Here is a 144,179-nt window from a genome sequence, read left to right on the forward strand (position 1 = left end):
AAACAATATACAAAAAAAATTATAAAGAATAAAGAAAAACAAAAAAAGGCTCATAAAACAATGAAAATTCAAACATGAAAAAACAAGAAAACAAATATAACCAACAAAATACAAAATACCAAAAAAAAAAAAAACAAAAAACATATATATTAAAAAAAAAAACCATTTAAAATATGAAAAAAATTAAATAGAAATTTTAAATATTAAAAAAAGAAATTCAATAAGCCCCTTGTGGGAGCTCGGGCAACCATGACTGCCCTAAATTGTGGCCCCTTCGCACCTGGGCCGAGCTGGCAGGGTGAGTCCCTATATCGACGTACCCCTCCTCATAGCCCCTCCCTCACCCACAGCCCCTTGGCCACTAGGCAAAGATGACATTATTCATTTTTTAAAATATTTAAAATTTTATTTTTAATTTTATTTTTAATATATATGATGATGATGATGAATGTTCACTAAGACCAATATGGTCTATTAGACTTTAAGAAAGAAGTGGTTAATTGAGATTATTTAAGATTTTATTTTTGCGATAAAAAATGAGGGAAAGAAGCATTCTAATGTCACTGTAATTTTCCTAACTGAACAAGTCAAGGAGGTTTGTAGTGGGGCAAATGTTATGGGAATGAGAATGGATGTGAATAAGGTTGGACAATCGAAGATAAAGTTTCTTTCATCTTCGACTCTCTTAGTATCATAAAGGAGGCATATTATTTCGTCCCAAGATATCCTCGGAATAGACCAAAGCCCGGTTTCACTCGGGAGCTCATGAGAATTAGTTCTAATCCTTGCAATATTCATTCGCTTCTTAGCAGTGGTTAATACAAAAGGTAATTTTGGTTAGCAAACGTGAGGTTGATTGATGATATATATATATATATATATATATATATATATATATATATATATATATATATATATATATATATATATATATATATTTTATATTTATTTTTTTATTTTTTTAATTTTCTTATTCTAATATTTTTTCAATAAATTTCGATTTTATATATATATATATATATATATATATATATATATATATTTCATGTTTTTTCTTATTTTTTTGTTTTGTTTTTTTATTTTTTTTAAGTATCTATTTTTTTTTTTTTTTGCTTTATTTTTAGATAAAATTTTAGTTCAATCCTTACTTTTGAATTTCTTTTTATAAATATTATGATTTCAAGATTTAAAATTCCAAAAATGTTACCAAAAGTGTTATTTTCTCAAAATTGTTGGGTGTATTTTTATTTTCATAAAAGTATTTTATTTTATATGTCATTTTTTTTAGTGAAAAAGTCCAAAAATCTATATGCGAATTTATATTTTTTTGTCAAATATGTAAAATTATTATTTTTTTGGTAAGGGTTATTTTATTTGTATTGAAGTATTAATTAACTTCAAAATATTAATTCTGTTGTTTTTAAAAACTTTGTAAAAGTACAAAAGTTTAATTAAAATAAATTTTAAGGAAAAACAGAAAACACTATAAAAACAAACATGTCACAGAGAGAAAAGAAGAAGAGGAGAAAAATGGTTAAACAACAAAACATTAAAAAAAAGTGCATACTTAAGACATAAAAAAATTTCATGTCAGGATGAAAAAAAAAAAGAACAGTTAAATAACAAAACCTTAAAAACAAAGTTCATACATAAAAAATTTGAAAGTGTAAAAAGTATGCCTAAAAAAATGTTAATGTTTTTCAAAATAAAAACCAATAACATTTAAAAAAATAAAATGCCAAAAATAAACGTCCCAAAAAAAAAGATTGATGTTGAATACACATTTTTCAAAATTGATATGAAAATCACTAACATTTAAAAAATGTGTATACTTAATAAATAAGAAAAATTAAAGTATCAAAAATATGCTAAAAAAATTTATGTTCTAAATCAATATTTTTCAAAAAAGTTTACTACCTCTAAAAAATTTTGTCAAGTTATCATTTAGTTGGTAACTATGTTACAGGTGTGAATCAAGTAAAAGAGGGAGTGTTGAGGAAAATGGAGCGCGTTACTAGGAGGCTTAGCAGAGGGTTAGGGTAAAACCCTAGCTTTTTACTGCAGCATTGACGTTCTCCAGCTGCAGGCGCCTAGACGACCGACAGTTCTGTTCCTCCATTTCCTTTGCAGCTGTCACCATCTGTCAGTGGTTACCTGTTTCCAGCATGGACGATGTCATGGATATTGAGGAGCTTGATTTCTCTGAGGACCCTTTTCCCGACAAAGTGATTTTTGGTAACCCTAACCCTAATCTTCTGGTCACAGGTTCACCTCTTCTGTCCATTCGGTTTCGTCTTGTACGGCTCTAGTGGTCGCTTTCCATGGACACAGTGCATCATCACTCGTCTTTGGGTCCTTATCAATTGATTCTCTTGCACTTGATTGCCCTCCTTTATCCCCGAGAACCCTACACATCCTCACTACAATTTCGTCGCCATCGCCCTCTTTCGAGCTGAACCCTCTGATAATCCGCCTTCGTCTGTTGAGCTTAACTCTGTTTCTGGCACAACCTGAGGAAACCCCAACATCTTGCGGCCAAAACCCTCTCATCTTAACAAATTCTCTGTCGGGCTACTTTGAAATGCCTACGGTAAAGGTCAAATCAACGGCCCAACTACCTCAGGAAGGGGCTATCTCACCAGACCCATTAACGGACCACCCATCAGCACCACAAACAGGGAAAAGGAAAACTAAGTGTGTGAAGGCAACCACAAAGGACATCACCATCCGATTTGGCGAAGGTACTGCTATTGGGGACGATGTTTATATGACAAGTACTATGTTGGTTGGACAGGTCTGAGGCAGGGCATACTCAGCGGATAGACTAACCCTATGGGTGTGAGAAATCTGGGGGAGCATGCTCAAAGATCTGCAAGAGGTGCAGGTACTACTTAGGGGCTGGTTGACTCTTCTTTTCGCCAAAGAAAATTACATAGACTTGGTCCTTGCTAGGTATTGCAATATTGAGATGGCTCCGGTCCTCCTCAAGAGATGGAGCCCCCTTTTCGACCCAGAGTGGGGGCAGATTGGTGCAGGATCTCTATGGGTACATTTTCCTGGAATCCCTCTGCAGTACTAGTGTGAGGAGGTCTTCGTCAGAATCGAAAATGTCCTCGGCACATATCTGGACCATGATAAGGCTTTCGTTCAATCCAAGAATCGAACCCTAGCTCGCATTCTGGTCCACCTAGACACGCGTGAAGGTTGGAAGAGAAAATCACTCTTTAATGGGGGAAATACACTCGGGTGCAGATCATGGACTACGAAGGAGTCCCATTTCACTGCAGAAGATGTCAAAAAGTGGGGCACATCTTCAAGGATTGCCCACTAATAAAAAAAACAGAGGATCCTCCAGATGCACCACCTGCATCAATGGGGTCAGCTACAACTTCTCATACCCGCACTCCTGTATCGGCACACCAGGCATCTGTTCACAAAAGCACTCCGAGGACAGCAGCAGGAGAGTGCAAAGTGTCATTGTCTCCCTTAACAAGAGCTCATGTATCTGTCGAGGCCACAAAAATTTCTGGTATTCCTCTGTCCTCTCACCCTTTCTCATTCTCTTGCAGCTCTTCTCTTGTTACATCTACCATCAATACTTCTGTAGTTCACTATTCTCTTGCACTTACTCCTCCCACCATTGCCACCACTGCTCCATCCATACCTCCCTCATCGTCCATCTCATCCTCTCCATCCACAGATGGGATGATCCATCCCATAATTACAACCTTCGCTCCCATTCACACCTTGATGGTCATCCATCTCTCCTCTTAGGATTGGGTCTCTCCCTTCCTGGTTCTGTCATCCATTAATCCAAAGGGAGGAAATCTCATCTTTCAAAATCCATTCAAAGGGATGGGGCAGAGGTTTCCTCTGGTAGAAAATCCACTTTGGAAGGGGTACTTAGAGCACTCAACACCCCGAGCAGGGTTCCCCCATGAAAATCTCTCATTTAATTACAGAGGCATGGCTAGTGCCTCCAAAAAACTAGCCCTGCGCTGGTTATTTGAAGTCGATCCTATTGATATCATCATGCTACAAGAATCCCTGGGTGAGGCTGAAATTATATCCAAAACACTAGCCTCCCTTAAACCTGGATGGAAATTTTATGCCATTGATGCTATGGGGCGATCGGGGGATTTAGCCATAGGGCACAATCCTCGCACCATCAAAGTGTTGCCATCCTAGGGAGGATCTATGTTTATAGGATTGGTTATCTTCTCAGCAGAGCTTGGCATGAATCTTAAGGTTATCAATATATATGATCCATGCCAATAGAGAGAGAATGTTTGACAGCATCTACTCAATCTCTCGATCGTATCTTTAGACCACATAATTCTCGGGGGTGATCTCAATTTCTCCATTGGTTTTGGGGAATCATGGAGATATCAAGCTAAAGTGGACACATTATCAGGTTTCATGACAAACCTTTTGGAACAACATAACTTTGCGGATGTTACCATGAATAAGCCACTCCCCACTTGGAGAAACAGAAGGGTGGAAGAAGCAGCTCTTGCCATGAGGTTAGATCGTTTTTTGATAAAGGTTCCCCTCATGAATCAACTGCATCACTTAAAACAATGGGTGGGTTCTAGGGGTATCTCGGATCACTCTCCCATATACCTTGAAATCCTTGGCCCCCATCCAAAACCCAAACTTCCCTTCAAATTTAATCATGTTTGGCTACAAGACCCTGGATTCATCAATCTAGTCTCGGATTTTTAGAAAGCCAATCCCATTAAGAGACATGAATCTTTAGCAAAGGGTTTCTGTCATAACTTGACCCAGCTCAATCACCTCTCCATCACCTGGGCCAAAGACAAAAATCAGAGGGAGGCCTTCACCTTAACTCAGATTGAGATAGAATTGTGTGCACTGTCAGATGACCGCAACCTGGGGTTTACATCTGCAAATGAAAAAGTTCACCTGATTGAGCTAGAAAATCAAAAGGAAAGGATACTGAAGGAGAGAGAGGAATGATGGAGACTCAAGTGTAGGGCTATCTGGTTACAAGCGGTAGATGATAATACAAGATTTTTCCAGAACTATGTTAAAGGTAGAAAAGCTTCTAACACCATTTGGAACCTACCCCTACTTGATGGGCAAGTAGCAAACTCCTTCAATAAACTTTCCCACCTTGGCACCTCTCACTTCAAGCAACTTTTTTAATCCCCACCTGGGTCTAATCTCAGTGACATCATCAATGTTGCTGGTCATTTCCCTCATTTTGGAAATGATGATGAGGCAAAAGAGCTAAACTCTCTTGTTACTCCTGGCGAGCTTGAAGGGACTTTGAAATGATTCAAAAAATACAAAAGTCATGGACCGGGTGGATGGTCGATCGAATTTTATCTTGCTTTCTATGATCTCTTGGGGGATGATATGTTAAAAGTTGTGGAACAATGCAAAAACTATGGCACCTTATACAACGCTGTCAATACCACCTTCATTGCCCTTATTCCAAAATCTGATTCCCCCTCCTCTTTCATTGACTTTAGGCCCATCTCCCTTTGCAATTCCTGTATAAGATCATTGCTAAAATCATTACAAACCATATCCGGCCCATCCTCTCTCGCCATATAGCCCCCAAATAGTTTTATTTCCTTGAGCATCGACAGATTCACGAAGCCATTGGTACGGCCCAGGAGGCCATTCATTCGATCCGGACCAAAAGACTAAAAGGAATCATCCTAAAGATCAACCTAGCAAAAGAATTTGATCGAGTTAGTTGGATCTACATCAAGATGATTCTTATCCACCTTGGCTTCCCCCATGTTTTCATCACTTGGATTATGGCTTGCATCTCCCCTCCAACTTTCAGTTTCCTCATCAATGGATATGCCTCCCATTCTTTTCATGCTGAGCGTGGCCTCAGACAAGGCCACTGCCTCTCCCCCTTAATCTTTCTAATAGTCATGGATGGGCTCAACAGATTACTTGCACAAGATAAAAGAGATGGCAGACTCTGTGGCCTCAAATTAAATGATTTTTGCTATCTTACACATCTCCTTTTTGTGGATGATGTCCTCATTTTCCTTGATGGAAGCATTAGAGACTCTATCACCTTCTCAAATGTCCTTTCCCTCTTCTCAAAGGCTACTGGCATGCAGGCTAATCAAGGGAAATCCACCATTACATTAGCCCTTACTTCCATCCATGAGTCGCAGTTTGCTCAACACCACTTTCCTTATTGTATCCTCCCCCGTGATCATGGTTTCAAATACCTGGGATTTTGGATCAAGCTCCTCAGTCAAAAAATAGAAAACTGGGTCTAGCTGGTTACCAACTTGGAAAAAAAAACTCACAAATTGGTATCATAGATACTTATCCAGAGCAGGCAGATTGGTGCTCATTAAATCTGTTCTCGAGGCCACTACTCTTTTCTGAATGGCTTTAGCATGGATTCCCAAGAATATCCTTACCCGTCTTCAACAGATATGTACTAGATACCTTTGGAATGGTCAACAAGATAAAAAGAGTTTTGCTTGGGTCAGTTGGCCCAAGATTGCTTTGCCCAGAAAATGAGGAGGTTGGGGCCTAAAAGACCTAGCTCTATTTGCACAAGCCCTGGCTACAAAAATGGGCTGGATATTATTGACAGGGTAGAATCTATGGACCTCTGTCTCCTATTACAAGTACATTTGGCCTCTCCCAATCATGGATTGGGTTTGCATGCCTAGCTAGCCAAGAACAGGTATATCATTAGTTTGGAAGGCTCTTTTTCATTCCCTCCCTAGCATCAAAAACAATCCAGTTTGGAGAATAAATGATGGCTCAAAAGCTCGCATAGGACAGGATCCATGGACTGGGGGGGGAGGAAGATTCAAGCTACTGAAAGATCTCATCCAACACCTCAATTTACAAGATATAACAGTCTTTGCACACATAGCTGATCAGGCGAACACCACCATTTTCTCTCAAGGATGGAAATCTGCCCAACAGCTTGATATTCCTCCTCAATGGCACCGGGAGTAGCAAGATTATATAAATGCTTTGAGTGAATCTCACATCAGGATTAAAGAGGCACCTGATGAACATGTTTGGTGCCTAGCAGAGAATGGAATATATACCCCAAAGGCTAGCTATCTTAGTCTCATATCGCACAAACATCCTAAGCAGACACATGAGTGGTGGAAGAGCATCTGGAAGCTTGGTTCTCCCCCGAGAACAAGACTATTCTTTTGGTGTTTTCTCAGAAACAAGGTCCCCATAGGGGAATCACTATCACATCGTTCATTCCAAGGCCCTCACTGGTGTGTCTTATGCAAACAATCTTCTGAATCGACAAAACACTTATTTCTTCAATGTGAAACTCAAAGCAATCTCTGGCAGATTGTCTCCTCCTCGATTCAACTGTCTAGAAAATGGGAGGGTGAAAATATTTTCCAAGCCTGGGAAAATTGGTGCAATTTGCATCGAGGTACAAAATAGTTATGCCTTCCTCTACTTATATGCTGGCACCTCTGGCTAGCTTGAAACAGGATTATTTTTTATGACAGAGCAACTAGATGGATGCATATCTCAGCCCAGATTATATCTACCTTCCACGATCTGCCTGATCCCACCAGACCTCGGCCTAGGAGACCACATGCCCCTGCTCCCATAGATAAAAATACTCCCTGGGCCTTCTTTTACGTTGCTGCACAGAACCAAGGATGTGGAGGTGGTTTCATTTTATACCTTACTGATCAGAACTACTTTAAGGTTAAGATGGGGCTTGGACATGGGATAAATAACTTCACAAAACTTATCACACTTCGACATCTACTGCATTTCTCACTTGGTCATGATTGCATGGATCTTAGAATTTATGGAGACTCAAAAATCATTCTTAATTGGCTCAATAATATTACTGTTTGTCATGCACGCACTCTCGGTAATATTTTGGATGAAGTGAACATGTTCAAAGCTCAGTTTAATTCTATTTCTTGTCAACACATTTATAGGGAACATAACTGCAATGTTGACGGGATTTCCAAGGAGGCCATGATACTTCCCCGAGGAGAGCGAATGATACAGGAACAAAGGGGTACAAATGAGTACCGATACTATCACAGGCCATATAATGATCAGACTTATCATAGGGCAGAGAGTCCCTAATTTTTGAGTTGGTTTTTGGTGATCATGCACAGACTATACATATGTATATATTTATTACAATATGTTATTTTGTTTTTATCTCCAGACCTTAGAGAAAGGACATCGCGTGGTGAATGTTAATTATTGTAAATTGCAACTATGTTTATATTTTATCAGATAAAAAACTGAACACCCTACGTGGTGAAGGATGATATATGCATCTTTTTTACAAAACTAAGCACCACTTTTTATTATGGCTCACACAGATGGCCAAGGGCCAACAAAGCATATGGCGAAAGGCATCTACTACATGTAATTTTTCAATTATAATGAAAGATTACGATATTTCCAGTGGAAAAAAAGTGTGAAGCAAGTAAAAAATAAAAGAAAAGATTATCCTAGCACAAGTTTTGTTGAGGAAAAACATATCGGTCATAAAGAAAGACGAGTTGTTGGACTGACACTGGGTGTAAAGATGAGTTGTAGGATCAAGATTTTGGGTGCAAAAGCATGAGTTTCAGTACCGAATTTCCAAGTTGCACGACCGAGACTCTAGATGCAGAAAGATGCCAAAATGAACATGTCTTCGAGGAACCCAATTGGATGCAAACTCTCTAACATGGGTATTAGAAAGTCTTATGAGAGCTGGTTGATTGCCCAAAATAAAGAAGCAAAAGATTAAAATTTTCATACTCTGGATGCAGAAAGAGGCCAAAATGAACATGTCTTCTAGGAACCCAATTGCATGCAAACTCTCTAACATGGATATTAGAAAGTCTTATGAGAGCTGGTTGATTGCCAAAAATAAAGAAACAAAAGATTATAAATTTTCATACTTATATGGAAGAAATATCCACATTTACCAGAGCACCTCCAAATCATATTTTTTTTTTTAATATAGAGTTTTTAGACACATTACAAAAGAAAACTCTCGTGTTGGAATGTAATTTCTTTTTTATATGAAATGTTGATTAAATAATAGGATGATATTTATATTTTTGGACAGTTGTGAATATGAGGAGTATCATACATGTGATAGAATTTTATATGAATACGTCATCCAATGTATGTGTAAAATGTAATTTATATATTCATAAATAAAATTAAGGAAATATATATAAAAAATAAAGAATCGAACACATTATCATAAGGTGAAACCATTAATGAAACCTTTTTAAACTAAGATGTCTGTAAATGTATCAGTTAATGCATTCCTTAGTTGCCTTGCAGCCAACACATAGACCATTAAAAATAATTTGGTTATTAAAAAATTAAGACAAGATTTGATTGCTTTCCTTTTCGTGTCCATTTAACGTAAAGAGGTTGGGGTCATCGCCCATGTCATGGATGCCTGCTAGCGGAAATGCGTAATTCGAAACTGAAACTTTATTCTAGTGGGAAAAGGTTTGTTCTCCACCATTTTAAGTTTATTGACCTTATGCGATATTCAATAATTATCCGCCTTTAATAGAACCGTTGATCCATAAATTGAAGGCCAGAACTGACATTGGTTTCCTTGGAATAAAATCACTGAAATGGGTATGGGAAAGAAAACCTGCACAACCTTTAACAAAGCTAAATCAGATTTTACGAATAAATTTCTCTCCACAGATTTTGTCTTTAAATTGGAGGAAAAACTTCTGATGATTTATCCTATTAGAATAATCGGAAAGGTCCTAATGTTAAATACCAAATTTAAAGCAATGCTAAAGTATTTGAGTTGCATAATTTGCCAAACAATTCAAGGAATCAAATTTTGTGATGGTAAAAATGTTGATGGCCTATAGCTACATCTCCTTTGGACGAAAATGAAGCAACACCTATACAGATATAAAGAAAGCTTGCAATTATGATATGCCATCATCAGTTTACAGTCTCCATGCGGCAGCAAATTGTCCATCGAATAACATAGCCTGGCCGAAAACTTTTCCGTTCATATAATCGTCAAGCTGAATAGCATCCCAGTCATTATTATACAATGCAAATTGTTGGTAGTCTTCAAAGTCGTTATCCAAGTGCCAGTTTTCACATAGATATTTAAAAATTAGTAATTCTATTCTAATATTAACCACTTAACTAATTTTTAATTTTATTTTAATATTAACCACTTAACACTTAATTAGAAGAGTGATGTTTATTTCTAAAACAATTATGTATTTTTTCTATTTTAACTAAATTAATTAATAAAAAAAAATGTCGTAGGAGCAAGTGTTTATGGTATTTTGAAATATGGTATTGATAATCCACGGTAATGGCCCATGGTTTTGTAATAAAGTCTATCCACACATAAGAAATTTCTATTGTAAAATAGTGATAAATCTCCATAATTAATAATCGGATTCATGTTGATTAAAACATATGCATGTTTAAGTTCTATATTAATTTTGTTTTATAATAATAATAATAAAGTGATAACTTAATTAGTTTTTATAATCATTTTAATTTTAACAAAATGAAATATATCACTGCTTAAGTGTTATAATAGTGTTATGAATTAATGTTTAATAATATTTAAAAAGCATTTCATTTATATGAACATGCTAATATTGATACAATTATATGAATTAAAAGAACTAAGAATCTACTTTATGAATATACATAAGTATTAATACATCTAACATCTCCTTTTTGAGCATCACTTGATACAATGAGTGCTAAGTGAACTATTCAAAAATCATGAGAAATTAATTAGTTATGATTACTTCTCAAAGAAATAGTCATAAATAAATGACTTACCTAATATACTTGAATCCCAAAATGATATCTAACATCATCAAAACATAAAAATAAAAAACATACAAATAATAATAATAATTCTTATATATAATTTTTTCTTATATATAATTTTTTTTATTTAAATTTTAAAAGATAATTAGTTTTGCACAAATTTCAATTCTAAGTCTTACTTATTCAATTCGAAGTATTACTCATTTCAATTCTTTGTGTCGGTTAAAATATTGATAACTGAATTAAAGAAATTGAATTGTTATTCCATAATAGAGAAATAAACGTGTTATTCCAGAATACAGAAATAGACGTTGGAGGTAAAGAACAGTAAAATCGATGCAATCTAAAAGAATATGACATGTAATAAAAGATGGCAAAGTCAACGCACGACCAAGGAATTTTGCACAAATTCAATTATATTGATAACTGAATTAAAAAATTGATTTATTATTCCATAATAGAGACGTGTTATTCCAGAATAAAGAAATAGACGTTAGCGATCTTAAAGAATATGACATGTAATAAAAGATGGCAATGTCAACGCACAACGGAGGAATATCGTATGGGAAGGTCGCCTAAAGAATGGAATAGTATGGCAGTTTGGAGGCGGCAAGCTTGACTCCAGCCGTCCACCGTCACCAAAATCGAATATCGATAAAATGTCTGCTTCAATTCTGAATTTTGCAGAACCTTCGGGAAGAGAAATTCCAGTAAATAAGTGGCATCAGAGATTTTTCCAAAAGCTTCATTAAATCGGACAGCAAGCCTGAGGGGTCGGTTAGTGGTTATGGTGCGCTTCTATTGTGTAACCTTATCTAATGGTGTAACCTTATGGAAAAACTAGATGGCGGTGATCTGCTGCACGGTTGGCCTACAAGATTTCATGTGGTGGACGGCCTTGAAAACGTATGGCCCGACGCAAACGAAATAATGTGGTCCACTGCTTGTGGGGTACCCTTGAATTACGGGCGGGCCGTTGATATGTTTTTTTCTAATCCGGGGAGAGTTTATGATAATTTAGTTGTTAAATATGTGGTGGGACAATTGTCTGTTAATTCAGGTTGAGTCCTTAGTGTTATTTAAGGAAAATTATAATTATTTCACTTTTGTTAAATGTCTCCAAGTTTTAACCTGTTTTCTTATATCCAAAGAACATAAATTCTTAGTTAACCAAAATCAGTTACTCTAAGCTTATTTCTTTTTGCAAGTGAAAAAACTGACAAGTCATACTAATTGCTATCTGTAAATGCGAGCTGACTCATTACCTTATTCCAGATAAAAAGAATTTACAAAAAAAAAAACCTTGAACTCCTCCCAAATACAAATACCCATACCTCTGAGTCTTAGGTCTTAACTCAGGAATCAGAATTTTAGCCCAACAAACACAACTTTACAGATTAAATATAAATTTAATTACGGTAACAAAATGAAAAGCTTAACTCATTACACCATGTGCGAGTAATATGATCATGCTTTATTTAATGACCGTGACCAGTGTAGGGTATACGCCAAAGGAATGGGAGTTGAGGGCATTCATATAAGAAAAATGACTGCATTCAAGATGAAGGAGAAACATAAGCGAAAAGCCTTTGGAAGGTCAAGTTGCAGAGAAGGCTTAGCACAAAGGGATAGAGATGCCCAAGAGGAGGACTTAGCACAAAGGAATAGATATACCCAATATAGCTTGTATTCCGAAAAGAACAACTCTCTAAATATGCGACTCTCTAAATATGCGCCTCCTTGCACAGGTTCAAAATTATTTGAACAAGAACAACTATTCAATTATGTTCTATAGGCGGTAACATATGTGCAAAAGACTGCAACAGTGAGGCATAGAGACACCCAAGAGGATAAAGATGAAATGTATATGAAAAGGTTTGTATTGCAAAAATAGATGACATTGACACCTATATATTCTTTTCTGGTAATGAAATGTAATTATTTTCTGGTATGAAATGTAGATGTGATACAATTTTATCCGAATACATCAACAAATGCATGTGCAAAATACAATTTTATATCATATTCATAGAATTATATATATACATAAAACATTGAATAAAATTAAGGAATCGAACACATTATTATAAGGTGAAGCAACAACCTTGAGTAGGACGGCCAAGTCACGTCACCACTAAGGAAACCTTTTTACGCTGGGATGTCTGTCAACTTATCAGTGACTGCATTCTTTAGTTGCCTTGCGGCCATCACATAGACCATTAAAAATAATTTAGCTATTAAAAAATTAATACAACATTTGGTGGCTTTCGTTGTGGTGTGCATTTAATCTAAAGAGAGTGAGGCCGCCCCCCATGTCAGCGACGCCTGTCAGTGGGAATTCGAATCTGAAACGTTATTCTAACGGACAAATGTTTGTTTCGGAACTCTTTAACTTTATTGACCTTATATCATATTCCATAAATATTCGCTTTTAATAGAACATTTATCCATAAATTAAAGATAACTTACAAAACCTTTAACAAACCTAATTTCAGATTTTATTAGTAACGTACTCTCGGCAGATTTTATCTTTAAATTGGCCAGATAATCTTGTTCTGTTAGCTTAATATCAAAGCTCCTAAATGTCGAATACCAAATTTAAAGAAATGTTAAACGATTTGCGTTGTATAATTTGCCAAACAATTCAAGGAATCAAACTTGTGATGGTTTAAATGTTGTAGTGCGTCTCGTGTGGACAAGATTGTGCTAAAAAAAGGAGTGTCTAGTTTCTCTCTCAAGGAAACATTATTTTGCAAAGAACTCTCACTCTAAACACATGAAAACCTATGATTAGTCATGAAACAATCAACAAGCTAAGGGCTCTCAAATCAATGCCCCATACGCCAACTACCAAGAGCATAAACAAGTACAACAATCCACTTGGGCTCATTTTGCCTAATTATCCTTATTCAATCCTCCATTTTTCATAGATTATGCATGTTTTTCTAGTATGTTTATGTTATTTGAACGAATAAGGGTGGTCACTCTACCTAGGAGACTAATACGTGGTGATTTCAGGATTTTTGGACAAATTATGGAGCAAAACCAAGCAATCATGGGTCAGCTGACAGCCAAGCTTGAGGTAAGGATTCTTAGGGAGGTTGTCTCTGGCACTAAATGGCTTCCTCGAAATCTCCACCCTCAACGAGGCCACCAAACCGACAATAGGGAGGTTGTCTCTATGTATTGCTAGTTGTTCTTTATGCATTTGCAAAAACATTTCTGTTAAGTAGGTTAAAGTTTGCTGATTAAATAGGTCATTGTAAATGGTTAGATAGACTTTTGAATGCTCATATTTTGTTGAATCGTTAAGAGGGAAAAAATTCTAGAAAAGGGCCATCAAACATCTCTGGTTTCACCTCTCCTTCAGTAGGATCTGGAGCTGGGATTAGGATAACTTTGTTGCCCACAAAAACACTAATTTTGCCATGCCATGAAATTACTAGTGCTTGAGTTTCATGTGTATAAGTTGGTTGCAATCTCAAACTTTCATTTGCTTAGTTGCATGAGTTAAAATACATGGTTTCATTTCAAGTCACACTTATGTTCATTCTCTTCATTGGCAGCTAGCAGATTTAAGTCATCATAATTAGGATTTTGAATTTACAGGTCTTCGTTGGTTCAGTTGGGAAACAATGCCTTGTAGAGTACTTGTACCACTCCTTCATCTGTTCATTCGCCATCAGCACCATCCATTCCACCCTCTGCTTAGAATCCTTGCCTCATGTTCGCCATTCCCTCCCATAACCATAGTTTTTTGTGTAACATTGCTTTAGTCTTCTTTGAGCCAATTACCGCCATCCACACCTGTCCACAACTCCATCCACCGACTTCTAGACCATCTCCAACCTTCACACTACCTCCACACTCACTCCTTCACCTTTGCCTCTCCATTTATCCACCAAAAACCTCATCTCTGAACATCTTGTAGAAAATTCCAGACATCGTGTAGAAAATCGCAGACATCCTGTAGAACCCCTGCAGACTTCCTGTAGAGGCTCACGAATGAGGTTTCTCGACAGCCAAACTCGGTGAAACTCTATGGAAGCGTGTTAAGGACCCCTTAGGCCCTCTTTGAACCTTCTTGGCCTTTCCCATGCATTTCTTCTTGCATATCCACCTCTGCACAGCCCAAAACAGTCAAATCATATGCATAATAACTCTCGCAACTTATTCAAAAATACAAAAAGATGTTTCTTTCAAATGTTACTGTAGAAGTAGTTTAGGTACATGTATTTACCTTCCTAGAAGTTAATGGAAGTTCCTTCAGTAGTTTGCATCTTCTTGGCATCAGTAGAGTTAGCTGGTAGAATTAGGGCTTGCTAGGGTTTGCGTTTTCTTTTAGTTTTTCACTATCTTTCTGCAAGTAGATCAGCCTTCTTTAAAGTAGCTTTTGTCCATCGATTAAAAAGCTTCTTCTCAGAGCCCACAGAAGTTGGCTTGAGCCCCTAGCGGACTTGTGCCAGCTGACCAAGTGACAGCTACGGCAAGAGCTAGTACTTGTTCATATAGCACCGTCGCTTCCAAGTTTGCTATGAATTACCGGGTTGATAAAAGTAAAGAAGGGAGTCCCAGGAGTGTAGCATTATTGCTGCAATACTGGAGCTCACCACCTCTTTTTGGCGCCGTTGCCGGGGAGGCGTCAGAGTATTTGTGATTGCTGCTTTTCTTTTATTTTCCTACTCTCGTCTTCTGCTAAGTAGTTTACTTGATTTCCATTCTGCAATTTCATTTCTGCAAAAGTAAACTAGACATTTCCTGCTTTCGTAGATTAACCTTTCAATTCTGCAAGCGTAGAATAGAATTTCAATTTTGCAAGCATAGTCTAGTATTTCCTTCTCGCAATCTGATTTCAGCAAAATAGATTAGTCTTTCTCTGCTTTCATTTCAATTCCGCATTTTCATTTCTACAAAATAGATTTCAGTTAGTTGCAGTACCATCTATTTCAGTTTTGCAGGTACAAGCAAAAAAAAGCAAAAACAACCAAAAGTCCTTTCATGCCTCGTAGGAACAGAGATAATACCAGAAAATTCCTACCCAACACCCCCACCACTTCACTAAGTCACCCTTCACTCTTCTTTGGTGGCAGTGATCCAGAAGAACCTATAGGTGAACCTCTTGAGATATAAGAAGATCCTATAACAGAAGAAGAGCAATAAAATATTCCTTGTGAGACTATAGCTGACAACAGAAATGGTAGAGACGATGATGAGAGAATAGAAGGTACCTTCCCCATCCGAGAGACTAAGAGGGACATGAAAATGAAGAACATAAGTCCCTCAGCCTTACCTCATTTCCACGGATTGACCACTGAAGACCCTGATACCTTCCTGTTTTAGTTTTTTGTCGAACTTATGACTATACAGAAGACGAGCAAAAGTTGAAGCTTTTTCCCTCTACCCTCAAGGATGCAACATTACGCTGGTTCATGGGGTTACATGGAAATAGTATCACTACTTGGGCTCAGATGCAGCAAGCCTTTAACAACAAATATCGGGATTACTGTAGGTCAAAGGAAACCAAGGGGGAAATCTTTCGGATGACCATGGGAAATGATGAGTCTCTAGAGGACTATGAGGAAAGGTTCCAACTTAGCTATAAACAGGCCAGCTGAACACTTGACCCTGAATCTATAAAGTTGGTTTTGCTCCAGGGAGTCCCTGAAGAGCTTCTATATACCCTTCACATGCTAGTTGGAGGAGATATTTACCAACTACCTTATGGGGATATAATGACTGTGTTTAGAAACCACTCTAGGGCAGCCTGGAAAAGAGGTAGGGGGAATCCACTTTCAGCTAGTACTACCTTCTCCAAGCATGAGTTTGCTAATCAACTGGAAGACCTCAAAAGTGAGGTGAGACAGACCATTGCCATGCAACTTGATACTTTACGAATCCAACAAAAGAAAGAGGAAGTTGAGAGGGCTTTGGCCATTTTCTGTCCCAAATGTACGAGGAAGCACCCTAAGAACGAGTGTCCATTACACTCAATGGAGGTATGTTTCGTTTGTGAGGAGAACTACCTTACAAGCCAATGCCCAACCTTGCTCGGATTCAAACCCATGTACCAAGGGACTGAGGCACCCACTGAACCTCTCTACTTCCTCAACCAAAGGAAACCACATGGGCCTAGACCTTACTAGCAGGGGATGCAAGGGACATCCCAAGCTTATTATAGCCCCAACCAATCTACTCACATGCCTTCTTGGGGTCCCCCTGCTCATCCTTCCTGGTCTGCACCTCCTTCGTGGTCTTATCCACCTCAATACCATTCTCAACCCACTCCTCATTCGTTTCACTCACATGTCCAGCCACAGCCTTAGTGGAATGCACCTCAACTGGGGTGGAGGCCACAACCATTACCTCCTGCTCCTCCAAGACAACCCCAGATGCTTGCCCAACCGAACCCCAACCCCAACAACCGACAGGCCCAGTAGGTATACACTGGGGAAACAACAGGTCCTACCTATGCTGTGGAGATCCTTGAGATCAACCTGCGATCTGGGAAGACCCTTCCAGATCGCCAACCTCCTCCCCCAGAGGATGAGGAGGAGAAATAGGAAAGTGAACCCAAGGTCATTCCACCCTTTCCTGAGCGACTAATAGTAACCACACAACCAAACCCAGAGGAGACTGAACTTCTGGGGGAACTAAAACAGTTGTGTGTGAAAATACCCCTTCTCCAGGCCATCAAAGATGTACCAATATACAACAAATTGATTAAGGAGAAGTGTTTCAAGCACCCAGGAAGGAGAAAGAGAGATGCCTCGAAAATCAATGTCATAGGACAACTGCCTGATCTAATGTTGGGGCAAGTAATCTGTCCAAAGTATTTGGACCCTGAGAGTCTTGTGGTTGATGTCCACATCAATGGAACCATTATCCCCCATACCGTGATTGATCTAGGGGCTTCCATTAATGTGATGACCAGGGACACCATGCTTAAACTCAACCTTCAGGGTTCCTTAAGGAAGACTTCGACAGTCCTGCAATTGGCAGATCGCTCCACCATGACTCCCGAAGGGATTGTGGAGGATGTCTTGGTCTCGGTTGACTCTTGGGAGTATCCTGCGAACTTCTTAGTCCTTCAACCAAAGGCAAAGCTTACTGGATACCTCCTCATTTTGAGAAGGCCTTGGTTAGCCACTGCGAATGCTTACATCAGTTGCCGAGCTGGAAACATGACCATCAATAATGGTCCTATGTCCAAGCAGCTAGTCCTATACCCTCTTGCCCAGCCCCTGCTAGAACATGACTTACCGCTCTGGCTGGAAGAAGGAGATGAGGATGAGGTATACTCTACACCCTTGTGCACCATAGAAACCACTAGGGGAGGTCCTCAAACCGAGTATAATTTGATTGAGACCTTTATTCGGAATCCACCTCCCAGTGCACTGTCCTTAGAGGAATTGGTGGAGGATACCCAAGCCAACACCTTAGTGGACCTCTGTGTGACTGATCCAACCTCTTCCAGAACTAAGAATGTGGAGTTTGGCCCGAAAGAAGTTTGAAGATCAGCTCCTCCATATCTCCTTCCCAGGAGAAGGAGCTGTGTAGCTTACTGAACAAACATTTAGATGCTTTCGCCTGGAGCTATAAAGAGATGAAAGGAGTCCATCATTCGGTATGTACCCATCACATATACATTAAAGAAGATTGTAAACTAGTCAGGCAACCTCAGAGGAGAATGAATCCAGCTCTTAAGGACATTGTCAAAGAAGAATTGCAAAAATTGTTGGATGCAGGATTCATCTATCCTATCTTCGATAGTGAGTGGGTCTCGCCCCTAGTGCTTGTGCCCAAGAAGAACGGGAAGTGGAGAATCTATGTATATTACTGGGAACTTAACAAAGCCACTAATAAAGACCATTTCCCTTTGCCTTTCATAGATAAGGTGTTGGATGGACTGGCAAGGAAGAAGTTTTTCTCTTTCCTAGATGGGTTCAACGGGTATAACCAGATCCAAATCAGCCCGGAAGACCAAGATAAAACCACCTTCACCTGTCCCTGGGGTACCTTTGCCTATCACGTCCTTCCCTTTGGGCTATGCAATGCTCCTGCCACTTTCCAGAGAGCAGTATTGAGCATCTTTTCTGAGTTGGTCCATGATTCGGTAGAAATCTACATGGATGACTTCACTCCTTAAGGGTCCAACTTCCGAGAAGAATTGACCAATATGGGAAAACTTTTAACCAAGTGCATTGAGATGAACCTATCCCTCAGTCCTGAAAAATGTGAATTCCTGATGACTGAAGGGACCGTGTTAGGACATACCATTTCTCGCCAAGGATTACAGGTGGATCCTAATAAAATTGCTATCATCCAAAGGGTCCCACCTCCTCAAAAGGTAAGGGATGTTCGGAGTTTCCTAGGCTTAGCAGGATATTATCGAAGATTCATTAAAGACTTGAGCAAGCTAGCCTCGCCTTTGTTTGGACTCTTAGGGAAATATGTTGAGTTTAAATGGACTGACAACTATCAAGGGGCACTAGATTAGTTGAAAGAAAAGCTGGTGTCCGCCCCAATCCTGAGAGGTCCAAACTGGGCCCTACCTTTCCACATCCACACTGATGCCTCGAACAAAGCCATAGGGGCAGCCTTAGGAAAAATTGAGGAGAAACTCCCATATGCCATATACTTCGTCAGCAAAAACCTGTCCAAGGCAGAAATGAGCTATACTATAACTGAGAAAGAGTTCCTGGCCGTAGTCCATTCCCTAAACAAGTTCAGACACTGCATCACCGGTTATCAAACATTTGTGCACACTGATCATGCTGTGATTAGCTATTTAATGAATAAGCCTGATGTCAATGCTTGTATTATTAGATGGTTACTTTTTTTACAGCAATTTGATTTGACAATTGTCGACAAGCTGTTGTTGCTGACTTCTTGTCTAGAGTGGACTTGCCTGCAGGTGAAGAAAGAACAGTGGATGACCAGATGCCAGATGAACATCTATTTGCTATCTCAGTACTTTCTCCATGGTTTGCTGATATAGCAAATTACTTGGTCTCAGCACAATTTTCTCTGCATCTGTCCTCAAAAGAGAAGAGCAGAATTGTAAGGAAGAGTGCCCCGTTCACATGGATCGGCGACAACTTGTTTAAGCTTGGTCCAGATCAGATCTTGAGATGTTGTGTTAGGGAGGAGGAAGTCTTTGACATCCTCCTAACCTGTCACGATGGACCTTGTGGAGGCCACTTTGCAGCAAAAGGACTGCTTTCAAAATTCTACAGGCAGGCTACTATTGGCCTACTCTCCATCAGGATGTCAGAAGATATGTCTGCCAGTGTGACCGATGTCAGAGGATGGGGAAACCGACTCCAACAGATGAAATGCCTCTCCAACCTAAAGTGTCCTTTGAGCCATTTGAGAAGTGGGGCATGGATTTTGTGGGTCATATCAACCCTCCTTCAAAGCAACAGTCTTACATCATTGTGTGCACCGACTATCTGACCAAGTGGGTAGAAACAAAGGCAATAAAAGAAACAACAGAAGAAAAGGTGGCTGAGTTTCTGAGGGAAAATATCTTCTACAAGTTTGGCTACCCAAGAGAGTTAGTCATAGATCAAGGAACCCAGCTCACCTCCAACCTGATTGAATATTTGATTGCTCATCACAAGATCAAGCACAAGACTTCCACCCCCTATCATCCTCAAGCAAATGGGCAGGTGGAAGTCACTAATCGAGCATTGGGAGTGATTTTGACTAAGGTTGTGAGCAGCAGCAGAAAGGATTGGGCAGATTGCCTGGTTGAGGCCATCTGGGCCTACAACACCACTTGGAAGACCACAACTGGTTTCACACCTTATGAGCTGGTCTATGGGAAGAAAGATTTGTTGTCCATAGAGTTCGAGTACAATACATTGAGGGTGGCAGCTCAGCTAGACCTAGATCTCAGCCATGCTCAACGTGAGAGATTATTGCAGCTGAATGGATTAGACGAACAAAGAATGCAGGCCATCCTCCACTCAGAAGTAGTTGAACTCTAGAGGAAGATATGGCATGACCGACACCTTAATGAGAAGCAATTCCAACTGGGAGATTGGGCGTTGCTATATGACTCAAGATAAAAGGATTTCAAAGGGAAGCCGAGGACAAGATGGTTAGGACCATATACAGTGGACAAATGTAACGACAATGGTTCAGTCCTTATCAGGACAATTGATGAAGAGGCCATCCCCATGCTTGTCAATGGACATCGACTGAAAATCTACAAGAAACCCCTCTTGAGGCAGGAATTCATTGAAACTATGGAAAAATCAGTGATGGTAATAGAGCAGGGTTCTGCCTCAGTTCTGGCCACACCTTGATCATCAAAAAAAAAGAGAGAGAATAAAAAGATCCCTGGACGAAAACCTCTCCGAGGTGGCCAGGGCAGGTAGTGAGGATGAAAACCTCATGGAGGCGCCCCTGCCATCTCTTGAAAAATAAAGAAATGGAATAAAAAAAAAATCCTTGGGTGAAAAACTCTCTGAGGCGCCCAGGGCAGATAGTGGGGGTGAAAACCTCATAGAGGCGCCCCTGCTGTCTCTCTCTCTCTCTCAAAAAAAGAAAAAAAACAGGTCTGATCTTTGAAATTATTGTAGGTTGCAGGGATATAATGCAGATAAAGAGGGTCGGGCAAACCAAGGACAGGGGTCCATCCCAAGCTACCAAGCATCCTCACAGACACTCCCTCCATGGCCACACACATTTTCCAGGATTTGGACACATTCAGGTCAAGATTCAACCTCCTACATGAAGTTTCAGGGCTTTCTACAGGAAGTTCTGCATTTCTACAGGAAACTTCCTGTAGAACCTTTGGACAAGCCAAAATCGATTTTGGAGGAGGATTTAAGACTTGAAGTTTGTTGGTGAGGCCTGCCGCCACCCCTTTGTCCCATCCATCACCTGCTTCCTCTCTTTCCACTGCGATTACCACCATTTGGTCCTGTACCCCTGCATAGTCAAGTAAAAAAGTCTTGTTTTCCTCAGATCGCCATTTTTTTTCTAGGGGACAAATCAAATACATGAAGGCCCGCATACTATACCTGTCAAAAGCTCCAAGAGGACCCTTCACCCGTGACTGTAGCCGTGCCTGTTTCAGCATGCAACCCAGGAGGAGAAGCAGCTACAGGATGTCCTATAGGGATCCTGTAGCAGTTGATCCGCCTGGAATACACACTATGGAGTCAGGAGCAGTTGAAATCAGCACAAAAGGCATGCTATTAGCTCCTCGGAAATATGAACACCTTCTCCACAGCTGAGAGCAGGCGGGGCCGTGCATGCGACGATTCACCACCATAGGACCGGTTCCCAAAAGCCTTGCATCTGGCATCAGCAAATGGACGAGGGAATTACCACGCCTGTGCATGAAGTAGCAGCGAGAAAAACCATTGCTTCACGTCCAAAAACTGGTGAAACACATCCACGGTCACCCCCAGGTAAGTGCCTAACCTTATTTCGTCAAATTAACATGAACTATACTATGAAACTTGCATGACTGTGAATGTGCGGATTGAACAAAAGCAATGGTCAGTCAACTGGCCATCCACAGCCAGTTGAACTGTCTCGTGGGATCCGAACGAGCATGGTTATGCTTGATTCCACCAGAAAGACATGGAGCCGACACGTGGGAAGTGTCCAGTGGGGGAAATCAGCAGATTTGCAGTGAAATCGGCGGACTGACAAGGATGACAGTGGGTAATGGCGGAGATAGATATTGGCGGTCAGAAACATGCCGAGGAATGATGGCAGTGACGTTGTCTAATGGCTCGGCCTGGACACCTCACCCCCACGCCATGAATTGCGCCGTATTTCAAAATCATTCGGCTAGAGCATGCACCTCAACCACTGTCATTTACACCACAACCGGTTTTTCAGCACCGTGAGCATCCTCCTCCTCTGCAGTTCGTTAGCCCGAATTTCTCGGCCCAGTTCAAACTATTCCCGCATCCCAGACTTGCTCCGCAGTACCGTGACGTCCTCCAGAAGCAGCAGAAGCTCTCTACAGGAAGGAGCTCTATAGGAAGCAGAGTGAAAGCTACCAGAGCAGAGAAACCCGTGTCTGTGTGTCGGAATTGGAAATCTCGAGGAGAGGTAGGCTCGAACATGCCATCCCCATGCTTAATTTTCGAAAGGTGGTGAATTAGCTTGTTTGAAGGGGGGAAATTTAAACCAGTATGCCTATGGTCAAGAACAGTGGTTTGCTTATATAATACATAGAATTTATTTTGAATGGTGTTGCGATGTACTCACCTCCATGGTTCCTATTAAAAAACTCTTCCCATTATTATGACAAACCGCTGTAAGGCTCACCTGTGCACATATCAATTTTTTTTGTGTGACTATTATATGATTGGTATAAAAATCTGCTCTGCACTCTGTCTGTGAGAGCTTCATTCCCTTTGACAAGTCGAAGTCTTGGGCGGCGGCAATATTTTTACCAGAGAATTGGTGGAAAGGGGGAGATACAAACAACAGAGAAACCCTGACCTGAGAACCAAGGGGGAAAACCACATCCGAATTTCCATTCTAACCAGAGCTCAAGCCGAAAACAGGGTATCTTCACCATGCCTGGAGGGTTTATCAGAAAGGAACCCTCGTATGCCAAGAAATTGAGAGAAACTCCTGAGGTGGTAGACCTATTTGCCCGTGCAAAGTGGATGACCTTCTGTGATAAAATCCAAGGTCACGATGATGAAATAACAGAGGAGTTCCTAAGGTCCCTGCAGCCCAAATCAAAAACATTGGCAACTGTAAATTTCAGGGGATTGACCTTGAAACTCACCCCACAACTCATTAGCAGTGAGGAGAAGGAACATATTGAGGCAAAGAATAAACCTAAAGGTAAGGAAGGTAAGGGTAAGAAAACCCAGGACATGCCATCACAGGAAAAACCACAAGAACAACAAAAGGAAAAGCAAGAAAAAGAACAAGTTGTTGAGGCCAAAGCTGGGAGTAAAATAAAAACACCAATGCCAAGGGAGAAACGGTTGCAAACTCGGGCAGAGAAGACTGAAAGGATGCAAACAACACCCAAGGCAACCACAACACAAGTCAAGGAGAAGGCACCCTCAGCTAAGCAAGCCAAATCATGGAAAACGGGTTCTACAGGAAGCTAGCAGGCTATTTCTACAGGAAGTCAGAAAATTGCTTCTACAGGAAGCCAGAAAATGGCCACTATAGGACTTTCTACAGGAATTCCGGGCAAAGGGCAGCAGAAGGAGAAATCGGCCGAGATTTTAGCTGGGGAGGCAGCAGTTGTGCTGGCCACCCTAAGCACATCTCCCAAGCTGAAGGAAAAGTGAAAGAGGGAGCCTCCCCTATACTTTAAGGCAAGAAGAAGTGTAAGAATTAAAATCGGCAAACCCCAACCTCCATCCAAAGAACCAATCACCATTGTAGACACCCCTACCACACCAAAGGAGAGGTCCCCCTCCAAGGCATCCATCACTTATGAGCGGGGAAGCCCGAAGACATCCACCTAGAGGGAGAGAATGGAAAGGTTGGACACAAAAACCTCTCTACAGGATGCTGAAACTATTCTACAGGAAACATTGGAGGTGAGGCAACCAAATCACCACAGAAGGAAGAAGAGGTCGAGCACATTATGGAACCTAGCCCCAAGCCCAGCTTGGGCTCCTATTATAACTTCTTGGAGGCCGGAAAGATCATCCCTCAGAAATTCACAGTGCCACTCTTCCTTGCACTAGAGGAAGAGAGGGCGAGGACCCACACTTGGATGAAAATCGCTAAGTCCAAGGGAGTAGCAGATATAGGTCCTCTGGAGGAGCAGCTCAAAGAGGCAAGAAGAGAATTGGCTATGGTGCGACATGTGGAGAGCATCCAGCGGGTCAGGCTACCGGAAGAAAATGAGCAGCTCAAACAATAGCTACAATCACAGGGACATAGGCAGGAAGACATGCCTCACATCTTGGGGAACAAGAGCAACTGGAGGGGCCCACAAAAACCACATATGCCCCTTATGAACAACAAAGGAAGGAAGGGACACAAACTGAAATTGAGGCACTGAACCAGCAGCTCCCGGAACAAGAACTACATATACATTCTCTAAAATAGCAGCTGCAAGAAAAGGAGGCCCAACTGGCCCGCATGGCCAGTTGGGCAATGGAAGCTCTACAGTGCAAGAAGCCTTCCAAATCCTATGCCCTTTACCTCAAGGACCAATGGTTACAATTTCAAATCAATACCTTGGCTCAAAGGGGCATCACCCTTTTCCAAAATTATCATCATTTTGTAGCTTTATGTGGCAGCAGTTCATCTGAGGATAGGGCCAAATTGGCAGAGTTCTACTTGCACAACTTTGCCCTTCTGGACATGAACGCATGGGATCCTAACACAGTGATAGGGGATATCCAACTTATGGCCATGACCTCTTGGATGAGCCATGAGGAGAAGAGAGAAGCGAAAGTCCGCAGTATCATAGGCAGAGAGCTCAATGAGCCTCTCATGATCATAGCAGAGCCAGATGACCCATCAGCAGTGATAAGTGCCCACCAGCACTTGGCCAACAGTGCTCAGGATCTACCAGAATACATTGAGAAACAGGCTCAAGCCATTGCCCATTTTGAATACATGGAGAGACTGTTGGGAGAAAACTCTATGCATGCCTTCACAAGGCGGTGGAGCACACTGCCACACAGCCTGAAGATAAGGGAATACCATTCTCCCACTAGGATGAGGGAGGCCTTGGAAAGGGTACCTCTCTACAAAAAGTTGATGCAGGACTTGCAGGCCAATTGGATTGGCTTGAAATTCAGTCCTCCTTTACTTGTGGGATTGTGTTGTGGCTAGCAACAACCCCCCTCGTTCAAACTAGTATCGGCCACGATGCTAGAATGAATGGGGACCCTTAGTTAATTTTCAGAAAAAATAAAGATTTCTTTTGAAATTACAAGCATAAGCTTAGGAAAGGTTTCTTGGACGACTTAAGCCTAAACCTGTGGTCATAAAAGCAAATCTTCAAGGTCGCACACGAAAATATAAGAAACGCCTTCGTTTCCCCTCTAAAGGCCGATATGCACATCGCCTCGGTATTAGTAGACAACATTGCATCGCAATATGTTAGCATCCATGAACAAAAGCTTACGAGTCCGCCGATCTGCGATGTTGCGATCGCGCGATCGCATATCGCAGAAATGAGGCGGGGTACGTTGGCAAACATTGAATCGTGGCGATCTGCGATATTGCGATGTGCGATGTTGCGATCGCACGGCATGCAGGATGCGTTGGCAAGTCATAAAAGCACCTTGATACGACTCCTTCGAGCACGCCACCCAAAGAAAATCCACTTACTATAACCTGACTTGGAAATTATTGCGCTTTTAATGTTAGTAATGAATTAGTTGTCAGTTATTAAGTGGCATAAAGACGTGTGCCTTAATGCGGATTTGCTTCACGTAAGGTGGCGTATCTGATTTATCTCTTGCATTTAAAACTCTCCCATCACCTTTCCGATTAATCTTTCCATTTCTCTCATAACCTGCAGGAGCAAAGTGCGAAAGGAAAAATCAAACAGAAACGATAAGTGAGATGGGGAAGAAGAACAAAGCTCAGAGCTCAGAGATAAGAGAAAAGACCAAGGAGATGGCGCCCCTTTACACAGATACCGCATGCAATAAAGATGCAGGTATTTCCACATGGGAAGGAATGTATAGGCTGTTAGAAGAAGAGAACCCTAGAATAATCAAGGCAACTGCTGCTGTCGCAGATGCACCACGTCCTTCAGAAGCATCCCTGGAAGACCTAGCGTGCTCTTTCCTCCACAGAATAGTGGCAAGGCCGAAGATCCTCCCGTATACAGACATGATCAAGTGGATTTTAGATGACGCGGAGTTGCATCATAGGCAGTTCAAAGTCAAAGGACATGGGCTTGTAGGATCGTTCGCGGCTCAAGACCTAAAGCTCATGTATCACCTTCCTGAACCGCAAACGATCTACAATGCAGATTTTGTTAGGAAGTTCGCAGCAGAGAATCCGGACCTATCAGACACTACCAAGGAATGGTCAAAAAGGGATGAACCACTGAAAAAAGATAAGAACGGTATGTATAGCACTGGTTCTCTTACCTCTCCGTATTGCTTTGCTGCAGCCATGCTCTGTAGGCTATTTGGTAAGCCCGATATCAATAAATTTCCATCTGAATGGCTACCGTTAATTGATGCCGCGACTAACTCCGAGATAATAGATTGGGCCAAAATCCTTTCTGACACTCTATACACGGCGGTTCTCCACTATCGTTCTAAGAGATCCTTCTCCCAAAGGTTTTATACTCCTTTTTATTTGTCTGCCTATATAATGGACTATGTCTGTCTTGTATCGAAATTCCCTACCATGGGCTGGCAATGGACTACCCAGGACCCATTGCCCATTCATGTCTATCATAAAATCTTGTGGGATTCCCAATTCGCCCCCCATTTTTACCAGATTTGCCATGGGCTCATACTACCCATGCATAGGATGATATATGATAAGGACCCCCCAAGGTGCTCTCCCGAGGCACAAATTGATATCACCCCCATCGCAAGATGGTTTAGCGAAGAATGGTTTACCTACATCCGAGTTTTTGGAAGCACTGCACCTCCTCATGTCCTACCCTTGTACATCCCAGATAAATTGTTGGCCCGAGAGATCACTTATCAGACTTGTTCTGAAGGTGGTTTAACTAAGGACCTAAACAACAAGAAGAAGGCCATTTGGCCTCCATTCCCCGTCACATGTGGGGCCTTCTCTTTGTTCGATGTGGGACACGCTTTTGGCGAGGTGGAGAATGTGACGTGTCTCCAACTATTTAAATTCTCACCAAGGCCATTTGACCCAAATAAGGTGGCCCAGGAATTTACAACTAACGTCAGGATAAGTGTGTTCTCTGGACATAAAGATCTATTCGACGACCTCTTTCAGAGCAAGAACTCGCTCAAAGAAGTTTTGCAAGAAGCTCAGTCAAGGTTGTCCCCAGACGACCTCCGGAAATTCAAGTTGTATAGAGAAAGAAGGCTGGCTAACATTCCACTGGAAAGACTGCGAGTGGCTACCAGAGAACCAACTCCAAGCGTCAGCCTCAGTGAACACTCCAACGCCTCCAAATCTGATTCCAGCGCCGTAAAAGAAATATCTCCAGATCCTGAAGAGTCTGTCCACAAAGAAGACAAGAACGAAGAAACAATCAAGGACACGGCTCAGTCAAGTTCGATGGCTCAGCAGCAAGTTGCCGTCTCGCCACCAAGAGAAGTTCCCCCTCCCGTCACCGAAGCACCTCTGGTTACAGCAGAACTAGATAAAGAATGGGAGACCTTCAATGAACTAATAAATCTTGAAGATCAAGTCCCGAAGACACCTGTGAGCAATACACAGGTGGTGCAAGAGGTCTTCTCAACCATAGTCAGTAGTACCGCAGAAATGGAGCATCTCCCTATCGCTCCATCCTCAGAACTTCTACTCGGCGTAGAAGAAATTCCTCCACTGGACGTGTTCTACAGTCCACAGCACAAGGCAGTTGTAAGGAGACAAAGAAAGAAAAGGAAGCTTGAAAATGCACTGTCTCAAAATGCTGAACACCTAGATGTCTTGTGGAAAGACCCGAATAACAATCCAACAGAGAATCTCACGAAATTGTCTCAGATCGCAGGGGCATATGCTTCTACAACTATCGACAAGGCCTCTGAAGTTCAGCAACTTCTAAAAGAACGTGAAAGTCAAATACAACTGCTACAACAACAGTTGCGACAAGCCAATGAAAACGCTGAAGCCTCCAAGCAGCTTGAAAAACTACAAGAAGACTTTCGCCAGATGCAGGTGAGCCATAAAAGAAGTATTGAAGAAAAAGAAAAGCAGCTGCAGACGATGCAAGATACGCATAAAGACGAACCTAAGCTGACAGAGTTTATTTCAGAGTCCATCGGCTTGAACGACCAACTGTCACAGCAGCAGGAAGATATGATGCGCAGAATATCACAGTGGAGGGATTTTTGTGAAATAAGCGACAGGATCACCAACCAGGTGGTGGAATTGCGGAACGACTATGACCAGGCCAACAAAAGAGTAATAGAATATCTGGCTTGGCAAAATGACGAGGAAGGGAAAAGAGCAGGGGCACCCAAGATTAATGAAAATCATAAAGAAATGCTCTTTAACAAGTGGGATGAACAAATCACGCAGGCGGAGCAAGCAGCAGAGTCAGCGGCAACACAGGCGAGCATACTTATCGACTGTGTAAATGAAAATTTACAGAGGGCCAACTTAATTTCAGAGTCCACTCCGGGGTACCTACCAATCGCGTCGCAACTGGAGGCAGAATGGAAGCAGAAAGCACAGGCAAACGGGGAGAAAATCCGGGCATTCTCTAGGCTAAACTGGGAAAGTTACTGGACTTACTTAGTTAAGCCCCACAGCCAATGCATGACAGTAAGGTGCACCATGAACGCGACCGAGAAAGTAGCGCCAGCTCTTATGGACACCGTTTTCACAGCCCAGTTAAACACAGAAGTCGGCCAACCGACTCTTCTCAAGCCCATGCTTGAAAACTGCAATTTCAGAGACCAAATTAAGAAGTAATTTCATTTAGAAAGTTGTTTTTTCTTGTTTTTTTTGTTTTACTGAATTAGAAAAAGGGCGGTCATTTGAGAACCGTGTCCTAAATTTTGTAATAATACTATTATTAAGATTAGATAGTAGTATTTCAACCCTTCTCACTGCATTAGAGAAGGGTCCAGAAATTTGTCAAAAACTTGTCCTCGGAACATGCACTTCTGCACCCTCAGAGGAGGTTTTGATGAATGGAAGGATCGAGATTTATTTATGTTTGTATCTTAATGTCTGCTACTGATGTTGCACTTCTGTACTCTTGGTAGATATTAGAGCAAGTAGAGGTAGATCGTTATTGCTTGAAGTCTGTGAGTAGAAATCAGTCATAAATGGTACTTTTATCTCTTGGTTAATTTCTGCTTATACTCTTAGAGTGATATACAGCTGATATTGTTTGTATGTTAATGTATGAGCATATGGGATATCATTTGGCACTTCTGTACGGTGGACTCATGTATTTATGCTTGACATATGAATGATTTGATTATGCGATATGTTGTTCACAATTGTTTTGTGTAACTTCTTATGCAAAACAATTCATCTTAAATGGTTTATATTCTTATGATAGCTGAATAATCTTTATTACCAGTTATTGTATGAAATCTTTCTAGATTGCATAATGGAAAAGATACATCCCGGGGTAGTGTAGATTCTATATGTTGTTTCAACTAGATTTTAGTAGCTTAGAGTTAGTTTGCAAGTTAGATTCACAGTAGTTTTAGAATGCTTCCAGAACCAACATAATCAAACTCTACACACACACACACACATCCCATGCATCGGGAAGCTGGTCCCGTTATCCCCAGTCGGACCCGCTACTCCAAACGGGCAAGGAGCCGCCAACCAGGTTCCCGACCGGGTGGGTATCCCCTTTGTTGTCGACCCGATCTCGGGGCCATCAACAGATTGCTAGAAGGAGTAAAGGAAGAGGAGGAAGGTAGGCAATGGGAAGAAGTGGAGAGGAAGGCAGGATTCCATGACCAGGAAGAGGATATCACAGCAGAGGCTTGGGACATGAGGGAGGCGATCAAAGCCATAAAGGATGATGAGCTGGACTAGTTGCTCAGAGGATGAGCAACCGATTCAGCAGGGGGTGATGATGAGCCCCCAAATTGGCTAACCTATTGGGCTTATTTTGCCTAATTATCCTTGTTCAATCCTCCATTTTTCATAGATTATGAATGTTTTCCTAGTATGTTTATGTTATTTGAACGAATAAGGGTGGTCACTCTACCTAGGAGACTAATACATGGTGATTTCAAGGTTTTTGGACAAATTATGGAGCAAAACCAAGCAATCATGGGTCAGCTGATAGCCAAGCTTGAGGTGAGGATTCTTACGGAGGTTGTATCTGGCATTAAATGGCCTTCCTCGAAATCCCCACCCTCAACACCGAGCTCCATAGGCCACCAAACCGAGTTTTAAAGGCAGCCAAGCAGATTTTGGAGGAGTAACTGTTCACTAGCAGTTGGGACAGCCAAGTCCCTTGAATCTAGGAGGGCTGCTAGCTCCCTCATATTGTACAAATAGGAAGGCCTTAGCCTTCGTACTTTACTTTTGGAACCATTGTTACTTTTGCACTATAGTTCTGCCATTTTTCTCAGCCTGTTTTATTGTAGCTACTGCTGTACAACTTTCTTATGATGGTTATTTTTGAATAATGATAAGCATCTCTACTTGGTATCAGATCTGAGTCTTTTATAGCAGCCTGCAGTTCTTGGGGTTGGGCCTAACCCGAGTGCTAAGGCCTCCTCTATGTATTGCTAGTTGTTCTTTATGCATTTGCAAAAACATTTCTGTTAAGTATGTTAAAGTTTGTTGATTAAATAGGTCACTGTAAATGGTTAGATAGACTTTTGAATGCTCAGATTTTATTGAATCGGTAAGAGGGAAAAAAACTTCTAGAAAAGGGCCATCAAACATCTCTGGTTTCACCTCTCCTTCAGTAGGATCTGGAGCTGGGATTAGGATAACTTTGCTGCCCACAAAAACACTAATTTTGTCATGCCATGCAATCACTAGTGTTTGAGTTTCATGTGTATAAGTTGGTTGCAATCTCAGACTTTCATTTGCTTAGTTGCATGAGTTAAAATACATGGTTTCATTGCAGGTCACACTTCTGTTCATTCTCTTCATTGGCAGCTAGCAGATTTAGGTCATCATAATTAGGATTTTGAATTTACAGGTCTTCGTTGGATCAGTTGGGAAACAACGCCTTGCAGAGTACCTGTACCACTCCTTCATCTGTTCATTCGCCATCAGCACCATCCATTCCACCCTCTGCTTAGAATCCTTGCCTCCTGTTCGCCATTCGCTCCCATAACCCTAGTTTTGTGTGTAACATTGCTTTAGTCTTCTTTGAGCCAAATACCGCCATCCACACCTGTCCACAACTCCATCCACCGAGTTCTAGACCATCTCCAACCTTCACCCTACCTCCACACTCACTCCTTCACCTTTCCCTCTCCATTCATCCACCAAAAACCTCATCTCTCAACATCCTATAGAAAATTCCAGACATCCTGTAGAAAATCGCAGACATCCTGTAGAACCCCTGCAGACTGCCTGTAGAGGCTGATGAATGAGGTTTTGCGACAGCAAAACTCGGTGAAACTCTATGGAAGGGTGTCAGGGACCCCTTAGACCCTCTCTGAACCTTCTTGACCTTTCCCAAGCATTTCTTCTTGCATATCCACCTCTGCACAACCCAAAATACTCCAATCATATGCATAATAACTCTGGCAACTTATTCAAAAATACAAAAAGATGTTTCTTTCAAATGTTAATGTAGAAGTAGCTTAGGTACATGTATTTACCTTCCTAGAAGTCAATGGCAGTTCCTTCAGTAGTTTGCATCATCTTCTTGGCATCAGTAGAGTTAGCTGGTAGAATTAGGGTTTTCTAGGGTTTGCGTTTTATTTTAGTTTTTCACTGTCTTTCTGCAAGTAGATCAGCCTTCTTTAAAGTAGCTTTCGTCCATCAGTTAAAAAGATTCTTCTCAGAGCCCACAGAAGTTGTCTTAAGCCCCTAGCGGACTTGTGCCAGCTGACCAAGTGACAGCTGCGGCAAGAGCTAGTACTTGTGCATATAGCATCGTCGCTTCCAAGTTTGCTACGAACTACCGGGTTGATAAAAGTAAAGAAGAGAGTCACAGGAGTGTAGCATTATTGTTGCAATGCTGGAGCTCACCAGAAAGCTTGCAATTATTACACACCATCGGCAGTTTACAGTCTTCATGCAGCATAATATTGTCCATGAAATAACATAGCCTCGCTGAGAAAACTTATGTTCATGTAATCCTCAAGCTGAATAGCATTCTAGGTTGCATCTTCATACAATGCAAATTGTTGATAGTCTTCAAAGTCGTTCTCCAAGTGCCAGTTTTCACCAGCAAATTCTGGGATGATTCCTTCGAAGGTGGACATAAATCTTTCATGTCGACTTGGGAATATGTTGGAATAACGTAGAAATGATATGTCTAGTTAGAGTTGACGAGTCATGTTTTCGTAGTTAGTGTTTGAGTCTACCTGTCATGAGTTGTTTCTTCGTAGTTTGTGTTGTGAGTTCTTGATTTGAATTATTTGGATCTAGATTGTCCTAAAAACTGTCTATGTGTCCCTATATAATGTACTTGTTGTCCAAGCAGTTTGATCAATAAATTTGATTTCATTCTTGTGCTTCTCTCTATTTTTTCTAATATGGTATGAGAGCCAGAGAGATCTAGTGAGGCATCAAATCTGAGATCAAGAAGGGTTAGATCTATGAGGGCTGTGAGATCCTCTTGTTACGTTTTTGCTCCCATTTTTTTTGCGTTATTTGGTTGAGGAATATTGTTGAACGGTTCTGGCTAAAGTGGTTGTGTTTGTATGTAATTAAATTCTCTGTAAGTGAAAAGCCCATGGAAGTATATAGCCAATGCAACCATCTTAACTCTACGGAGTCTATTGGCTAGAGTCATAGTGTGTAATTTATCATGCTTGAGGGTGCAGATTACAATTAACTGGAAAGTGAATATTTTATTCACCATCATTCGTGCCACGGTGCTACCTAAGTTGAAAGGTATGATTTGATTTTTTAAGTCAAGGCAAGCCATAAGTTTGAGGTTAATTTCTCATGGAGGAGTAAATTGGGGTAATAAGGAGCCTTTACAATTAACTGAAAAGTGAATTTTCTATTCAACATCATTGAAGAATCAAACTTTGCCGCAGCTCTCAAGTGAGAGACTATACCTAGAGACTACCACTGGGAGAGCATTCTACCCCTTTTATCTTACAATAAAAAATATATATAGCTTTCACACAAGTAGGGAAGTTAGAAAAACCTCCAAAGGAATATGAACTAAATCCTAATCAAAGGTATATTCTCAACTAATGAACTAACCCTCTCCTAAAATATATTTCTCCATTAATTATAACACTCCCCCTTAATGGAGAAAGGGAAAAATTAGCATAGGCTTCCTAGTCTAGTCTCAACTAGTCTTACAAGAGTACATAAAAAACTTGATAATTGAGCTTTCATTTTTGTCTTCTTGCTTGAGAGTCCATTCTTGTTCATTCGTTGGTGAAGTTTCATCTTCACTTTTCTTGCCATAAGGTAGTGATGGAGCTTCTCCTCCTTTTTCTTTTCCTTCCCCAAAGGCGGAACACTTGAACTCCTATCCTCCTCTTTCTTGATCTTGATTGTAGGCTAACATTCAATGTTGCAAGTTTTTGGGAATTTTCAATTGTTTATTCTTGAATGCCAATATCTACACACTTAAAAACAATGTTAGATTCATAAAGACGACCATATTGTCTCTTGTTTTCTTGCTCCTTCAAGAGAGGTTTCATTTCTGCATCTCTCTCTACTAACATAGCTTGTTGATTCATGCCTTCAACCTCTTTACTCAATTTTGTTGTTGCAAACATGTTGTCCTACATTTGATTTGTATATGGAGATAAGATTTTCTTCTCACTGAACAACAACTCATCAATAACATGTTTTTCATGCATCAAATTGATCCACTCATCATGAGATACATAGATCTCATCGAATTTGACTTCATAGGTCTTTACATCAAGGAAGCTCTCTTCATAAAAAATTTCAGATTCTAAAATAATGGTTGTATTTTCATCATCACATGTTTTAATGTCAATCACAGGCACACTTTCATCACCCATCATTGCATCTTCAATGTTGACATGTTCAGTTTCACAATCAGTTATGGGATTGAACACATAATCATCATTTTCAAGAGCAATACCTTCATCATCATTGCCCTCATTCAAATTTTACTTCATTTCTAAAATATCCCACAAAAAGTTTGCATTTTGAATCTTACGATATTCATGTAGTATGTTGAACATGACGTTTTCATCTAATGTAGATGTTATAAGACGTAATTCTAATGTGTCTCCACAATCATAATTTAAATTGATAGCATCTTTAACATAATTCAATAAATTTACTTTTCGTAATGTTGTTTTCATTTCAGTTTCCCAACTTTCATAATTCATACCTGAAAAAGAGGGTAGATCACACATTAACATATTAACTATTTTATCAAATTCTAGATCTACATCATGATCCATGACTTCATGACCTATAAGTCCGTCAACGTCGACTCGAAACTCTTCACCAAATTCAGAAAAACAATATATTGCAGTTGTCCCTTGATGCTTTCTCCTTAGTTTCCTTCGAGACTCTTTCAATCTCCTTTGTTGACCCATTTCTCCTTATATTTTCTCCCTTGCATCAAGCATGCAAGAACACTTTGACAATGAATAGTTCACTGCCCACTGCACTTTCTGTAGCCACATGTACTAGAGAACTGTTAGCAGTAAAATAAAAAACTTGTACCAGTTGGCTTCCCTGAACTACCTCTTTTCCAGCCAGCCAAAACAACTACTCGCACTTACAATATGTGATCACTGTAGTGAGCCAGAGAAAAATTGGACACACTTATCCTACAGGATTACCAAAGCTTGCAAATTTCATGGAGGAAATTTTCATACCCTTGGGGCATTCAAGTTGAAGCCTCGAATTTTCATTTACAGGCACTATTCCTAGCACTTTCCACAACAGAGGAGATGGAAGATCGTCTTCAGAGACAAATGCGAAAATTATTTTAAAATATATATACTAATCCTCATACAAAATTAGATTAGGAAGAAGAGAAATCACAGAGAATTTCTCTTCCGCCATTTAGCAACAAGCTAGCATGATAGATAATATGCCTGAAAGAGCCACTGAGCACCTTTTTACGCTCTGATCCTTCAATCTGCAAGATCCACCCACCAAGATATCTTAATCAATCCACACAGTAGAGGATCAACACCATGACCTCTATCAACACAGATCAGTCTGCAATCCGTGAACAGGCCACACAGATGTGGTCTTCACGAAGCACACTTTGATCTGTAGGTTTGTAGTAACAAAAACTTCCACAACGACCTCAGACCAATCTAGCAAGCATGTAGCTCGATCACCAAGTTACCTCAAGCACGCAGATCTCCACCAAGCACTCAGTTCTCCATAGATCAAGACAATCAAGATCCACAATGCATGCTACTCCTCCATGCAGTGAACAAAGCATGCAACGCTTATATCTCCTTGACCACACACAAGCTCCTTAACCGACCACACAATAAGCTACAACATATTTTGCTTCACGCGGGTTCCTTGACCACGCACGAACATCTCAATCACCATACTTCACGTGCATTAACTAGCACAACGGCTCAGATCTCACTCTCCATGGCAATTGAAATCTGTCTCATGTCACTACAATTGATATTTGACTCACCAACCAGAGTGATTTGTGGTTTTCTGCCTTAGTGTGGCTAGGGTCTGGTCTTCCCACGGTCCTCCACAATGGGTCCAACACAATTCATAGGCAGTTTCTGCACCAGAGGGTATAAATATATTTAGATGGCATGACTATTGATCAGATCTGAATCCTTACCTGGAGATGGCGCGATTGATGATCCGATCGAACATAACAAAGTATGCAGAAAATCACTGTGATTCCATTGTCAGCAGACTTTGTTACCAACAGATTCATCTCTTCCTTTGAATTCCACTGAAATTGTGGCCTCCCTTCACTTGAATGAATGAAGGTGGCTCACCTGAGGACTGAAAATCCAAACTATATGCAGAAACTTGGAGCAATATCTAGATGCATAGGCACACTCGCAGATCGCTCAAAGATATTGTGAGGCCAGTCCAAATTCCTTCACAATCTTGGCCAAATTCCTGTTCAGGGCCGTCAGAATAAGAGAAAAAGGAAAAGTCCTTTGTGTCACTTTTCAAACTCAATTTTTTTCATTAAGCCACCTAGGGTCCCACAGTTATATTATCCTCATAAAATAACAAAAACAATTTTAACAGAAATCTCCCCCACACATTCTGCACCGTCAAAATTCACTCACAAATGCAAGAAATACGAGAAAATCAAGAAAATCCTCCTTCCCATCGTCGGATTTATCTTGTAAATGGACTTGATGCTCTTGAAAAAAATATTGCAAGCCCATATCTCTCTCTAGCCTACAACAATCCAGTGACTCTCTTTCCCTCGGATGATCCATACTAGCATGGATTGGAAGCTCGCCACAGCCCTCACCGACCAAATCTCACTATGCTTCTCGTCTCAACCACGCTAGCCACCACTCTTCTGCTGCACTTGGGTTCACCACTGGCTCCAGCAATTTCGCCAACATGCCTCAATAACAAGGCCAAGCCATACTGTCTCTGAAGAAATGCTCTTGACAAAACAATTTCCACCGTTTATCACGTCCAACAGGATCGATCTTAACTTATCTTTGATATAGCGCTACTGTAACATGTACGCATGCTCCACAATCCTCATAAAATACATGAGCTCCTCAAATTTAGGCACTAAGTTGCTTCCTTTGCTAGCGATGTTGTTTGAATGTTGATCGGACACTGCAACACACCACATAACGCTCCACACACTTCTGCTACCTTAAAATCCTCACATAGACAAGCATGAACAACACTCTCTAGATCCATGACACCACTCTGCACTGGAGGCTGTTGGGTATTTTTGAATGGGAAAATACCAAAACCAAACAGATAAAGACCACAGAGCCAATGCTCTGTTTCCTTTGTTCCAGGACCTTTGCACAGCGAAGCTATTAAAAACAAATTAACTCAGAACAGTCCATTACACAGCCATAAAACAATTTTCTATTGATTAAAAACAAAAATTGTTACAATCTTCATCCTCTGCGCAGAGAGGGATTCACTGGAGAAACTCTGTCTCCTCTTTTCTGGTCTTCCACTACTGTGGGTATTACAAAACAATTTCTTGCTATTCCTGTGTTTTACAATGAGAAATAGACATTTCATGCCTCTATTTTGTTTCCCTTCTCGCACTGCTGTGCGTTCAATACATTGTTTTACATACTACCTCCGTGCGTAGGCACATCGTGCTCTTTTCCTCTGTTCTTCATAAACCTCCCGCGCGCAGGCACTCTAAAAATTTTCCTTGTTCTCTCTTGCACATACCGTGGGCAGCCTCAATGCATACCAAAAAAAATCACACGCGCAGCCACTACTACACACATAAAAAAAACTACATAACAACTGCCACACACGGGCTTACATAGCCATATATAAAAACATATAAAAAATAATGTGGCCCATAACCATATTAAATGGCCTCACCCAATTCTACGTAAAAAAAAACATATATAAAAAATATAGGACGAATGCCCCATAACCACATTAAACGGGCCGCCACCTAATTCCACGTAAAACCCATAAAAACCATTACTTTTCCTCCACGGCGGTCAACCACAAAACGACAAAAAAAAAATTCATTTTGACGCGGGCGGGGTCGGCTGATGTCACTTCGGTGCCACGTGTCGCCACCTCATTCGTCGGGCCCGGTCGTTAAAGTCCGTGCAGCTTCGCGGAGATCTGAGCCTGCAGACCCGATCCAACGCAATTCGCACACCACTCTTCCGCAACCAGCACGACCTTTAGCGGCCGGGGAGAGGGCGGTTTCGGCGCTCGTACATGGGACGCATGGCACGCCCTGATTGTGTCGGGTCCCCTCCGGCGGATACAGCCTTTTGCCAAAGGCGGTGCGGGGAGACCGGGGCGGTTTTCCGAAAACTGCCCTGCGCTATGCAGTTGGAATTACGCATGCTCCACAATCCTCATAAAATACATGAGCTCCTCAAATTTAGGCACTAAGTTGCTTCCTTTGCTAGCGATGTTGTTTGAATGTTGATCGGACACTGCAACACACCACATAACGCTCCACACACTTCTGCTACCTTAAAATCCTCACATAGACAAGCATGAACAACACTCTCTAGATCCATGACACCACTCTGCACTGGAGGCTGTTGGGTATTTTTGAATGGGAAAATACCAAAACCAAACAGATAAAGACCACAGAGCCAATGCTCTGTTTCCTTTGTTCCAGGACCTTTGCACAGCGAAGCTATTAAAAACAAATTAACTCAGAACAGTCCATTACACAGCCATAAATTTTTTTTCTATTGATTAAAAACAAAAACTGTTACAATCTTCATCCTCTGCGCAGAGAGGGATTCACTGGAGAAACTCTGTCTCCTCATTTCTGGTCTTCCACTGCTGTGGATATTACAAAACAATTTCTTGTTGTTCCTGTGTTTTACAATGGGAAAAAAACATTTCATGCCTCTATTTTGTTTCCCTTCTCGCACTGCTGTGCGTTCAATACATTGTTTTACATACTACCTCCGCGCGCAGGCACATCGTGCTCTTTTCCTCTGTTCTTCATAAACCTCCCACGCGCAGGCACTCTAAAACTTTTCCTTGTTCTCTCTTGCGCATACCGTGGGCAGCCTCAATGCATACCAAAAAAAATCACACGCGCAGCCACTACTACACACATAAAAAAAACTACATAACAACTGCCACACACGGGCTTACATAGCCATATATAAAAACATATAAAAAATAACGTGGCCCATAACCATATTAAATGGCCTCACCAAATTCTACGTAAAAAAAACATATATGAAAAATATAGGACGAATGCCGCATAACCACATTAAACGGGCCGCCACCTAATTCCACGTAAAACCCATAAAAACCATTACTTTTCCTCCACGACGGTCAACCACAAAACGACAAAAAAAATAATTCATTTTTACGTGGGCGGGGTCGGCTGACGTCACTTCGGTGCCACGTGTCGCCACCTCATTCGTCGGGCCCGGTCGTTAAAGTCCGTGCAGCTTCGCGGAGATCTGAGCCTGCAGACCCGATCCAACGCAATTCGCACACCACTCCTCCGCAACCAGCACGACCTTTAGCGGCCGGGGAGAGGGCGGTTTCGGTGCTCGTACATGGGACGCGTGGCGCGCCCTGATTGTGTCGGGTCCCCTCCGGCGGATACAGCCTTTTGCCAAAGGCGGTGCGGGGAGACCGGGGCGGTTTTCCGAAAACTGCCCTGCGCTATGCAGTTGGAATTACAATTTAACACTCCCCTTTAATTTCAACTGCTGGGCATTAGGACATACCCAAACACTTTCTCTCGTAGAGGGATTCCTCAGTACTGCTGTTACAAAGATATCATCCTCACATAGAGGGATTCACCAACTGCTTCTGATGCAGTTCACAAACAAACAAAGTTGTCTTCCTCTTAATAGAGGGATTAACCTGAAACTGTGCTTAAGAGCACCTTCCTCATGACAGAGGGATTCACCATAACAATGTGCTGAAGAGCACCTTCCTCTTGACAGAGGGATTCACCTGTTATAAAAAAACATCTTCCTCTTAACAGAGGGATTTACCAAACAATACTAAAGAGCATCTTCCTCTCAACAGAGGGTTTCACCAAATGACTGCTTCAAATGCAGTTCCAAAACAAACAATCATTGCACTGCTGTGTGTGCAAACTCATTACAATGTTCTTTTATGCTGATGCATATTCTCTGCTGCACTGTTGTGCCATCTTCTTTACTGTGTCTACCCCACACTGTTGTGTCTACACTTGCACTGCTTGTGCAGTTTTCAAAGAAAAAATACTCTGTCTTTTCTGGAACAATTACACTGTCCCAACTTACAAATTTACACTATTGTGTGTAAATATTTCTTACATTCACTGCTATTGCATATATTGCATTTCAATTCAATGAACAGCACATTCATTACAGTTACATATACTGCTGAAAAAAAAATTTCTTTTACATGTGCTGCTGTCCATTACCTTTCATTTCTTCAACAAAAACTTCATGCTGCTGCATTTTCTTATTTACATTGCTGTGTAAAAACACATTTCTTCATTCTCTCTTAGTTCTGGTTTCATTTTCTTCGCACTACTGTGCTTCTCCTTCTTGCCATCACACTGCTGCCTTTTTCTTATGCACTGTTGTCCATACCCATAACCATAGACTGTCATCCCTGGGTTTTTATTTGCTGCTGCGTTGCCTCTGTAATTTGCATCGTGGCTGCCTTTTGTTTCATCATACTGCTGTGTGCCCATACACTAACTCCTGTTAACACGGGCTGCTGCCTTTTCTTTTTACACCCTTGCTTCACACAATCTTAGTCTTCATTCAATTTTTTTACACAATGCACTGCTGTGCAGTTCCTTTCATTTTTCTGCTGCCACACATTATCATTCACCCATGTGCATTAAAAAATCTATTGTCCCTGTTTTTCTTTAGGCATTTCTGTGCATGTTGCATTGCATACAAAAAAAATATTACATTTTTCACTGCTGTGTGAAAAATTTCATTGCATTCTCAGCCACTGGGCATTTATGCTCTGCTGCGTTTTGCCTTCTTCTCATTTTCTTCTCACTGCTTTGCATTTTCATTCCCAATACAAAAAATTTCATCTGCTGTGCATTACACTCACTCTGCTGTGAGTATATTCTCTCACATTACATAAAAATTCCATTGCTATGCATTTCAATGCATGTGCTCCACAAAAAAAATTCAAAACTGCTGTTTTATGTTCTATCTTCCCACTGCTGTGAGGGTCTCCATGCTCTGCATACTTTTCTTCTTGCGCTGCTGCTCTTTACATTTGAGCGCTGCCCCCATTTCTTTTCTGCTGTTATAGCAGATTTAAATTCATGTCCTTCCCTTATAAAAAAATCTTCATCAAGGAGTAACTGTTAATACAGTTCAGCAATAAAAAAATGACAAGCTCCCCTTTAATGTGTGCTTGTCTTCTTTTGGCAGACTCTTCTCAAAACAAATTTAGATCCACTGGGGAGTTCAAGGGGTTTTCAGATTGCCTTTCCTTCCTTCTCCATACTTGTGTAACTTTCTTCTTTTGCATGGGTCTAGCTTGTGTAAGAGCCCATGTCAAGTTACAATCTCGTGCCATATGCCCAATGTTATGACACTTGAAACATTCTACATTTTTCATGAATAACATTTCATGATTTCTTCTAAAATTGTTTCTTGGAGATTTTCGGAGACCACAACATTTATCTTTATGAAATGCTCTACAGTCTTTTGCCATATGACCAAAGTTTGAGCAAGCATAACAATAACCATAAAATGAACTTTGGTACCTGGGAGATGGAGGTTTCCTTGATGTACTTCTGAAGCCTTGCTGCCTTGAGATCCTTTGATGATCACCATTGCCTCTTGCCTTTTTGCCATCAGCTACATTTCTTCTTAGAGCTGGTTTTCTACTTGGTGGAGGATTTCTTCTATTGCAGCCTTCATTTTTCTCCTTGCCTTTACTAGAACTAGGAGCTTCACAACTTCTTTCTAGCTTCTTCACATCTCCTTTGCTTAAAGCATCCTCATCCTTGTTTGAGGGTTCACCTACATACCCAAGTCCTGATTTATCAGATGGAGATCTGTGATAGCTGAGCATGTCATCCAAAGCTTGAGAGCTCTTCATGATCTTGTTCATCCCTCCAACCTTCTTCCTGAGGAGGACAATCTCTTCTTCTAACTTTTCACATTCATTATTTTTCTTTGCTATTTGTTACTCAGTTTCTTCCTTGCTACGAGTAGCTTCAACTGCTACTATTTTGAAGGAGATAATATCTCTCTTCATTTTGGAGATTTCTTCATCTTTTGCTTGACTGCTCTTCATTTTCTTTTCAGCTCCTTGTGCCTGCTTCCTGGCTTCTTGTAGTTCGGACTTAAGGGAGGAGACCTCTACCTTATACTGTCCAATCTCTTCCACAAGCTTATTCACTTTCTTGTGTCTTTGTTCAAGTTGACTTGTCAAGGCATCTGCCTGCTTCTTTGCACTATTCAGCTGATTTGTCATGGATATGACTTCTTCATGATGTTTCTTCTTGCATTGGTCAAGCTCCTTCTTAAGCTTGATGAGCTCTTCATCCCTTTCTTTTACCTGAAGCTTGATGAGGTCAACCTTCTCATTTTCAGCTTCTATGATGGGTTCATAATTTTCTTCTTGACTCATTGTCATGGTCAGTGCTCCCTTTGCATGAAGGTCATGCAGTCTGTCCCATATATCCTTTGCTGATGTATATTTTCCTAGATTCCTCTTCACAGAATCAGGGAGTCCATTCAAGATAGTCTTTGCTGCTTGTGCATCATACTCCATGGATTCTTTATCCATCTTGCTATCATCAATCACTGACTCCCAGACTTCAATCCCCTCAGACATTAGGAAAGCCCTCATCTTTATTTCCCATACATCAAAGTTTCCATCAAACTTTGGGGTTTCAAATAAAATGTATTCAAATAAATTGTCTTCTATTTTAATAGAGGAGGGAGACACATTTTTAACAGGCCGGGAGGCTTTCTTCTTTGACCTTGCCATTCTTATCTAGGCTTTAAATACTTGACTGTGTTTTCTTTTAAATCACTGACTGTTTCTTCAACAGTAACACAAAGGAAAGCTTGAGGAATACCTTAATGCTTTTGGCTGTGGCTTCACACTGCTTGAGAGCCTTCACTGTTGCAACAAGAGTCCTTCCTTTAGCATCTTTGAGCCTTCAAAGAGCCTGGACTAGCTCTGATACCACTGTTGGGTATTTTGAATGGGAAAATACCAAAACCAAACAAATAAAGACCACAGAGCCAATGCTCTGTTTCCTTTGTTCCAGGACCTTTGCACATCGAAGCTATTAAAAACAAATTAACTCAGAACAGTCCATTACACAGCCATAAAACAATTTTCTATTGATTAAAAACAAAAACTGTTACAATCTTCATCCTCTGCGCAGAGAGGGATTCACTGGAGAAACTCTGTCTCCTCTTTTCTGGTCTTCCACTACTGTGGGTATTACAAAACAATTTCTTGCTATTCCTGTGTTTTACAATGGGAAATAGACATTTCATGCCTCTATTTTGTTTCCCTTCTCGCACTGCTGTGCGTTCAATACATTGTTTTACATACTACCTCCGTGCGTAGGCACATCGTGCTCTTTTCCTCTGTTCTTCATAAACCTCCCGCGCGCAGGCACTCTAAAAATTTTCCTTGTTCTCTCTTGCACATACCGTGGGCAGCCTCAATGCATACCAAAAAAAATCACACGCGCAGCCACTACTACACACATAAAAAAAACTACATAACAACTGCCACACACGGGCTTACATAGCCATATATAAAAACATATAAAAAATAATGTGGCCCATAACCATATTAAATGGCCTCACCCAATTCTACGTAAAAAAAAACATATATAAAAAATATAGGACGAATGCCCCATAACCACATTAAACGGGCCGCCACCTAATTCCACGTAAAACCCATAAAAACCATTACTTTTCCTCCACGGCGGTCAACCACAAAACGACAAAAAAAAAATTCATTTTGACGCGGGCGGGGTCGGCTGATGTCACTTCGGTGCCACGTGTCGCCACCTCATTCGTCGGGCCCGGTCGTTAAAGTCCGTGCAGCTTCGCGGAGATCTGAGCCTGCAGACCCGATCCAACGCAATTCGCACACCACTCTTCCGCAACCAGCACGACCTTTAGCGGCCGGGGAGAGGGCGGTTTCGGCGCTCGTACATGGGACGCATGGCACGCCCTGATTGTGTCGGGTCCCCTCCGGCGGATACAGCCTTTTGCCAAAGGCGGTGCGGGGAGACCGGGGCGGTTTTCTGAAAACTGCCCTGCGCTGTGCAGTTGGAATTACAATTTAACAGAGGCTACCTTCAATCTGATCTCAGGTACAAAATTTAGAGGTGTGCATAGCTTGTATCGTCCTATGGTTAACTCCAGTTTAGCGTTTGGGTCGTAGTGTTGGCTATCAATGCTACAGCACTAATGTGAATGTCTGAGTCAACTGCACGAGTGACTTCTATACTAGTCTATGTTCATCAATAGTTAACAATTGGGCAATGTTATCTAGTGATGGTGATGAGGATATTCGACTGTTCACACGGAAGAACGTGGAGAACACTAAGTTGCGGATCAGTGCTCAGAAATTCTTCGACACCTTATGGTATGCCCCTCTCAATATTACGACCAATTCTCATATTTTCCACTAGATGATACCTTCTATTCTCCACGTCGGGCCACCAATCAGCCTTCAAAGCGCAAGTAGATCCACGATCTCCATGCTAGGCACCCTCCTTCTCAAGCTAAGCCTCAACCTTCAAGCGATAAAGATCAAAATCACACCTCGAAGATCCACCAATATCATAATTGTTGATCGATCGAGAGAATACAAGAGAGACACAACATATGCTCTCTATTCCTCCTGATCTCCAATTATATCCCAGAGATCTTCACGCAGGCATCTCTTAAAAACAATCGAGCAGTTTCACACTCTATAACTTGACCTTGACAGAGAATGATGACTCCAGTGCCCAAACTCTACGTAGCCGACTCAACCTCGACCTCCACTACTCCACTTTGGCCTTCCTTGATTCAAAAAATAGATCAGAAAAAATAAATAATGATCATGATCTATTGAACTGAGCTGAGCTAAGCGACGGATCTGAACCTCCCACGAACTATTCAAGCATGTGGCTGCATCATCACGTAGCTCCTCTGCATGATTCCACTAGTAGTTGTTGACCACGCTCACGGTGGTCAAGGCCACCACTACGCAGCTCTATCAGAACTTAGTAGTACAAAAATATGCTCCATGATCTACTCAATTCTACAACAAATCTTTCTGTTCTTCGCTGCTCCAACACACAGACCTAACGTTGCTCTTAGATCTACTCCTTGCTCTTCCAATCGCACCTGTCCAAGCTCTTCAAGGACTTGCCTCACTTAATAAACAACACACAGGCCTCAAATCTCAAGCTCTGATACTAAGATAAAAATTGAAGAATCAAACTTTATTGTTCACGCTGGGCAGCTCTCAGGTGAGAGACTACACCTGGAGACTGCCACTGGCAGAACGTTCTACCCCTTTCATCTTACCATAAAAAATATAGCTTTCACACAAGTAGGGAAGCTATAACAACCTCCAAAGGAATGGGAACTAAATCCTAATCAAAGGCATACATTCAACTAATGAACTAACTCCCTCCTTAAATATATTTCTCCATTAATTCTAACATAAGGAGCCTTTACAATTAACTGAAAAGTGAATATTTTATTCACCATCATTCGCGCCACGATGCTTAAGTTGAAAGGTATGATTTGATTTTTTAAATAAAGTCAAGCCATAAGTTTGAGGTTAATTTCTCATGGAGGAGTAAATTGGAGTAATAAGGAGCCTTTCAAAGACGTGAATTCTTATCACGTATTCAGTATTTCAATTTATTTTATTTTCTGTTTTGAGAGAAAATTGTGGCTGAGGTATGGAGGTATAAGGAGTTAAAAATTTGGTGAAGATTTTGTTTTTATTTATTGGTGAAAATTATTTTTATAGTTATTTTTGGTGAAGAGAGTTAAAAAGGTGTTGGGTGTTTTTTTTGTTTGGGTGAAAGAATTTATTTGAAAGTTTTTTTGGGAGAGTAAATTGTGTTGGGTGAAAAGGAGAATAAAGAGTATTTTTTGGCTTTGTTTTTTATTTGTAGCAAGATTGAGTCTTATTTATTTTAGACCCTGTCCATTTGGTTTTGAATCTGGTGAATTTGGATGTAGATCTAGTGCATTTTGTTGATTGGGTACAAATTTTTTGTCATTATGTCAACTTTTTTGGCTAAAACTTATTTGAATGATTCCACAATGCTTGATGGAGGAAATTATGAAAATTCGAAATTAAAGGTATTAATAGCTTTAGAGGGAAGTAATTTGTCGGCCATAGTGAGTGGGCCAGAGCCCAAACCCACGGCTACTACAACTATTCCCGATTGGGAAAATTTAAGGGAAACAAAAGCAAAGGTGTGGCTATGAATATCAGTTAAGGACATCATTCCTCATATTAGGGATTGTAAAACATCCAAAGAAACACGGGATGTTCTCAAAAGATTGTATGAAACATCTAATACTAACCAGATTTTGTTCTTGAAGACCAAGTTTTTGTCAATTGAAATGGAGGCCAATGAAAGTATAAGCAATTTTAGTTCTCGTGTCAAAGAGCTAAGTGATAAGTTAGGAGACATTGGTGAAAAGGTGTTCAATACTGACTTGGTCACTATCACATTAAATGGCTTAGTGCAATATTATCAAATTTTTGTTTCAAATCTTTCAGCTAGAGAGAAGCCTCCTACTTTTGATGAATTGAAAGGTATTCTTCTACAAGAGGAAGAGAGGATGAATAACTTCAATTTGGGCTCAAATAGTTCAGATTTGGCATTGTTAGCCAAGGGTAAGCAATCATGCAAAGGCAAGTCATGGGAAAAAAGAAAAGGAGGAAAGTTTCAAGCAAAGCAGAAAGGTATGGCATAATCTAAATTTCCAGTTCATGATACAAAAATTGATGATTGTTATTATTATGGAAAACTAGGACATCATGTTAAAGATTGCTATAAAAGAAAATATAATGAGTCTAAATAGAGAAACATAAGACATAATGGGAATTTGTGGACAAAGACACCTCAATCAATGATGGATTTAAAAATCTCAAATTGTTTGTTTATGATGCTGCATTGTCTACTAAGACTAATGATGTGAATGCTTGATTCATTTATTCTGGTGCATCACTCTATATGTCTTGTAATAAGGATTGGTTTAATGAATATCATGAGAACATTGATGGAACATGTGTTTATATAGGAGATAACAGATCCCTTCAAGTTCAAGGTTATGGAATAATAGGTGTGATGTTACATAATGGAAAAGAGAGACAAATCCATGATGTGAGGTATGTTCCTGGTATCAAAAAGAATTTAATTTATGTTTCTACTATTGTTGATAAAGATCTAAAGGTGGAATTTGTCAAATCAAAATGTGTTAAAGATATCTAGGATTGCTACAAGGTTATTTCCACAAGTACCAGAGTTGAAGGTTTGTATAAGCTAAATGTGACTAGGATAGGGCATCAAGCATTGACATCTGCAACAATGTCAACAGAAAATTTATGGCATCAAAGGTATGCGAATTTAAATCACAATGATTTAGTGTTACTTAAAAGAAAAACAATGGTTGAAGGTCTTCTTTTTATGAAGAATAATCATGTTGAATGTGAAGCATGTGCACTTGGCAACCAACATAGAGAGGAATTCCCTATACATGGAGAAAAAAGGCAAAGAGAAATGCTTGAATTAATTCATACTAATGTGTGTGGACCTATGCAAACTAGATCTCTTGGAGGAGCATTGTACTTTCTTATTTTTTTAATGATAGATCTAGATACACTTGGGTCTATTTCATAAGAAAGAAAAGTGATTTTTTTGAGTACTTTAAGGAATTCAAAAACATGGTGGAAAAAAAAAAACTAGGAAATACATAAAATTCTCAGATTTGATCAAGGGGAGAATATTTTAGAGCCTAGAGTGACCTCAGGCTGAAGGGAGGCAATCCTAGGATAACCACAAACCACGCTTAACCTGGTAGCTAGCCCTACCAGGTCGGGAGAGGGCTCTCTTCTTCTCAATTTCAGTTGAGATGAATGATTCGAATATAGATTTTAGGATAGATATAGTAGCTCTAGGTTTTTTGAGTTGATTTTGAAGGTTGGTTGCTGGATCAAATGGAGCAGGCAACTTGGGTCTGGGAAATCAAGTCAGAATTGCAGACATGTTCTGTGGGGCGAGATAGATAAGTGTTTGTGCACTTGGAATTGAATGAGATGGTTGATTTAAGACTGTTGAGGCGCTGAGGAGGGCATGCAAAGACCATGAATCCTCTTCAGACTGCTGAAAACATTAAAAACTAAATGCATTCCCAAGGTAAAGCACTGTTATCAATGTATTTTTCATATTTCTCTTTATTCATTTAGTTTGGAAGAATGGAAAGATTTTGAAACATATAAAACATAAGAATAATTTATTACAAAAGAAGAAACAATACAAAAACACAGTATCACAGGAATCCCACAAAAATAGCTGCAAAACCTGGTTTTATTCCTTGCCAATCTGCTGTAGTGATGTACAATGAAGCTCAAATCTTCCACAAGAGTCCAACCTTTACAAATGACTAATAAAGTACATAATATAGGCATCCAAACACCTGTGCTAGCCATCAGGGGTTGAATCCATGAGAAAAGGGGTGGTTTCAACCATATCTAAACTAAGAATAGGAATATAGGCAATGGAACAATGTGCCTCTAAAACCATGGAAATTGATTCATTCAATCCTCAACCACCTCAAAATGATGAATTTAACTCTAAGAGTCATTTTGAAATTATATTTACATCCCATAGCATCAATTACATTCGTAGATTTACCTAAACAGAGCCAAAAATTCAAATTACAAAAAATTTAGGTGAAATTTTGATTTTACAGCCAAAATGGCAATTTTCATCCTATGCGCAGTGCCACTGATCATATGCGCAGTGCCTTTTCAAAACCAGTTTTGGAGACCTCCCCTTAACCAAATTGAGGGAAAGGTATTCCTGTCTAGTTTCTTGAACATCTTGAATTTTTGCATTTGGAGGTCATTTGCCCCCTCTAAAATGGAATCTTCTAAGATTGCTTCTTGTGTGTCAAAAAAGTGATAAAGAGGTCATTTTTTGATGGTTTTTTGGCCTTTAAGTGACCAATATCTGCTCCAAACTTGATGAAATTTTTTGGGTTTTCCTATTTTTTCATGATGAATCCAAAAATTCAAACCATTCTCTCAAAGGATGCTCTAGTCAAAAGCGCAACACTTGCATTTTTCTCCAGTAACACCTCAACTTGCTTCTTTTTGTCCAATGACACCTCAAAACCGCCTTTTGGATCCTCCTTAGCACTTTTAACTTCACCATGTGGTGATATGAGAGATGAAAATCCTTTTATACCTTTTCAAGCCTTTTGAATTTTCATTTAACATAACCCCACTTTCTAATGTTTGTTTGCTTCCTTGAAATACTCTGTTTTAGTTGATATTTGACTTTTGGCATGTTCACGGGTGGAATGATGCTCATCTCTTTGACTTTTGCAATGGCAGGAGTTGACCAAGTTGGAAAGTGACCAGGAGAAACATATGAATAGTTGTTACATATAGGAACCATAAAATTACATTGAATTACATGAAGTGAAATAATAAAATACAAATGGTCTGCTCTTATAACTCAAAACAAGTTTTGAGTTTAAAGAGCTTTATTCGGCTTACAAACAAAGAAATTATGATATTTTACACTCTGGTTAACCTCCTCATGTGTTTGCTAACATTTATTTTTCATGTGAACGACCATGGAAAAAAACCCTAAGAGCTAAAAAAAACCAAACCATAATACTGATTTTTTTACAAATGAAGTGAACCGGAATGAATATGAATGATTGAAAAAATATGTGAAATAGGCCAGCAAGTATATAGCATAAGAGACAAGTGAAATGAAAACCTACTATCAGTTGATCCATGACCTAATGGAGTGCAGCTCATCAGAATGGGACACCTAATATGAAATGCACAAGATAAATTTGATCATTGATGGCAGTGTGAAAGCACTGACACTAACAGAATACAAATCAAGATATTTTAATAAATATTGTAAAAATCATGGGATTCTACAACAATTTATAGTGCCTCATACACCTCAAAAAAATAGAGTTACTGAGAGGAAAAATATAATAGTAGTGGAATGTGCACAGAGCATGCTCTAGGTAAAAATATCTCTAACGGTTTTTGGGCTAAAACCATTAATACTTTTGTTTATTTGAAAAATAAGATTCCAAAAAAAAAAAAATTAATCTGAAAACACCATTTGAAGCATTTTATGGATATAAATCAAAAGTGAATCATTTAAGAGTTTTTGGATGCAAGGCATTTGCACATAATCCAAAAGATGGAAGAAGAAAACCTGATGCAAAATCAAGTAAGTGTACATTAATTGGTTATTGTGATTATCAAAAACCATACAAGTTGTTTGATCCTAGTTCACATATATTTCTTGCAAGTAGGGATGTGTTGTTTCATGGAAATGTAGATGAAGGTGATAAAATGAATAACACAGGTGTATGTAATGATATTGATGATTATGTCAAAATAGAAGAAAGTTTTGAATAGGAACAGGAATAGGTACAAAATAGGTATTGTTCAAGACCAGGAAGCATCCAACAGTCATGACACTCCAAGAAGAGAACAAGAGACTCCACAAAGCAGAAAGAAGGATGAAAGCAGTAAGACTCTAAGGAAGTCATCATGTCAAACTCAGCCACCTATAAGGTATAAAGATTATGCACTGATGTTTGTGACAATCTAAGAAGAGAACAAGAGACTCCACAAAGCATAATGAAGGATGAAAGCAATAAAACTCTAAGGAGTTCATCATGTCAAATTCAACCACCTATAAGGTATAAATATTATGCACTGATGTCTCATGTAATGAATGTTGTAGAACCTTCAAGTTGTGAAGAAGCTAAAGAATATAAAGAATGGAGAGATGCAATGAATGAAGAATATAGCTCCATAATGAAAAATGAAACTTGGGAATTAACCAAATTTCCCAAAAATAAAGTTCACATAGGATGCAAATGGTTGTTCAAACCAAAGTTTAATGGTGATGGTAGTAGTGATAAGTATAAAGCTAGATTGGTTGCAAATGGCTATTCACAAAAAAAAGGCATTGATTATGAAGATACTTTTACTCCTATAGCTAAACCGAATAAAATTAGAATCATGATTGCATTAGCTACAAAACAAAATTGGAAAATCCATCAGTTAGATGTCAAATCTTCTTTCTTGAATGGTGAGTTAAAAGAATAAGTTTATTTGGTTCAGCCTGAAGGGTTTGTAAAGCAAGGACATGAGCATCTTTTTGTAGGTTAAAGAAACCTTTGTATGATTTGAAACAAGAACAAAGATCTTGGTATGTGAAAATTGATTCATTCTTTTAAGAAAAAGGTTTTGTGAGGAGAAAAAGTGATCCTAACTTGTACATCAAGAAATATGATGGGAACATTTCCTTGATATCTTTGTATGTTGATGATCTTATCATAATAGGCAGTGCACTGAGCGTGACTGAAAAAATTAAAATTCAGTTGTTATAGGTATTTGAAATGAAGGATCTTGGTGAATTGCATTATTGTTTGGATCTTCAAATTTAGAGGGAATCTGGTAAGACAATCATCACACAAAGAAAATATGCAAAGACAATCCCTGAAAGATTCCATATGTTTGAAATCAAACTAGTGTCTACTCCTTTGGAATAGAATTCCAAGTTGTACAGTGATCATGGATCTAAAGAAGTGAGTGGAACTTTGTATCGACAATTGGTGGGAAGTTTGAACTACCTCACCACTACCATGTCAGATATAGCATATTATGTCAACATCCTTAGTCAATTTATGGCTAAGCCTTATGAAAGTCATTGGAAAGCAGCAAAGAAAGTCCTTCTATATATATAAAGGGAACACTTTATTTTGGTATTTGTGTACTAATGAATCTGATGTTGAGTTGGAAAGTTTTTCTGATTCAGATTAGCTAGGAAATCCTCATGATAGAAGATCAACCTCTAGATAGGCATTCAATTTAGGATCGGGGGTTGTATCATAAAGCAACAAGAAACAACCACAGAAGTTGAATACGTAGACTTGACCAATGCAACTTGTGAAACTAGTTGGTTAAGGAGGATTTGGGAAGATGTTGGAGAAAAACAAAGAAGACCAACAAGCATCAAATGTGACAACGAGAGTTCCATGAAGCTGGAAAATAATCCAATTTATCATGCCAGAACAAAACATATTGAAGCCCAACACAATTTTGTAAGAGAAAATATACAATAAAATGAGATTCATTTAGTCTATTGTAATACAAGTGAGAATGTAGCTAACATATTTATCAAGCCTCTTAGAACCATGAACTTTGAAATATGCAGACAATAACTAGCCATTGTTGAAAATCCATTTCTCCATTAAGGGGGATGTTGGAATAATGTAGAAATGGTATGTCTAGATAGAGTTGATGAGTTTTGTTCTTGCAGCTAGTGTTTGAGTCTATCTGTCATGAGTTGTCTCTTCATAGTTTGTGTTGTGAGTTGGTGATCTGAATTATTTGGATCTAGTTTTTCTTAGAAGCAGTCTATGTGTGCCTATAAAATGTATTGGTTGTCCAAGCAATTTGATCAATAAAATTTAATTTCATTTTTGTGCATCTCTCTGTTTTTTCTAATATGCCAAGCTCGTGAGATAACAGAGATCGACCCCCGAGTGTGAATCTCAAGTTTGACCTTCATGACCTCAAGTTTATCCCCATAGTTGAAGGAAGGGTATGAAATGGAACATGTCGCGAACACCTCTTCCTCCAGGCCTCTCATGACTTCGTTTATGATTTCCTCACTAGGGGACAATTCTTTTTCTCTATCGTCATCTGCGAAGATTTGATCTAGTTGCAGTAGAATAAATGGGTATGTCCCTTCTCCGTGGAAGTGTTTCAGCTCCATGACATCAATGGAATCCAACAGACGCTCGGTCTCATTGTCGTGTTTTCTTAACAATACCTCAGTCATGATGGAGAGACGAGTGAAGCATCCGATTTCATATCAAAACAGTGTTGCAAATACGAGAGGAGGATGACAGTTTATCTGCGGCTAACAAAAATTACTATTACTCTTTACTGATATGATAGCAGCGGATAACTAGATTCTCTATATAACATCTCAACTTGTACCAGACATATATATAAAGAGGGAAGAGACAATATATATATATATATAAAGAGGAAAGAGACAACATATTTATATATATAAAGTAAAGAGACAACACAATATTTTTTAATACAACATGGGAATCGTAGTTAAAGAATAAAATAGTATGGATTTGGTTGACATCATGCATTTTTCCCGTGGTAAACATTTCCTTTGAATTCACAACCATTATTCCAGCATATATATATATATATATATATGCTGAACAGGGATCCGATACACCCTATTCTCCATATCTAAAATTCAGGACTCCTCAAACTTGTTACTGCAGCAAGGGAAAGGATTTCTGTACGGCGACATCTAGACCCAAAAAAAAAAAAATTGATCCAAGGAAATAAACAACGCATCCACCTGGCTAGACTTGTGTTCGATTCTCGCAATGATGGCTTCAACATTCTCCGCCTCCACAGCTAACGAACTTCTGTATTTCATAATTGGCAGCAAACTTAATAACAGGCTAATCCCTGTCACTACGATGCGTTCCCACCTCACTGGCAGCAGCAGTGATTAAGCACCAACAACAAATTTCTCACGTTTGGTATTCCTGTAGTTGGTTTAAAAAAAAAAGACTTCATCCAATCAGCAGATAAGCAAGGGCGCACAGTACACTCAGATCTCCACAACCATCGAATCTGTCACAAGAGATGGATCAAACGACTTTTTGAGTGTCAGTATAGGCAGTCGGCCAGCGACAACATTATTTTCTCAGCATGATCTATGACCTGGTAGGGTTTGAACCCTAACACTCAACAACACCACGACATTGCCATCTCACACTTAGTTGTTGAATATAATCAACAACGCTGGCCAATCAGATCTTAAGTCCAGATTTGAGATGCCACGCCCAACAGGTGTTGACAGGGACACAACTCTAATATCCGACCTCAATTTAACTAGAAATAGAACGACTGCAGCTTGACTAGGCTTCAGTGAGTGTCCCTCTGATCTTTCCTTCAGAATTCCACGGCACCAGCAAGCTCCTTTACTGTCAGGCTCATGACAAGGGCAGTAAAAATTCGTGGGACACAAACTGCTTCCATAATTTGATGGCAAGAATTGCAGTGTTGGAATGTGATCTTGTAAGCAGCACGGTCGTAGGGGTGAACCGAGGCAACGGTTCTTTTTGTATATGGATCTACGCATCTACAAATGAACATATAGATCTATAGAAAAAAATTACTCGCACAAAACAATAAGACAACACGATCTCCTATCCTAATCAATTTACGATCTCTTTTTCAAAGCTCTCTCATTTTCCTGGCTCTCTCTTTAGGGAGTCAAGCCAGTGCCTGCTCTGATATCATATAAGAAAATAAAGAGCTTTGAGCAGAGAGATTTTGCACAACACAAATTTTATTGGATATTTTTATATCATTACAAAGATAAATATATAACCAGATCATCATTACAACTCACACTTTGGAAACAATGGTTTCTAAACTCACTATTCCTAACTACAACTACACGACATGAAAGCATTACCAACACTAAAATTGTTAAAAATTAAAAAACATCCAAATAAAAAAAGAAATAATAATAAATATTTAAGGATTATAACATTATAAATATTTAATGATTATAACATTTTTTAATTTAAATTTTTAGCTAATCAAAAGCTATATATCAATATTGTGAATAAAACTTAATTATTTGTCTTATTGATACTTGAAAATATTACTTTCAAAGACTATTATTACTAAAATATTTGTTTGAAATTAAATTCATAACGTCAACTTCAAAATTATTGATAATTAATTGATAAGTAAATTAAATTCTTTTAGAAAATCCTATTGCAAACGTGAGAGGCATGGTGAAATTAATGGAAAGCCTAAGAATATGATGTATAATAAATAAACGATTTTGTAGCAGGCAACGACGATTGAAGAATGGAATGGTATGGGAGTATGGAGGCGGCAGGCTTGCCTTCAGCCGTCCGCCATCACTAACCGTTTGAATATTGATAAAATGTCTGCTTCACAGCACTTCATTTCTGAATTGTGAGGAAGCCCAAGGGGTAGGCCTGTGGTTATGACGGTTTCTATGTATGTTTTATTTTCCATGAAGTGTTTTTGGTTTATTTTTAAGCAAAAATTTAATGAAATTACAAGTTAAACTTTTCCACAATCAAAAAATTTTCAAAATTTTTTCAGGGTGTCGAATCTATATATCAAAATCTCAATTTTTCCAAAAAAATCCCCGATAAGAAACTCCAAAAATTACATTAAAAACAACTCTTTCACCATGTCGCACCAAATCTAATGGTGTAAGCTTCTGGCAAATATGGATGGTAGTGATCCGCTGGATGGTTGACATAGAAGAGTTCATATGGTGCCGTGAAAACGTATGGCCCGACGCCAACGAGATAAATTGGTCCACTGGCAAAACTCACGGCATTGACATTTTAAATATAAATTAACTTATTACACGAGGTGAGGTGCTTTTCGAAGCTGGTTGAGTAATTCGACAATGGTTTATTTAACGAAATTGTTATTAATTGTATATATTTTATTAATTAGTTTGATTTAAAAATGTTATATTTAATTTTTTATATATTTTGAATTTTTTAGAATTTCTTTAGAATTTTGTAAAGATCTGTTAGAATTACAATTTTGAATTGTAAATTTTTAGTAATTTTAGTGTCCAATTGTTTTTAAGAGAGTGATGAATTTGTAGTCAAAAATATATTTGAAGTAAAACTATTAAAATTTGACAAAATATTATATTGTTTAATTATAATCAAAGCTCTAAAACATATAATATATAAAGCATATCTTTAAAATGATTGGAAAATTATTAATAAATTTTGTTTCATGAAATTGTTGTCAATTTCTTTTTATATTTTATTAGCATGTTTATATTTGGAAATAAGTAAATTTGGTGTTAGTTGGTTGAGTTGTTGAGATAATTTCTCAAAAATAAATCTCCTTGTTTTGGAATTAGTTGTATCTCACAAGTACCATAAATATGTGATGTATTTTTGTAATTTGTTGTGTGTATTATAAATATTTCCTTTGTGTATGCATCTCTCTTTTCCTACTTGGTATTAGAGCTCGTAGCTCGAGGTTTACTCCTTTTAGGACATCCCAGGGAAATGCGAGAGGACTGAATTTGAATTTGATGTGACGATTGATGAACTCGCCACCAAACTGGCAGCAAACAAACTACAATAATTAATCAAGAAGAGACTGATACAACTCATTTCCTCCATGCTTTAAGGAACCTGTGTTGAGAGTAAAACATGGTGCTAAGCTCTGCGCATATGGAGTTGAGGGTTGTAGCTGTCACGATATGATAGTTTGTTGAATGAGATCTAGTATAGGGAATTTGTGCCAAGACACAGTGAATCTCACGAAACTGACTTTACTTAGCACAATGGAATTTGTGGTGGTGTAGCATTCTATGGAGCTATGTATGAATTAGAAAGGAAAATATGTGTGGATCTTGTATGTGGCGATTTCAATCGTCGACCTGGAGAAGCTTCTGTGTATTAAATGCTACTAAGGAAGGAGATCTAGCCTTGCTATTGCAACTAACCAGCAGGAAAATTTTTAAGCAGCAAGAGCCTAGGTCCAAGCCATCTTTTCGCCTTCTTCTCTGAGTAGGACAATTGGTGTAGATTAGAGGCTTGAAACTCTAAGTGTGGAGATTCAGCACTGAAGGATAAATCGTCTTGCTTCCATAATTAAGGAGATTATTTAGCTACATCATGTGTTGTAAATGCATACCCAACCAATCTTGCATATGGGAAGGAGATGGTCGAAGGGAATCTATATCGCAATCTATCATTATTGCTACATATTTGTGAGGTAACAATAATAAAGTAGTTGTTTATTTAAACATAGAACAAATAGTTTTTGAAAAATTTAATGGATTGAACTTCCACACCTCAAAGGTAAAAGTCCAAACGCATTTAATGCATAAAAATTTATGGGGTTTAGTTAAAGGAATTGAATCAACGCTTCAAGACCCTAAATTATTAGTTGATTGGCTGAAAAAGGAAGAGAAAGCTAAGTCCATTATAGGCCTCTCATTGACAGATTCACAAATTCATCTCATAGACTTGGAAAAATATTTTGCACAGATATGGGAATAGTTAAGCAAAATATTTTGGGAAAAAGTTGTGAATGCAAAATTCTCCTTGAAATTATAGTTATTAAAACTTAAGATGCATGAGGGGGTATCATTTTATCCACATATAAATTATTTAAAATCTCTCATAAAGTAGTTGGGGGAAACTAGGGTAATAATAGAAGATGAAGATGCTAAGGCTACCTTGCTAAACAATTTATCTTCCTGTTACACAGTAATTTGTCACCATTGGTCACCGTCCCTGTTACCCCTTTCCCGTACTTTGGAGGACTCATTCCGGGACCTGTGAGCAGTGACATAACTTAAAAACACTTGCATTATGTTCCCCTAAGTATGGACTTCATGTGCCCTGAAGACACCTCCTGCAAAATATCCCTGAAAAGTGCCCTTTTTCCATTAGCGCGGGTCCACAATGTACTACCCGCGCCAGTGAACGAGATCCTCAAAAGAAGGTGTTACCATTGGCGCTCTGTCTTAGAGTAACACCCGCGCCAACCAAGTTTGGAAAAGATTTTTAACAAACGCGCGCCCAGATGTTTTTTCCCTTCAAGTCATGAAGTCTTTTGAGGATAAAGCTCATCTTCTAGATGTCGAGAGTCATCATCTATCCCTTACATCTATCCACAGCAGATTTTTGGAGATAATGCCAATCCATAATGGGTGTCTTGATTCATTGTATTTTCTTCCCCTTCTCCATCTATAAAAGTCTGTCCTCATGCATTTGACAAGCTAGTTTTTTAGTAGTAGTGATAACGCTTGTCTCGAGCGATAGTAAGAGTCTTGGAGCATAGGGAGCTTATGCTGCTGGAAGTCTGAGAGAGAGAGAATGTCTATTGCAAGACATGTATAGCTGCTCGCCCAGCCAGAGGAGAGATTCAACGTCAGAACTTTGGTTGTATCTTTCTCTATTGATTATTCATTAATAAATGACTATCATTATGGTTCCGATCTTATTGTTCATTATGATAATGTTTGATCTATTTCCTTTCTGACTGATATATAGTTGTATTTAGTGGATTTTATGCTTGTATTCGCTTCGCTCTTTGCATGTGCAGGTATCCATTCTCGGAGATCGTGAGGATCATGACCTGCCGGAGCAAGGGAACGGTAGTATCAACTCTTCTACGACACTAGCGTTGGACTCCAGGTTGGTTCTCATAATCCACTTTCAGTTTGCAACTAGGAACTTGCATGGTAGCGTTAATTGATTGTTGCTAGACCCATTTTGGGCTAGTGGGATCGCCTCTGTTCGCAGAGGGGATTTACGTCCCCAACAATTTGGCGACTCCACTGGGGATAAGCTATTTTTTGTTTGATTCATAAACCTTGGACGGAGCCTGAAGCACGGCCAAGCAGCCTTCGAAACGCTATTGCTTTGCATTAGCGAAGTAGATCAACGCCACTTCAGTCAATCTCCGGTTTGGTTTACGAACCGAACAACTTAGAGTTTGTCTTGTGTTTTGGTTCTCTCTTGCTTTCTTGCGTAAATAAGCTTTCTGGGTTGGTTTTTAAGTTGTTTCTTCCTCTTTGATCTATCTGAATACTGTCGACCAGACCCTGGACTGCTTGTTTTATTTTTTAGGCCAGCAAACTTTATTAGCGTGTTTTTCTGCCTGACAGTCGCGCCAGTTGGCGCATGTTGCACAAAAGCAACTCGCGCTAATTCCTTAATAGCACTAGATACAGGCTGACAGTCATGCCAGTCCTGTGAACTTTGCCAGTTTGTTTGTTAGAAGCTTTTAAAACTCAGATTTCTGTCTTTTTACATCCTTTTCAGCTACTGGAGTGTATCATAACTCTGTTTGACTGGTTTTTTACCTTTATCCTTCGGGTGTTTGCCTATTTCCATCAATTTTATATCCCAGCCCTAGAGCATCTAGTGGCTTTGTATGTCGAGCCTTCCGTGGGAGTTTTTGGTTCTTTGATTGTCCAGTCAACTTTGTGGTTGTCAAAACTTTTTATTCTGTTCTTCAAGCAATTCACCTCTAGCTCGTTTGGATTTTGCTTGACTTCGTTTGAGCTTAGATCACATAACTCATTGAGGTCTTTGTGACTCTCCTTGTTTTGAGAGTTTGTCTTGGTGTTTCAGACTTGGTTCTATTTGCATTGAGTGAAAATTTTTTGTTTACACTTGTTAACATCTCTCAAGATTTCTTTAAGTGCATTGTGCCATTTTAAAAGAAAAAAAACAAATGATCTTTTTGCATTATATTAGTTAGCATTTATTGTTATTGGCAATTAGTCCCTTTTAAAAGAGAAAAGAAAAAAAAGTTTTCATTTATTGTTATTAGCTGCATTAGGATCTTTGTCAATTGTTTGGTGTTCATTTTGTTTGTTTGAAAATCTCAACTCTTCTGTAGTTAGCATTCATTGAACGGAATGATATATTTTGGCATATAGTTTGCATTTAGGAAATTCTGAGAGATCACATACGGTAGGACCTAAAAACTGAGACCCAATTTAAGATCAACTGTAAAATAAACCGAATGAATCTAACAACGCATTGGAACCTAATGTATACATTCTAGAGGTCTAGGCTAGAGACGTGCTCCAGCGTCGTTAAACCTAGTCACTGTTGTTTCACATTACGGTTGGGTGATTCCTCCTCTTGTGACTCGATAGTGGTCTAGCATGGACTTGAGCTCACATGTACCGTCGCGTATATAGGGGAGACCCCACTAGGTTATCATCCTTTATCCACAGGAAGCCGTGTCTGCCGCCTTACAAGCCGTAATGCACTGAACACAACATTCCGAAAGATTGACTGCCGTACGGGAAGTCCTTGGTTTTCATCCGATTGCCAAAGTGTATAAGCAGTTTTACGGATTGTTTGGTAAACCATTTGCCTAGAGTCTCCAGAGTAGTCACTTTTGATCCTTTTCGGACTCCTTAAAAGAAAAGGTTCTAGTGAGCGTCTTGTCACTTCGTGCTCATTAAACATTCGAAGGAGACTAGAGTCATATTTTGTCCTTTTCTCGACTCTTAAAACATGAAAAGGTCAAGTTGTGTCTTTGCATCTTAAAATTTATTCGACCACGATACACATTTACCCGGTTAGATTTTGTTTGCGTTAGTTTGAGTAGGGTTTGTCTCGTTAGATTCCCTAGGATTTTGTGAAGTTTCATCCTGGCGGAATTACCAATTTCGTCTTCTTCCTTTGCCGAGATACCAGTTGTGAGTGGAATTCTTCCTGTTGTTCCGAGTATATAACCGATTAGTTCTCGTGCTCCAGTCGACGAGACTTACGAGTTTCATTGGAACCCTGTTTGGGAACCTTCTGAGGACGGTGTCCCTTTTTGGGAATACACTTTTCCTCGTGTTTCAGTCCCACCTTTTTCCTCCGACATGGAGGACGTATCCTCTACTTCGACTGAAGAATCCGTTGTGACGAGCGGTGTAATTCCCACCGCAACGGAACCTACACTTGTTAGTAGCACTCCTACTACTGGGAACCTACCTCCAGGCTATAAAGCATTAAGGGATTCTATGCCCTCTGGAACTCCTTTCACGGGTTCTATTTGGTCACAACTCGCTTTTCCCACCACGGAGCCTTTTACTCCACAAAGTCGCGGTACGTCTGTTACCTCAATCACAACCGCTCCAACGGCATGTGTAGCTTCTTCGACTCCTATTTTCACTCGTCCTTCGGCTTCTTTATTCGGAGTCTTTGATCCTACGTCAAACGTCCCAGCAGAGGGGCCATACGATGGATATTTGTCGTCTCAACCGATTGTTGAGATTTCAGTTCCGTTGTCAATTGATTGGGGCTCCACCTCTTTTCATGGTGGCCAAGTATCGTCTGCGCAATCCCCAAGACCACCTCATCAAGACCAACAAGGGAAATCCTTCCAGGGAAACCCTTTTGCCTCTAGTGGTCAGTTTTTCCCCTCTTATGTTCAACCTTCTGGTAACTTAGGTCAATCTTCTGTTCAACAAGCCCAACCTGGTATCCAGCAAGGTTATCCTACTCGACAAATTGGTCAATCATATGTTAACCCAAACCAATCCAATGTCCAGTATGGTCCAATATCTGGGCAAGCTACTCAACCACATGGTCAGCCTACCGTCCAGTATATTCAACCTTCTGGGCAAGTCGGTTAGCCTCAAATCCAATTAGGCCAACCAACTACCCAGCCCACTCAGCCATCTGGTCCTTTAGGACAACCTTCACTTGTGCAGCAACAACTCCATTCCCAGCAGGTACAACCTTCTCGGCAGGGAGGCCAACCTCAATATCAACAAGGTCATCCTTCTGGCTAGATAGCCCAACCTACAGGACATCCTTCTGGCATTGCTCACCCCGGTTTTGTGCCCCAGGCTGGACCCCAGACCCCATCTGGTTTTCAAATGAAATCCTATCAAACTCAGCCTGTTTCTCAAACTCAGTTTGGAGTCCAACCCCCATATGGTTACCAGCAACCTCAAGGGAAACCTTTGTTTGCCCCATATCAAAATTATCAACAACTGCAGGCGAATCCTTATCAAAATTATCCGCAACCATATGGTGCTCCTGCAGGACCGTTTGGTAATCCTTGGAATGCTGGGGGGCAGAACCCAAATCCCTACGGACAAAACCCTATGGGGCCAAATCCGTCCGGACCAAGCCCTTGGGGGCAACCGCCAGTTGGTTGGAACCCTGGTGTTCCATCCCACCAGCAGCCCCAGATGTCCTTCAATCCTCAATTACCTTTCTTAGCGACTTTAGAATTACCGGATGTGTCCAAATTGACCAATGATCCTATTCTCCATAATCCATATTGGCCTCCGGTTCCAACGAAAATTCCCGGTGACTGTCCAAAATTCGATGGTAAAGCTAATGAAGATCCACAAGCTCATGTCATGACTTATCACCTATGGTGTTCATCCAATTCATGGCTTGATGATTCAATTCGGCTTCGCCTTTTTCAAAGGACTCTCACTGGCTCTGCAGCTAAGTGGTATATTGAGCTCAATTACGGTATTATTGGTTCTGTTAATTCGTCCTCGAAGAAAAATTCCGCGAACCCTGGGAAGCAAAAATCAATTGCTTCGAATGAACACACTTCTCAGGTAACACCCACTTCGAATGTTACTTCCGAGGTCAATGTCGTCTAGTCCACCACGGCAGAAAAAGCCTCGAAAGGAAAGAAGAAAGGGAAAGCAAAGAATAAGGCCGATCAACCTAAACAGGACTCCCCTAAACCTCCGCCCGAGGACGGTGCCAAGCGCAAACCCAAGTATCCTTGTCTTATCTATGATGAAGATCACTATACCAAAGACTGCCCTAGGCGGTCCAAAGTTAGTCGTTTGTTGAAAGGCACTCCCGGGACTCCTGCGGTGCTCAAAGAACCCTTTCCCTCACAACAAACTCAAAAAACTCAAATGGTGGCTGACCCCTCTCAACCTCCCTCTTCCTTCGGTTCTCAAGTGTTTATGGCTGGAACAATACCTGTCAATATCAGTACTCGAACAAAAGATTATCCGTCATCTATCGGGAAAGAGCCTGAGGTCCCCTCCAGTGCTCCTCTGTTCATTTCAGGCCCACTCCACATCGAGAGACCTAGTACCGAGACGCCTCTTCGACCCCCTCCAAAAGGAGTACTCCGGAAATATTCTTACAACCCAAATGCTCGTGCTGCACAGCACTACAATATCGTTGAGGACTTAGCTCAGACTCCATCAGCTATGTCTTCTTTAGAAGTTCTCCAGAGCTGCCCTTCTCAGAGGAAGTCCTTGCTATCCGCTATTGGTGGCATAGACCCGGCCGACTCAGATTTAATTACTTTTGACTTAGAACGCCATACGCAGAGACTGCCTCCCCAAATCGCATTCCTTATACAGGTTATTATTGATTCCAAAACGATTCATCATACAGTCATTGAGGAAGGTGCTTCTACTTGCATCATGTTTGTTGCATGTTGGAAAGCTATTGGATCTCCAACGTTGAGCCAGTCTCCCACAACCTTGGAAGCTTTTGATGGAAGATCATCCCATCCTTATGTTATACTCCAACGTTTGCCCATCTATTTGGAAGGGAAGACGGTCGAAATGGAAGTTGAAGTTGTTGATGCTACTCTTACCTACAACCTCCTTCTCGGACGTAGCTGGATATACGCGATGAAAGTTGTAGCTTCATCTTTGTTTTGTATCATTCATTTCCCTCATCAAGGGAAGGTTATTACCGTAGACCAGCTATCATTCTTCGCTTCCTCTTCGGAAGGAAACATCCCTTTTTTGGAGCATACCTCGAAATTATCTGAGAGTCTGGGAGCCAGACTTTTCAAAGATCCCACCCTTATGGGTGTTTTTCCACTCCCCCCTCCTAACGTCGCTTCTGTCAATATGATTACTACTTGTTCTGATCCGTGGATCATCCCTCCCACCGACCAAGTAGATTTGTGGGGCGACCAAATGCCGTTGAGTCCTGCCGAGCTCAACTATGTCAAAATCATTGCTGCATCGGCTCCTTCTTCTGAACTTGCTCCTTCGAGCAAGGTTCTTCACTCGTTCGCTCCATCTTCAGGGCTTGTATATGAGACTTCCTCGGACCCTTTAAACGAAACACTCCCTTCCGAAGAAGCCATTATTGAGACCATGTCTCTCAAGGAACCTACTTGGCATGATTCTCATCATCGTTCCTCGTTTCTCCCTGCCCCTCAGGATCTCGAGCGGTTTGCTCCTTGTCTCCCATTTCAAATCCTTCAAACACCTATCCAAGTTTATCAAGTGTCCTCAGAAGGAAATATGGCGAACATTACGCAAACCCAACCCATCAACATCTCTGTGAAACCAGGGATTGTCGAGCATATTCACATTGGAGTCACTTGTACTCCGAAGGAGATTCAACTTTATTCCAATCTTTTTCACGAATTTCGTGACGTCTTTGCATGGTCCTATGAAGAAATGCCCAGCATTGATCCTAGCATAGTGGTGCATGAGATAATCACGTACCCAGGTGCTCAGCCTGTTCGTCAACGTTTACGCCCTGCACACCCCCGAAAGGCTGTAGCTATTAAGGCCGAAGTCGAGAAGCTTCTTAAAGCCAGTTTTATTTATCCTATCCCGCTCACAAATTGGGTTTCCAATATCGTACATGTGAATAAAAAACAGGGTACAATCCGTGTTTGTGTCGATTATCGTGATATAAATCGGGCCTATCCTAAAGATAATTTTCCCACACCATTCATTGATCAAATTATTGACGAGTGTGCTAGAAGTGAAATGTACTCTTTTATGGACCGGTTTTCTGGATATAACCAGATCAATATTGGTCCCGCTCATCAACACAAGACCGCCTTTATCTGTCCATGGGGCACATTTTCCTATAAGAAGCTCCCTTTCGGTCTTAAAAATGTTGGTGCTACCTTCCAACGTGCAATTTCTTATGCTTTCCATGACATTCGACACATTGTACAACCATACCTGGATGATCTCCCTGCTCATTCAGCCAAACGTCAGGACCACCCTACTGACCTTCGCGAGATCTTTCTTCGCTGTCGATACTACCGAATCAGACTTAACCCTCACAAATGTGTCTTCTGCATTGAATCCGACCGACTTCTCGGGTTTGTCGTCTCCTGGGAAGGAATCCGTTTGGATCCCCTTAAAGTCGAGGCTACAGTGAATCTCCCTCCCCCTTCTTCTTTACAACAATTGCAAATCTTGTAGGGTAAAGCAAATTTTCTACGACGTTTTGTTCCAAACTATGCCGAGGTGGCCAAGGGTTTCACACGATTACTCAAGCGCGATGTCCCTTTTCATTGGGATACCATTGCTCAGGAATCTTTTGAGCGTCTCAAGGGTCTCTTTATTTCTGCTCCATTGCTCCGTCCTCCGAACTATTATCGTGACTACACTCTGTATTTGGCCGCCGCCGACACCACTATCGGCATGGTTCTCGTTCAAACTGACGATGATGACACTGAGCATGTTATCTATTATCTCAGCCGCAACCTTTTAGACACGGAAACTCGATATGCTTATGTCGAGAAGTTGGCTTTGGCCGTCATTTGTGCTGTCCAACGTTTCCGTCATTATATTTTGCTGCGCACTACTACCGTGATTTCTGATTGTAACCCCATGACGTATATTTTGTCACGCCAGTTGCTGGGGGGCAAGTACTCAAAGTGGATTGTTATCCTCCAAGAGTTCGACTTGGAATTTACCACTGCCAAGTCTAAGAAATCCCTTGTATTTGTTGAGTTACTTTGCTCTTTGCCATCTTTTTCCCCGACCTCTCACGTAGAGGATCAAATTCCGGATGAGACTTTATTTCTCATTAGCACCCTTGATCCCTGGTACGGCGATATCATTATATATCTGCAAACGTCCTCCTTTCGCTTTGGTGTGTCCAAAGACGCTCGACGAAGGATTCGTCATCAGTCTCAACCATACCATATCATTGGGGATACGCTAGATCGCCTCGGTGCCGACTCTGTTCTCCGCCGATGTTTAACTCTCGAGGAAGCTGAGTGTGTCTTGAATGACTGCCACTCAGGTGCTTGTGGTGGTCACATGTCCGGATATGCCACTGCCCAGAAAATCCTTCGTGCTGGTTACTTTTGGCCCTCTATCTTTAAGGATTGCATTCTTGCCATCCGCTCTTGTCATCAGTGCCAGATATACCAGCGGAAGATGCGAGAAACTCCTGCTCCATTGCACCCTGTTGTCACCGTCGGCCCTTGTAGAGCCTTGAACCTGTACCTCCTTACACACCCTCTCAGCCTTCTTTTCCCACTCATTTCATCCACCAAGTTGATTAAATCATTGTATTTTAGGACTTTTTACATGGTTTTCTAACTATGCTAATGACTATTGTTTGGTTTAGAATTTTGGTTCAGAGTGCTTCGTTTCCGCAACCAACACAGGTTTTCGCAGTTGATCCAGGTTTCTGTAGCCAGCACAAGATTCCGCAGCAGTTTTATTAAATGATATGTTACATGTGTCCTCCAAGAAGATGAGCCACATGGGCAAGTTTCAGGAGTCAAGGACATGGGACGTGTCCCTCCAGATCACCCAGAATAGCCATAAAAGCCCGCGGTAAACGAGGAGGCAAATTCAGCCAACAGAAGTGTTCAGCGGTGGCACGGGTCTGTGTTGCTCTGTTTTTGGGCACGTGAAGCTAGGTGGTATCATCCTCAACAACGGAGACAATCTAGAATCACGAATCCAACAACCATACTCTCCAGATTGAATGAACATGATGACAGTTACCTAGATCCGGGGATGCAGAGGATTCACGTGTTTTTAAACAGCCGGTTGAATAGCATAGATCTCGTTAAAGTATTCTGCTTTCTCGTTATAAATAAAGCGTCCTTGAACGTTGTAGAGTTAATCATTTTTGTAATCATTTTGTATGTAATTTTGAGCTCCCCACTGTACTTTACATTTGATGTTCAATACATGAGAAGATTGTTTTGCATTTAAGCGTATAACTGCTCCTTGAACCGGCTGAAGTAGGCAGAGGGCCCCTGTTTGCTGAAGCCTTGTACAGTAACCTTTAATTTCTTGCATTTCTTTTTCTTGTTTCATGTATATTAGTTGTACAGATGTCTTTTAAATTGCTGTGTTTTTATTTCTTTTCAACATGTATATTAGCTGTACATAAACTTTGATTTCCGTTGATTTACATTTCTGCACTTTTATGTTCATGACTGATCAGTGTGTTATGCAGGTTTCTTATCCAAGCCCGGGACAATTTTCATTCTTTTCTTTTCATAACTAGTGGCATGCGTGATCATCTTGTCTATGTTGCTGACCTTCATTGTTTTGCAGTTTTGATTTTCCTTACTGTCATTTCTTTAACTTGCATATTTACTTTCTGCTCTTAGATATCAAGTTGTTCATCTATTGATGGTTCCTTTTCCATAATCAAATAACTTTATTGGGAGCCAAAATATCACTTAGTATAGCTTCATTTAGTTTGCTTTAGAACTCACATTACTTGACTTATTCATAACTGTTTCTTACATGATAAATTCAGCTGAAAGGAAAACGGTTAAGAGAAAGTTAAAGTATTGTGACTAGTCTCTTTTATGTAGTTTTAGTCTCTTTTATGTAGTTTCACTTAGATTTCACATTGCTTAACATTTCATGATATCTTTTGATAAAGAAGATTAAGTTGAAGAGTTGAAATAGTGTGAGATAATTGTTCTTACTTTTGGTTGGATTTAATATAGATTTCATTTTCATTTTCATTCAGCAGCAGAGATACTGGGCCGATGTCATTAGTCCTTTATTTGATGTCCTTATTTTCCTTTAAGAGTTGATTTTATTGCAGTTGTTGTTCAAGCTTTCTTGTAGAATACTTTTTAAGTTTTGAGAAATAATTTAGGGATCACCACAATCATCCACATTTCACTTGCTTTCTTACATTTCCATCACATCACAGTAGGAAAGATACATTCGAAAACAAACTTAAAAAAGCTAAAAACGACAAAAGACTAAGAAAACGATTACCTAAGTACATATGGTACACCTCACTTCATCATCTTACGAGCCCCGGGTTGGCATTTAAAAGTTGCAATTTAGACATCAATAAATTGACCAAACATTTTGGCGCCATTGCCGGGGAAGTGAAATTAGGTAGCCAATTTCTAAAAAAAAAATTAAGAAAATTTCAAGGAAGGAAAATTGATAACCTCTCAAAGTATGCTCTCCTCTTGCACCTAGAGTGATCTGGAGGATCAGAAAAGAGAAAGTTATTGGTTTAATAGTTTCTTGAGCATGCTCTCTTCTTACACCTAGAGTGACCTAGAAGATCAGAAAGAGAATTATTAGCCCGAGTTGAAGAAAAAAAAAAATGACATGCATAGAGCAAGAGATTCTAGGGGAAGGTTTTTAGCTAGAGCCAAGAGTTCGATTTTTACAAGTCCATCTACTTCAAGGAATAGACAAGAGACACCTCCATCATCTCCAACTTACACTCCTAGCCCTAAGATTCCTGGAATTCAAGAGGCAGGAGTCGACTCTCCCACACCTTCCATCGAATTTGAATTAGAAAGAGATCCTTTCCTTCCTTCTACAGAAAGACAAATTGTAATTGAAGAGGTAGAATCATCTGAAGAAGAGGGAGAAATTCCTTCTCATTCACTATTTGTAGAAGAACTAGAATACTCTGAAGTCTTTAGGGAAGCTACCATGACAGAGGAAGGAGCAACTGGATTTAGTAGAGGTAGAGGTAGAGGAGGAGGAGGAGGAACCAATGGAGGAGGTAGAGGTAAAATTGGGGGAAATAGGGATGGAGATAACTCATTTGGATTTCCTATAGTCGATGAGGACTCCCGAGCCACCATGAAAAACATCTCACCATCTGTCCTCCCAAACTTCCATGGGTTAAGGAATGAGGACCCTGAAACATTTCTATTTGAGTTTGAAGTCGTGTGTCGAACTTATGCTTATCTGGAAGACTCTCAAAAACTCAAACTGTTTCCTTCAACATTGAAAGGAGAAGCCTTGAAATGGTTCATGGGATTACTCACTCAATCCGTTAGGTCTTGTAATGATATGAAACAAACATTTTTGGATAGGTACCTGGACTATTGTATGCCCACCAATCACAAGGATGAGGTATTCAAAATTGTGCAAAGAGAAGATGAAAACTTGGAGGATTTACTTGAAAGATTTCAATACAACCTGAAAAGAGCAAAAATGAATAACTTAGATGAGGAAACCTTGAAATCCCTTCTATTAAAAGCCATAAGAGATGAATGGATAGATATTTTGAACACGATGGGGAAGGGAGATATATCTCAACTTTCACTCAATGATATAGCAGAGCTATGTGTCCATCTCTCAAGGGGGAAATCTAAAACTCAAAAAGGGCCTAGAGATCCTTCTCTCATCAGAGCAAACAAATCTGCAACTGGATCAGTAGGTAGGGTTGATATTGGCAACATGCTTGATGAATTCAAAACTGACATCTTAGGGAGTCTTAGTGAACAACTAGACACCCTTAAGATTCACAATAAACAGAAAGCAGAAGCTGAGGCTTTGGCCATCTTTTGCCCAAAATGTAGGAAGAAACATGCTCTAAGGGAATGTCCCTTGGATGCAAAAGTTGTAGAAACATGTGTAATTTGTTCAGAGAATCATGAGACCAAGGATTGTCCTTGAATTCCTGGGCTCAAAGCTGTCTTTCAAGAAGATCCAAATACAATCGAATCTCTCTGTTTTGTTGCAAGGAGACCTTGGCAGGGGAAACAAAATCAAGGGTTTAGCAACTCTATGAATTTTCAACCCCCACCAAATTGGAATCCTTGGCAACAACCTTGGTCCCAACCTCAAAATCCTTTTCAAGCATGGGTACAAGGTATGCAAAATCCTTATGGGAGATTTGCTCAATTTTACCAATATCCTCGATCTTTTCAAAACCAACAAGGTCCACAACTTTCAAATCAAAATCCACAACTATCATTGCCATTTCCACAACAACAACAACAACAACCTTCTCAACAGAATCCAAATTCTCAACTCTTGCTTCCATTCCAACAAAAGTCAAATCAACTTCCTTCTCAGCCATTGCCAAACCCCAGTAATAAAAACCCTCAAAATTCTTACATGATGGAAGGTCAACAATTTCCTACCTATATGATTGTTCCTCTTAATGAAGTACAACTCAGATCAGGTAGAGTCCTAGATAAACCTTCTATAAATGCTCAAAAGCAAAACATTTTTGAGGAAGAGTCTCTTGAAGCCAATAAGGGTTATGAAGCATCTCTTCAAAACCCAAACACTCAAAAAGAAAAAGAAAAAGAATTAACCCCCACAACTCCCATAGTTGAGCAACCTGCATCTTTATCCACACCTCCTTTTCCTGAAAGATTACAAATTGACAAAAGAGTGGAAAAACAAATTTGGTTGACTGACTATAATTTTCTAGATGAATTCAAGAATGTCTGTATCAAGATTCCCTTGTTACAAGCCATTAAAGAGATTCCTATTCTAGCAAAAACAATAAAGGAGTTGAGTCTTAAAAGACCAGGAAGGAAACCAAGAGATACCAGAAGGATCCACCTGGTAGGGAAAATTGCAGATATCATGATGGGAAAAATTGCTATGCAGAAATATGTAGATCCCGGTAGCCCAATTGTTAAAACACATATCAATGGGGTATAAATACCAAATACTTTGATTGATTTAGGGGCCGCTATCAACATCATGAGTAGACAGGCTATGGAACAACTAAATCTTCCTAATCTTCTTTTTACACCTACCTTATTGCAACTTGCAGATCGATCAATTATTAAACCAGATGGTGTATTAGAAGACATTCCAGTCTCCTTAGACTCTTGGGAATATCCAGTGGATTTCATGATTTTAACTCCCAAGAGTAATCTAGGAGGACATCCTCTTATTTTAGGAAGACCTTGGCTAGCCACAACTGATGCTTTCATAAGTTGTAAGTCTGGGGATATGTATATTTCTGATGGTAATTCGACAAAGAAGTTCAATCTGTATCCTCCAGCAAAAGCAATTACAGAAATAGGAGATAATGAGTGGGTTGATGATGAAGATACTATACAACCTGTCTTTACCATTTCTGAGATTAGTGAAGATAGTCAAATTGTGAACACATTAGAAAACTTTGAACCATCTTCAGAATATGACCACACACAATTTCAGTTGGATTCTGACATTCAGTGTCTATCATCTAGACAAATGTCTCTTTTCTCTATTGAAGATTTTGGTAGTTCTGCCATTGAGATTTTTCTAGGAAAAACATTGAATATCAACAGAAACTTGGAAAAATCACAACAGGGGGATCTAACCAAAATCTTGCAAAAACATTCTACTACATTTTCATGGGAGTATACTGATATGAAAGGTATTGACCCTAAGACTTGCATTCATCACATCTACATTGAGGAAAATAGTAGACCAATCAGACAACCTCAAAGAAGGATGAATCCAAACCTTAGGGAGATAGTGAAAGAAGAGCTCCAAAAGTTACTTAATGTAAACTTCATTTACCCCATTTCAGATAGCCGGTGGGTTTCTCCTTTGGTTATAGTACCTAAAAAGAATGGTAAATGGAGGGTTTGCATTGATTACAGGGAATTGAACAAAGCAACTTTGAAGGATCACTTTCCTTTGCCCTTTATTGATCAAGTATTAGATACTTTAGCAGGCAAAAAGTATTTCTCATTTTTGGATGGTTTTAGTGGTTACAATCAGATTCAGGTAGAACTTGAAGATCAGGACAAGACCACATTTACCTGTCCATGGGGAACTTTTGCTTACCGAGTACTTCCTTTTGGATTATGTAATGCACCCGCAACATTTCAAAGGGCAGTACTAGGAATCTTTTCTGATCTAATTCATGATTGTGTAGAGGTCTATATGGATGATTTTACAGTTTATGGTAATTCATTTGAAGAGGCATTAGAAAATTTGGAAAAAGTCCTTATAAGATGTAAAGAAACAAATCTTTCATTAAGTCATGAAAAATGTTTTCTGATGTTTACTGAAGGGATTGTTTTAGGACATCATATTTCAGGAGATGGAATTAAAGTTGATAGATCAAAAGTTGAAGTCATCTCCAAGTTACCTATTCCAAATTGTCAAAAAGATGTTAGAAGTTTTCTTGGATTTACTGGATATTATAGAAGATTTATTGAAAACTTCACCAAGATAGCATCTCCGCTCTTCAAATTACTTACAGAATACTGTGAATTCAATTGGGATCTTGACTGTCAATCTGCATTTGAAACTTTGAAAACAAGAATATCTGAAGCACCCGTTTTGAGAGGGCCAAATTGGAAACTTCCTTTCCATATTTCTACAGATGCTTCAGATACAGCTCTAGGAGCTGTGTTGGGTCAAAAGGATTTAGTTCCTTATGCCATTTACTACACCAGTAAAAATTTGACTCCTACTGAGTTAAATTATACTGTGACTGAAAAAGAGTTCTTAGTTGTTGTTCATGCAATCAACAAGTTTAGACACTATATAACTGGCTATGAAACTTTTGTCCATACTAATCATTCTGCAATTAGATATCTCATGAACAAACCTGTTACTAATGTCAGAGTTACAAGATGGCTTTTACTTTTACAAGAATTCAATATTACTGTGTTAGATAGACCAGGGAAACAAAATACAGTAGCTGATTTCTTGTCTAGAATCCAAAATACTAACAAAGATTCTCCTGTAGAGGATAAGTTTCCAAATGAATATTTGTTTGCAGTAACTACTAAAACTCCTTGGTATGCAGATATTGCTAACTATTTGGTTACAGGGAAGCTACCTCCACACTTATTTCCTAATGAGAAAAGGAAAATTATTCAGGAGAGTTCAAATTATTCATGGATTTCTAATGAATTGTTCAAAACAGGGCTAGATTGTGTGGTCAGAAGATGTGTTCGGGAAGATGAAATGCCTGACATCCTTAAGGCATGTCATGATGAACCGTGCGGTGGACACTTTGCTGACAAGAGGACGACCTATAAAATCCTTTCTTTAGGATATTATTGGCCTTCTCTCTTAAAAGATGCAAAACAATATATTAGAAGGTGTGACAGCTGCCAAAGAGTTGGGAGACCAACTCTTTCAAATGAAGTGCCATTACAGCCACAGGTACTCATCGAACCCTTTGAAAAATGGGCTTTAGATTTCATTGGACCTATTAATCCAACATCTAGACAAAAGAAGTATATATTGGTTTGCACTGATTATGTTACTAAATGGGTAGAAGCCAAGGCATTGCCTTCTGCCACTGAAAATTTGGTTGTTCAATTTCTTTTTGAGGATATTTTTACTCGTTTTGGTGTCCCAAGAGAAATTGTGACAGATCAGTGAAGTCAATTTACATCTAACTTGATGGAGAAGCTGATGGAAGAATACAAAATCAAGCACATAAAATCTACTCCATACCATCTGCAAGCAAATGTTCAAGTGGAATCTACAAACAAAGTTCTTGAGAGCATCATCACCAAAACTGTTCATCTCCACAGAAGAGATTGGGCAGAAAGTCTTCCTGAAGCTTTATGGGCCTATAGAACTACATGGAGGAACACAACAGGACATTCTCCCTATGAACTTGTTTATGGGAAGGAAGTCCTGCTCCCCATTGAGTTTCAAGTCAAGACCTTCAAGATGGCAGTTCAGTTGGGGATTAATCTATCAGAAGCCCAAAAGCACAGAATGGAGCAGCTGAATGAGCTAGATGAAATAAGACAAGATGCAATTTTAAGGACTGATCTAGTTCAGCACCAAAGAACTAAGTGGCATGATAGATATATCAAAGAGAAAAAGTTTCAAAAGGGAGATTGGGCGTTACTGTTTGATTCCAAGTTTAAAGACTTCAAAGGGAAATTTCAGACTCATTGGCTTGGACCATATGAGATTGATGAAGTCTTTAGCAATGGAGCAGTTCGAGTCAAGACTATTGATGAGTTTCAAACTCCTCTCATTGTGAATGGCCACATATTGAAAATTTATCATAAGCCACTCTCAAAAGAGGACTTTGTCAAAATGTTTCAAGAAAATTCTGCAATGAGGCTGGTGGGGAAGAGTCCTCCTCCATCAGCCTAGTTTTTGTTTCTTTCAGTTGAAAAAAAAAAAAAAAACTTTTTATAATCCTGAAAACCAATCATGGATTGGCAGTCTTATACATAAAATGTAGAGTGAAAATCGGGGGCACCTGACACTCTATATTTTCCAAAAAAATCTCTCTTCCTTTCCATCTTCACTCCACTTCACTTGTCATTTCACTTCACCTCCATCTCATTTTTATCTCCATTCCACTTCACTCCATTTCATTTCCATCTCATTCCACTCATTTCATTTCATTCCATCAATAAAAGTCCCCTTCAGGACTATTTTCATTTAGTTAGTTCTTTTTTCTAACTATCTTTGTGCAGTTAAAGGGGTGTTGTCTTAGTTTCCGCAGCTGGAAACCGTTTCCGCAGCGAGCCCCAGTTTCCGCAGCCAGAAACGATTTCCGCAGCCAGCATCACTCTGTCTCTACAACCAGCATCACTCTGTTTTAAAAAAAAAATCACAGTCAAAGGTTAGCATCATCATCACCAAAGGCAGCAAATATATGAGGCATCTGCAAGATTAAAGAGCAATAATGGGTCAGAAGCCTTAATCAACAAATGGCAAACTTCCAAAGGTATGATCAAAATCTCTACCAAATAACAATTTAATGTCATTGTATGCATAGTTATTAGATCATGGAAATTCCACTAAATACAATGATTTGATACGGCAAGATCCATATCACTCCTCTTCCACGATGATAATCCATCCACCTCATTCCTTTCTAACGGTCCCATAATCACTATTAATTCAAACTCGAAATGGGGCTGCTCTTTCATTTATTGGCCGTACGTGGAAGAAGTGACCTACTGTACTACGACTATCCTCCACCATAATTTCCGCAACCAACGTTGAGACGTGGCGTAAGTCATCTGATCCCAAAAGGACTCAGCCGTTATTCTGCCATTATCACTCCACTCCCGCATGCATTGAACTCGTTTCTGTTATTTATCCTTTACTCCCTCGTACTCATACTATTTCCTACTCTCCATTTCCGCTGCAACTCCATAGCTTTGCTCTAAACCCTGATTACAGTCACTGCATACGCTTTGCATTTCGATTACGGCCACTCCACTTACCTTAAGAATCCCGTAATCAGCTCGCTTTTTCCCTGAACCTTCATACGCAGTAGAATTCTCAGTCGGAATTTAATGCCGAGAATGGGAAAGCTACTAAGAGCTGAACCGGAGGGACCAAAGTACCTGGAGGGTTATCCTCAAATGAAGGAGTCGTTAAAGAAAGCAAGGTGGCTGAGATTCATTCAAAAGTTCAGAGGTTATGATAAGGAAGTCACTAAAGCTTTTGCTCGGTCCTTTAATGGACACGTAGTGGAGGTAGGGGATTTGAAATTTACAATAACAGAGGCCACAATAGCAGCAGAAACCAGTTACCACAAGAGGGAGATAGATGGTTTAAAAATAGAGGTATGGATGATCAAGGATGGAAAGTCATGCTCAAAAACCCAGGTATGGATACTTCTATATTTACTAAAGGAATTCCTGTGCATGTAATCAAAGAGGACTGGTCTACACTGTTATTACATGTTCAGAAGTTTATTACATGCGAGGGTCATTTTGGCACCATGTACATGTATCATGCCAGGATAATGATGAATTTCATGGAAGTTTGTACCCTTAATTTACCTTACTTTCTGTTAGCAAGCCTGAAGAAAATGAGCTCTACTGTTCAGAAACATTTAGGCCATATTGAATCCCACCTTTACCATCAAGGGCTCATCAAAATTCTTATTGAAGATCAATTGAAAAATAATAACGATACTTGGGAAAAGTTTTTGATCAGAAATCACTTGCAAGAAGTGACTGAAGCCTCTGCCAGCAGTTCCCCAAAAATCCCAAAAAGAAGTAGGAGGAAAGAAAGAAATGTTACAGCCTAGGACCTTCCTACAGTAGACACTCAGGAAACTGTTCAGGAGGAAGAAGAGGAGGGAGCTAGAAACAAAAAGCAGAAAAAGGACAAAGGTAAAATAAATATTCAAGAGACATATCCATCCCTTGAACCATTTGTAGAAGAAGAGTCTCAAACTCTGGCCGATAGATTAGCACATCTTCATGCTGCTGCCATCAAAAAGAGAAAACAAAAAGAAAAACAGAGTGCCCAGAAAGAGAGCACTAGTCCATACCTGAGAAGGAGCACTAGGCTAAAAGGGAAGGGGAATAAAACCAAAGAAAAAAAGTCTCATTTTATTGATTTGGATAAAGAGACACTCGAGAAATCTCCAACTCAGCAAATCATTGAGCCAAGTCCTCCACGTGAGGAAAGCCCTTTTCAGCAGGAAAGAGAAAACAGTCCTCCTTCACCAGAATTTGAGTTCAGGCCGAGAAAAACACTTGGGGTAGATTCCAACCAGCAGGAAGCATATAACTACCTAGAGTCCTTGGAAAAATCAACTGCAGGACCAAGCACCACCTTGCCACTTGATGCACAAGTGCAGTCTTTAAAACAGGAAGTGTTTGAGCTAGAAATCCTAAACAGGCACATTAAACAAGAAAATGAAGCATTAAAAGAGCAAAGTAAAGTGGACAAGATTGTCCATGAAAATACCATGCTTCACTTAGGACTGTGGCAGAAGAAGAATAGAAAGTTGAAGAAAAAGTGTAAGAAGCTGAGCAGGGCATTGATTAATTTGAAGTTCACGTGTCTAGTCAAGAAACCAAGGACCATTTTGGCATCAAGGAGAAAGAGAAGAAGGCTGGATGTTCTTGCAGAAGCATCAGAGTACATTGATTGAGGAAAAGAACTAAGTTTTGGTTGCATGAGGACATGCAACCCCTTCACAGTGGGGGTATGTAGAGCCTTGAACCTGTACCTCCTTACACACCCTCTCAGCCTTCTTTTCCCATTCATTTCCTTCTTTTCCCACTCATTTCATCCATCAAGTTGCTTAAGTCATTGTATTTTAGGACTTTTTACATGGTTTTCTAACTATGCTAATGACTGTTGTTTGGTTTAGAATTTTGGTTCAGAGTGCTGTGTTTCCGCAGCCAACACAGGTTTCCGCAGCTGATCCAGGTTTCTGCAGCCAGCACAGGATTCCACAGCTGTTTTATTAAATGATATGTTACAGGTGTCCTTCGAGAAGATGAGCCACATGGGCGAGTTTCAGGAGTCAAGGACATGGGACGTGTCCCTCCAGATCACCCAGAATAGCCATAAAAACCCGCGGTCAACGAGGAGGCAAATACCAGTCAACAGAAGTGTTCAGCGGTGGCACGGCTCTGCGTTGCTCTGTTTTTGGGCACGTGAAGCTAGGTGGCATCATCCTCAGCCACGGAGACAATCTAGAAGCACGAATCCAACAGCCATACTCTCCAGATTGAATGAACACGATGACAGTTACCTAGATCCGGGGACGCAGAGGATTCACATGTTTTTAAACAGCCGGTTGAATAGCATAAATCTCGTTAAAGTAGTTTGCTTTCTCCTTATAAATAAAGAGTCCTTGAATGCTGTAGAGTTAGTCGTTTTTGTAATCATTTTGTATGTAATTTTGAGCTCCCCACTGTACTTTACATTTGATGTTCAATACATGAGAAGACTGTTTTGCATTTAAGTGTATAACTGCTCCTTGAACCGGCTGAAGTAGGCAGAGGGCCCCTGTTTACTGAAGCCCTGTACAGTAACCTTTAATTTCTTGCATTTCTTTTTCTTGTTTCATGTATATTAGTTGTACAAATGTCTTTTAAATTGCTGCGTTTTTATTTATTTTCAACATGTATATTAGCTATACATAAACTTTGATTTCTGTTGATTTACATTTCTGCACTTTTATGTTCATGACTGATTAGTGTGTTATGCAGGTTTCTTAGCCAAGCCCAGGACAGTTTTCCTTCTTTTCTTTTCATAACTAGTGGCATGCGTGATCATCTTGTCTATGTTGCTGACCTTCATTGTTTTGCAGTTTTGATTTTCCTTACTGTCATTTCTTTAACTTGCATATTTACTTTCTGCTCTTAGATATCAAGTTGTTCATCTATTGATGGTTCCTTTTCCATAATCAAATAACTTTATTGGGAGCCAAAATATCACTTAGGATAGCTTCATTTAGTTTGCTTTATAACTCACATTACTTGACTTATTCATAATTGTTTCTTACATGAAAAATTCAGCAGAAAGGCAAAAGGTTAAGAGAAAGTTAAAGTATTGTGACTAGTCTCTTTTATGTAGTTTCACTTAGATTTCACATTGCTTAACATTTCATGATATCTTTTCATAGAAAAGATTAAGTTGAAGAGTTGAAATAGTGTGAGACAGTTGTTCTTACTTTTAGTTGGATTTAATATAGATTTCATTTTCATTTTCATTCAGCAGCAGAGATATTGGGCCGATGTCATTAGTCCTTTATTTGATGTCTTTATTTTCCTTTAAGAGTTGATTTTATTGCAGTTGTTGTTCAATATTTCTTGTAGAATACTTTTTAAGTTTTGAGAAATCATTTAGAGATCACCACAATCATCCACATTTCACTTGCTTCATTACATTTCCATCACATCACAGTAGGAAAGATACATTCGAAAAAAAACTTAAAAAAGCTAAAAACGACAAAAGACTAAGAAAACAGTTACCTAAGTACATATAGTACACCTCACTTCCTCAGCTTACGAGCCCCGGGTTGACATTTAAAAGTTGCAATTTAGACATCACTAAATTGACCAAACAACCCTTTTGCAAAATGGGGCATTGATTATATGACTTGTAACCCTCACTCGGCTAGGGGGGCATGGGTTTATTATCGTTGCCGTCGATTACTTTACGAAATGGGCCGAGGCGATGCCTACATTGATTGAAGATGATCACACAGCGGCGCAATTTTTATTCAACCATGTTATCTCGCGATTCGGCATCCCTCAAGCCATCGTCACTGATCACGGGAAGCATTTCCGTAATCATATGATGTCGGAACTAAAAACCCAGCTAGGCTTGCAGCACGATAGTTCAACTCCATACTACCCTCAGTCCAATGGCCATGTTGAAGCTATCAATAAGATTTTGGTTACAATGCTTCAGCGTACCGTTGGCATGCATAAGTCTAACTGGCATTTGATGTTGTTCCCTGCCTTGTGGGCCTACCGAACCTCCGTGAAGGACGCCACTAGTTTCACTCCATTTCAACTAGTTTATGGACTAGAGGCTACCCTTCCAATCGAATGTGAAATCCCTTCATTAAAATTGGTTGTCGAGCTACTTCCCAACACTACTCCGTTAGAAGAACGCCTTATTTACCTGGAACGGCTAGATGAGACCTGTCGCTTGGCCTCTTTGGCCATCGAAACACAAAAGAAGCGATTCAAGACTCACTTCGATCAGACTGTACATCCACGTTCTTTTGTTGAGGGAGATTTAGTCCTGCTATACGATCAGGCAAAAGATAAGCTAGGAGCAGGAAAGCTCGAGCCTATGTGGCTAGGCCCTTACATTGTCAAGAAAGTTTTGCAAAAAGGGGCCTACGAGCTAATTGATTATGAAGGGAACCCTCTTGGGAAGCCCCGAAACGGGCTGTATTTGAAAAAGTACTATGCATGATACTTGTAAATTTTATTTTGTACATACATGTACTCTAGCAAGTGTGTTGTGTGTATGTGTGTCATTTTTAAAGGTGTAACTGCCACTTATTGTGCCTTTCGCTTCTTGTGCAGATGTCTGATGCACCTTATGTTGGTTTCTCTAATGGTGCCTGCCGCAGTACTCGCAACCTGTCCTCTGCAGCGTGGGTGATCTATGATCCTCATGGCGAGCTGATAGATTTTCAAGGTGTGTGTTTGGGTCGTACCACTAACAATGTCGCCGAATATTGTGCCGTAATCGAGCTACTTGCTGAAGCAATTAATCTTGGCATTCGTGCATTGGTAGTGAACCTGGACTCTCAACTTGTCGTCCACCAGCTCAACGGGCAATATTCCGTTAGAGACCATCGCATTCTAAGGTTGTATTTACGTGTGAGATTGTTAGAAAGGAAATTTGATTTTATCACATATCAGCATATTCCATGACAATTAAACACATTATCTGATGCATTAGCTAATCATGTATTAGATAGACATTTGCGTAATTTGTAATCAAAATATTATAAAAACAAGCACATGAAAGCACAATAATAAATCATAGGCATATGTATATATATACGTGTGTGTCATAATTTTTACGTCGTGCGCATTACATAGTCCAAAAAAATAATACATGTCCGAATCTCATATGGCCGAAGACAACATGTCTCTCAAAAATATGCAAAAATGAAACCTAGGCGTCTAATCACGGTGATGCTCATGATAGCATGTCACCGCTCGCACCAAACGTCTCAGCAGATGGTGGACGCGAGTAGGTACTCCCACTATGTGCCTCTGGTACGCGAAGGGCACATCCGCCAATCTGGCATAGTCTGGAATCCATCGAGTGAGTCCCTCAAGGTTCTGTAGTAGCTCTTCACCCACACCACCCTCTACCTGAGGGTTGGCTGCGGGTTGTACCCTCCATGCTACATGAGACAAACCATCTGGTCGCTCTGCACCAACATCTGCATACATATATATAGCTATTGTCAGAGACATGCATGTATTACAAAAAAACTAAATACATAAAAAACATCAAAAACACAAAGAGTTCTTACCAAGCTCCTCTTCCCAGTCTTCTCCCACAGGCAATGGGAGATCTAGGTCTCCTGTAAAATCGGTGCCCGCATAGGGCCAGTCCTCTATAACGATCATCTGGTGACGAAGCCATATGAAGAACTCGGGCCTCCAGGCCATCTGCTGGCCCCCTCCTCCTCTAGGCATCAGTGCTGCCCATCGAGCCAACCTCGGTTCCCGTAACACTGGATCTGCCACTATACCTCCCTAAATCTAGAAAATCGGTAGTCGCTCCAAGAAGAAGGATACCACAATGGATCCATACCCGAACTGTTTGTTGCCTCCGCGCTTACACTTCGTAAGCTGCCTCTTGATGTTTGTAGTCACAGCTCTGGCCCAATCAAACAGAGTAGGCTGGAGACACTCGGTTGCCAGCAGTAAATGATTCTTGTTGGCCTCATGAGGCGCCTGTACACCAGCCGTCCGTGTGATAGTGAATAGTATCACCCGTAGCACTAGGTCTGGAACTGCGACGATATCTACCTTGGCACTGTTCAATCCAAACTGTGCCCCCGGACAAACCCGTTCCATCACCTCCCCCATCTTTTCCCCGGAAGGCCTACTTCCAGTCAAAATGGGTCGTGCACCTCTCCACGATAACCCAGTGATAAAATAGACATCGAAAACATCCAACTCCAATGTCTGATCTTTCAAGCGGAATACCTGATCCTCTATGTCCCAAGCATCCACGATAAATCGTAGTAGCTCAGGTTGTGCACGCAAATAGGAGGTGAGGAAAAACTTCTTTAAGTTGCAGTCCCTCAAAGCATCCATGCAGGCTTCATCCTCTAGTTCCAGAGCATCTATAGCATCATGCTCTCTTTCTCTCCATTATACAACCATTTTGACGAATCCCTGCAAGCATAAAGTCGAAAATACCATCATTAGATCACTGGTGAAACCATAATCCAAGGAAATTTGCAAAGTCAACGGTGGAATCCATGGGAAAATTAGGTCGAGTGGTTGGCGCGACTGTTTTCAAAATAGTCGCGCCCCCTTTTGGAAAATAATCCCATTGGCGCGATCCCGAGTGGGAAACCCGCGCTAATGGCACAACCCTAAGATTTTGCAAATCCCCTTGCAGGGGATCCGTCTATGGATGAAAAGCTAAAAAAATGGAATGAAAATGAAGCTAAGGACAAGAACTCTTACCTGCTCCAAACGACGGCTCGATTGCTTTCCTGGATTGATCACAATCAACGGTTGAAGTTTGCACCCAAAACCCTCCAATGGTAAACTCACAAGGTGAAAAGTAAAAAGTGAATTTGTTTTTTACCATTTCACTATTTTATAGCATTTTTTGACCTAAAAATACATTAAAAAATATTATTTTTTGGGTATTTTTGAATATATTTATATCAAAATGGGTTTTACGCTGTTTTTGGTATGATAACAGGTGTTGGTGCAACTCAAGCGATGAAACGAGCTCCTTTTTCTACTTTTTCAAGCTCGGTAAAACATGTGAAAAGGTTACTTTGAGGTCCGCTTTTAGCTCTTTTCTGACCGTTTAAAGGCGAAAATATTTCTGAGTTACTCCTCTTGACTCGTTAAACGTTGACAAGGGGCGGTCGTTTTAAGTTCTTTTTGTCGACCGTTAAAACATAAAAAGATTACCGGGCTTTTTTCGTTTCAAACTCGTTAATGGTTACGAAACAACGTGGTTTTGATCGTTTTTTTTACTTTTTCAAGTCGAAATCACTATTTATGAAAAGTACTCCTCGATCGTAATGGTCGGGCGGTTCTTTCGAGCATTGTTTTATACTTTTTACGGCTCGAGAGACACAACGTTAAGAAAAATGACACCCCTGGAGTTTCCTTTTCTGTTGTCTTTTCAAACTCTCTAAACATGAAAAGAAGCCGAGTTCTTCCTTTGTCAGACTCGTTGAAACCTGATGACATCGGATTCTGTCGAAATGACACACCACAAGCATATGCTATCCCCATCAAGCTTGTTAAAAATAATTGGGGTACTCGCCAGAAATGGTGGGGGAAAAATGGAACCGTAATTATTTTCGTGTCGGCAGTATGTCGCTCTTGAACATGACACTTGTTTACTTTCGTGCCTGGGTGGGGATATCTCATCGCATTTTTCACTTACCTTCGTGGATTTGGGTAATCCTGTTTGACCTCTCATCTGCTCATTGCCTCGTCACCATGACCTCTGATCCATTGATGTCAAATACTGCCAATTCCACTATCGTGCCGCCGCTATGTTCAAGAGAAGTTGACCTCTGCAGAAAAACAACCTCCCTCTGATAGCTCACATAATCCTGATTCACAACATTATCTCTCTGTCTCGTGTCGATGATGTGGGAAACATTATGTCCCACCTTCGATCAAGGTCACTTCCTGTCGACTTCAGCTCATTATCTAGGAAGCTGATCTAGAGACTCCCTTCCGGTGCCTTGGAGCCTGCATGCCCCAATGGCAGGTTCTTCGTGTTCGACGTGAGGTTTTCATCATTGGCCTCCGATCGAATGACTCTACAGGTGTTCGACATCAGATCACTTATTCGCACGCCGTAGATTATACCTATAGTACCTTGAGGGCCATTGTCATTATTGGTGGTACCTCTCACGTCTGTTAACAATTTTCAATATTGACTGGTAATCAGAAGATGTTCATGCATGTTCGACTTCAGCTCATATATTCGAATGCTTGAACTTGTACTTTTTTTCTGGTTGAGATGGAGCGCAAGACCCTGGATTTTTTCTGTTGTAATCCAGGTGTGATTCTTGTTACATGACTCATTCATTGGATGGCTGCGACCATACCTGAGTTGATTCATTGATCGTAACCAGATGGCTGCGCCCATACTATGGATCTAGATTATTATGTACTCTCTTATGGATGGCTGCGACCATACCACATATATCATGTACTTGAGCTATCAGTTGTATCTCTCGATGCAGAATCTCGGCGGCAGCTACATGTGTTCTTGTAAAGCATTTCACCCCTCTGTCTCTCTCGGGCCTCGTGCTTTAGGGGGCATCTGTTACACGGTAATTTGTCACCATTGGTCACCGTCCCTGTTACCCCTTTCCCGTACTTTGGAGGACTCATTCCGGGACCTGTGAGCAGTGACATAACTTAAAAATACTTGCATTATGTTCCCCTAAGTATGGACTTCATGTGCCCTGAAGACACCTCCTGCAAAATATCCCTGAAAAGTGCCCTTTTTCCATTAGCGCGGGTCCACAATGTAATACCCGTGCCAGTGAACGAGATCCTCAAAAGAAGGTGCGACCATTGGCACTCTGTCTTAGAGTAACACCCGCGCCAACCAAGTTTGGAAAAGATTTTTAACAAACGCGCGCCCAAATGTTTTTTCCCTTCAAGTCATGAAGTCTTTTGAGGATAAAGCTCATCTTCTAGATGTCGAGAGTCATCATCTATCCCTTACATCTATCCACAACGGCTTTTTGGAGATAATGCCAATCCATAATGGGTGTCTTGATTCATTGTATTTTCTTCCCCTTCTCCATCTATAAAAGTCTGTCCTCATCCATTTGACAAGCTAGTTTTTGAGTAGTAGTGATAACGCTTGTCTCGAGCGATAGTAAGAGTCTTGGAGCATAGGGAGGTTATGCTGCTGGAAGTCTGAGAGAGAGAGAAGGTCTATTGCAAGACATGTATAGCTGCTTGCCCAGCCAGAGGAGAGATTCAACGTCAGAACTTTGGTTGTATCTTTCTCTGTTGATTATTCATTAACAAACGACTATCATTATGGTTCCGATCTTATTGTTCATTATGATAATGTTTGATCTATTTCCTTTCTGACTGATATATAGTTGTATTTAGTGGATTTTATGCTTGTATTTGCTTCGTTCTTTGCATGTGCAGGTATCCATTCGCAGAGATCGTGAGGATCGTGGCCTGCCGGAGCAAGGGAACGGAAGTATCAACTCTTCTACGACACTAGCGTTGGACTCCAGGTTGGTTCTCATAATCCACTTTCAGTTTGCAACTAGGAACTTGCATGGTAGCGTTAATTTATTGTTGCTAGACCCATTTTGGGCTAGTGGGATCGCCTCTGTCCGCAGAGGGGATTTACCTCCCCAAAACTTCCAATTATGAGAATGCTATTTTCACCTTAAGTCAATTTTCTTCTAAATCACTAGATGAAATGATAGCACCTCTCTTAGAAGAAGATAAGAGAATGAAAATAGGTGATGCAAAGGACAATTCACAACCTGAGATGACACTATTATCTAGGGGTAGGGTGAATAAAAACATGAACCCAGTAAAATGTTTTTATTGCCAAAAACATGGACACACAACACTTAATTGTAAAACTCATGCCAAATATCTCTTAAATGGAAAATTAAAAGAATATGCTAACATAGCTACTTTTGAAGACTCGCAATAAGATAGCTTTGAGGACTTCTCAAATTATGATAGTGATGATGATTCCAATGCAAAACCTCTCAGAATATTTTAAGTTATTAATGATGTACGTTATATCCAAGTTATGTATATTTTTTGGTTTGTAAAAGGTGTAGAACCAATTATTGAATAGCGTTGCATAATTCAAATTAGTGGTTCTTGACACTCAAAAACCCTTGACACATCAATAGTTTGATTGTGTTAAAATTGTTATGGTTTGTTGTTCTTGGTGCTCAGAAACCCCTGAACATTGACTACATGTTATGATATGAGATCCTTGTGTGTTAGACAGGTAAGTTGTTAGATCATCTTTTGAATACATTCAGTATTTAAACCTCCATCCTAGCCACTGACAAATAGCCAAAAGTGAAACATATGAAATATGGTGGAAGGTCCATAGAGTGTTTCATTACTTGATAAAACTTATCACAGAAGCCCCAACAAGGCGAGCTGTCAATATTTTTGATCTTGCAAAGTTCATCAATGATGTGAAGAGGCAAGCATGTTTTAAATGGTGTTCAATTAATAACTCTAATAAGTGGTGATGAAGAAAGAGCAGTGTTTGTGAGATTCCAGAGTGGACGTGAGTGTTGATGAAGTCGAGTGAGACAAAGGTTAGTTATGTTTTTGTACTATGTGTTCTCTATTTTGTAATTTATGATTTATATAATAATGTAAGCATTAAAGGGGGGGAATTCGAAATAAAACTTACTTTAGCAGGTAAATTTGGTGTTAATTGGTTGAATTGTTGATATGTATTTGTGTTATTTACAGTGTGTCATAGAAATATTTCCGTTGTGTGTGCATATGTATGTTTTCCTATTGAAAACACCTTTAAACGATTGGAAATTTATTAATAAATTTTGTCTAATGAGATTGTTGTATTTTTTTTATATTTTATTAGCATGCTTTATTTAAAAGTATACAACTCTAGTAAGCCAATATTGAGTGAAATATTTCCAGAGAGTTTCTCTGAAGTCAATATAGGATCAATTGCAATACAATAATTTACTATTGCAATTATTATAGAGGGAAATATTGTTCAAGAGTTTCCTGAATTTAGGAATCTCTAATAGGGAGAAAATGAAATGGGATTTACAAGAAATGAAATTGGAGAATATTTAACCATATCTCTTTAAAAATTGTAGAAAGATAATTGGTAAAAATACAAATAAAACTCTCCATGTTGAGACATATGCATTCATCCAACCGTAAACAAGCAGGTCCCATGTCCCTCGAATTCTAAGTTTAGGGAACGTTAGGTCACCAAGATAAGAAGCACATTCACTCTCTTTAAGTGTATTCTATAGATTAAGATTTTAAACATGTCGTTTGTGCCTACTGGTGCCTAACACATGACCATATTTTTCCTGAGACAATACTCTCTGGGGTATGTCTTTGTGAGTCCAGGTGTCTTACAAAGAGAGGGACCAGTGAAAGGTGGTATTCCAAAAGGAACGAGAATTGACTTTGACTACTTGAAGAAGTTGAACCACTAGAGTGTCCATCATCCAACCATATAAGAAACGTGACAACATTTAAGAGGAAACATAAAATAAAAGTATTTTTTGGGTCCTATTTGAAGGGCATCCCACGTGTATCAGAGACAATGAAAACAACGTATGCACATAAGACTTAGTTCAAAGGGATAGAGCTACCTAAGAGAGTCAAGTTGAACTGTATGTGAAATAACTCGTATTGCAAAAATAGAGGAGACTTAGAAACTATAAATATGCCTCTCCTTGCATAGCTTCAAGATTTATTTAAACAACAAAAACTATCCAATTATGTTCTAGAGATAGTGTCATGTAAAAAAGTCTTAGCAGATTCAACACTAAGGCATAGAGACCCCCAAGAGGATAAATATCAAATGTATATGAAATAGATTGTATTACAAAATGAGAGGTGATTAATACCCTCTAAATATTAGTTTTAGTAGGTTTAGAACTTACTTGTACAAGAGCTATGATCCAAAATTCCCATTCTTTGGTATTTATTAATTTATGTGACCATCAATAAGAATGTCTGAAGCAGTGCACTTTGTTATAACATCATGAATTTTGTAGGTAGGCTTAGATTCTATCGCTAGTGTCAAGTATCAAGTATCAAGTGGTATCATATTTTCATAAGATAGAAGCTTGAGCATAAACATGAAAGAATTTTCCTATAGTGTTTGGTGGTGGAAGGACTTGAGAGAGGTTGTTTAAGATAATTATTGGAAGGAAATTTGTGAAAAAATGAGCTCAATTATTCCCATGTTGTGTTAATGAGGAGGAAAGTTTACCTTTCATTCAATGGGTTATGAGTTGTCTAACCTCAGTTTCCTTCGTGGCATTAATCAATGATGTTGCTTCTCCCCTCTTCCATGCTTAGAGAGTTCTAAGGCAACAATGTTCACTTTCGTCACTTCTATTCCTACTAGTGGGAGAAGGCTCAAGTAGAATATTAGACAATGCTAAGAAATTAGAGGCCTTCAAGGATATTACTCTTATAGAAAATTTTAGTTTAAGACACCTATTGTTTTTTATGATATTTTGATTTTTTTGATGGCTCGCATAAAGATGCAAATTTTCTACAATATGATTTATGATTTGGGTCTCTTCAAGGCCACCATGAGCATAAACCTTAATGCAACCAAGTCATCCATCTCATTGGTCTCAATTAATGAGGAGGGAAATCTCCATATTATGGGGATTTTTCCCTACACCTATATTTTTTTGGATGATGGAATCAAATACCTACGATATTTCCTAAATCTAAAGTGTTATAGAAAATAAGATTGGAACTAGATGGTTGAAAAATTAGAGAAAAGACTAAAATAATGTGTGTCCATTGGTTGTCCATAGTTGCGAAGCTTGATCTAGTGAAATTCATCCTCAAAGCCATTATTTTCTATTGGATGACACTCACATGGATCATAAAATGGATTATGGAAAAGCTTCGCAAAGTCTATCCAATATTCTTGTGGGAAGGTTCAAAGGATCAATTTGTTATGTCGTGCGTCAAGTGGGAAAAAATCGTTGTCTTCAAGGATTTGGGGGGGTGGGGGTTAAATAATCTCCCTCTATTTGTGAAAGTTCTTGCTACTAAGGTAGGCTAGAGGTTTATTTCTATTAAAAGCCTATGGAAGAACTGATACATAAGAAATACCTACACCTCGGGACTCTCGAATAATGGATCGGGAAACTAAACAAAGCTTAAACTAACATCTCTTTTATTTAGGAGGAATTCCTTGACTCTTTCCTTTTGATTGAAGAAGATATTTCGTGGAAAATTAGAAATGGATAGAAATTAAAAGTAAGTATTGAACCTTGGTTTAGGTGTGGGGAAGGATTTTTTCTTCGTCAAGCTTAGTAGACCACCTTAGTAGAAATGGTACCCATAATTTTAATGAGATGGTGAACATGGGCACTACTGATATTTGGGAACACGGATGGTAGTTTGCTGAAAACATAGAAATTTCAAATGCACATGGTGATGCTTGGAGGGGCTTAATTGCAGAGATTTGTTCCTCTCATATAAGGTTGATTGGCAGGGAGCTTGAGCTTCTCTAGTCACACTCACCCTTTGGAGCTCCAATACTCCAATATTGGGTTATCTTCATCTGATTTCTCACAAATTAAGAGGGTAACAAGTATGTTGGTGGAAACACTCGTGGAAATTAAAATTCCTAGTAAAATCATGCTTCTTCATGTGGCGTCTACTTGAAAACAAGGTTCCTACTTGAAAAAATTTACAAAAATGACATTTGGAAGGACCAAGTTGGTGTGCCCTCTGCAAGGATGGGGAATAATCTATTTGGCACCTCGTCATCAATTGTCCCTTCAAAAAATACATTTATTCCCTTTGCCATTCCAAACTTAATATTGGGATAGAGTGGGCTAGTAGTAATTTTTTTGAGGCTTGGAAAGATTGGTTTAATGATCAAGCAATTTAAAAATTCATAACCATCCCTTTGATCAAATGCTAGGGAATTTTTCTAGAAAGAAGTAAGGTCATATTCTAGGATACATTTTCTTCTCCAAATAGAATGACGATGTAGAGCTATGCTAATTTCTATAGCCTTCCCGAGAAAGATTGACCCCCAAACACTAGAGATATTTTACTAGAAGAGGTGGACAATTCTAGACTGTGGGATTTCTTTGATGGAGCTTCTTAGGATGATGGGTGATCTTGTGGTGGAGGATCTTAAATCTACTTTCGTGAAAATCACTTATTTACCTTAGAGACGAGCCTTAGTACATATACAAATAATTATACATAGCTCATGGCTTTAAAAATACTCCTATTTTCCAAAGAAAATGGGTGTAAGCCCCTACAATTCTTTGGAAAATCTGTGATATCTATCAACTGGGTTAAAAGAATTCAGAGATGTCACAGCCAACGATTATTCCCACTTATGGAGGAAATTTTGTTCAATTTTGTAGTTGTATACAATATTCATAATTAATATCTTAGTTATTCATGTATTTGTAAGGCATCTTCTTCATGCTATTTTCAAAATACAAATTCTAACGCATGTTCTTCATGTCCTCTTGAAAGAGAAAAAATTGAATTTTGAAAAATTATGTTGTTGTCTAATTCCTGAACTTGAACTTGTGATGAAATGTGTTGATATAGCATGATTTGAATTATCCAGAGTATTATGTTCATTCTGTCGATGTTTCGAACCCCAAAGGGGGTCCATCATTACACCAAAATTGATAGAATATGAATGATAGTTTCTTGAGAGAAGAATCTTCCAACCAAAGTATATATAAACCTAAAAATTGATAAATTTTTATATAGAAGCCGACCCTTACATATATGAATTCTTTTATTTTTAATTTTAATTATTATAATAATTGTAGTTTAATTATATTAATTTTGATTATTCTAGCTTTAATTATTTTAATTATTTGATTTTAATTATATTTTAAATAAATTAATTAATTAATAATCCCTAATAAATACAATTGATTAAATACTAATTGTAAATTTATTTTTATAAATGTGATCAGATTCTTTTCATTATTTTTGTAATTAGTTTTATTTTAATTAAAATAATTAAAGCTAGAATAATGAGTGATTACAGTGATTTACAAAAATGAGTATGAGGACTAGGATGTCATATGTGTAAAGAAATCAGAAAGGTAATAAAATTTCAGGTTTGATGCTTGAATGAAAACTGCATATGAGGAACATAAATAAATTTGTTCCATATTTCATTACATGGAGTGATTATTCAAAGAATTATTGGAGATCAAATTATGGGTTGTGAAAATGGCATCCCATAACTTGGTTTGATTATATTCCTTTGAAATTTTATAAATGTCCTGAGTCTAGTTAACCATGTTATCTTGTAATTCAAAATCATAATGTTATCTTCAAGATTTGTTATGGCTAATCTAAGGGCCTTTTTTTCCATGTAAAACATATTGGTAACTAGGAAATCACATTCCTTCCCTGCAAAGAAGTGATGCGTTGTTCAAAACGAATATGAGGTTTTGGAAAAAGACCACCAAAAGTATGCCAAAGTATGAAGTTCGATGCTTGGAATATAAAGTCTTGCATCAAAGTTGTGATTAAGGTTTGAAGAAACTATTTACGGAATTCCTAAAGAGGTCAAGAACCTCTCTTTCAGAAGAAATTCTAAGCACTAAGTTTTGAAGGACACAATCCATTTATTAAATATTCAAAATATCTTAGTATAAAGAAAGGTTGCATACCAATTCAAATCAGAATTCTAAGGAGTATTCTTATTATAAGGATATCTTTTCATATGTCACGGAATTCAATATGCATTCACAGTCCAAGTGTGTTACATACATATATGCTCATGTTGAATAAAGAGAATAAGTTGCAAACCAATATGGTTTCTGTAACTATGGCAAAAGTAAGAATTTATTTGTCGATATATGAGATACAAGGAAAAGATGGTTCAAAAGTACAAATGGAAAGTCTCCTCAATACATTGATATATTGAGAAAGCATGTATGTCCATATTATAAATATGAAATGGTGTTGGAATATGATGGAGTTCGATGAATATACTATTGTTTCATAGTCGGAGTTATGTTGCATATTTATGGTACACTTGGATTCAATATGGTAAGATGTAAAGTTTTACGGTAAGATGTAAAGTTGTTAGTAAAATAGATTAATACTAAAATATTAACAACCAACCTCATAATTTGTATGATGATATTTATTTATTTTGAAGCATAAGTACATATTCCATTATGGTTTTGGAAACATTTTTGAACTAGGAGATTTCCCTGTGTAGATCAAGAAGGTCTGTCATATTACCTCCCTTGATGAAGGTAACTTATTGGAAGATCTTTGACTAACATCAAGATGGAACATCTCTGAAGCATGAAGACTCTATATATGTTACTTTGGAATTTGGAAAATGGAATTTTAAAACTCTGGTGGACCTTGCAAAAGGTATAAAATCAATATTGAAAAATTTAGGGTTTGTAAACCTTAAATTAATTTTGAAGGATAATAAATATTTAGGGTTTAGAGATAAAACCATATCTAGACATTTCCACTAAAGGAAGAAACCTTAGATCATGATAATAAGGAATGACATTATGCTGGTGATGAAGGAAAAAATGTTAAAGATGCATAATGGGTGCAAAGAGGGTAAGATCAAGAGGGAGTTGGCATTTCCTATAATCTTCAAAAGATAAGTATTTTACATCTCTCTTCTTTGATTTGTTGTTGTACTATTAATTAGTATCTTGTATTTTTGTCGTTTTATTTATTGTAATTATTCTTCCATGATCTGTTAGTGAGGATTGTAGGTATATAGTAAGAGTTTCCTAGGTTCTCGCAAGAAAATTGAAGCAATGGAAAAAAAACCAAAGCATGTGACAATAGGAATTTTTGCATAATCATGCTTTTTGTTGAGAAATATTGTACTAGATGGGATCTGAGCTAAGAGGGAGCATGTAAATTATTAAGTTCATAATATAGTTTAAATTGCTCTAAAGACAAGTCAACAATGACTTCCAAATAGATCTACAATATATAGCATGCAACAGTTAACAATATAGACAAGTATAAAGCGAGAGTTGAGAATAGAAGGTTCTCCCAAAAAGAGGTATAGAATTATGACACGACATTCACTTCAATTTTTTGGTACAATTCTGTTAGAATTATTTAAAAATTACGCTGGAAAGTGGATGTAGAGATCATTCAATGGAGTCTAGTTAACCAAGTAGAAGTGTACATAAATTTGCCTTGGGGATTTGAGGTACATGAGAAGAAGTCTCATGATTAAATACGACTTTATACGATCATAAGAAGACAAATTGGGCATGATTAATCCTATTTCATTTGTCTATGATGTACGTAGAAGAACTCGTGTGTCAAAGGGAGAAGTTGTGGAAAAACGAATTAGTTTTATAACAAAAGGAACAATCAGATGAACTTGTTTTAACTTCAGAGGGAGTTAACCTTTGAGTTGGAGATAATGGTTTACAAAAATAAGGGGCACCTTGTAAGGGTGACAGGAAAGGAGTACTGGTGATGAATTTAGTTAAGGAGTCATATTAGTTTATGGTTGAGCTAAGGCATGTTTCTCAACATGTGTTGGAGTACCAGAAAGATAGACTTGGTCATGGCATGGCTAGTTATGCGTTGTTATATGTTTCAAACAGTGAAGTACAATTGTATATTCAAATTAGGCAAAGAGCATTGAACAAAGAAAGAGTTCATCAAGATACTTCTTCAGTTTGGGCTCTATTATAATTATTTGAATGCGTAGGAATCATAAATTTGTTGCACTCAAGTATTGCAAAGGTGGAGTATATTGTACCTATATTGGAAAGATGAGAAGAAATATGGTTTTAAAGGCTACTTGCAGAATTGTCTTAATCAAGTATAAGTGATGGCCATGATGACAAGTCGAAGGATAGCAAGATCTAGCAATAGGATATGGTATAGAAGCAAGCAGTATGGATCCAATATTATTCTACTGTCAAGAATATTGCTAACAAATATCTCTTCCTAGGGTGAAGGTTGTATACTTTGAGGAAAAGATTGAATTTATTGAGTGTTCCTCCCTTAGTGAGAGGGAGTCTTGATGAGATAACATCATGGACTGACATTCTCCCTGTATCAAGTAATTTGACATGAATTAGGGAGAATGGTCCAACAGAGGATATCCATTCTTCTTGTGTCAAGTATGTTGACCAGAATTAGGAAGAATGGTCCTCGAGAATTAGTCTCATTTATCATCAGTCCCTAAATTACTCAGATAAAGTAATTTTTTGGAGATTCACGACGTATTAAAGATATTGACTGGAATGATGGTGAATGAAGACTACTATGTATACGATGTGTTAGATAGACCCAAATTATGGTGACTAGTTGATGATAAATGATGTACCGTATGTCTAAAGTACCGACCAAGATTATGGTGAGGATCCACCATAGGTCAGAGGTACCGACTAGAATTATGGTAACTTGTTGAAGTTGTTGGTTTACCATGAGCCACAATTTTTTTACCAGTTATGGTATCCTATTGATGTTATTGATTTACCACGTGTCATAATTGTTGATTATATTATGGTTACTTGATCTACAATGTGTCACAATTGTTGACCAGATTATGGTAACTGGGTTTCCTATAACCTTTTCTTAGAGAAATTTGTCAACATTAATGCATCTAAATAAGCATTATGAATACCTCCCTAGCTAAGAGGGGGTGTTGAATTTTTTAGTTATGGTCTGTCTTCATAATTAATATATTAGTCATTGATGTATTTTTAAAGCATGTTCTTCATGTTATTATCAAAAGATAAATTCTAAATCATGTTCTTCATGTCCTTTTAAAGGAGAAAAAATGTTTTCAAGTCCACCCTCTTCCTAGTCAAGTTTTCCCCAGTGAAGAGCCACCCATTTGGTTAACATGATCACTATATGTGTTTCATTTGACCTCCTAATCAAGGATACAATTCGAATCACTTCTGAGGAAGAGTTCACAATATCTCAAGGATATGACAAAGTCACCAATCAAGCAGAAATTATGACCAAAAAACGAGAACACTAGCTAAACCCCCCCAATAAAACATTAAAAAACAACTCAAAAACAGAAAGTGTGTATGCTGGAACGACTTTTTTTTGTGGGGTTAAATTTTCAACATTTTTTATAAATGATAGTAAAAGCCATTTTTTTCTGCAAAAACTTGAAAAAAAAAATATTGATGTTCGCATCAATGTTTTTTTGGTTAAAATTCCAATATTTTTTAGCAATGCCATTAAAAATAAAATATCATTACTCCAAAAATCATTAAAAGTTCAATAGTTTTCAACAATATGTTGAGGATAAAATATCACGAGTCCAAGTAACCTAAAAATTCCAACAATTTTGAACCATGACATTAAAGACAAAATATAACGTCTCCAAAAACCTTAAAATTTCAACACTTTTCATCCATGGAATAAATGAAAAATATCATTATTATAAGAAACCTTATATTTTCAAAATATCTCGAGATCAAATATCATAACTAAATTAAACCTTAAAAATAAATGCCTAAATCAAAATGTCATTATACCAAATGATAAAAATATAGTACTTTTAAAATCTTAGCCTAAGACAACTTGTCACATTGCAATGAAAACATAAAAATCAACCATCAAATTGACACATGATGGGGGCATGTTTGACCATTTCCAATTGAAACTTAAAAATCAACCATCAAATTAACACACAGTGGAGGCAAACTTGATTCATTGTAACAAAAATCGAAAAATTAACTAACAAATGGACACATTGGGGTCAGGTTGTTAGTTGAGCATCATCACAATCCCTAGAACAAAAAAAAAAAAAAAAAAAAAAAAAAGAAAAAATAACCAAAATAATAATAATAATAATAATAATAAATTAAAACATTGAAAAATAATAATAATAATAATAATAATAAATTAAAACATTGAAAAAAGGATAAATTAAATTAAAAAAAATGTATAAAAGAGCAAAGAAAAAAATAGCCCATAAAAAGATGAAAATTTAGATATAAAAAATTAAAAAAATACAAATAAAAAAACAAAAACAAAAAAACAAAAAACATATATATTAAAAAAAACAAACAATTTAAAATATGAAAAAAAATAATAATTTTAAATTAATAAATAAATAAATAAATAAAAATAAAAAGTCAATATTGTGTCGCCCATGAGCCGTGGTGGTAGTTGGCACAGCTCCGACCTCCCTAACCTGCGGCCCTTCGCAGCTGGGCTTGGGTGATAGGTTGATTCCCAGAATCAGCCTACCCCGCCTTGTGACCCCTTCCTTACCCATAACGCTTTCATCGATAAGCAAGGGTGACATTATGCCATTTTTTTTATATATTAAATATATATATATATATATATATATATATATATATATATATATATATATATATATATATATATATATATATAACTAACATTTTATGTATAATCTTTTTCCCTCGTTTATCGTAATATTTTTGTTTATTTATTTATTTTTTTAATTGTAAATAGTTTAGTTTTAATTTCTTACTTTGATTTATTTTTTGAAGTTAGCGAAAAAGCCTAAAAGTAATATTTTTTTATTATATGTATGTGCAAATGTATATTTTTTTTGTCAGATATTTAAAATTATAATCTTTTTTATGAAAATTATTTTATTCGTATCGAGGTATTGATTAACTTTGAAGTATTAATTTTAGTGTTTTTAAAAGTTTGCAAAAGAATAAATAATTTAATTAAAAAACAATAAGGAAAAATAAAAATCCTCTAAAAGCAAGTATTTTAGGAAGAAAAACGAAGAAGATAAAGAAGACAACTTGAAAAATGGTTAAATAACAAAACATTAAAAAAAATTGCATGCTTGAGACATAAAAAAATTAAGTGCCAAAATATGTCTCAAAAAAAAATTGATGTTTCTCAAAATTAACATGAAAATAAATAACATTTAAAAAAATTCAAGTCTCAAAAATAAGCCTGCAAAAAAGGGGTTGATGTTGAATCAACACTTTTCAAAATTGGCATGAAAATTACTAACATTTAAAAAAGTATGTTCATACTTAATACATAAGAAAATTTAAAGTACCAAAATTATGCTAAGAAAATAGTATACTCTTTTCAAAATGGAATGATTTTTTGCTACCTCTAAAAAAGTGAAAGATTGGTCAAGTTTTCGCTTTGTTGGTAATTGTGTTACAAGTTTGAAATCAAGTAAAAAGAAAAAAAGAAGATTATGTGAGGCATAGATTTTGTTGAGGAAGAAAAATATATTTATGATAAAGAAAGACAAGTTGTAGGACCGACACTTTCGCTGTAATGTCGAGTTCTAGGATCAAGATTTTGGGTGCAAAAGCATGAGATGCAGGACCGAACTTCCTAGTTGCAAGACCAATAATCTCTATGTAGAAGGAAACCAAAATTCAGCTCTAGTAGGCAGATTAGACCGAGTCTCTTGGAGAAGATGGTTTACATGACTAGGAAAGAGTTGACCAGGTTTGACCATATGATTGACTAAATGATCTAGGTGTGTCTCTTATTGAACTCTAAAGAAAAAGTTGACAGGGTTTCCTCCATGTGATTGATTTTTCTTAGAGTAAAATCTTGTGTTGTTGTTTTAGTTATCTCTTTACAATTCTATTGTGTCTTGTTGAAAATATTTTGTTTAAATACTTAATGATTAATTAAAATATGAAAAGAGTTAAAATAAGTATCATTAAAATAATTATGGGGAAATTTTTTGAAAAATGAACAGAGTTGTCGTGTCAAAGATACTTATGATTTTTTATTTTTTTTTCTTATCATGTCTTTAGAGAACCCAATTGGATGGAAATGAACTCTCTAAAGTATTAGGAAGCCTCATAATAAACTATCTCTGTCAGGAGATAGACTTTAACTCCTCCTAAATACCTATACGTATTGGACCGTTAACCTATTTCCTTAAGAAAGAAGTCCAACTCTTAACTAAACAAACACAATATTACAAATTAAATATAAATTTAATTACTGTAACAAAATGAAATGGAGATAGACTTTAACTCCTCCTAAATACCTATACGTATTGGACCGTTAACCTATACCTATACGTATTGGACCGTTAACCTATTTCCTTAAGAAAGAAGTCCAACTCTTAACTAAACAAACACAATATTACAAATTAAATATAAATTTAATTAGTGTAACAAAATGAAATGCGGGGTAATTAACTCATTACACCAGGAGCGGGTAATGTGATAATTCTTTATTTAATGAAATTTTCTAAGTTTATCTATTTTATCCGTAAATCTTATTTAAAAATATATCACACCATAATAAACCATTATTAAGCGAAAGGTTGCTAGAAAGTTGCATTAAATTCAGTATAGAGTCAGCTGCAATATGACAATTTTATTGTCGAAATGGTTATTGAGCGAAAGACTGTTTGACAGTTTCATGTATTTAAGAATCCACAATTTTATTATCGAAATGGTTATTGAGCGAAAGACTGTTTGAGAGTTTCATGTATTTAAGAATCCATTGTAGGAGGAGACTCCAATGGGATTCACATGAATTGGAATTGAGGAACATTTAACCATATCTCTTTATAAATTGTAGAAAGACAACTGATAAAATAACAAATCAAATCAAACTATGAGGGAGCTGATACATATGCATTCATCCAACTGTAAACTGGCGGGTCCCATGTCCTTCGAAGTCTCAGTTTTAGGGAGTGCGAGGTCAGCCAGATAGGAAACACATTGACCTTCTTTAATTGTATCCTATAGATTTTAAAGATGCCGTTTTTGCTTGCTGTTGTCTGATGCAGGACAATATTCTATGGATTATGTCTCTATTAATGACCATTAGTAGTGTAGGGTATACACCAATGGAAGGGGACTTGACTTTGAATAGTTGAAGAAGTTAAACCAGCAGAGTGTCCATCTCCCAACCATATAAGAAACATGACGGCATTCAACCTGAGAGAGAGAAACATAAGCGAAAAGTTGTTGGGAGGTCCAGTTTGAAGGGTGGGCGAGATGTACGAGAGACAGCGACGTAAGCAGAGAAGACTTCGCACAAATGGATAGATATAACCAAGAGGACGACTTAGTACAAAGGAATAGAGATACCCAAGAGAATGAAGATGAACTGCATATGAAATGGCTTGTATTGCAAAGAGAAAGGAGATTTAGACTCTCTAAATATGCGTCTCCCTGCACAAGTTCAAAATTATTTGAACAAGAACTATCCAAGATCAAAATTATTTGGACAAGAAGAACTATTCAACTATGTTCTAAAGAGGGTAACATATGTGAAAAAGACTCCAATATTGAGGCATAGAGACATCCAAGGAGATAAAAGATAAAATTTAAGGTATATGAAATACTTTGTATGGTAAAAGTAGAGAAGATTGTTACCCTCCAAATATTTTTCTTTGTATTTTTTCTCTGAGTATTATTATGGAGAGGGGGTTTTAAGATAATTTTTGTGTAAATTGTCTTAATTTTGGATAAAAATAAATTTGTATATTGTCTTTTAACTCACTATAAAAAGTTGTCTCTACAAAGTCAATTTAGAACACATGTTATTATTGCTTTATAAAAGAAATATAGAACACGGGAATTATTGTTTTTTAGAAAACAATTTCATTTGTTTTTTGAGAGACCTGAAAAATGTATTAAAAAATAAACAAATTATTTTAAATGTTTTTTTAAAATGGTTTCAACATTCAAAATTTTGAAATAGCAACTTTAATTACCTCAAATTTATATTCTTTATAAAAAAATAACAAATTCAAATATTTTTTTAAGCTAATAATAAAATCTTTTAAATATCTATGAAAAAACAATTTCTAAAACTTAACAATTTCTGAAAATAAACTTCAAAAAAATAATGTTACACACTTATATTTTCTAAAAAAGCATTCATGTCATTAAATTAGTAAGAAATATCTTTATCAACGACAATAATCAACATAGTGTACATTCACAAGCACGGTAATGTGTCCATGTATGTAGACAACTAAACAAAAATCTAGAAAGAGGTCATTTTTCACAAACACTTAGAAAAAGTACATGGTAGCATATACTATATGCTTTGATTCGCACAACCTAGTGCACTCCTTAGGAGCTTGACCGATGCAGATTCTAGTTATTAAAATTTAACACTTGTTTGATGGACGGGCTTGCACATCCTCATTTTCTTTATGAAAGGTGCTTATAGTTCCATAGGTTATATAAATATGGAACTTCGTTGTTGGATAAATAGGAGGGTCTACCTCTTCTCCCTTCCATCCATGCCCTTTGCATAGATTTTGATCTATAAAGCATAAATTTGATCACTTCTATTTCCCATAAAGTCATACAAGAAATTTTTTCCTAATTACCCTGACCATAATCGCATTAAGGTTAACCTTTAATTTTCGGTGCCTCTGCTCCACGGTAAATGATATGTACTATTAATATTAATCCAAGGACCTGAGAGGACTAGAACATGGGACCATTCATACAAGTTGTTTTTTCCTAATTAACATGACCATAACCGCATTAAGGTTAACCTTTAATTTTCGGTGCATGTGCTCCAGGGTAAACGATATGTACTATTAATCCAACGACCTGAGAGGACTAGAACATGGGACCATTCATATAAGAGAGATTTTTCCTAATTACCATGACCATAAACGCATTAAGGTTAATCCTTAATTTTCGGTGCCTGTTTTCTAGGGTAAACGATATGTACTATTAATCCAAGGACCTGAGAGGACTAGAGTTAGCTCGCTTCGAGATGCTGACCACGATGGAATTTTAACCGGAGGAACTAGGGTTGTGAGGACGTGTTGTTTGCTAAGCTTCAGAGACTCGAATCGGTGACTGCTAAGCAACTAGATTGGATCATCTGTGGTTTCAGTACCTGTATAAAACTATGAATGCTTAGTCCGACATGTTTGATTCCATTTTTTGTGCAGCATCCTCATGTTCAACTCCACCTGATATAGGGACACAATATTTCGTGAGAAGTTTTATTTTCAAATGAACTGTAAAATTCATTTGCAAGACCTGGGTAATAAATTGATGTGAATGGATATACCTTTGCCGCCGCATTAGTTTCTTTGGAGATATTATCATTGTTTTTGCACTGTTCAAGCTGGAAAGGCAACTTTTATTTGGATGACACCATGGTTTCTGTTAGTTTATGGCCTTGTTCGCGTAGAATCTGTACTTCATGGTAAAAGTTTGTGGAACATTCAAAGAAACAGTTGAGCATATATTCCAAATCATCATATGAGTTGACAGTTTTTAGTGTGGGCATTGGCCACTTGAAATTCTATGAAGTTTGAGCCAAAGCTTCGCTTCCTATTTCATTGATCTTTGATTTACTCAATCTCCAAGACCATATTCAATGACATTATTAGTCATGTCACCATTATTAGAATAGTGCAACCATTTTTGGTTTTAAACAAGGGCAGCTGCGAGGCAGCGAGTCCCTGCATCAAGTTAACATTTAATGTCTACTGACTCCCGGGCACATGAGATCTGCATGCTTAATCAAGGACATGTTGAGCAGCGTGTTTTCTATAGAGACGTTTGCCTGAAATCCCGTGTGAGCCATGTGGGCATGGACGCGTTTACCATCTGCAAGGGCTTAGCAAAGAAGTATAAACAGAGGAGTCACACTGGGTTAACATTTAAGGTCTACTGACTCCCGGGCACATGAGATCTGCATGCTTAATCAAGGACATGTTGAGCAGCGTGTTTTCTATAGAGACGTCTGCCTGAAATCCCGTCTGAGCCATGTGGGCATGGACGCGTTTACCATCTGCAAGGGCTTAGCAAAGAAGTATAAACAGAGGAGTCACACTGGTCACTCATTGATGATGCGAGTTGCGTTGCCATTGGTTTTAAGAGAAGCTGTGAAAGCAGTTGAAACAAGCAACTTATATTGATATCATATATGGTCATAGTAATGGGATTTATACATAACCAATACACGTGAACAAGTATAACACATGAGTAACCACGATGATTACAGGAAGCAGGCATACTTCCAAAGCTAATGTAATCTTCAAGCTCAATGTTTGACTAAAAGGATAAACTGACTGAAGCAACAGACAACAGCTGTCGAGCTTGAAGCAGATTTGGTCTAATCTTAACACGGTAACAGTGTGATGCCTGGTAGTTAATGACATTTGAAAATCTCATTTATGACATTTGTTTAATATTGCATGAAAGCCAAAAGATATATCATATATTATGGGATTGGCTTTAAAACTTACAGCTTTATGATATCTCTATTCCTGCGATTGCCTGGTCGACTGGACATGGTATTAAATTGAATTCAAAACCCAACTGTGCCTTTCCGAGGTATTAAAGATTTAGTTGGGGCATGCAACCTATAATCCACCACAGCGTTCCAAAAGATCCTTTCCGCTTACAATAACCTTTTCTTCAATACGTGACCAAAAAATTAAGAAGCACAGAACTTTAAACCAGAACAAATGAAATTATTGACTAAATTATATATGAAGTGGCAAAATACTACATCTCAGCAATGTTGGGATGGTAGATCCTATTCATAAAACGAATAGTTGGTGGTGTGAATGGATAAGCAGTTGATAATTCCACATAAACCGTCCACACTCCATCTTGGTAAAGACCTAATTAGATCATGACAAACAGTGAATTCTTCTTAACATCCCAACAATCTACTCATTACAAAATTAAACAATGCCATTAAGACTTAACAATAAGTAAATTCATATATGAACTCAGGGATTGAGACAAAAGCCGAAGCAAGCAACCTACATGCAAAATGGCAATGGGTTGTGCCAGCGCTAAGAGATATGTACAAATTTTCCAATCTTTTCCACTGGGAAAACTTTAGCAATGTAATTTTTTCCTGAAGTAGCTCAGCTTGTCACCTAGAATAATTCGAGAGAAAAAGAAAACAGTTAACTCTCAGTTCATTCTAGCTTCAATACAATGTAACCTAATTTACTAAATTATTTTCCCTGGCGTGGGGTATTTCCTATTATAACTAACAGAATCCAGGTCTCTAATAAACCCAAAAGAAAACAAGAAAAGCAATGGAATTCTAACTTACTGTGTCGAGGTCCCATGAACTCCACATAGAAATTATTGCTTGAATCCTCTACATTCTTCATTTTAAAGCCTTTCATCATACTGCCCATTGACCAACACTTTCCAGTTAGCCAACGCACAACGAAATTCGTATGATTTCATGTAAAAAATGTTATGAAACAGAAAACTTTGTTCAGATTCTCGGATGCATGATGAATTGTTTGTGTTGCCTCCCATACATATATACAGTAAAGTATAAACCATAGACTAAAAGGATAGACTGACTGAAGCAAAAGACAACAGACTGCACAAGAATGAATTTGAAATCCACAGTCAATGCACACTTAAGCAGGAATAGAGGAATGAAAGCCAGCCAGAGAAGAAAGACAAAAACTGACATATTATAGAGGTGCAGTCGCTGGACAATATCTGTGTACCCTACAAGAAATGACTGAGAAGCCGGGAAAATCACATTCCTCATTAATACTACGGCATGAGAAAATGTTTTCATCTCCTCAATGGTAGAATCTGGAATGCTGATAGCAGTTTCGTCCACAACATAAACAAGCTTAAATTTTGTAAGTTGCTTGAACTCTGTTAGCACAGCACTTTCATCAGATTGTATCATGATTCTATTGGTCATGTTGTTGTAACCACTCTTAGTTAGAGCTGAAATAATGGGCTCCATGATACTAAGATTCCTTTTCAATGATATAGCTCGTGCATTCTGTGAAAAAAAGCAAGAAACAAGATACACTTTATAGTATCATGAGTTAACATTTATTTCATGAGCTAGTTTATATTTAACTCTTCAGATTTCTAATCAGATTGAAGAACTGTACCTCTATGTTGATGATAACATGAACATTTCCTTGACTCTCTGCAAACTCTAAAAAGGCAGACAGATTTCTTAGAAGATTATAACCCTCTATATTAAACGGGCTGTAAATGTTTGCTGCACAGTACAAGAAATTCATATCACAGTATTACATCAGTTGCCCTCTGAAATACTAAACCTGTTATATTTTAGCAGAGCTAAAGTTCTCCATTATTATTGATAAAAAGAGGGAGAAGTTAGCAATGTACTATCATTTGAGGAACAATTCAAATGATTACACTTTTGAAACTTTGGAAATTAACAGGTGTGCGAGGAAGAGATTTTCTATTATTTTGACTGTTTCATCCAGCATGGATCAGACTTACGTGTCAAGCTTTGAATTTCATTCCATGTGAGATCAAACGTGAAGATGCCTGGCCGGTTATTTGGGGTATCTAGCACCATTTTTTTGATGCCTGGTACGGTTGTTAAGCGAGATGGATAAAACACTGAATTTGATACGATATTTGTTCCTATCATAAGGTCTGGTGATTCCCTACAGATAGGAACACCATCTTTTGTTATTTGAACAGAGCAATCAATGTAGTCAGCTCCATCTCTTATTGCAGCCTGATAGGCAATATCCGTACAACCTGGGTAGTCACCGCTAGCTCCATTGTGAGAAATTATTAATGGTTTTCCTGGAACCACCAGTTGAAGCACAGTTAATGTTAGCAGTCCATGTACAGTACTCCAGAATTTCAATATTTCCAGCAGCAACTATATCAGAGAGCTAAACGACGCAGTTAAAAAATGGCTAAAAGGCAAGCAGGATATGAAGTGAACTGTGCACCTGCGTTGGAGGATGTACTGACATTGCTCTGAGCATAGCAAGCTGTATTGTCATTAATCCACAGAAATCCAGTGAGTTTATAGTTTTAAGAATCTTGATCAACAAAGAAATATATTCAGAAAGAGATACATACTTATTATTATAAAAACATTCTGGCCTTGAAAGACATAAGAAGAATTATAGCCCTACATGGGTAGGGGATTGTACAAATTGATGGAGGTTAAGTAGCAAGAAAGCCATACCTATAGCCTCTGACGCTGTTACAGAGAAATCGGTTAGGATGCCATCAACTGTGAAATTCTTGTTGTCCACGAACTGAAGATATTCCCTTATTGGATCATAGCTATAATTGTAGCTCATGCCATATTCATCATTGGCAAAATTAGCAGCAAATATTTCCAGCCCTGCAGAGTGTGCATCTTGTACAATACTTGTAGGTGCTTGTAAATATAAGTTTGTACCGACAGGCCAGATGTAGTCCTTTGGAACCATGATTCCAGCAGCAAATGTCTTCACAAATGTTAAATTTTTTACGAGGGAACCATATGTTGCATTCGTTGATGGGTCCACATCTTCTTTGCCCAGAAGCATCAGTATTACTCAGATGTAATGGCAATTAGCTGTCTTTTATCACGATTTGCCACTAAAAGATGAGTTTTCTAACCTAAAATGATTATCATATGTATTATCTCACCCTATTTCAATGTTCGTGATAATGTTATGAAAAGCAATATAATATTGAAAAGCAATATATCAGTCATATATAAAATAATAATATTATTACAAATAGTAACATAATAATATTATTACAAATAGTAACATATGATATATTTTGATAATATAAAGTTATAACACGTGAAACGAGATCTTCTAAGTGATTTATTGATAGAACAACCACGTGTACCGAAATTTCTTCGCCAGATGCCTAACACATTCATTTCTATGCTAACACATTCATTTCTATGTGTCCATAGGATCTTGGCTTGTTCTTCATATAAGCTGTTAGTACAATAGCATATAAAAGACAATAGCTACAGTCCACGAGCGCTTACGCATTAAGTGAAATAAAAAACGCTGGGAGAAGAGGTGGGCTAGGATAAATACCTGAAATTTCATTACTTATGTGCTTCGTGTTTGCTCGCTAAACAAACACGACTTTGCAACTCATTCATCCCCTCCAGCCATTCATCTTTCGAATCTGCAAAAACTGAATGAAGTCGGGCTCCTGGCAAGGAGCAGTATAAGGTTCATTATGAGCCTTTCATTGGCCTTCCATTGGGTACTTGTGAAGTTGCTAAGGTCTCTGTGAAAGGGAGTGGTGCTGTTAAGAAGTAGCAGAAGAAATGTGTGAAGCGGAATAGGAAGTCGGGTGCAGCGTCAGCTAAAAGATGAGCTTATGTTTATGGAGAATGATGAGGCTGGTTTCATTGAGAATAGTCTCAAATTGATTAAGGGTGCAGCCTTGGGGAGTGGTGTTGTTAAGAAGCAGCAGAAGAAATGTTCTGCTTTGCTACTGTTAAGAAGCAGTAGAAGAAAAGTAGAAGAAATGTGTGAAGTAGAATAGGAAGCCGAAATGTGTGAAGAGGAACAGGAATTCCCCTGTAGTATCAGCGAAAAGATGAGCTTATGCTTATGGTGAATGATGAGGCAGCTAAAAGATGAGTTTATGCTTATGGAGAATGATGAGGCTGGTTTCGTTGAGAACAGTCTCAAATTGATTAAGGGGCCAGACTTGGTGGACAATACGCATAAGCATAAGCTGATGGAGCCGCACTGAATGCCAATGGAGCTGTAAAATTCAGTAAGTACCAACAACCCCAAAAAATTTAAGATGTTTTGTTTACAGTTTTGAAATTTTGATGCTTTCAACAAATATGTAAACTTATGTAAACTTTTGAATGGAAATTGATCATTCTGCAGAAAATTAGAATTCAAAATGTTGTGAATTAATATCCTGAAAAAATGAGATGAGATATATTACATGTAGAAGGTCAAAAATACTGATTAGTAATTTCACCTTAAGAAGCAGGCCTCCATCCAGGAAGCAGACCTGCGTCTTGGAGAGTGGTTAATCTCACAGGCAGAACGTCTTCGACCAACGTCTTGGACAGTGGTTAATATCACAGGCAGAACGACTTTGACCAAACGTCTTGGACAGTGGATCTCCTCCCTCAAAGCAAACCTGCATCTTAAGTGCCATGGGTTATTCTCCTCCCTCACAGGGCGAAACAGGTTTGATGAATAGTTCTGGTAAAGACAGTGGAAATAGGTTTGATGAACAGAACAATTTCGATATTAGTTTGCCACTTGTATCCTCATGCATAACCATGCCACTTGTTTTATTTTCTGTATATCTATGAGATCACTGAAAAAGCAATATTAATCTCTAGCATTTGTACCTATCGAATTAATGTTAACATTAAAACAAGCCCGTTGACGGTTAGCGAGAATGCACCGGGCTTAAAAGGAATTTAAGCTATGCTCGAGCCTCTTCCGCCTCGGGAAGAGGCCAAATAATATGGCGAAGTCTCAGGTGGAAATGTAACTTAGGCTATCTCGGCACATCCCCACACAGGGCATTTGCAAACTTTATGATAAACACCGAATAACATCGGGCAGCGACAAAGAACTAATGTTAACTCAGACCAATTCGATTACTATAGTCCCTGCCGAATGCCAGATGGCAGGGACTAATAATACTTCAATTTTGCATGCATTTTGCATTTTGCATTCCTAGACAGAGAACCGACAGATATATGTAGTCACAACCCGCTCATACCCAGGAAAAAAGTATCAAGCTCGAAAGAGTTCTCTAAAGACTGGACAAAGATTTGTTGAACTATGTTAATTTCATGCACACAAATCGTCATCTAAAAATGGTCAGAAACAATATTAAGTACATATTTACATATTTATGATTTTTAAGAATTCTCGGCTAAGAAGAAAGATAGTATATATTTCTCTGAACATAAATTTCGAAAGAAAATGTCTAGAGCTTATGTTGAGGTTTGTTTGTAGAAAACGTTATGCCCACCTCTTTGAGGCGATGATGATGCATTGTTCTATATATTTTTATTGTCAATCTCCAAAAGATGCTCACTTTCTAGGTTCTAAAGTCTTAACTTCCCTACCTAGTGGGATGCTTCCCATACTTTTATGAGCACACTTTGTTTGTTGTGTTTAGTGCTGATTTTATATTCAATATATGTCTGATGTGAAGAGAAATCGTGGACAAGAGATTTCTTTTCTCAATATTCATAATAGTTAAATAGAATAATAGAAAACGTCAAAAATAAATTACTAGTGTGAAACTCGACTAAACTGAAGTAAAATTGAACTGACTATGACACCTAGCAGATAGTAGAATCAAATGTGATGACACCTAGCACACACTAAGATTAATATCTCAACATCCCCTCCTAATCTCAATTGTTACAAGTAGAGGCACTTACAATGCCTAATTGATTTCTTTCAAATTGAAATACATTTTCCCCAATGGCTTTGTGAAAATACCTGCAAGATGATCTTTGGAACAACAAAAAGCAATTATTATGTCCCCATCATTGACAAGATCATGGATGAAATAAAGACGTGTGTCAATGTGATTCCTCTTTGTGTGGAAAAGTGATTTTTTGATAAATAAATCGTTGAATTTTTGTCACAGTAAATAGGAGTTGGCTCCTTCTAAACATTTGAAATATATTTCAATGATCTTCCCAACCACACTCCTTGATATGTTGTTGAATTTGCTACTACATATTCTTCTTCTGATTGTTTCCTGGATGTCCATGAAATCAGATTGGTTCGAAGATGAAAAGCATACCCTGGGGTACTTTCGCAATCATCTAAACTCTATGTATAAGCATTGTCTGTAAAACATGAAAGTGAACAATTTTTAGAATGTGTATAGAACAAACCATAGTATATGGTCCCTAGAATATACATTAAGATCCCTTTTGCAACCTTCTAATGAGAAATATTTGGTGATTGCATAAACTTGAAGACAAAACTTTATGCAACCGTGATATCAGGTCTAGTTGCAGTGAGATACAACAAACTACCAACTAGACTTTTATACAATGTGGGGTCAACTGGTGGTGCTACATCTTCTTTACTCAACTTGGTGCCTTGAGCAATCGGTGTATCAACTAGTTTGCAATTTGTCATTCTGAAGTTTTGGATGATGTCAGTGGCATATTATTGTTGACCAACAAAAAATTCATTAGAAGATTGTTGAATTTCAATGCCTAGAAGTATTCGTGACCCGTAGATCAGTGATATCCAACTCTTTTTGCACTGCTACTTTGAAGTCTTCTAACATCGTGTTGTTTGTATAAAGAAGATCATTGATGTAAAGGCATAGAATCTGAATCTTACCTTCATGATTTTTGGTATACAAAGTTGGCTCATAGTTGCTTCTAGAAAAAACAATTTTGATGAGATAAGTGTCAATGTGACCTTACCATGCTCTTGGAGCTTTCTTTAAACCATACAAATCTTTCTTCATTATGTATATCTTATGCTCTTGTCCTGGAACTTCAAAACCAAGAGGTTGTTCTACATAAACTTATTCCTGCAATATACCATTTAAGAAAGCATCTTTTACATCAAGTTGATATACTTTCCTTTTGTGTTGAGCTGTTGTGGATAAAATGGTTCGGACAATGTCTAACCTTTCTACTGGAGAAAAGGTTTCACCATAGTCGACACCAAACTATTGTGAGAATCCTTTGGCACCCATCCTTGCCTTATGTTTCTCAATTTCTCCCTTTTTCATACAGTTTGGTCTTATATACCCACTTTACATAGATTTTGGTTTTGTCTCTTGGGAGATCGGCTAATTCCTAAGTCTGGTTCTTCTCTACGGCAACAATTTCTTGGTTCATTGCATCAACCTAGTTTTTTTTCTTTAACTGCTTCTTCAAAATGGGTTGGTTTTAGTGAAACAAAGGAAAAAATATTATGTTGGTCAAACTTATGCTCCTACTCATATATTTCTCTGATGACTCTTCTTTTATGATTGTCTTCTAAAAATTTTGAATCACTAGTGTATTCACTATTTGAAGATGGTACGATTTTCAGAATGGTATTTCTCTTCTTGAACCCACAACCTTGGTAGCTGTGGTGGATAAAAAAGCTGATATGAAGCTTCATCAACATGATCAGACCAAGATTTATTTTTAAAAGATTTAACATCACTTCTTAGAAAAAACTTCGTGATAATTGGATTGTAAAGTCTATAGGCCTTTGATTGCTCAGAAATACATTCTTTACTCCTATCATCAAGCTTCTTTATTAGCTCCTCAGGAACATGTGCAAAAGGCAATGATCCAAATCTTCTAAAGTGTAATACATTTACCTTTTTACCATCCCATGCTTCTTGAGGTATTGTATCTTGGAGACTGGTTGTTGGAGATTTGTTGAGAACACACATTGTTGTTGAAACTTCTTCAACCCAATAGTCATTTGACAACTTCTTCTCACGAAGCATAGATTTGGCCATCATCATGATTGATTAGGTTTTCCTTTCTGCTACTTCATTATGATGTGGAGTATATCTTGTTGTGTTGTGCATGATGATTTCTTGTTGTTGAAAAAGTCATTGAAGTCATTGGAACTATATTCTCCTCCTCTATGTGACCTGAGGACTTTTAAAGGATTTCCAGTCTGTTTTTCTTCTTCTACTTTGAATTCTTTGAACCTTGAGAAAGTACATGATTTATTTTTGAGAAATTACACCCATATATTCTTGCTATAATCATCAATGTTGTCAGAAAATAAATACTACCACTAATGGATTATACCTTCATTGGACCACATACATCGGGATGGACTAGCTCTAAAGGTTCTTTTTCTCTAGAGGAAGATGTGGGAAATCTATCTCTCTTATGCTTTGATAGAACACAAATTTCACAATTACAAACTTTTTCATTCATAACAGAGAGACAAATGAAAATTGAATGTTTATAAAGCAGACTTAGACTCTTGAATGGGATGTGGTCATACCCAGAATGCCATAGCTGAGACTCATCTATTCCTGACACATAGTGGAAAAAATATTGTGAGAGATTTCAACTTCTAAGAGTCAATGGAAACATCATATTCTTGGTTTTGTCAACCTTTGCTATGAGTCTTCTATTGGGAGGTTTTTCATAGATATAACATGTGCTCCCTTGAAATATTACATCATAACCATGTTCCATCAATTGAGCTACACTAACGAGGTTATGCATCAGACGTGGAACATAATAAACACTAGGTGTGTATTTCTACTGATTTTATTTAGTAAGAACAAGCACAATACCATTCCCTTCAGATTTAATATAAGAATGATATCCAAGAGTAATTTTTGATGTTATGGAAGCATCAAGATAAGAAAGCATACTTTTTTTGGCTATCATATGATTGTTACAGCCACTATCCAACAACCAAAGGTCCACATTATGAGTGTCTTCAGAAAGAAGGCAAGAAAGAAACATTATGTCAAAGGATTCTCCTTCATTTTTGGAGGGATGGACACTGCCTCTTTGTTAATTTGATTATTTCTTCTACATTCGTCATCATAATGCCCAAATTTATTGCAGTTATAAAATTGAACATTAGATTTTCTCCATGTTAAGCTTCTCTATGTTTGGCTTTGTGGATGTCTCCATTACTCTGCTACATGATGATGTTCTGATCTACCTTTGCCTTGCTTTATGCCACCTCTATATTCTCTACCTTTGCCTCTGCCAAGAGAGAGATGTGCTTTGAAATCTTGTTCCATGGAGTCTTCTCCCAAGTTGAGTAATGGCTCATGTGCCAGAAGTGATCTAGTCAACTGTTCTACTCAGAAAGTTGTAAAATCTTTGGATTCTAGACTAGCTATTACAATCATGTCATACTTCTTGGGCAAGCCTTGAAGGATTTTTTCTACAATCTTCTAATCTATAATGGTTTCACCAATGAGTTTGATATGATTGACTATACCCATGAATCTAGTCATTAACTGATCCATATTATCTGTGTCAAATGTCCTTAGGGTTTCCAACTGAGCTCTCAATGTCTGCAATTTAACAATTTTTCTTGGAGTAATAAGGTGAGCGGGGTATTTTTCTTGGAGTGATTATTTTTTGTAAAATTTCTAAATCAGGAGTGATGAGGAATTTTATAATATTTGTGGAGTAATAAGGTGTAATTTTTGTCACTTTTTATTAAAAAGGGTTCTTTTGTAATATTTGGAGTAATAAGGGGCTTTTATTTTGGTAGTTTTTGTAATATTTGGAGAGATAAGGTGTAATTATACAATTTGAAAGTTTGGGATGGTCATATTGTATCTCAAAGTAATTTTTTACTTTCAGTGGGGGTTAGAGTACTTTCTGCACAAAATTTTGCAAGGGGATTGTAAATCAGTCAACTTTTGAAAGTTTTCATTGTAAATTCTTAAGAGAAATTGACCAGAGCCAAGTGAAAATCTCACTCATTTTCCTCCTTCAATGACCATACGAGGGTCAAGGCCAAGCCCCGATAGATTGTTTTTGTGTGGCTTGTTTCGTGTGATGTGTTTCTCATATTTTTCCTATGCTTGATTCTTTTTAGCGCAAATCTTGAAAGCTACAATGTCGAAGTTGATTAATCTGTTCTCTAATTCTGATAAGCTTGAAGGGGTAAAATCATACAAGACGTGGAAACTTCTAATTCAAAGCACCCTAATATACAATGAATTATGGCAAGAAATATGTGATGGCGATATTAAACCTAATAAACCCACATATGTAACTTCACTTGCAAAATGGGAAGTTAAAAATGCCAAGGCACTAGCTCCTATAAAGTCTTCGGTTAATGATGAGATGTATATTCATATTGAAAATGACTAGGATGCATGGTTTTCTTTTCGTACTTTCAAATATCTATTTGATACACAACCTAAATAAAAAAAAGGTTGATCTACAATTAAAGTTGCTTCAACAAAAATTAATTGAAGGGGGAGATTTCTATGGATATATCTCCAGGCTTAAAAATATTAAGCAGGAAATAGTAAAAGTTGGATTTCAAATAGTAGATGATAGTTGCATGACCACAATTCTAAATGCTCGATTGCCTTCTTCTTACACACATTTTTTGGAAACTCTACAAGTGACCGAAAGTTAAATAAATTAATGTTTGATGAGCTAACTGAGATGTTGCTCAACATGAAAAACTTTTGGGAAGAAGAAACAAGGGGAATATGTCTTCTTCACAGAGGCTGGCACAAGTAAATAATCAACTGACAGTTCTAGAGGTAGAGGAAGAGGACATTTCAATCAACATCTAGCAACAAAAAGTGGAAAAGGTCGTGGAAGAAGCCAAAGAATAGGAAAATTTCAAGGAAGAGGAAGCAGTCAAGGCATAGGAAACTTACAAAATAGAGGCAACTTTCAAGGTAGAGGAAATAATCAATGAAGAGGCCAAAGTCAAGGCAAAGGGCAAACTCAAAGCAGTGGTCAAAGCAAAGGCATGGGACATTATCAAGGAAGAGGCATAGACTTGAATCAAATTGTCTGCAGAAGATGTAACACAGTGGGCCATTTTGCATAAGATTGTAGAACTTCCATTGATAAAATTCCAAAGTTCCATCAAAGCACAACTCAATTTGCCAATGATCAAGATGATGATGTTTCATAATATGTCTTCAAAAGTGAAAGCTCAGAATCGGCAGCATTAGTTTCCACTTTTATTACAAGTGATTATGAAGATGCACACATTTTAGATACAAGAGCATCTCAAAACATGAATTTTCGATGAGACTTCTTTTGGAACTTCCAACCATGCCACCTTAGTTCAATATCTTTTGTTGATGATAAAAAACATACTCCTTATGGAAAAGGCGTCATTAAATTTTATCTTCCTGACATTGGAGAAATATTGATTTCAAATGTATGGTATGTACCCACCATTAAAAGGAATTCATTGTCTTTAGTCTCGATTCGACAAGCTGGACATGAGGTGGTTTTGGAGGATGGTATAGTTAAATTAATTCAATCAAACAGAGCATGAAAATAGTGATGATAGGGTATGAAGATGGAAAATTGTTAAGGATGAAGGGAACAATTATTCGAAGGAATTATGACTTTGCAAGGGCAAGAAGCACAAACATTTCACCTATCAGATTCTGGCATGTAAGATATGGACATCTAAACCTTGGCAGTCTCTCTCAACTGAAAAAACAGGGAATGGTTAAGGGATTTCCTACCTCCAAGAAATAAAATGCAATATTTGAAGATTGCATTTATGGAAAAAAAAGTCGAGATACTTTCCCGACAAGTTCATGGTGAGAAAACATGCATTTGCAATTAGTACACAGTGACATTTGTTGACCCTTGCAAGCTTCTCTAGGAGGTTGCAAATATTTCTTACTCTTCATTGATGATTTCAGCGTAATGACATGGTATTACTTCTTGAAGCATAAGTAAGAGGCATTTTAAAAGTTTAAAACTTTTCATCAACTTGTTAAAAATGAATTCAAAGAAAAGATTGGCACTCTTAGAATTCACTTCAAATGAATTCCAAAGTTATTGCAGAGATAATGGGATCAAACGACATCTTTCAGATGTCTACACTCCACAACAAAATGGAGTAATAGAAAGAGTGAATCACACTTTGTTATGAATGGCGAGATCTATGTTAACTTTTAGAAAGTTAAGTCCTATTTATTGGGCAAAATCAATCCATACAACTGTTTACTTAAGGAATAGGTCTCCCATTGCTTCTTTGGATGGAATCACACCATATGAAGCATGGTTTGGTTTCACACCTAAGGGTTTTTGGTTCCATGTGTTATGTCTTAGTTCCAAAAGAAAAACGAACTAAGCATGACCCACGAAGTTTGAAATGCACAATGATTGGATATTCAAATGAGAAGAAAGGGTACAGGATTATGTCAAATGGGAAATTTATTATCAGCAAAGATGTAATTTTGATGAAACTAAGAGTAAGAGTGATGATGAAATAGAAAATCTTCTTCAAAAATTGGAAAAAAAAGGAGATAAAAGGAAAGGATACATTCAAAGTCATCCAAATTCACAAAATTGGTATGAACTTAATTTTCCTTCCTCTGAAGATGATTCATCCAGTCCATCTGATCCACCAACATAGTCTGGGTCTTCTAGCAGTTCATCAGAATCTCCTAGTAGCAGCAGTTCTTCTGACAACGATTCTTTGCCCCCAAAATCTGTAGTTGATCGACGTACCTCTATTTACATTAATCCTCTTTATAATGATGGTGAATTTTTAGAATCTCAAACAAGTGAAAATCAATTTCCAAAATGGGTTGTTCAACTTTTGAAAGATGTAAGGCCCGATGAGAAAAATAAGACAGGAATAAGGAGGTTAACCAGGAATGAAGAAAACTTTGCCTTGATCATGAATTATTTTACTGAACCCTCCACATACAAAGAGGTGGTAAAATATGAACAATGGAAACAGGAAATGGTTGAATAATATAAGGCAGTTCAAGACAACAACACTTGGACACTTGTTGATTGTCCTCAAAATGTCTAACCCATCGGGTGCAAATGGGTTTACAAAATTTAGTACAACCAAAATGGAGAAATCAACAAGTACAAAGCTAGACTTGTGGCTAAGGGTTTTGTGCATCATAAAGGCATTGATTATGAAGAAACCTTTTCTCCTATAACTAAATGGAACACCATCCACTTAACACTTGGATTAGCAGCTCAAAAAGGTTGTAAACTTCATCAAATGGATGTTAAAAGTGCTTTCCTCAACGGATATTTAGATGAAGATGTGTATATGACACAACCACCAATTTTTGAGATTGAAGGACAAGAACATAAAGTTTTCAAACTGATCAAGCTCTTAATGGCTTAAAGCAAGCTCCATGAGCTTGGTATGCCAAAATGGACGAATACCTTCGGAAAGTTGGCTTTCAATGAAGTGAATTTGATGATACTTTGTATTTATGTCAACAGGGTAAAAATATGGCGATTATTATTATGTATGTAGATGATTTAATCATTACTAGCAACAATGATGGTCATATTGTAATGTGAAAAAGGAATTACATCCAGGATTTAAGATGACAGATTTGGGACTACTTCATTACTAACTTGGAGTTGAAGTATTCCAACGTCCACATCATATTTGCATTTCTCAGAGTAAGTATGCAACATAAGTTCTTCAGCGATTTGGAATGCAGGATTGCAAGCCTGTTCTTACCCCCATGCAACAAAACTTGAAACTTTCAAAATTTGAAGGGGGGAATGGTGAACAACACTACTTATAGACAATTGGTTGGGATCCTGATTTATTTGACAACCACTCAACCGGATCTATCTTATGCAGTCAATATTATTTCACTCTTTATGCAGGAACCACACTATAGCTACTGGAATGCATCCAAAAGGGTTCTTCGATATATACAAGGAACAAAAGATTTTGGTCTTATTTACAAAAAGGCTAAAAACTTTGTACTTGGCAGATTTTCAGATGCTGACTTTGCTACCAATATTGATGATCGAGCATCAACCTCAGCTTATTTGATGAACATTGGGTCAGCTACAGTATATTGGAGTTGTAAGAAATAAGCTACAGTGGCCACTTCTTCAGTTGAAGCAGTGTACATATCAGCATGGGAAGCGGCATGTAAAATTGTTTGGTTGCAGAGAGTTTTGTAGGATTTGGGCATTCCTCAAGCAAAAGCTACATAATTATTCATCGACATCTAGTTAGCCATAAAGCTTGCCAAGAATCCAATTTTTCATTTAAAAACAAAGCATGTGGACACCAAGCATCATCACATCAGATCACTCATTGTTAAAGACATCATTAAGCCAGTTTATTGTCCTTTAAAAGATCAAGTCTCTGATATTTTCACAAAACCACTTAGCACGATAAAATTTACTAAGTTCATAGATGAACTTGGTATCTGTTCCAATGTATATTTGGATCATAGGGGGGAATTTTAGATGATCCAAGATACATAATTAATAATTCAAAAAGTTAGAATACAATATTTATTAATTTAGAATATTTAATTAATACTAGAGAGACTTAGAAATAGAATATTGTTGTAAAAGATATGACATCTAAAATAGTGTAATATCTTAGGCTCCAATTTAGGAGTAGAGTTAGTAGATTAGTTAGAATTGCATTTATTGTTAATGGACACTTGTCAATTCAATAAGTGGTCCATAACTAGAATAGGTTAGGACATTGAGCTTATGTATAGCTCATTCTCCTCATTGCAAGTGCATTGGAGTGTGTGTGTAAACTCTTGCAAAATTATTATGTCATTTCTTTTCCTGATTAATAAAATTGTGTGTCTGAGGACACTTCTGCAATTAAATAATAATAATGCAAAGGAAAAAAAAAAAAAAAAAAACATAAAAACCAAAAAAAAAAACTATAAAACAATAAAAACTCAAATATAAAAATAAGAAGAAACTAAAATACAAAAATTAAACAAGAATACAAAAATTCAAAAAAAATTGAACTAAAAACATATATATGTAAAAATTAAAAAATAAAAACAAATAAATTATATACTACAAAAAAAAATGACAATTTTAAATATTAAAAAAATTTAAACATTTTCAATATTCCCCCATGGCCTCTTTGCGGCAAGAATTGACACAAAACCCACATCACATTTGCAGTTGGGCTGGGTGGTAGACTGATTCCCAGAATCAACCTCCCCTACCTTGCGACACCCCTTGACTCAGCAAAAGTGGTGTTAATCATATTTTTTTAATATTTAAATTATTTTTTAATTACTACTTATATTTATTTATATATATATATATATATATATATATATATATATATATATATATATATATAATTTTCTTGTCTTGTTTTATTTTTAATAAATTCTTATTGATTTATAATGTTTTAATTCATTTTCCTTATTTCTATAACCTTTTTGTTTTTCTTCATGTTTTTGTTTTAAATGTTTAGTTTTTTTTTTTAATTTTAAACAATTTAATTGTAATTATTAATTTCCTACTTTGATTTATTTTTTAAATCTGTCTTTTCTATATTATGTTAAGAAAAAAATATTTTATTATTTTTATTTAAAATTTTATGTGAATCATTATTTTTTAGGAAAAAATAAATATTATAGCCTCTACACATAAAACTCATAAAAAAAAATCATTAAAAATGTAATTTTTTCAATTTTTTTGTGTTTTCATTTCCATTGACATGTGAGTTTTAGCCCAAAAAAAATTTAAAAAATCCAAAAATGTTTATTTTTTAATTATATATGTATGAAAATATATATGTTTTTTATCATATATTTAAAATTATTATATTTTTGATGACAATTATTTTGGATATTGAAGTATCAATTAATTTCAAAATATTGACTTTCTTATTTTTTGAAAAATTGTAAAAGAATAAAAAAAATTATTACAAAAGAAAATTATAACAAAAAATAAAAAAAATCATTTAAAAACGAGCATTTCAGGAAGAAAGAAGAAGAACACAACTTGAAAAATGGTTAAATAACAAAACATTTTAAAAAATACATAATTAAAACATAAAAAAATTAAAGTGTCAAAAATATGCTGAAAAAAGGTTTATGTTTTTCAAAATCCCGTGAAAATAAACAACATTTAAAAAAATATTCTTACTTAATTATATTATAAAATTTAAAGTGTCAAAAATAAGCCACCCAAAAAAGGGGTTGATGTTTAATCAACACTTTTCAAAATTGACATGAAAATCACTAACATTTAAAAAGGAATGTGCATACTTAATAAATAAGAAAATTTAAAGTATAAAAAAATGCTCAATAAAAAAAGATATATTCTAAATCAACGTTTTTCAAAATTGGATGATTTTTTGTTACCTATAAAAAAAATGAACATTGGTCAAGTTCCCATTTGGTTGGTAACTATGTTACGAAGTCAAGTTAAGGATAAAAAATATGATTATCTCAGGGTGTAACGATGAGTTGTGGGATAGAGATTTTGGGTGCAAAAGCACAAGTTGTAGGACCAAGCTTCTGAGTTACAGACTAAGGCACTGGATACAAAAGGAGGCCGAAATTCAACCCTACTAGATATATCAAATTAAGTCTCTTGGAGTATATGGTTTATTTTACTAGGAAAGAGTTCACCATGTTTGACCATATAGTTGACTAGATGATCTAAGTGTGTCTCTTATTAAAGTCTAAAGAAAAAGTTATTGGGATTTTCGCCATATAAATTTTCCCATGATAAAATCTTGTGTTATCATTTTGGCTCTCTTTTTTATTTACTATATATTATTAAAGATCTTCGGTGTAGCTACTTATTAATTCATGAAAATATGAAAGAAGTTAAAATGAATATCATTAGTAATTTAAGTAATTACTAGTAGAAAAACTATGAAAAACCAATAAATTTGCCGTGTCAAAGATACTTTTGATTTATTCTCTTGTTCTCATGTCTTCAAGAAACAAAATTGAATTGAATCGCAAATGGACACTCTAAGGTGGGTATTAGAAAGCTTTATGGGAACTAGCTGATTGCGAAAGAAAGAAGGAAAACATTATGAATTTTCTCCCTTTTATTGAAGAAGGATGACATCTACGACCATAAAAGCAACCTTAAATACTTTCTTTTGTCTTTTTGGCATATAGATTTTGCACACATTATGAAAAAACCCTGATATTGGAATGTATTTTTTTCTTATATGAAATGCTGATTAAATAGTAGCATGATATTTATATTTTTTGACAGTTGTTATTATGAGTATCATCACAAAATGTGATACAATTTTATGTGAAATGTAATTGTATATATTCATAAATAAAGTTAAGGGAATATATATATATATATAATCATAATCGAACACATTATTTTAAGGTAAAGCAAGAACCTTGATTATGGATGGCCAATTCACTGGATGATTAATGAAACCATTTTTAGGCTGGGATGTCTATAAATCTATCAACGAATGGATTCCTTAGTTGTGTTATGGCCATCACATAGCCCATTAAAAAAAAATTGTTATTAAAAAATTAAGACAAGATTTGGTGGCTTTCTCTTTCGTGTGCATTCACTACTACATGTAGTGGGGGTTTTAAGACAATATTTAGGACAATATTAGAGTCAGTTGTCTTAACTTAAGACAAAAAGAAACTTGTGTATTGTCTTAAATATTTTCTTTAAGCGGGTGTCTCAAAATTTAATGTCTCAAAAATGTGTCTCTGTAAAGACAATATAAAACATTATTATTGTCTCTATAAAGACAAGAATTATTGTGATTAAGAGACAATTTCATTTGTCTCTCTAGTGACAATTTCATTTGTCTTTGTAGAGACACTTTCATTTTTGTCTCTTTAGAGACAATTACATTTTTGTTTTTTCAGAGACAATAGCTAAGACTATATTTCCATAATTCAAACTATTGTCTCTCTAGAGACAATATAAAAAAAATATTTTAAAACAAATAAAATCATTTTAAATGTTCTTTCAAGGTATTTTCAAAATTCAAAGTTCCCAAATAGTGATTTTCCTTAAATCTCTGTTGTTTATGGATACCAATAGAATAAAATATAAATAAATCCATTATTTTTAAAGCTAACAAGAAAATCATTTTAAATCTAAATGAAAAAACAATTCTCGAAAGCAACATTGAAAAGAATAAGGAAACACACTTATATTTTCTGAAAAAGCATTCATGTCATTTGAACATGCAGGATCCTCAGTTGGAACTTCATTTTATGACATATTATAAGGAAAAAAAGAAATGTTCTAGATTTCTCCATCCTACAAGAGGGTTTAATCTCTAACATATAAATTCAAAGCTTCAATCACATTAAATGGTGGAAATTAAATTCATATCCAGTTGTTAAACCACAATTTCAAGACCCTTGTATAAATGGAATTGGCTTCCTTGATAACAAATATTGAAATAATGTATATGAATTTGAATCTATAATTGGTTGGAAATTCTGTCTTCATTAAGGTTTTACAAAAGATGGAAAATTGACACAGGGCTTGGCAACATGATATAGGCCAATTCTCAATCTATTAGTGAACTACAAAATTATCTTCTCCACTACTAGCTTTCACAATTCGAGTTGGTTCCATCTCCTGTTTTCAGCCCAAGAATTGTTGCAATGGGTATCCAAAGTGGTGGTGATCTAGTTCCTAAGGAAGCTTCATATCCAATGATTCTAATTTAGGTAATGAACTATTATGATCAACTTCATAGCAAGCTCATGTTGCAGAGAAGTCCCTACCACTAGCTTTTTTCTGGGCAGTTAATTGTTTCTTGGAGGCACACCAAACCACCCATCCTTTTTCATGTTAAGAATAAAACAATAAATTCCTATAAGGAAAGTGTTATACCATTGCTTAATCATTTCCAAGAGAGCTACTTATTGAAATAAAATAAAATAAATGTAGTGCGTACCTGAAATAGAAATGTGTGCACTCTTAGTATTTCTTCATTATCACTTGCCTTGTCTTGCCTCATTCCCCAGAGCAACTGCAAGTGCAATAGTAGAGTCATTTTACTTTTTTTATAATAAAAAACCCTACCATCTTTATAATAATTAATAATTGAAATAAAATTAAAGTTCTGCAAACTTATTAAACTCTCAATATAAAAATGGCTCAAAAACAAAATCAATCTACTCTTTAATATAGACATAATTTTTAATGATGATACCATCTCTATTTTTGGTTGGTAGCACTATTTGTTCTCATTCAAAGCCCAAAAATTTCATGAATACTAGTGAAAATACAAGGTAAGTTTCAAACCCTTTTAAAATGAAAGTAAAGCACCTATTTTTCTTTGCAGTGGGATGGAAAGTCTTTGGAAAAATCTTCTTAGAATAGTGTTTTATCAAGAAACTGATCTATGCCCGCAACCTGTTGCCTAATTTCTCTATCTTAATGGATCATGTTATGTTTGAAAACACAGATAATGGTGCACCTCAAATCTTTGATCTTGATATCGATATTCAGATCGCTTCACCGAGGTGGATTAAATACAGGATTTGAATGCGACTAAACTTGAAAGTGGATATATTCTTGGTTTTTTTATTCGAATCTTTTATAATTCTTTGAATTTATTATACCTTCGAATTCATTGTTTTAGGTTGGTAGTTCTAGGGGTTGGTTGGAGCTAAGGTTCGTTTTTCCATTCACCATAGTTTAACTTCAAATCCATATTTCACTGTAGTAATAATGATCTCTCAACATCTGCTAAATCAATATTACTGAAATATGTAATTTTCCAGTTTTGGAAATATTTCAATAGTATCAGAATAACCTGTTTAAATATAGTTTTTTTTAATTGATATATGTAATTTCAACAGCCTAAGTTATTAATAAATGGAAATATATAATAAGTGAAACAACTACCATGACCTTTCCTATACTTCCACAAAGTCGATTCTATGGAACTTGTTTTCCTTTACTCCATCTCACATGTTACATACTTGTAACGAGGATCATAAGGGTAACATAATTTATACTCGAGTAGGGTGAAAAATAATTTATACTCTGGCTGTTGCTATCCCTCACCGAGATTTAATTTCCAAAAGACATGTTCAACATACCCATGTATATGGGCTAGGCCAAATGTTCTAGTTAGAGCCAAATACATATCCTTTGGAATTAGATGTCCACAGTAACAGTTCCTTAGCCAACACTGAACAATTTTCAGAACATCACATTCACTCTTCTTACCTAATAAGTAGTCCTTTACTCAACTGAAAACAAAAAATGGTCAAATTCTTCAATGCAATCCTTCACTACTATACCTAATACCTGAACATGCTTTTGGTTGTTTAATATGCCCCTCTATACAAACCTCTAAATAAAATAAATGACTTCATGAATGGTCAGAGAACTGGAATAAAAAGGAAAATAATATATGATAAGAAAGATAGACTTACAACATCTTCAATATAACATAAGTCGATGCCTACTTGAATTGCAAGGAATGTAACAATTAATTCCTATAACAAAATCACTATGGTACAAAGTATATTTGCTACTCTTAACTGAGAACATTACCATTTCCATGTCAGACTTACAGTACATGTCCAGAAAAACATCTCCATGTACGAATCACAAACCTCTTAATACATTAAAAATGAATTCATGAATGGTTGGAGAAATGGTATACAGAAGGTAAAATAGTTACGTTAAACAAGAGAGACTTACAATATCTTCTTTATTTATAATATTTTGAATGCAAGAAATTATTCTTATAATGCAAATAATGCCCATGTGCTCATACCTGAAGCGGAAAATATGTTTAACGAATCGTCTTGAAATACATGTTTAAAGCACCAGTTGATATGTAGTATGCTTCCAACCAGAATGCAATAAATTGCTAGAAATTACTGAATATATATGTCCTCTTACATACTTAAACCAATTAGCCAAAATATTCAAATGAAGACAAGTTGTCTAAAGTCGTCCCTAGTGCATACAAAAGGCTAGGAAATCTTGACCAGACTTTACTTGAAGCATATAATTTTTGGATGTCTAGAACAGTATGTTAAAATTTCACTACATGGAAAACAGACCTGCAAACTTAAGGAACTCTCAAAACTACTTATGTGTGCTAGATCTGAAATCTCAAATGCTAACTAAAAGATGACAGCAAAACAAAAGAATTTACAACATTCAGAAAATCATCTCTATTTGTCTTTATTAGCTTGGGAAAGGAAAAATAGTGCACACACTCTCTGGTAAACTAAATGAAGAACAAAAATAGCAGGGACACCTTAACTAGTTCATCCTAATCAAACCCTAATTCTACTCTAGGTAAGTGTACAGAGGCTACATGCAACAGATGCTTATGATAGATCACCTTACCTATGGAATAGTGTTCCCTAGCTAAGTTTGATCCACATGGCATTCTAATTTTTAAACTGAACTAGACAACAAAAACACATCTAAGGTTGGCACATGCATTTTTAACACTAAATTGAAGATGGATCCCTGTTTGCAGGGAAAGTGTTCTCAAGCCTCTGCCCCAACATCTCAAACAATCTCTTAGCAAGGGCTTTGTCAAAATATCAGCAACCTGAGAATCTTACTCTAGGATAACTGCACCCTTCTCAACTCTGTCCCTGATAAAATGGTACAAGATATCAAAGTGCTTGGAACAATCATGAAACATTGGATTCTCAGTGAGCTTGATGCAACTTTTGTTAGCATAGTAAATCATGGTGGGCGAGATCTGATTGATCAACTCTATTATCAACTTGTGAAGCCGGATGACCTCACAACTAGTAGAACTAGCTTCAATATACTTTGCCTTTACCAAATTAAGCGCCACTACCACCTGCTTCCTCCCTAACAAAGAGATTATATATGAACCCAAGATGAAACAAAACCATGAATCAGTCTTCCTGCCACCTGCATCTCTGGCCCAATCAAAATCCACTAAAGCATGCAGCAGCTCAAAGCACTGTGAAGCAATGTACCATTGTGGCCTTTAAGTACCTCGCATACCTCAGACCATGGAGCAGATTTGCAAAAACCTCATATCAACCATATATTACCAGCCAGCTGTACACTAAATTGGTGTCTGAGCCCCCCTTGTTTGTGAGACAAGGGATCTCATCCACACAACAATTTGACTGCTAAAGTTTAGCAGACATGTTATGGAACCTATCTACTTTTTGTACACTGAGGAATCAACCAAATTTGAATCTGAATCTACTGATAACTTCAAAATATGTATCATAAAAGTAGTCTAGGGTTTATTGTCCATTATCTGAAACTTCTTCAAAATCTCAATTGCTTACTTACCCCTGTTTGAGGACCAGCTCACCTTAACTCATCCAAACCTCCAAAACCAAGAACTAACACATTAGGTTGATGTCCTTCATATCAACTTCACTTTCCAGTTTCTTCTTGCACCATGAGATAGAGTTTTTTTAACTAACTGTTAGTACCAGGTCATCTACATACAACACAAATATAAGCATATCAAATTTATCATAATCAAACAAATAATACAAGCTAGGACTTGCAACAGTCTTAGTGATGCCCAGAATCTGTAAGTACTCATCAATCCATGAGTACCAAGCACATGGAGGCTAGTTTAGCATAGAAATGGCCTTCTTCAACTTACACACATGGGTATCCCATCCATGTAAGAAAAACATCCTGGTTGATTAATGCATACTTCTTCCTCAATGACTTTAAGAAAAATATGTTTTGCACACATCTAATATAAAGGGAAATCAAATACCAAAGCTAACAACATGATTGTACCTAGCATGGCATCCCACCATACCTTCTCACCAGTTGTCTCCTCATAACTGGAAGACTCTACAACAAAAATGGAATACATCAATGCAACATAATTAGGAAACTTCTTACAACAATGATGCACCTGGAAAGAAGTCTTAGGCTCTCCTATTTCCTCATGTGCCCCCTGTATTGTCTAGGTAAGCCACATGGACCTCCTTGCTGAACTGAAACCACATCTTTACTCTTGGTCCTCTTTAAGGTATCAAGAGCCCCAAATACTTACCAATTAAAAAGGAAATATTATCATTGTGTCAACACAAAAACAAAGGAAAGACTGTCAACACAAAAACAAAGACTTTCAACACAAAATCCATCTAATGATAGATCAATAGAATGAATACCTCTTCCAGATGCGACACTCTTGAAGTGTGACCTGTACAGCTCTCTTATCTTAACCATATATGGATATTTCCATAAGTTCAGGTGGTTCTAGCTAAATCCATGTGAGCAAATAATACCCCTGTGCTCATTCCTAAAGGAGGAAAATATGCTTTACGGATATGCGTGAGATACATGTTAAAAGAACCATCCACATCTTTACTTTTGGCCCTCTTTAAGGTATCAAGAGCTCCAAAGACTTGCCAAAACCTAAAAGTCTCATCTCCTGCAGCCGATGCAATAGTATACCCATCTAGACTCTGAAAATACAAAACAAAGGAAAGACTATCAGCAAAAAGGCTAAGACTTTCAGCACAAACCCATTTAGCAATAAACAGATATAATTGAACGATCTCATAATACATGGGAAACAATCCTCCACATAAGATTTCTAGCATTAAAAAAAAAGTACAATTAGTTGATGGAACATTGATTTATTGGAGAAGCCATCGGTAACTATCCTTAGAGGTTCCAAACCATTTCGTTTGGGGAAATTCAGGTAGATTGGACCCTCAAAACAACAAATAAGAAAAACAGTAGTTTTCTACAGAACCAAAATCCTATGATAATCCGCACTTAGCAGCCTCATATTTTGCTTTTCAAGAATACGCAGGAAATACATTCTGAAAACTGCATGTCCATTCTCTGAAACTTTTGATTGCATAAAAATGAGAATCCTGAAACAAAACCTCGAAATTAAACCCAGAAATTACCAATGAAAATAAAAAAACTCTAGAATTGGAGATATGAAATATTAGTTCTAATAACCCCTTGAAACCAAAAAATATCTGGAGAATTAGGTTCTGAAGCAGGTTTGGGCAATTTAGGAAAATTAGTAAACACTCAAAATAGCAAATGAGAAAAACATTAGTTTTTCATACAACCAAAAGCCTATGATAATCGACGCTCTGAATCCTCAAGTTTTTCTCTTCAAGAATACACAAAAAAATCACTCTAAAAAAATGCATATACATTTTCCAAGCCTTTCGATTTCATAAGAGCAAGAATCCTGAAACAAAACCCGGAAATTAAACTCACAAATTAACCAAGAAAATAAAATTAGAATTGGACATCTGAAAAACTAATGCTAACAATCCCTCCAAGCATTAATTATCTCCTCACCCAAAATATCCCCGGAAACTAAACTCACAGAAACCATGTAAGTTTCGATTGGGCATGATATCAACAACTCGAAGGTGATTTATTAATTTTATTTGTGCTTCAATGTTATTTCCATTTAGATGTTTCCAAAATAACTCTGCCACATTTTTCCTAATGTGCATAGTATCAAATAGGTGGCCTATTGGCAAGCTCTCATAATATTCTAATTTGTAGAAAATAGAGAGTCTTTTCATTCCTAGGGTTCAGCAGGGTTCATCTTTATTGGCTTCCTCATTTCTACTTCCTTTCCATTGAACTTATGTTTATCACGCACTCGATAGCGATGATTTTGTGGTAAGAATTGTTGATACCCATCATAGACAGTTTTATTGAGATCCCTTGACTGCCTATGCAACAATTTTGGCCCACATGATGGACAACCATGTTTAACCTTTGTTTTTAGTCCTAAAATAAGATTGGAAACCATATTTAGTAAATGCTAAAATTAACACAATAATTATAAATGTAATATATTATATTACCACAACAAATAGAGAGCCCTAGGGCATCATGAATTGTCCAAATAAGAATCACATGAAATAGGAAGTTTCTATCATTGATAGGTCTTGATACATCAAACATATTTATACCATCCCATAATTCATGAAGCTCATCAATGAGGGGCTCCATGTATACATACATATCCTTTACCTGATATTTCCCTAAGTGAACAAAGAGTTCTTTATTCAGATTAATTGAATTGAAATATTCTTATATATCCTTCAAGAAAGCATTGCATTCACATGTTCTAGTACCTGGTATGATAATAGTTAACATTGCATGTTCCTTTTTCATTGCCATCCAAGGGGGAAGATTGTTGTTTATAATTAACACTAGACAAACAGAATATGTTTTTCTAAGATCTCCAAAAGGATTTATGCCATCCATTGCTAGAGAAATTCTTGCATTCCTCGGCTCATTTCTTAAATGTGGCCATTTTACCTCAATATCTTTCCAATATTTATTATCCGCAACCATACGCATGACACCATCTTGGCTCCTCCCTTGTGCATGATGATGCATATATTTTTCCAACTCCTTGCATTTGAACATACTCTCAAACCTTAGCTTTAGTGGAATGTGTCGTAATACTTTATAAGGAACCTTCTTGGATACTTGATCTTGACGATACCTATTTGTGTGACACATTGGGTTGTAAATTTTCATTATTTTTAAAGTACAATATATGGTCATTTGGACATGCATCTTATGTCTTGTACTCCATTCCAATGTCTTTCATTATTGAAGATACTTCTTTATGAGAATGAGGCAACTTATTGTCCTTTGGAAGTATTTTGTTTGCCAAAAGTTTGCATAGTGCAACAAATGATTTTTATAAGTATACACAATATAAGACATCTAGAGAATTAATTTATAGGAATATCAATCCAACCTTAATATATCAGTAAAGCATGTGTTTGTCAATCCATGTGTAACCTTCAAGTTCAACAACAACATAAGTGTCGCCAATATAGAAGATTCGGCATTTGCATAAAGAGGTGTCTTAACCAAATGAGCTAGGGTGAATCAACAACTTCTTCAAAACATGTGTAGAAGTCTTGGATAAATTCATTGACACCAGCCTCATTTATCTCCTAAGTGGCTTCATCCATAAATGTGTCTTGTTGCGCATCTTGAGAGTCACTCTTTTCAATAACATCTGTTGGTTCTTCAGGAACATTGGGAACCAGAAGCGACTTTTCATAAATAAAAAAATCAAATGAAATGATTAGTAATAATGTGTTAAATAATGTGCATATTTATTTATTATAAGAATAAAGTTTTTTTAATTATAATGTACCTCTTCTATATAAACTCCATGGTCCAATCTATGGATACCAACAAGCCTTCGCTTCTTTAGTTTCTTATTTTGGCACATTTTGCAACTACAATATATCATTTCATTAAAGTATTCATCTGTACCTAGAGTAGGTCTTGTTGCCCGTACATCTGAATATTCAGATGACGATGTGTTATTTCCCTGAATGCACCATGTTTTTTAAACAATAAGACCGCAATTTTTAACTTGAGTATTACTTCTTTTTCAAGAGAACATGACCAATGAATAAACCTAGGGAGTGAATCTATGAATATGTAGTTTTTCAGTGTATTTTTTGGCTCTTTGATCACTTGATTGTTTGTACTTTTGTTTTTGTTGTTGTTTCAAGGCAGTGTTTAGTGCTTTTGTAGGAATTAGATATGAAAAAAAAATTAGATCTAAGTTCAAAACCCTGAACAAAACTCTACCAATGTGTTGAGTGAGCATTGAAGATTTGTCCAACACTTTGAGGCAAGCTTATTAGAGTGTTCCAACAAGCATCTAACTAGTCACAAACAAACTTTTGAAGTATATTTAGTGTTAATTCTAAAAATAAATCCAACCTCTAACTAAACCAACAACATAAATACCTCGTCTGCCATTTTGTATAGAATAATGTAATAGAAAACTCCGAAGAAAATTTTGTGGACACTAGTTAAGATCATTACATAAATAAATGTTGAAATATATGACAATGCGTAAAACCATAAAAAATTTCTAAAATATGTTGGTTTAAACTTTTATGCATGTAATACTAATTTCATGGAGGTAGTTCTATGATTAAAATGCATGTAGTGAATGTAGACCAATTCAAACTTTACAAGCTACCAAATTCACTTGATGTAGTCTTACTAAATTTACTAATATCTCTATAATATTTCTCAAAAAATTATATATATAAATACATTCTTTATTTTATTTTAATGTACAATTTTCTTTATCATATTTCCATACTATATAGACTGATATCTATAATAATACAAACTAATATATGACTAATACATTATTCTGGGAGACATCTTAAGAAGAAAGAAATGAAAATCAAAGTTGTAGAAACTAAAGCAAGAGTAGAAAGACAATTTGTTCAGGATGAAGAAATTGTGGGTGAATTCAATTCTTAATACAAGTATATTCAAATAGTTAACCTTTATTAGCACATGAAAGCCATCATGAGAAAAGTGTCGGTGCAAAGGAGTGAGTGTAAATCCAAAATTCTAGTATGCATTGATGGTCTTTGACTCCAACTGAAAATGTTGGATCTCCTAAATCATAAAGAGGATAATCAATTTGAAATTCCCTAGTTTTGAATGGAAAGAAGAGAGTAGAGTGGCAACACAAATAGACTCACCCTCAAGCTAACATGTTAAGAATTCAATTTTTGTTCTTATTATAATCTTTAGTAAATCTCCTAATGAGTATGATCACAAATATAGGCTAAATCATGCAAATAGAGTATGATAATAGATATAGGCTATGCAATGTAAATTCCATGCAAATTTATAGAATCTCAGACTTGTCATTTTCTTTTATTATGGCGCACTTAAAATTTTTATTACAAGGACAAAGACAATGAGCTTATGCTATTGGTATGTGTTCCATGTGGTATGCCAAGAAACAATAATGTATTTTTTTTATTTAGATAAACAACTAATAAATAATAATATGTATTATCTTTCATTTAGATGATGAAACAAATGGAAAATAATATGTATTTTTTTGTATAGTTGAAATATAATATAATTGCCTCACTTACCAACATAAAGAATGATGCAAGATTCTTTTAAGATTTTGGACTGACGAATTTGGTTTCAAATTCATGGGTTCCTCACATATAACAAAATACTTATATATAGGGGTTGTTGACCGATGTCACAAATTTTCCTGGATGGAATATTTCTTGTCAGAATGTGGATTTTTTTTTCAAAACATTAGAATGTTGGAGTGTTTGAATTGTTTTTTGATGGTGGAAATGGATTCAGCACAATCAAGAACTCCTTGGGCAACCCAAATTCCTGAAATTTGACAAGTGTAACCAAAATTTTCAAAACTTTCTACTAGATTTTGTCATAATCTTGCCATAATTTCCATTATTTTCTAGGATAATTTGTGGAATTTTTAAACTACGCTTATATATAACAAAATAAAATTCTAAATATATATTATTTTAAAAATTAAATAAATTTTTAATTAAATTAACTATTAATATAGTAATTAATATTTCTTTATTAAATGAAATGTGAAGTTTAAGAAGAAATATTGTTATATTTATAAATTGAATTGTGAATATTTGAAGCGAAGGTAAAATATGATAATGATGATAAGTTTGATGATTTATATTAGGTAAAATAAAATCTGGTTTATCATATGATTTATCAAATTTATGAAGGGTAAAAAAAATGTTTAATTTGATTTGTTTTTTATGAGTGAAAAGATCAAAAGGTAGGGGAGGTAGGAGCGTGTTGTACTACAAAACAACCCGCCCATTTATAAAAATCAATAGCTAGGCTTACAATTGTAAATGGGGACCCTTTTAATTTTTTAGGCTTAGGATAATAAATCCCTAACTCTAAGAAAATTCCTAGCAAAACCTTGCAAAACTAACTAAGGATGAAATCCATATCGCAAATTACATTTTTCCACATGATCATGTTAAAAACCGTTACAAAAGTGTGATATGTGATTGGGTCTCCCGTTGCGATAACATCACCTGGTCATTTCGAAATCGTATTCACACTTCGCATAGTTCGCAAAATATTTGACCATGCCATTAGAACAACCACAAACGATTTGCGAAATGCAATATTGCAATCTCTCAATCGCATTTCTCTTAAGATACCTGGTAATGCTACGTTGTATCCTTTTTTGGAGAGAGATGTGTGATTAAGTCCAGTAAAACATGTGGAATAATTACGTTTTAAATGCTAAAACAAATGAGTTGAAAGGTTATTAAATATTTAGCAACCTGAGGAAGGATAATCATTTTACTAGTTATGGTTAGTTCTAATCGAGTATCTCATTAAAACCTTTCTCACAATCCAAAGTCATTTCACAGATGTTTCCAATCTTAATTGCTAGGTATCATCTGCGCTGATATATCTTGTCTATCTCAGGAAAGAGACAAAAGACATGTCCCTTAGAAAGGTGATGTAGAAATAGAGCAAACAGACCATTGTTGAAGCTGAGTTAACAGAGATGGCTCCTATCTTTGTTGATACAGTTTGTGACATTGTCGGAGGCGCAACAACTTAGAAAGTAATCTAAAATAGGCTACAGGATGAACGTCCTAAGATCACTATTACGAGAGCAACAAATAATTCCAAAAGGCCTTCAGAACTCTAATGTAGAGATGCTTCCTATTCATTCCTTCATAGGATAGGAGCAAGGGCTAAAATCCTCCCCTATACATATATGATCAGGTGGGTGATTGAAAACCTTATAATTGAAGATAGGCAGTTCAAGAATTCAAATATGGAGTTCATTAGGTTGTTCATTGTAGAGGATCTAAATAAGATGTACCACAAATCTGATCCCTAGGATATCTACGATGATACGTTTGTGGCTAACTTCACAAAGAAGATTCCAAGCCCCTTCAAACTAATTCAGGGTATGAGTGTGTCGGAAAACAAATTCAAGTATGACAAACCGGGTATGTATGCTATAACCTCTTTGGCGAACCCCTACAACTATGCAGCAACCATGTTATGTAGATTGTATGGGCTACCCAATAATACTAAGTTTTCAATTGAATGGATTCCTCTGATTGATGCACATGTTAATTCCCATATCATGAATTGGAATTCCCTCCTATCTGACAACCTAGCCACCACCATTACCGAATATCGACAGAATAAAGCTTCCTTCTCAGATAACCTTCCTCCCTTCTATTTTAGTGCCTACATTATGGATGCTATCTATTTTTCCACAACATTTCCAACAATGGTTTGGAATTGGACCTTACAATATCCTTACCGAATCCATCGCAGTCATAAACAAATATGGGAGTCAAATTACATACCTCACTTCTATAATATATTCCATGTTGTTGTGTTGCCCCTACATCAAATGATTTTCAATAAAAAAAGCTCCAAGGTTCTCCAAAGAAGCTGCAGCATACCTACTTACTATTGGCAAGTATTTTAATGAAGAGTGGTTCACCTATATTAGGGATTTTGGTAGCACAATTGATCCACATGTCCTTCCTCTATATGTTTCTAATAAGGTATTAGCAAGATACATTGCCTACCAAATTGTGGGAAAGGACTTGACTAAAGTTCTAAAAGACAATAAGAAGTCATTATGGCCCATTTTCCCTGCAAAATGCAGTTCTTTTGCTTTAGCCAATTTTGTTCATGCCATTGAGGAATCAACACATATGGAAGCCGTTTGGCTTCATACATTGCCCAAGATGCAATTTGATCCAAACAAAGTGGCATACAATGTCACTACTGGAGTTAAACTCAAGACATACAATCATGATGATAATCATTTTGAGGATTTGTTATAGTAAATCGTATCCTTCGAACAAGCATTTGAATGGACAAAAGAAAATCTGAAGCCTGAATATTTTCAAAGGTTTCAGCAATTCAGAGATGAGAGGCTCTGGGTGATCCCAATGAATTTATTAAAATCAGAGGATAAGACTACTCCAAGCATCACTATTGATATTGGAGGCCCTAGCTCTCAAATAGACTCTCAGGTAAACATTGAGAAAACACCAGACACATGGAAGTACAAAGATGTCAACAACAGAGGTGAGTCCAACAGAAAGTCAGTTTAGAAGCAAGTGATGATCACCTTGGCTATGGAAATCAGTTCAAAGACCAAAGGTGGTAGTTTCAAGAAGGAGTGGGATCAGTTTAATCAGAAATTTCAAGGCACTCCAAAAGCCTCAAATGCCCAAGAAACAGAGGAATTCAAAGCTCCTCCGCATGTTCAAAAGGATACAGACCCCAAGTCTACCGACAAACAATCTACACCTATAGAGGAATAAGAAACAAAGTCCCAGGATACTGAAATTATCCCCGCTCTACCCACATCATAAAATGTTCTTAGAGTGACTAAAATGCCTCCACTTGATGTGTTCTATAACCCTCTCCACAAGGTTGTAGTTAGAAGGTAGAGGAAAAGGAGAAGGGTAGATGCACCTAAATTCCCACCTAGAAACAAGCCCATGGACATGGTCTAAAAGGACATTCCTTTCAGTCTGGCCGACAACTTGACTAGACTATCACAGTTCACGAGAACATACGCATCGGTCACTATGGACAAGGCTACTGAGGTCTCTACTCTGCTAAGGGAGAATGAGGAGAGAATTGCACAGCTTGAACAAGAGCTCGAGGAAGAGAAAGAAAGTGCAAACAGGTAAGTGGTGGAGCAACTAAATCAATTGTAGCAAGACATGGAGGTTTTGAAAAATAGCCATGAGGCTGATATGTTGGCCAAAAACATGCAACTCTAGGAAATGCAACAATCCATGGAAAGATACAAGGACATTCCAACTACTAAGGAGTTCATCAAAGAGGCCTTGGAATTAAATTCCCTTATGGTGAGACAACAAGAGTATTTCTGATCCATATTTAAATAGGAATGCAACAAATTACAGAGATAACCATAAACATAGAGATGCAGTGGAAATAATACTTCATTTCATTAATGTAAAATACTAAAATATTCTTACAAATAGGAATGGAAATAAACCAGCTAGGGTGATGGTAGCTTATCTCTAAGAAGAGATGTGGCAGCTACATGCCTCTAAACTACCTTACAATGAGGCTCAAGGGCCTTTTTGTTGTTGAATAATCAGATCAAACCCTAAACAACCAAAACCCTAACCCGAGGAGATGTAACAACAAGAGTTTATGGGCCCCGTTGGGGTGAGTTGGATAGCCAACTTCCCAGGTTCGTGACTTGGTCATATTATCTCCATTTGATGCGCATGATAGCCTATTGGAAAGATCTCTTCGAGGACTACAACAGAAAAGACGATTTTAGATACAAAACCACTAGCCGTAGATTTCCCAAAAAACGTCGTTTAGGGCCTCAAAACGGGTTCGGAAGTTTAGGACCCAAAAAACTACTAAAAATAGTAAACTGTGCTACAATTAAGGAAACTAAAAAACTGAAAGAAGTAATGGTGGGGGTCCAAGTGGAATTGGTGGGTGGCCACCAATACCCACCTGGATCATTCCTCCCCCCTTAGGAAGCAATGTTCCTCATTGCGTTGAGTTCCACCATGAGATGAGGGAACTTCTCCTGAACTTGGTCCCTAGTGAGCCACTTGCCATGGTGAATGAGTTCGCCTGCTTTGACAACTCGATACAGTTGGATATTCTATTGGCGAGTGTGCTTGATCTATGTGTCCATGATCTGATCAGTTACAGCTTGTTCCATGCAATCTGGATTTAACTCTGTGGGTGTGAGTTGGTCTGAAATGTCGGATGTGTCTATTAATGGTGGAAAGTATGGTCGAAGGCGGTCCACATTGAACACTGGGTGCAGGCCAAGAAATTGGGGAATTCTGAGCTCAAATGCATCGTCTTCCACAACCTTGGTAATGGTGTAAGGACCACATCGGAGTGGTCTGAGTTTCCAATAGGCTCCGGTAAGGCGTTCCTTTTGCAAATGCAACCAGATTTTGTCACCCACCTGAAACTTGTGTGGCGCCCGATGTTGATCACGTCACTGCTTGTACTTGCCATTTGATTTCTCCAAAATGTCATGGACCTACTGGTGAATATGTTGGATGTGCTCAATGAAGTTGTTTCCCTTATCTGTTTTAGATTGGACATGAGCTGAATCTGCGTGAGTAGCTGCAAATGGTATGGCCACATCAATGGGACATAGCAGCTGGAATCCCAAGCCCACCTGAAAAGGATTATGGCCAGTCAAGCTATGGAGAGCCTGGTTGTAGCTATGCTAAACATAGGGGAGGCTCTCATCCCATGTGCGTGGATGCTTTGAGTTGTACATGCACAGAATGTGTACAATTATCCTATTGACAACCTCTGTCTGGCCATCAGTTTGAGGATGGAAGGTTGTGGACTTAGTGAGTTTGGTGTCCAGCATCAACTAGAGACTGGACCAAAATGTACTGAGGAACATGCTATCCCGATCTGAGATGATAGACTGTGGGATCCCAAAGCGTACCCACACTCGTTTAAAGAATATTTTAGCAATGGCTTCTACTGTGATATTCTTCTTATAGGCTACCATAATGGCCATCTTTGAGAACCTTTCGACGACCACAAAAACACAGTCATTTCCATGCTTAGTGGAAGGAAGGCTTGACATGTAATCCATGGAGATGGATTCCCAAGGTCGACTAGGGGTAGGCAAGGGGGTATAGAGGCCTTGCTTCTTGATGGTCATTTTGGAAATGGCGCAGGTAGTGCATGATCTGATGTACTTCCCGACATCCTGTCGAAGATTCAGCCAATAGAAATACTTCTGCAATACTGCCACCATTTTCTTGACCCCAAAATGCCCGGTAGCCTGACTATAGTGTGCTTCCCAAATCATCTTGGCACACTTGCTTGAAGGAACACAAAGGTGACCCAGGTGGCATAACAGGGCATCTTGGAGGTGAAAATTTGGAACATGCTGATCCTCCAAGAGTGTTTGGTATGTGTGGCCAAATTCTGGGTCACTTTTATAGAGAAGTGGCCAATCAGAAGTCTCGTGCTGACAAGAGTTGAGCACGGTGGTTAACACCGTAATTGGTGGTTGACTAAGGCAATCTGCAACATTATTGGTGTTGCCCTTCTTATACTTGATATTAAAATGGAACTGTTGTAGGTATGTGGACCACTTCTAATGGCGATCATTCTACAATTTCCCTTGGGTCTGTATAGATTGCAAGTGTCAGTGGTCTATGTGGATGATCGTTTCCTTCCCCAAAATGTAATGCTTCCACTGTCGGTAGGCCTGCACAATTGAATACATCTCTTTTTCATAAGTGGGATACTTCTGATCTATGTCTAAAAGTGTCTTACTGTGATATGCCATTGGATGCCTTTGTTGAGTAAGGACTGCCCCAATAGCATAGTCAGAGGCATCTGTCTCGACCTAAAATGGTTGTTGCAAGTCTGGTAATGCGAGCACTGGTGCTGAGCAGAGGTGATATTTCAACTCTGTGAATGCCTTCTGTTGAGATTCAAACCAAAAGAATTTTTCTTTCACTCCTCCCTTGGTGACTTGACTCAAGGGCCAAGTGATATGATAAAACCCCATCACGAACCTACGGTAGAAGTTGTCAAGACCTAGAAAGCTGCGAAGCTCTATCAGAGTGGTTGCAGATGGCCAATCCCGAATGACTTGGATCTTGGCTAGATCCACATTCACCCCTGTTCATCAATAATGTATCCCAGATACTGAACCTGGGTCATGCCAAAAGTGCATTTCTCCAAATTGGCACATAACTTGTGTTTCCGCAGTGTTTAGAGAACCTGTCGAATGTGGTGGTGGTGCTCTTCCCAACAGTTGCTGAAGATCAGGATTTCATCCAAGCATACCACTACAAATGAGTTGGTGAATGGCCACAAGATGTCATCCATTAGCCTCATGAAGGTTGTAGGAGAATTCATCAATCTGAAAGGCATAACCAACCATTCGAAATGGCCCTCCTTGGCTTTGAAGGCAGCCTTCCACACATCGGAGGGTTTGATTGGTACCTAGTGATATCCTGATTTCAAATCAATCTTGTTGAAATATTTCCCCCCTTCAGTTGGTCCAGGAGGTCATCAATCTGTGGTATCGGGTACCTATTACGAATAATGATCTTGTTCAACACCCGATAGTCAATACAGAGTCCTCAAGTCCCATCCTTCTTCTGTACCAACATGATCAGGCTCCCACAGGGTGATGAACTCGGACGGATGTGACCTTTTTGCAACAACTCCTGAATCTGCCTCTTGATTTCATCATTCTCCAGAATAGAGCGCTGATAGATTGATCCATTGGGCAGCAGCACACCTAGGGTCAGATCGATGGAGTGCTTGACCTGATATTGCATAGGAACCCTTGTGGGGGAGGTGAAGGTTTTCTTGTACTCCTCCACGACGTTGTCCATTTGTAGTTGTCATGCGAAGGGGCCCTGTCTGAAGGTTGTGGCCACCGTCTTCTTCTTTCCTTAAGGGCATATCATTAGGAAAACAAATTTCTTGGTTTTGGAAATGAGCTTCCTGCATTATTTTGTAGTAACCAAAGAGATGGCGGTAGGCAGTGCTACCTCTAGTATCATGTACAACTTATTTCCCAAAGTAAAAATAACAGCACAGGGCCTTTCATACACAGCATGTCACTTCCACAAGTATGGTTGTCCTAATAATACATCACAAACTTCAAGGGGAGCATTGTCACACAATACCTCATCCATGAAGGGCTTGATGTTGTATGGAAGGTGACACTACTAGCTCACACGAAGATCCCATCCTTGGTGAAGCCACCCGATGGTGTACGGTTGTGGATGTGTTGTGGTCGGTAAGCCCACCCACTTCATGACCTCTACCGAAATGAGGTTCTTTTGGCTCCCACTATCGACAATGAACTGTAGCAGGGAGCTCTTTACCCACATTTGGGAGTGGAAGGGATGCTCCTCCTCCTTTGGATCTTAGGGTTCCTCCTTCTAGATCTTTGTGGTGGAAATGGTGGTGTTGGACTCCGCATCAATAATCTGCTTCCCTTTGTCATTCCCCTTATCAGGTTCTAACTCAGAGTCGGAATGTGCATCTGGTTATCAAACCTTTAGCTTAGCCACTAGTGATTGCTTGGCCTGACACTCACTTGTGTTGTGAGTGGAGCTCTTATGGAACTCACACCACTTTCCCGTGTCCTTTTTCGGCTTCACAATGTTGTTCTTTGCTTGCAGGTTTGGCGGGTTGTCTGTGGCTGCCCCACCTTGGCTTTATCCTTTTTTCTGTGGTTTGGGGGCACCTTTCCCTTGCTTCGGATTCACATATCCAAAGTCTCGCTTCTTCTATTTAAACTTTTTCTCGACCTTGATGGCATATTGATATGTTTTGCTGAGCGAGGAGATGTTCAAGAATTCTATTTCTTCCTAGATGTACTTGTGCAGGCAGCGGCAGTATTTGTGTACCAAATGCTTCTTTGCATCCTTGATACCCAACTTTGTGCGAATGGTATGGAAAACATTGGTAAATTCCGGCACATCTCGATTCCTTCCCTGCCACAACATGGTCCACTTTATGTATTGATCCTCATAGCTTCTGACAGGGTAGTACTGCTCCTTAATGGCATCCCGGAATGAATTCCAAGTGGGTGCAGCTAAAAATAGTAACCCTATACTTTCATCCTTCTGTTCACATTAGGTTTCCCACCAATCCTTGACGTAGGGGGCTACTTTGAGAAGAGCGAAAATGATCTTTTCCCAACTAGAAAAATCATGAACAAAAAAATAACCCTCTAGAACATTTAACAATTTATCGATGGCATCTGTGTCTATATGACCCTCAAATATGGGGATTTCAAAATTAACTTGTACCTTAAACGATGTGGCATTTCCACAGTAGCTGTTGGAAGCCAATGCATCACCCTTGGGTAGCCGCTGAAGGATCTGGGAAAAGTTTTCCATCATCACGTTCCTTTGTCGCTCGAGGGCTTCTTCGAGCAAGATTTTGATAGGATCTCCTGCCCCCTCATCTTTCTTTTCATCTGCCATGGGAGGCCATCAAGATTTGCGAGGCTATTCTTGTAAAGGTTTGACCAGTTTAAGCCCTAACTCCTTATATCCCGACCTCGTTGGGGACATGCAAAGAAAAACAGAGAAAAAAATCAGACCACTCTAATACCACTAATCCAGATTTAAACATGAACACAATAGATTAGAGAGATAACCATAAACACAGAGATGCAGTGGAAATAATACTTCATTTCATTAATGTAAACACTGAAATATGCTTACAAACAAGAATGGAAATAAACCAGCTAGGGCGATGGTAGCTTATCTCAGAGAAGAGATGTGGCAGCTACATGCCTCTGAACTACCTTACAATGAGGCTCAAGGGAATTTTTATTATTTAACAATAATAGCAAACCATAAACAACCAAAACCCTAACCCGAGGAGATGTAACAACAAGAGTTTATGGGCCCCGTTGGGATGAGTTAGACAACCAACCTCCCGGGGTCGCGACTTGTTCATATTATCTCTGTTTGATGTGCATGATAGCCCATTGGAAAGATATCTCCGAGGACTACGAAGAAAAAGACAATTTTAGATACAAAATCACTCGTGGTATATTTCCAAAAAAACGTCATTTAGGGCCTCAAAACAGCTCCAGAAGTTTAGGACCCAAAAACTGCTAAAAATAGTAAACTGTGCCACAATTAAGGAAACTGAGAAACTGAAAGAAGAAATGGTGGGGGTCCAAGTGGAATTGGTAGGTGGCCACCAATATCCACCTAAATCATTTTTTTCCAAAAGATGTCGCATATTACTCCCTATCTGACTACTAGTGACCAGCTGACAGACAAGGAAATTAACTAGAGAACGAAGTTTAATGATTTAAACACCAGAATATCTGAGTTCATTGAGTGGTAGGAAACAAAAGATGGAAAGAAGGCCAATTTACCCGAGATTAAAGAAACACATAATAAAATTCTCTTTATAGATTGGGATGCTAGAATCAAACAGGCTGAACTAGAAGTCACAAGGGCAGCAGGAGTATCAAAGAACATCGTCAAAGTAGTGAACCACATCCTGTTCGCTACCAATCTCATCAAGGAAAGGAATACGGAAGAAATGTCTGATTTAACTGCTTTGTATAAATACTGGCAAGAGAAGACAAGGATTCAAAGAGAGGCGATTATGAAACTGACTATGACCAAATGGGAGTCGTATTTATACCCTTCTCATGCATTTAGTGAAGGGTCCATAATTTTATCAAAAATATTTGCAAAGAATGCACTATTGTAAGTTTGTCAATTCTTTGGTGAAACGATGGAACATGATCATTTATTTTAGATATCATACTACTTTCCTTTGTTGATGCACTTTTGTATCCTTGGGAGACAATTTTGATTTGAAGAAAGAAGTTGGTCTATGTCATTTTTCAAATGAACAAGACTTCACACATATAGTACTATTATCGTGTATGATTGATTATGTTTACATTTCATTAGTGGAAAAACTTTACTTTCATGGATTATATATGAGATTTATTGTTTCTGTTAAGCATTAATTACACTTTTGTATGATGTCTAACTGAAATTGTGATTTTCATATATAACTCATCATATATGCAATATATTTTATAAATTCCTTTGAATAACTATTTAGTCGAAGGAATTATCTTTTACGTTATCATCTATGTTTATTTGTGTTCAATCTTTATTATCACATGCTAAATAGATATCCTTGTAGATCACATATCACACAAGAACACCCGGGTTTATATTAGAATAAGTTAGTTAGATGAATTTCATTGTAGAATAGATCGCTTAGATTATCACTATTCTATTGCAAGGCACTCATAAACCACCCACTCTCATCTTAAAACAGACACTGGGAAACTGGTCCCATTATCCCCAGTCGAGGCCACCACCTTAAACGAAAAAGGAGATGTCTTAAGGTCGGGACCGCGTGGTTATCCCCCATGTTTCGACAGCAAAACTTTGAGGCCGCAACATTTTAGCGCTAGAAGGAGGGAATTCAACTTTGAATGGTAGATGAAGCTAAAAATCATTCGAAATGCATTCATAAGAGTAAAGACCCCTCCACCATTTCTACTCCTTCTCAAACTCGTTTAGAATCTCCTGATCAGAAGTTTGAAGTAGTAGAAACATCTCCCTCGTCTCCTGAGGTAGTAAGGTGACCACCTTCCCCAGATTAAACTCCTGAGTCTCCCGAAGTTCATTCTTGGATACAAAAATTGGAACATATATCCATTTCTGCAGAGAAACCACAGAGACCCAAAGTATCTGAAGATAGTGTTACCTCCTTATTCCAACAAATTGGCGTATTGACTAGACTTCAAAGTGAGAGACTTGGGTTAGCCTTTTCGAGTTCCCCATTCCTCCACGATGTAGGAAAGTCACTTCATTGGCATCTGAATCAAATACTAGCGAGATCACATCACCTTTCCATCCATTTACTCCTCCATCAACTTCTATTCAATCCATGACTTCTCAAACATCCACTTCTCCAATTATTAATACAATTATCAGTACTAATCCAGTAGTAAGTTCTTTGTCATCTATACCTACTTCTGGACTGATCTTCCTAATTTTCCAGTCCCCAACTCAAGTTATGTAGAATCAACCTTGGACAAATCCTGGTGATGTTCTAGTTGCAAATCCAAATGCACTCCCAGCAAACCCAGGAAAATGGCTGCCTAAGTATAATCCTGACGATGCTCTCCTAGTCGAAGAAAATCTAAATAATTTTATGTTAGAAATGAATCTCAATGGGGTTGCACATGAGGATGTTGTAATCAGACTGTTTCCTTATACTTTCCAAGTATCTACCCAGTCTTAGTACTTTTCCCTTCCAACAGGTTCAATTAGAGACAGATACTTTTGAAGAAGTGTTTCTTCCAAAATTTGGTGATGATAGGACCATAGCATCCTTGATCAATGATCTTTCTCATTTAAAAGCTAATCCAAATGAAAAGATCAAAGATTTCAACTCCAGATTTTAAAAAATTTCCAAACAAAATTCCAATTGCCTCTAAATATACTATAGATGTACAACTAGAATGGTATATATCATATATGCCTTCTAATATTGCAATTTTTGTAGATATAGCCAATAAGGCTACCCTTGTAGAAAACATGAAAGAAGTCCTGTCGGTAGAAAGAAGAATCATAGCTTTGGAAAAGAAATCACAAATAGACAAAAGGAAGACTAAAAATGGGACATTTAAGGATGACTCTAAGAAGAAGGCTTCAAAAGAACCTTTCGATATTGAATGTCCTCAGAAATTGTTAAAGACAATGTCCAACGAAATGGTCGAAATTAATAAACAAGTTCTAGAATCCTCTACTCCTAAGAAACCTTTTCGATCAATCAAAAGGAACCCTTATTCTACATCACAACCCCCAAACACCATTTCAAATGTTGAATCTAACCAAGAAGCAGAAGAAGATTCTCCAAACGAAGAGAAAGCTGAAATAGAAGAAGAAATTGAACTAAATGGGATGTGGGATTTTATTCTCCCAACTAAAGAAGAGGCACAAGGAATGTTAGTGGCTACAAGAAGAAAAAATTCTCTTGACATGTCTATCAAAAATCACAAGAAGAAAATTGCTACTCTTGCAAAGGAGAAAACAATTGTTAAGAAATCTAAGACTAGCCAAACTGATCCTATCCCTCCAAATTCCCCAAATTCCTCAAAAACGTTGGTAATCTCTGATACCATCGAATACAATCTAGTGGACAACATGAAAAAGACTAGATCTAACATCTCGCTGCATGAGCTCACTAAACTCAAACAACAACAGAATATTTTATTAAGAGAATTGGAAGCAGTTCCAGTATCTCCTTTGCCATCTGCTGTAATTACTCAAGCTGCCTACAATATGGGAAAACCTCCCTGATCCTCAAATAAGGTAGATCCTTCAGATTTAGTTCTGATTGGTGATAGGTCTATTTCTCATGTTCCCTCGTTTCTTCTCATTTATGAAATTTTGAACAGGAATGTTCACAACTTGTTGATTCAGGAGCCTCCTCAAATATAATGCCAAGGGTTGTGTGTATGAAATTGAACATTACACCTCAAAAATCTGCAGTGCACATAGTTCAGCTAGATAGGACAAAAGTTGAAGTCCTTGGAGAAATGGCCTCAGTTTCAATTAGGTTTTCCTCTAATCCAAAAGTTTCCCAAATAATTGATATTCTGGTAGCCGATATCCCTGAATTGTATGGTTTAATTCTCAGTAGGGACTAGTCTGAAAAGCTGCATGGTTATTTCGCAACTGATTGGTCTCACATGTGGTTGCCACACAATGGTAAGCGTAACAAAATCAGGGTAGACCGAGAGAAATTCATGAAATATACAATTATCGACCTTGAGGAAAGCAACGAACCTGTTGCTTTCACTAATAATATCATTGGAAATTACTCAGCTGAGTCCTTTTTAGGATCCTTTAATGCTCAGAGGTATCCTTTCTTAGATAACACTGTAATCTCTCAAATCGAAATATTTTCACAAATGGATCCTTCCAAATGTCTAAATTTAGTAGATAAAGTTTCTAATAACTCTCTATTCTGGACTCTCTATTTTGACGGTTCTAAATCAGGGAATGGTGCAGGTGCAAGATGTATTTTGATTAATCCGCAAGGAGAGAAAACCATGTTGGCATGCAGACTTGAATTCCAGTGCACTAAAAATGTCATTGAATATAAAGCACTAATCCAAGGACTATATAAAGCCATTGGTCTTAATGTCAAATACCTACAAGTCTACAATGATTCAGAGATAATTGTGAAACATGTGAGAAATACAATTCATTGTGTCTTTGGGCACCTTAAACACTATCAATCTTTAGCTCAGAAATTGACTTCTCATTTTTCTTCTTTCAACATATCTTCATTCCCTAGATTACGAAAAGCAAGTGCTAACTTACTTGCAAATGTGGCATCCAGGCTGATACCCTCAGAAGATTTTAGTCCAGACAAATTTTCAATAGAATTAATATTTAGGACATCAATTCCTGACAATGTAACAAATTTGAGAGTATTCAACAACGATGTGGATATAGTTAATTTCCTTACATCAGAGGTATCGTATGAAAAACAGTTCATAGATGAACATGAGCATGATCTAGAAATAAAACTTACTCATGATCATAACCCGATCCCAAAGTCTGTGGTTAAAATGGAAGATCTCTATGATCTAAAGGATAGATTTATGAAAAGTACTAATTCCAAAACTCAAAGTTCTGCTTTGAGATTTGAAGTAGTAAACCTAGGGTCAAACAAAAAACCTCAAAATGTCAACCTTGGTCTAGGTGTATCATCTGAAGAAAGAATATCCTTCATTAGGTTGTTGAAGACATATAAAGGTGTTTTGATTGGGATTATGCAGATCTCAAAACTTTTGATGCCTCTATAATTCAACACACCATACCCATGACTTCAACTAAAAAGCTAATTCAACAAAAGCTTCATAAAATTCACCCGAACAATGAAAGTCAAATCAAATTTGAATTGAACAAGCTTCTAAAAGCCAAAATAATCTTCCCTGTTAGACATTCTAAGTGGGTATCAAATATGGTACCCATAAGGAAAAATAATGGAGATATTAGGATTTGTATTGATTTTAGAAACCTGAATCAAGCTTACCAGTAAGATAATTTTCCCTTGCCCACCATGGAACAGATTTTACAATCAGTGGCAGGTTTTGAATTAATGTCCTTTCTAGATGGATTCTCAGGATATAATCAAATACTTGTCCATCCAAATGACAGATTAAAGAAAACATTTAGGACCAAGTGGGGAATATATGCCTATTAGAAGATGCCTTTCAGACTCATTAATGTGGGTGCCACATTTCAACGTGCTATGGAAATTTTAGAGGTCTAATAAATAAATCAGTGGTTATTTACTTGGATGACATCATAGTCTATTCCAAGGTGTTAAAGATCCATTTGGGCACATCAACCCCAACTTACAGATCAATACTATTAGGGCTCATTAACCACTAATTCAATTGTTACATGCCCTAAAGAAGTCAACCATCAGAATGCCTAGCTTCCAAAGAAATTCCATGACCAAAATCATCCAGAAAA

The 144,179-nt window shown here is 37.7% G+C and overlaps 1 protein-coding gene across 1 annotated transcript; it reads right to left on the minus strand.

The window, feature by feature from the left end:
* Positions 1 to 39,591: 39,591 nt before the first annotated feature.
* LOC149170788 (glycerophosphodiester phosphodiesterase GDPDL1-like) lies at positions 39,592 to 106,019 on the minus strand. Its single transcript, XM_089425728.1, has 11 exons — positions 105,920 to 106,019; positions 104,062 to 104,418; positions 103,820 to 103,861; positions 103,353 to 103,667; positions 102,992 to 103,104; positions 102,455 to 102,876; positions 102,172 to 102,251; positions 80,706 to 80,756; positions 80,389 to 80,612; positions 44,264 to 44,457; positions 39,592 to 39,841 (listed from the first exon to the last, which is right to left on the minus strand). Exons 1-11 carry the CDS (start codon positions 106,017 to 106,019, stop codon positions 39,592 to 39,594), a joined length of 2,148 nt encoding a protein of 715 aa, XP_089281854.1.
* Positions 106,020 to 144,179: the final 38,160 nt, after the last annotated feature.

Source organism: Pinus tabuliformis, chromosome 4_2 (genome assembly GCF_031772625.1).
Source record: "Pinus tabuliformis cultivar Carrire ecotype Pingquan chromosome 4_2, CPIR1, whole genome shotgun sequence".
NCBI lineage: Eukaryota > Viridiplantae > Streptophyta > Pinopsida > Pinales > Pinaceae > Pinus > Pinus tabuliformis.

Coding starts and splice junctions, on each gene's coding strand:
- LOC149170788 (XM_089425728.1), bottom strand. CDS start 106,019: ATGGCACTTAAGATGCAGGTTTGCTTTGAGGGAGGAGATCCACTGTCC. Junction 104,419..105,919: donor TATTAACCACTGTCCAAGAC/GTTGGTCGAAGA, acceptor ATTACATCTGAG/TAATACTGATGCTTCTGGGC. Junction 102,252..102,454: donor TTCAAATTCATTCTTGTGCA/GTCTGTTGTCTT, acceptor GTCAATGGGCAG/TATGATGAAAGGCTTTAAAA.